The sequence below is a fragment of the Arachis ipaensis genome, chromosome B4 (genome assembly GCF_059453495.1).
Source record: "Arachis ipaensis isolate K30076 ecotype BB chromosome B4, ASM5945349v1, whole genome shotgun sequence".
Classification (NCBI taxonomy): Eukaryota; Viridiplantae; Streptophyta; class Magnoliopsida; order Fabales; family Fabaceae; genus Arachis; species Arachis ipaensis.
In genome coordinates this window covers 41909282-42053460 of record NC_142439.1, presented here as the reverse complement: position 1 = coordinate 42053460, position 144179 = coordinate 41909282, and the positions used below count along the sequence as shown (strand labels likewise).

Below are 144179 nucleotides of genomic sequence, written 5' to 3'. Positions count from 1 at the left end.
AAGTAGGTTTATTGTAGAATAAGAGTATGAGTTATACCTGGGTGCTCCAGTGTATTTATAGTGGTTGTAGAGTGACCTTTCTAGATAAGATAAGTTAGTTATCTTATCTTATCTTTATCTTTGACTTGAGGTCAGCTTATCTTCAAGGGAACCGCCCTTATCTCTATAGGCTTGGACGGCCTGTGGATTTGGGTCGTGTTCCTCTATTTGGGCCCTTTATTGGGCTTTCCTGTCGATTTGGCCAACCTCTTTGAGAAGAGGTCGGATAGCCTGACCTAAAGAGATCGGTCGCTTTATCACTGAACATCTCGGGTCGGATAGCTCGGCCCAGGGTGTGAACAGTGCCCCTGCTCGAGCTTGGTCTTTCTTTTTGAGGTCGAGTCTTAGACTTCGATCCTTCTCTGGTGAAGCCGAACTCGAGCATTTGTTGACTTCTTTCTTTTTGTAGAATTTTTGAATGTGGAACGTTTTCCTCTGAAAGCGCGCGCTTTTATAGTAGCGTTCTGTTCTTGGGAACGTGCGAGGGTTTAATACCTTCATTAATTGGTTTTAATTACCCCGTTCCCTTGGCTTTTATTTTGAAATTTGCTCACAGAAAACGGTTTTTCTTCTTCATTTCTCTTTGTAACTTCTCTTTTACTCTCTCGCTTTTCTGTTTTCGCCTTTTGTATTTCTTGAGTTGCGGCATCATTTGGCAGTTTTTCTGGGTGATTCCGTCTCTCCGTCTTCAATCTCCTTCGAGGCTTCTTCACTCAGGTTGGTTTTTCTTCCTTTCTCTTTTCCATGTCACTTTTTCATGTCTGATTTTGAGAAAGTTTTGATTTTGTTTGGAGAAAGTTTGGATCTTTCTGCTTTTGTTGTGCCTGATTGCTGTTGTAATGTGTGTTCTGGGAGTTTCTTCGCCTTTCGCGTGAACCTTTTCGCTTTTCCTCTTGTTTGATGCTTGCATGTTGTTCCATTTCTATTTGTGCTTTTGATTTTGAAGCTTTGGAATGATGATTTTGTTTGAATCACAAAAGGTTGCATCTTTGATGATTTCCGCTTGGCATGTTTGATGTTGGCGATGCTCTTTTGCTGATAGACTGTAGGAAGATAGTGGCTTTTGATGACTTCGTGTTTCCCTTTTTCGAAACATTTTGTTATTTGAGATCTTCTTTTATTGTTTTGAGAAATGTCGGGACGTGAGCTGTAGATTTTTCCTGAAATCTTGCTTTGTTACTGCCTCCAAAGGATGCCCTAGGGCTTTGGTTTGAGTCTTGGGGTTTTCCTTTTTTGTTTGTTCTTCTGTATTATATTAGTTGAGTTGTTTTGCCCCTGGTCCGAGATGTTTTTTAGTAATCCAATCTTCTTTTCTTATTGTAGGATTAGTTGGCCTCATGTCTTCTCGCAATAACATTGTAGAGATGTCTTCTAAAGTTTCCGAGGGGATGTCCGATTGGCTGGACTCCCTTGTCTTAATGTGTATCTCTGTTGTGGATGCTGAGTTTTGTGTGGAGCTAAAGAAACATCATAGGGTTTGTGATGATGGTGCCCGAGAGAGAGATTATGAGCTTGTGGCGCCCGATTCTGACGAGAGGGTTTGTTTTCCTACTTCTGTCGAGGGGGAGCGTCCCTTTTTCTACGCCTATGAATATTTCTTCAGTCAGTTGGACATTACTTTTCCTTTTACTGCTTTCGAGACCGACTTGTTGTGGTCGTGTAACATTGCCCCATCCCAGCTTCATCCAAATTCCTGGGGTTTTATCAAGATTTTTCAGCTGCTTTGCCAAGAGTTAGGCATAACACCTTCTCAGACTCTTTTCCTCTATCTTTTTGTTTCTGCCAAGCCTGGAGGGTCTTCCAAAAAGAAAGCTTCCTGGTTTCTTTCAGGTCAGCCCAGGGGCATAAAGCTTTTGCCATGTATGATGAGTCTTTTAAAGATTTTAAGAATTATTTCTTCCGAGTCCGTGCTGTTGAGGGAGCCCGCCCCTTTTTTCTTGATGAAAATGATGAGCCTGCCTTTCCTCTAGAATGGCAAAAGAATGTGAGAGTGTCTCGCTATACATGAGAGATGCTTGACGAGGTTGAGCGGGCTTTTGTAATTATTCTTGAAGATTTATGGGGGGAACCACCCCATCTTAATACGAAAAGATTTTTGAGTGATCCATCTTTGATTCGAACTGGTTTGGGTACTGTCTGACTTGTTTCTATACTTGCTTTTTAGTTTTGCTTCTTTTTTTTGTGATTGTAACCCATTACTGTGGTCGATTCTGTATTTTCAGAGATATCAAAAAACAACGATTCCATGAAGGCCTACAAGAAAGCAAAGAAGGCTGCAGCTACTCAAAATATCTCGGCCAAGGTGGTGGGAGAGGGATCTTCTCAAGTTCCGATGAAGCTGCCCGTGCCGAGTTCTCCTGGCCCGAGGAGGGTAATTCCCACTCCTCGGGTTCGCCTGGCCGAGCCTCCACAGTCTTCCGCTTCTACTTCTGGTGTTCCTCCCAACAAGAAACAAAAAACAATTGAGCCTTTCAACCTTGATGCCCCTGATTTTGACGCAGTCGAGTTCGTAGATCAGCAGATCGGTCCATACAGTGTCCTCCCTATGGATGATGTATCACTCCTTCGTCATTTGGACTTTATAACTCGGAGTAGTGTAAAAATGGCACATATGGGAGCTGCCTTGTACCGAACGGCTCAAAATCTTCCTCTCCATGCCACCAGAGTCTTCATGGAGGAGGCAAAACAGGAATTCGATCGGATGAAGGACTTGAAAGAGGAGCTTGAGGTGAAGGTGGCCAAACTGGAGAAGGATCTGGAGAATGAGAAGGCGAGTTCCCTTGCTCTAGTGGCTTCTGTGCGGTTGGCCGAGGACACGGCGTTGAGGCATAAAGACAGCTACGTTACGTCCTATCGGGAGGGAATGCATTTGAAGGGGGAGTTGGAGAACGCCCGAGCTGATAATTCTGAGCTTCAGGGTCATCTTGTTGGCAGTGTGAATGCTACTTACGAGAACCTGAAGGAGCAGGTTCGAATTATTGCTCCCGAGGCCGACCTTACTCTTTTTATCCTGGATAATGTTGTGAGGGATGGTAAGATTGTCCCTGATGACCAGGATGATGACGATATCGAGCCTCCCCCTGTGCCTTCTGTCAAAGTGTCAACTTCTATTGTTCCTCCAGGTGAGGTCGGTCATTCCATTTCTAATCCGGACTGTCAGATCTTGAACCAGGATGATGGTACCGTGGATGCTGTTCCTATTCAGACTCGCCCTCCTTCTCTCTGTACTGATGCTGCTGAGAAGGCTCTCGATCTTAGCTGATTTTTCTTGGGTGTTTGTGTAGATGGCCCGACTTGTGGGCTTTTAAACTCTTTATTTTGTAATTTGAATATTTTGCTGACTCTTGATACTCCTTCTGGTTGCTTGTTTAGCAACTTTTCATTTTGAAAAAACAACAAGTAGCTTTCAAGCTTTGGGCCTGATCATGAAGCTTGTTTATAATATTGTATTTCATATCATGCTTGTTTGCACTTGTCTTGGCACCTTTTTGGGTTTTGAGAATGCTGAAGCCTTGCTGCTCGGCCTCTTTGGATTGCCTTGTACCTATTGCTTATAGCTTGGATCCTTTGAGGTTGTGGATGTGTGGATCCAACTTGTATTTCAGTTTTCTGGCTCTTACTTGTATTTATTTCTGGCCATCCATAACCGATTTCTTTACGTTGGTCATCTTTCCAGTTATTTTTGTAGTCCTCTTTTTTGGACCTTTGTCAGGTCTCTTTCAGGGACTACTTTTATAACTTGTTTGTTGTAGGAGACCGACTTTTTTATGTCAATTTCTTATAAGTTATTTTGTAATCCTCTTTCTTGGACCTTTGTCAGGTCTTTTTCAGGGATTACTTTTTATAACTTGTCCGTTGTAGGAGACCGACTTCTTTATGTCGATCTCTTCTAAGTTATTTTGTAATCCTCTTTCTTGGACCTTTGTCAGGTCTCTTTCAGGGATTACTTTTATAACTTGTTCGCTTGTAGGAGACCAACTTCTTTATGTCGATCTCTTCTAAGTTATTTTTGTAATCCTCTTTCTTGGACCTTTGTCAGGTCTCTTTCAGGGATTACTTTTATAACTTGTCCGTTGTAGGAGACCGACTTCTTTATGTCGATCTCTTCTAAGTTATTTTGTAATCCTCTTTCTTAGACCTTTGTCAGGTCTCTTTCAGGGATTACTTTTATAACTTGTTCATTTGTAGGAGACCGACTTCTTTATGTCAATCTGTTCTAAGTTATTTTTGTAATCCTCTTTCTTGGACCTTTGTCAGGTCTCTTTCAGGGATTACTTTTATAACTTGTCTGTTGTAGGAGACCGACTTCTTTATGTCGATCTCTTCTAAGTTTTTTTGTAATCCTCTTTCTTGGACCTTTGTCAGGTCTCTTTCAGGGATTACTTTTATAACTTGTTTTTCGTAGGAGACCAACTTCGTCATGTCGATCTCTTCTAAGTTATAGCAATTCCTCTTTTATAGGGTTGGCCAGACCTCTTTCCAGGAATTTGCTGATAACTTGGGTTGACTTGGTCCAACTTTTTAACGTCGGCCAGTCTTTAAGTTATTATTTAGCAATCCATAAGACCTCGTCAGGTTCTTTTTCCGGATCACTTTCGATAACTTCTTGCATTATTTTGTGTTCATCTTTGCCGATTTGTAGAAGGTGGTTTCTATCTTTGTTTGGTCGACCTTTAGATGAATCGCGTTTTCATCTCTATTGGTCTTTATCGTGATCGTGCAGTGAATCTGTTTTTCACTTTTCTGCCGATCCGTTGCTTTATAATCGGACGATGAATGCTTCAGATTAATGCGTCTTGAGAATTTGTAGAATATCTAAAATATGCTTTATTTAAAACAAAATGCAAATATATACATGTGGGAGCTTTTCATCTCTTTAAGTCGGATAATTTCTGAATCTCAACTTGATGCCTCATTAAAAAACCTTTTCAGGAAAAAGAGTGCATCCTATGATGAGATCTTTTACTTTTTCTAGCTATAGTACCTTCTTAGGTTGCAGGCGTGCCATGATCTGGGAAGCTCTCGTCCCTCGAGTTCGGACAGTCTGTAGTAGCCCTTCCCAAGTACTTCTATGACTCGGTAGGGTCCTTTCCAGTTTGTTGCCAGCTTTCCTTCTCCGGGTCGAGTTGTTCCAATATCATTTCGGATTAGCATGAGATCATTCTCAGCGAAACCTCTCGGTACTACCTTTTGATTATATCTGGAAGCCATTCGATGTTTTAGTGCTTCTTCCTTGATCCGAGCTTTTTCTAGGATTTCAGGAAGTAGGTCGAGCTCTTCCCTTTGAAGTTGGGAGTTGGCTTCCTCATTGTAATGGACCATTCTAGGCGACCTTTGATAAACCACTATTTTATGGTTTATCTTGTGCTCAATTGAGTGGATTTTATCAACTCTTTACCCACTTATTCATGCTATTTGCATGGTTTTACATTTGCCTTCCTAATTATGTGCTTTGATTGAAAACATGCTTCTTTGGCCTTAAATTCTCTATGATTAATCCTCTCTTATTACCATTAGACGCCTTGATATGTGTGTTAAGCGATTTCAGAGATTACAGGGCAGGAATGGCTCAGAGGATGGAAAGGAAGCATGCAAAAGTGGAAGGAATACAAGAAGTTGAAGGAACTGCAAAGCTGTCCAGCCTGACCTCTTCGCACTCAAACGGCTATAACTTTAGCTACAGAGGTCTAAACGACGCGGTTCCAGTTGCGTTGGAAAGCTAACGTTCGGAGCTTCGATTTGATATTTAATATGCTATAGTTGCCCTGACGCTAGACGACGAGACTGCGTGCTCCATGCGGACGCATCGCAGTGACGGAAATTCAGCATATTTGAATTCGCAACCAGCGAATTCTGGGCTGTTTCTGACCCAGTTCTCGGCCCAGAAAATACAGATTAGAGGCTATAAAGTAGAGAGATTGCATCCATTCATAATCAAGCTTTCATATTCACAATTTTAGGAGTAGATGTAGTTTTTAGAGAGAGAGGTTCTCTCCTCTCTCTTAGGATTAGGATTAGGATTTCTCTTAGTTTTAGGAGTGACTCTCGATCCCAGGTTCAATGTTCTTTTTATTTATTTTCTCAACTTAATTTATGAACATCTATGACAGATTTAATTTCTTTTGTTAATGCAATTCGAGGTATTTTCAGATTTAAGATTGCTTTGCTTTATTTATATTGATGCTTTTAATTTAATTTAGATATTTTTCTCCCTTTTGGCTTTGGTCAAGTGATTGGTAGTACTTGAGTTATCAAACTCAGCAAGTGATTGAAATTGGCAGATTCTGCTTGAGCTAGGATTGCTCTAACACTAGTCTCTCCACAGGAGTTGACTAGGACTTGAGAATCAAGCTAATTCGTCCACTTAACCTTCCTTTGTTTAATAAAGGCTGACCAAGTGGGATTAAAACCAAATTCTCTTCACACCTGATAAGGATAACTAGGATAGGAATTCGAATTCTTATACCCTGCCAAGAGATTTTATTATTATTATTTTATTTTACTTGTCATATAACATATTCCCTCCTTACTTCCAAAACCCCAATTTACAAACTCATAACCAATAATAAGAACATACCTCCCTGCAATTCCTTGAGAAGACGACTCGAGGTTTAAATACTCGGTTATTAATTTTAAAGGGGTTTGTTACTTGTGACAACTAAAACGTTTGTACGAAAGGACTTTTGAAGGTTTAGAAACTATACTTGCAACGAGGATTTATCCGCAAATTTCTAGACCACGCAAAAGTTCTCTCGTCAAAATGGCGCCATTGCCGGGGGAATTGCAAACGTGTGCCTTATTATTGGTTATTGTAAATATTTAAAAAAAAATTCTTATTATTCTTATTTTTAAAAATCAAATATTTTTTTTAAAATCATATCTTTTTCAAAATCTTTTCTTATCCTTTTTCAAAAATCATATCTTTTTCAAAATATTTTCTTTATATTAGTTTTTGTTTTTATTTTCTCCTACTACTATGAACTCTCACCCCTTTGGCTATGAGTCTGGTTACAATTATGTTGCAGGAAGAAGAAATTACAATGAGAACAGGCATCAAGGTTGGAACAATCAAAGATGGGAGGAGCCACAAAGATTTGATCAACCCTCATGGCAACAACCACCTCCAATGGACTATTAACAACCACCACCATATGCCTATAAACCCTCTCCTCAACACAGCTTTGAACCACCATACTCACAAGCCACCTACAACCATTCACCTCCATATGACCCTAACCCGTATCCACCATACCAACCACCCTATGAACCAAATGAACCCTCCTATCCACCCCAAACCTCCATGGAGAAAGCACTTGCCGATCTAAACTCTACTATACAAGCTCTCTTCGCCCAAATTAGACCACCAAATACCTTCAACAATCAACCCTCAAGCTCTAGTGCACTTCCTTGTCAACCACAGAATGATCTCTCCATCCCATCACCTCCATCCATGGAAGAGCACCCACATCCATCAATCCAAGAGCAATATGATCTCAATAATGCTATTGACATGGAACAAGAGAGAAGGGATCATCTTCGCGAATCCATACTTCATAAGGAGCTAGAGGAGGCCCTAAAGGTGAAGGTAGTAAAAACCCTTGAAGTCGAAGGAGTGGTTGAAGAATTAGTGAAGGAAGAATCAAGGGATCATCTCAAGGAAGCAGCGGATCGATTTCATGCAACTCTATATCAACTAAATCAAGCGATAAGTCAATTAGGTTCCCGACGCTCGGACACTCAAAGTGCTCCCATGGCTTCATGTGGGCAATCTAATAAAGAACGTAGTATGAAGGAGACATTAGAAACCCCAGTGGACAGTACAGAACATGACTTTGTACTGGAACAAGTGGAGGAAGCTGTAATTATCAAAGAAGAAGAAGTGGTTGCAGACTTAGGAGATGCTGAACCTCCATGGAAAGTCAAGACATAGAACCTCCTTTCAAGACGGTTGCATTTGATGTTGAGGAGGGTGTACAACCTCCAAGGCATATCATGGTTAAGGACTTGGAAGAGGTTGATCAAGAGATGGAGATTCAAGAAGAAGAAGCACAACTTTCCATACCCTTGGTAAGTAATGAAGAAGAGATTGAATTGGAAGAAAGCTACCAAGAGGAAGAGGTTGAAATTGAAGAAGCTTGCAAAGAGGTGGAAGTTGTCAAAGAGCACAAGGGAGTGGAGCTTGGAATCACCTTGCCAAAGTTATTGGAGACCCCTCCCCCTAAGTTGCCATCATACTTCACAACATTCAAGTGGGTAAAATTCATATCCCTTAGCTTTCTAATTCCACTTGAATATGGGCTACTGGAGACGGATGGTCAACTTAGAGCTCTTTGTGGTATTAAGAGTAAGAGGACGATGGTTAGTGGTTGGAGTTGTCAAGCAAGGTTCAACATGGTTGCATACTCAAGGTTTAAATGCAAGGGTTGGTGTAAAGCTCAACTGAATGGGTCTAGGAAGTTGTTTGGACGCTTCAGTGAGAATTCTAAATCTGAACCACCCGGATGGAATCATGATAATCAACTTGAAGACGGGTGCAAAAGCAAGGTTTGGGACCCCGGAATTCATTCCAACAATCAACACTCTTGGGGCCTTGTCACTTGCCTTAACTTACTTGAAGGCTTTCTGCGCCTAGTCTGGGACCCAGGAGGCCATTGGAATCACAAACATTGGTGGAGATTTCTGGATGAATACAAGCATAAGCCACCATAACAGGGAGCTCACCAAATGTCCAACTTAAGGACTCTAACTAAAAGTGCTAGGTGGGAGACAACCCACCATGGTATGATCGTTCCTCTTTCATTTTTATTTGTTTTCGAGTTTTATTTTATTGTATTGTATTGAACCTGGAATTTTGCATAACATTCATATTAGCATTGCATTCAGCATACTACATTATTAAAAAAAAAAAGTCACGTGACGCGACCGCCTCATTGACGCGTCCGCGTCGCAAGGAGATGGGAGACAACACTAATATGAACAGAGAGTTATGCAGGAGCAGCGCTGGAGGCATGCCAATGGCACAAATCGTCCCACGCGACCGCATCGCTGACGCGACCACGTCATATGGGAATAATGCCTCCCACGCGACCGCGTACCCCACGCGGCCGCGTGACCAAGATTTCGACGTCAAAGTGGTGCACACCCGAAAGTTGTGCGAGAGTGGTGATGGATTGGTGCTGACCGCATAATCCTTCCCACGCGGCTGCGTGACCCACGCGACCGCGTTATATTCCTCTAAAGCCCACTCACGCGATCGCATGCCCCATGCGATCGCGTCACTTAAAATTTGGCACTAATATGATTTTGAACAGAGAGTTGTGCGATTGCGAGGCTGCCCTCGCGCCAGTAGCATAAACTGTGTCACGCGACCGCGTGACCGACGCGACCGCGTCAATCAGTTTAACCGCAAGCCGCGCGACCGCGTGCCCCACGCGACTGCGTCGCTTGCGTCGCACATTTTATCCTTATTTGCCAAATATCTTATCTTTTCTCCCCCAATCCTAATTTTTCCTCCCTCCTTTCTTACTTTCTTCTTCTTCCCTTCTTTCCCTTCTCATTCTTCTTATCTTTTATTTTATTTTACTTAACTTATTTGCATATTTCATTCATTGCATCTTAATTTTGTGCATATTTTTGTTTTCTTTTCTAAATTCATTATTTTTCCTTTGGTGTTAAAATTTTCTTATTTAACTGTTGCATCTTCTCTTGAATTATTTTGGGTGCTTAGTGACTTGTTTTATTCTGGATAGGTTATATTATTTATATCAATGCCAATCTTTTATACCGGTATTACTTTTACATTGATATGAATTTTTATTATCTCTCCTTACCCACACTCTCTTCCCTATTTTTGCAAATTTTTGCATTCCTGATTTGCCATGTACTTCTACTGTTTTCTCATTAGCATGTTGTAGCTACCATGTAATTGAGACCCTCATTATCTGGCATTAACCCAACCATATTTTATTTTATCTTTATTTCTGGGTTACTGTTCTTCTTTTTCTCTTCTTTCAGGTTGGCCACCGAAGACGGACAAGGGAGAAACTTCTATAAGGGGAGACAACACAAGTCCATCTGCACAATCCTTGAAGAAAAGCATCAATTGGAACAACCCGTCCACTCGCACATCTTAGCATGCACCGAGGACGATGCAATCTTTAAGTGTGGGGAGGTCGATACCGATCTCCATGGGTTAGCCATATTCTTCTTTTCAACACCATTGTTTTATTTTCTTTATTTGTTTATTGTCGCATCTGCATATTTAATTGCATATTTGTTTGATTTTTTGCATATTTTACCACTTGGTTGAACTAATATTTTCTTTTTCAAGAAACCTTTTAGAGCATTTTACTAATTTGAATAAAATTTTTGTTACACTTGTTTGAAGAGATATTATTTTGGAACATGGGTTAGAGCTCGAACACATAAAACCAGTGAGATTTTGAGCCTATTTGATTGTTGCATTTTATCAACCAATATTTTATTTTTGGTGTGTGTTTTTCTCTCCAAAATTGTGATCTTTGTCTTGCTTAATTCTATATTTCCATGGTTTGATGTATGCATGCACTTATATGATTGAGGCCTTTATTTCACTAAGCTTACATACCCATATGGCCTTACCTTTCATTATCCTTTGCAAACCAATTTGAGCCTATTTTACCCCTTTGTTCTTTACTTTAGCACATCATTAACTCTAAGCGGAAAACAATGTTGTCCTTAATTTGAATCCTTGGTTAGCTTAGACTAGTGAGAGTGCTCATGAATTAAGTGTGGGGAAAAGTGGGTTTGGAAATATTTGGTTTAAGAATTGGGTGTTATATATCTTTATGAAAATGTGAAAGAAATGTTTAGGACATGTTCATGCATTCAATAATTTAATCATATGCATTGAGAAAAACAAAAGAAAAAAAAGAAAAATATATATATATATATAAAAAAAAAGAAGAAGAAAAAGAGAAAAAGAAAAGAAAAAGAGCAATTATGCAAAAAGGGGACAAAATGCCCCAAAGTAAGTGAAAGCAATGCATATGTACTGTACTTGAAATTAGAATGCATGAATATGTGAAAAACATGGTTAATGGATAGTTAGATATTATATTATGATTACATGGATTGTCTAAAGTTAGGTGGCAAGTTTAAGTTAATTAAAGATTCAGATTTTAGTCCACTTGGCCAAATACAATCCTACCTTGACCCTAACCCCATTACAACCCTTAAAAGACCTCTTGATTTGTGTATTTGTGCATTAAATTTATGTTGATTGTTAGATGAAGAGCAAGCCTTAGAAAGCAAGGTTAGTAGAGAATTGAGAGAATCGAACCTTAAACACTTGAGTGATTAGAGTGTCTACACTACCAGTGAGGGTTTGATGCTCGATTCTTTGTTCCCGGCTTTCATGAGCTATTTTCTTCTGCAAGTCTATTTGTACTTCATTTTTATGATTTGAATTAGTGAAATCCAGTTCATGTATGTTCTTAAAAGATTTGTTTACTTTTAACCAAGTAGGTAGAAACATTCTGCATATAGTTGCATTCATACAGATAGGTTGCATTTCATGCATTCTACCATTCCTCTTCATCTTTATAGCATCTCTTGAGCTTAGCATGAGGACATGCTAATGTTTAAGTGTGGGGAGGTTGATAAACCACTATTTTATGGTTTATCTTGTGCTCAATTGAGTGGATTTTATCAACTCTTTACCCACTTATTCATGCTATTTGCATGGTTTTACATTTGCCTTCCTAATTATGTGCTTTGATTGAAAACATGCTTCTTTGGCCTTAAATTCTCTATGATTAATCCTCTCTTATTACCATTAGATGCCTTGATATGTGTGTTAAGTGATTTCAGAGATTATAGAGCAGGAATGGCTCAGAGGATGGAAAGGAAGCATGCAAAAGTGGAAGGAATACAAGAAGTTGAAGGAACTGCAAAGCTGTCCAGCCTGACCTCTTTGCACTCAAACGGCTATAACTTTAGCTACAGAGGTCCAAACGATGCGGTTCTAGTTGCATTGAAAAGATAACGTTTGGGGATTCGATTTGATATATAATATGCCATAGTCGCCCTGACGCTAGGTGACGCGACCGCGTGCTCCATGCGGACGCGTCGCAGTGACGAAAATTCAGCATGTTTGAATTCGCAACCAGCGAATTCTGGGCTGTTTCTGACCCAGTTCTCGGCCCAGAAAATACAGATTAGAGGCTATAAAGTAGAGGGATTGCATCCATTCATAATCAAGCTTTCATATTTACAATTTTAGGAGTAGATGTAGTTTTTAGAGAGAGAGGTTCTCTCCTCTCTCTTAGGATTAGGATTAGGATTTCTCTTAGTTTTAGGAGTGACTCTCGATCCCAGGTTCAATGTTCTTTTTATTTATTTTCTCAACTTAATTTATGAACATCTATGCCAGATTTAATTTCTTTTGTTAATGCAATTCGAGGTATTTTTAGATTTAAGATTGCTTTGCTTTATTTATATTGATGCTTTTAATTTAATTTAGATATTTTTCTCCCTTTTGGCTTTGGTCAAGTGATTGGTAGTACTTGAGTTTTCAAACTCAGCAAGTGATTGAAATTGGCAGATTCTGCTTGAGCTAAGATTGCTCTAACACTAGTCTCTCCACAGGAGTTGACTAAGACTTGAGAATCAAGCTAATCCGTCCACTTAACCTTCCTTTGTTTAATAAAGGCTGACCAAGTGGGATTAAAACCCAATTCTCTTCACACCTGATAAGGATAACTAGGATAGGAATTCCAATTCTTATACCTTGCCAAGAGATTTTATTATTATTATTTTATTTTACTTGTCATATAATATATTCCCTCCTTACTTCCAAAATCCCAATTTACAAACTCATAACCAATAATAAGAACATACCTCCCTGCGATTCCTTGAGAAGACGACCCGAGGTTTAAATACTCGGTGATCAATTTTAAAGGGGTTTGTTACTTGTGACAACCAAAACATTTGTACGAAAGGACTTTTGAAGGTTTAGAAACTATACTTGCAACGAGGATTTATCCGCAAATTTCTAGACCACGCAAAAGTTCTCTCGTCAACCTTTCCTCGACCTCTACTGGGATCATTGCCTCCACTCCGTATGCTAGTCGAAATGGTGATTCGTTTGTGGTGGAATGTGGCGTTGTTCGATATGCCCATAGGACTTGTAGAAGTTCTTCGGCCCAGGCTCCCTTTGCATCTTGCAGTCTCTGTTTCAGCCCAGCCAATATGACTTTGTTGGCCGCTTCGGCATATCCATTGGCTTGGGGATGTTCAACGGAGGTGAACTGGTGTTTTATGTTTAAGTCGGCTACTAACTTTCTGAAGCCCGCGTCTGTGAATTGGGTGCCATTGTCTGTAGTGATGGAGTATGGAACCCCAAACCTTGTGACAATATTCCTATATAGGAATTTCCAACTCCTTTGAGCAGTGGCGTTGGCTAGGGGCTCTGCCTCGATCTACTTTGTGAAATAGTCTACCCCGATTATGAGGAATTTAACTTGTCCTGATCCCTGGGGAAAGGGTCCGAGAAGATCGAGTCCCCATTTTGCAAATGGCCAAGGCGATGTTACGCTGATGAGCTCTTCTGGCGGGGCGATGTGAAAGTTGGCATGTTTCTGGCATGGTGGGCATGTCCTTACAAATTCTGTAGCTTCCTTTTGTAGAGTTGGCCAATAAAATCCCTCCTGGAGTACTTTTTTGGTGAGAGCTTGTGCTCCGAGATGATTACCACAAATGCCAATGTGTACTTCCTCTAAAACTTCCCTTGTGTTGGAGGTCGGCACACATTTTAGTAGTGGTATTGAAATTCCTCTTTTATATAGGGTGTTGTTTATGATAGTGTAGTACTGAGCCTCCCGTTTTAACCTCTTTGCCTCCTTCTCATTTGTGGGGAGTGTTTCTGTTTTGAGGTAATTAATTATGGGGGTCATCCATCCTTGATCCTGACTTGTTATGGCTAGGACTTTTTCCTCTTCCGAGATTGACGGGTTCTGCAGCATTTCCTGGATGAGGCTTCTATTGTTGCCCCCTGGTTTGGTGTTGGCTAGTTTTTAGAGTACATCAGCTCGGGCATTTTGTTCGCGGGGTATGTGACAGATCTTATATTCCCCGAGTTGACCGAGCTGTTCCTTGGTTTTATCCAAATACTTTTTCATGGTGGGGTCTTTGACTTGGTAGCTCTCTGTTATTTGTGAGGTGACTACTTATGAATCACTGAAGATGTTGAGTTTTTGAGCTCCAACCTCCTTAGCCAGCTTTAAACCAGCTAGTAATGCTTCATATTCTGCCTGGTTGTTCGAGGCCGGGAACCCAAATTTGAGGGAAAGCTCAACTTGGGTTCCTTGGTTGCTTTCTATTATCACACCTGCGCCACTTCCAGTCTTATTGGAGGACCCGTCCACGTAGAGATTCCATTCTGTGGGGGTCTCCAGGGTATTTGTGAATTCTGCAATGAAGTCGGCCAAGTATTGTGATTTGATGGCTGTCCGAGCTTCATATTAGAGGTCGAACTCGGATAACTCGACTGCCCATTGTAAAATTCGTCTTGCTAGATCTGTTTTCTGCAATATCCCTTTTATGGGCTGGTCGGTTCGAACCTTAATGGTGTGAGCCTGGAAGTACGGGCGAAGTCGTCGAGATGTTAGTATGAGAGTATATGCGAACTTTTCTATTTTTTTGTAGTTCAGCTCGGATCCCTGCAGCGTTTTACTAATGAAGTATACAGGTTGTTGCCCTTTGTCATCCTCTCGAACCAGTGCTGAGGCTATTGCCTGACTTCCTACCGTAAGGTACAATACGAGTGGTTCTTCCTTTCGTGGTCGAGTTAGGATAGTTGGTCGTCCCAGGAAATTTTTGAAATCCTGGAAGGCTTACTCGCATTCCATTGTCCATTCGAACTTCTTTCCTTTCCTTAAAGTGGTATAGAAGGGGAGAGATCTTATCGCTGATCCCGCTAAGAATCTGGATAAGGCTGCCAATCTCCCGTTGAATTGTTGTACCTCTCTAACACAAGTTGGGCTCTTTATGTTGACTATGGCCTGGCATTTGTCCGGATTTGCTTCAATTCCTCTTTGTGTGAGCATGAAACCTAAGAATTTGCCCGCTTCTACTGCAAAGGTGCATTTTGTGGGATTGGGTCGCATGCCATGCTTCCTTATAGTGTCGAACACTTGAGCCAGGTCAGACAATAATGTCTCTTCGCTTTGTGTCTTTATTAACATGTCGTCCACGTAGACTTCCATGATTTTTCCGATATGATCTGGAAATACTTTATTCATTAGCCTTTGATAACTAGCTCCCGCATTCTTGAGACCGAAAGGCATCACAATGTAGCAGTAATTTGCTTTTGGTGTCAGAAATGAGGTCTTTTCTTGATCTGGTGGATACATGGGGATTTGGTTGTATCCAGAATATGCATCTATAAACGAGAGGTATCTATATCTGGATGAAGCATCTACCAGAGCGTCGATACTTGGGAGTGGGTAAGGATCTTTTGGGCAGGCTTTGTTGAGATCGGTGTAGTCGGTGCACATTCGCCATTTTCCATTTGATTTTTTCACCAAGACGACGTTAGCTAGCCATAGTGGGTACTTGACTTCTCTTATGAATCCTGCCTCCAGTAGTGCTTGTACCTGTTCTTCCACAGCTTGGGATCGTTCTGGCCCAAGTTTTCTTCGTCTCTGCTGTACCGGCTGAGATCCTGAGTAGACCGCCAACTTGTGGCACATTAGCTTGGGATCTATACCTGGCATGTCTACAGCTTTCCATGCGAAGAAATCGACATTATCTCGTAAGAACTGTACTAGTAATTCTTTTGCGTCTCCCTTCAGTATCGTGCCAATATTAGTTGTTTTGTCCGAGGTATCTCTGATCTGAACTTTCTCTATTTCTCTTTTGGGCTGTGGACGGAGTTCTTCTCGTCTCTGAACTCCACCAAGCTCAATTGTATAGAACTCTTCTCCTCTGCCTCTGAGGTTTAGACTTTCGTTATAACAGCGGCGTGCAATCTTTTGATCTGCTTTTATCGTAGCTATCCCTTCTGTAGTTGAGAATTTCATGCATAGATGTGGAGTTGAGACTATTGCGTCGAGTTGATTTAGTGTTGTTCGACCTATTAGGGCATTGTAGGCTAAACTCACGTCGACTATGATGTAGTCTATCTTGAGTGTTCTGGATTGGTTCCCTTTTTTGAAGGTTGTATGTAGTGACACGTATCCCAGTGGTTGTACTGGGGTATCTCCCAGTCCGAACAGGCTGTTCGGGTATGCTCTAAGCTCCTTTTCTTCTAAGCCGAGCTTGTTGAAGGAAGTTTTGAATAAGATATCGGCGGAGCTCCCTTGGTCTATTAATGTGCGGTGGAGATTGGCGTTTGCCAGTATGATGGTGATGACCATGGGGTCGTCGTGTCTTGAGATGATACCGGATACGTCTTCTTTGGTGAATGTGATTGCAGGGATGTCGGGTGCTTCCCCCTTTCCTTCGACATGATATACTTTTTTGAGATATCTTTTGCGGGATGATTTGGAGATTCCTCCTCCTGCAAATTCTCTGTGTATCATATGGACATGTCTTTCTGGCGTACGAGGTGATCGCTCGATTCGTCCGACATCTTCATCCCTTCTTCTCTTTCTTTGATCACCATCTCGGGTGGCCAGAAACCGATCTAGTTTTCCTTCTCTCACTAATTTTTCTATGATGTTTTTTAAGTCGAAGCATTCGTTGGTGGAATGCCCTCGGACTCGGTGATATTCACAGTATTCGTTCCGATTTCCTCCTCCTCTTTTGCCTTTGAGTGGTCGAGCTGGGGGTATCTTTTCCGTATGGCAGACTTCTTTGTAGACATCTACCAGGGATACCCTAAGAGGGGTGTAATTGTGATATTTTTTAATTTTCTCCCCTTGTCAATCTTCCTTCTTTTTGGATTCTTTATCTTTGTCTCGGTAGGAGAATCCAGATTTTGAGGTTTCTCCCAACCGAGAGTTTTCTTCCATGTTGATATATTTTTACGCTCGCTCCTGCACCTCATCCAGAGATGTGGGATATTTCTTCGATATAGATTGGCTAAAAGGTCCCTCTCGTAGGCCATTGATGAGGCCCATGATGGCGGCCTCTGTTGGCAAGCTTTGTATGTCTAGGCATGTTTTATTGAATCTCTCCATGTAGTTGCGAAGACTTTCCCGATCTCCTTGCCTGATTCCTAGTAGACTGGGGGCGTGCTTGGCCTTGTCTTTTTGGATGGAGAATCTGGCCAGGAATTTTTTGGCTAGGTCGTCAAAGCTTGAGATGGACTTAGGAGGTAAGTTGTCGAACCATCTAATTGTTGTCTTCGTAAGGGTCGTTGGAAAAGCTTTGCAGCGAACAGCGTCCGAGGCGTCGGTGAGGTACATTCTGCTTATGAAGTTGCTGAGGTGATGGTTAGGATCTGTAGTGCCATCATACAGAGTCATATCCGGGAGTTTGAAGTCCTTAGGAATTTTAGTTTTCATGATGTCCCTAGTGAATGGATCTTGATCTTTGGGTGAATTGTCCTTAGGGGTGGTCCGGGTAGCCTTTGCTTTGAGATCGGCTTCAAGTTGTAGGATTTTATCTTCTAGCTCTCGACGTCACCTTACCTCTCTTTGTAGATCCTTGCCAACTTCTCGTTGATGCTAACTTTCTTTTTCAAGTTGCTTTAAACGATTTTGAAGTGCTTCTATTACTCCTGGATTTGATGAGTTTTTGTCTCCGTTAGATTCTAGAGTATCTTTTGGTGTAGCGTCCGTGTTTTTGTGTGGCGTTCTGTCCTCTAGATCTGAATCGTGGTTGTTGTCATGGTCGTCCACCATGGGATGGGATGACTTCCAGGTTCCCCGGCAACGGCGCCAATGTTCCGAGGGTTACCTGAAACTGTAGGCCGATCTCGGATGAGATCTTCTGTACTGGTCGGAGATGATGTGTCCGGCTGGCTGGTGGCGGCCGGAGCTGTTGTGTCCAACTTGTTGGACTGGTTGCACTTCTGATCCTTGGTCACCGGAGTGTGGGGGGTACCTACAAGAGACTCCGATGCTTAAGTTAGCACGGGTATTAAGCAGGTTTATTGTAGAATCAGAGTATGAGTTATTGATAAACCACTATTTCATGGTTTATCTTGTGCTCAATTAAGTGGTTTTTATCAACTCTTTACCCACTTATTCATACTATTCGCATGGTTTTACATTTTCCTTCCTAATTATGTGCTTTGATTGAAAACATGCTTCTTTGGCCTTAAGTTCCCTATGTTTAATCCTCTCTTATTACCATTAGATGCCTTGATATGTGTGTTAAGTGATTTCAGAGATTACAGGGCAGGAATGACTCAGAGGATGGAAAGAAAGCATGCAAAAGTGGAAGGAATACAAGAAGTTGGAGAAATTGCTAAGCTGTCCAACCTGACCTCTTCGCACTCAAATGGCTATAACTTTAGCTACATACGTCCAAACGACGCGGTTCTAGTTGCGTTGGAAAGCTAACATCCGAGACTTTGATTTGATATATAATCTGCCATAGTTGCCTTGATGCTAGGCGACGCGAATGCGTGCTCCACGCGGACACATCGTAATGACAAAAATCAGCGTGGCAGATTTCTTCTCCAGCGAATTCTGGGCTGTTTTCGACCCAGTTTTTGGCCCAGAAAACACAGATTAGAGGCTATAAAGTGGGGGAATCCATTCATTCATAATCATAAGCTTTCACATTCACAATTTTTAGTTTTAGATGTAGTTTTTAGAGAGAGAGAGGTTCTCTCCTCTCTCTTAGGATTTAGTTTTAGGATTTAGGATTATTTCTTCTTCATCATAGGTTCAATGTTCCTCTTATTTATTTTCTACTTTTATTATATACTTTTAATTATTATTTATCTTTTCAATTTGGATTATGCTACATTCATGTTATGATTTTCTTAATTAATATTATTTGAGGTATTTCAGATTTAAGATTGCTTTGCTTTATTTATATTGATGCTTTTAATTTAATTTAGATATTTTCTCCCTTTTGGCTTTGGTTAAGTAATTGGTAACGCTTGAGCTGTCAAATAAAGCAGTGGTTAAAATTGGGAGTTGCTCCAATAACTCTAGTCTTTCCATAGGAATTGACTAGGACCTGAGGATTAAGCTAATTAATCCACTTGATTTACCTTCATAGTTAGAGGTTAACAAAGTGGGATTAAAATCCAATTCTCATCACAATTGATAAGGATAGGACTTCCAATTCTATTACCTTGCCAAGAGTTTATTTTATTATTACTATTTTATTTTTCTTATCATTTAACATACTGCTTCCTTACTTTCAAAACCCCCAATTTACAAGACTCATAACCAATAATAAGAACATACTTCCCTGCAATTCCTTGAGAAGATGACCCGAGGTTTAAATACTCGATTATCAATTTTAAAGGGGTTTGTTACTTGTGACAACCAAAACGTTTGTAAGAAAGGACTTTTGTTGGTTTAGAAGCTATACTTGCAACGGGAATTTATTCTGAATTCTAGACCACGCAAAAGTTCTCTCTTCAAAATGGCGCCGTTGCCGGGGAATTGCAAACATGTGCCTTATTATTGGTTATTGTAAATATTTGCTTTTGCTTGTTTTTTTGTTTTTATTTTTATTTTTATTTTTGCTTTTTCGTAAATTAAGAGGTTATTGGTTTTTATTTAGTCATTAAAAAATTTTTCAAAAATTTGTTCTTGGTGTTCATTTTGATCTTCAAGTTGTTCTTAGTTGTTTTCTTCATTTTGATCTAAAAATTTTAAGTTTGGTTTCATTTTATTGTTTTTCTCTTTCCTCATTAAATTCAAAAATATCTTTTCTCTTTATTTTTATTGGATTTTCGAATTTTCCTTTAAAAAAAATTTTAGATTTTAATTTTAAAACATTTTTATCTTATCTTATCTTAGTTTTAAATTTCAAAATTCAAATCTTTTTCAAAAATTATATCTTTTTCAAAATCTTATCTTATCTTATTTCAAAAATCAAATTTCAAAAATTTAAAATTCAAAATTTCAAATTTCAGATTTCAAAATTTAAAATTCAAATTTCAAAATTTAATTTTCAAATTCAAAATTTAAATTTCAATAACCTTTTAATTTAAATTTGTTTTTATTTTTATTTTTTATTTTCATTTGCTATTATTCGTTCTCACCCCCATTGCTTTGAGTTTGGTCCCAATGCTGTTGCAAGGAATGGAAATTATAACAGGAACATGCATCAAGGTCAAAACAATCAGAGATGGAAGGAGCCACGAGGATCTGATCAACCCTTTCGGCAACATCACCTTCCAAGATACCATGGACAACGACCATCCTACAATGCATGCCAAGACAATAGATATGGTGGACCCCCTTGTAGTTACCAGCAAGCTCCATCATATGCCAATGAACCACCTCCTCAAAATAGCTTTGGACCACTATACTCACAAGTCCCTTTCCACCATTCACCTCCATATGACCCTAACCCGTATCCACCATACCAACCAACTTATGAGACAAATGAACCCTCCTATCCACCACAAACCTCCATGGAGAAAGCACTTACCGATCTAAACTCTACTATACAAGCTTTCATCACCCAAATCGGACCACCAAATACCTTCAACAATTAACCCTCAAGCTCTAGTGCACTTCCTTTTCAACCACAGAATGATCTCTCCATCCCATCACCACCATCCATGGAAGAGCACCCACATCCATCAATCCAAGAGCAACATGATCCCAATGATGCTATTGACATGGAACAAGAGAGAAGGGATCATCTTCGCGAATCCATACTTCATAAGGAGCTAGAGGAGGCCCTAAAGGTGAAGGTAGTAAAGACCCTTGAAGATGAAAGAATAGTTGAAAGGAGTTGTCATGGAAAGAAAATCATCAAGGATAAGTACGATTTTATATTAAAACTACTGGACAAAGCAGTAATTATTAAAGAGGAAAAAGTGGTTGAAGACTTGGAAGATGCAGAACCTCCATGGGAAAGTCCAGTCATAGAACCTCCTTCCAAGACATTTGAATTTGATGCCAAAGAGGGTGTACAACCTCCAAGGCATGTCATGGTTAAGGAATTGGAAGAGGTCGAGCAAGAGATGGAGATTCAAAAAGAAGAAGCACAACCTCCCATGCCCTTGGAAAGCAGTGAAGAGGAGATTGAATTGGAAGAAAGCTACCAAGAGGAAGAGGTTGAAATTGAAGAAGCTTACAAGGAGGTGGAAGTTGTCAGAAAAGAGCACAAGAGAGTGGAGCTTGCAAGTTCATTGGAAACACCTCTCCCAAGGCCATTACCGTTCAACACAACGTTCAAGTAGGTAAAATTCTTATCCTTGACCTTTACCTTCCCACTTGAATATCGGCTACTGGAGACGGATGGTCAACATAGAGCTCTTTGTGGCATTAAGAGTAAGAGGAAGATGGTCAGTGGTAAGAATTGTCCTGCAAGGTTCATTATGGTTGGAAGCTTTAAGTTTAAACGCAAAGGTTGGTGTAGAGCTCAATTGAATGGGTCTAGGAAGTTGTTTGGACGCTTCACTGAGAATTCTAAAGCTGAACCACCCGGATGGAATCATGATAATCAACTTGAAGACGGGTGTAGAAACAAGATTTGGGATCCCGGAGGATATTGGAATCACAAACATTGGTGGAGATTCCTGGATGAGTTCAAGCATAAGCCACCATAACAGGAAGCTCATCAAATGTCCAACTTAAGGACTTTAACTAAAAGTGCTAGGTGGGAGACAACCCACCATGGTATGATCATTCCTTTTTCAATTTTATTTCATTTTGTTTTATTTTATTTTATTTTATTTTATTTTTATTGAACCTGAAATTATTTATTGCATCTACATTAGCCTTGCATTCTGCATACTGCATATATATAAAAAAAATCACACGCGACGCGACAGCGTCGCCGACGCGTTCGCGTCACCAGTGCATTTGGAAGAAAAGGAAAGTGAACAGAGAGTCACGCGAAAGCGTGGCTGGAGGCGTGCCTTTGACACAAAATTAATCCACGCGACCGTGTGGATGACGCGTTCGCGTCATTAGCGAAATAGCCTCCCCACGCGTCTGCATCACCCACGCGAACACGTGACTTTGTAAAATCGACGTAAAGGGGTGCATGGCAGAGAGTTATGATGGAGCGGGGCTGGAATGGTGCTAGCAGCACAAGCCCCACCACGCGAACGCGTCATCTACGCGTCCGCGTCATATTGGAAATAAGGCCACCCACGTGATCGCGTCAACCACGCGACCGCGTCACCCAGATTTTTGGCAAAAATGCATTTCAAACAGAGAGTTGTGTGAACGCGAGGCTGCACTCACGCCAGTCGCACAAATCAGGTCACGCGGTCGCATGACCCATGCGTCCGCGTCACCTAACCTTATCGCGCACCACGTGACCGCGTCACTCACGCGTCCGCGTCGCCTTCGTCGCATAACTTATCCAGATTAGTGCCAATTATCTTATCTTTTATTCTCTACTTCTAATTTCTTCTATCTTCTCTTCTTTCTCTCTCCTTCTTACTTTCTTTTTCCTCACTTCTTTCCCTTCTCATTCTTCTTATCTTTCATTTTATTTTACTTAATTTATTTGCATATTTCATTCATTGCATCTTAATTTTGTGCATACCTTTATTTTCTTTTCTAAATTCATTATTTTTCCTTTGGTGTTAAAATTTTCTTATTTAACTGTTGCATCTTCTCTTGAATTATTTTGGGTGCTTAGTGACTTGTTTTATTCTGATTGGGTAATATTATTTAAATCAATGCCAATCTTTTATATCTGTATTACTTTTTCATTGACATGAATTTATATTATCTCTCCTTCCCCATTCTCTTCCCCATTGTTGCAAATTCTGCACCATTGGTATGCCATGTGCTTCTATTTTTTTCTCACGTACATGTTGAAGCTTCCATGTAAATGAGACCCTTATCAATTGGCATTAACCCACCCATACTTCATTTATTTTCTTATCTCTATTTCTAGGTTACTTTTCTTCCCTTTTTCTTTCAGGATGGCCACCCGGAAGGAAACCGGAAGACGTTTACATGGGAAAACAAGACAAGTCCATCTGCACAATCTTTGGAGAAAAGCGCCAATTGGAACAACCCGTCCACCTGCACATCTCAGCATGCACCAAGGACGGTGCAATCTTTAAGTGTGGGGAGGTCGATACCGATCTCCATAGGTTAGTTGCTCTTCTATCTCAACACCAATGGTTTATTTTCCTTGTTAGTTGTTGCATTTGCATGTTTGATTGCATGATTATTTGATTTTGTGCATATTTTATCACTTGGTTGAAGTATTATTTTCTTTTTCAAGAAACCTTTTAGAGTATTTCACTAATTTAAATAAAATTTAATGTTAAACTTGTTTGAAGAAATATTATACTGGAACATGATTTAGAGCTCGAACATACAAAACCTGTGAGATTTTTTGAGCCTATTTGAATTGGTTGTATTTTACCAACCAATATTTTATTTTTGGTGTGTGTTTTTCTCTCTAAAATTGTGATATTTGTCTTGCTTAATTCTATATTTCCATTGTTTGATGTATGCATACACTTACATGATTGAGGCCTTTGTTTCACTGAGCTTACATACCCATATGGACTTACCCTTTCATTATTCCTTGCAAACCAATGTTGAGCCTATTATACCCATTTGTTCTTTACTTTAGCACATCATTAACTCTAAGCAGAAAACAATAATATCCTTAATTTGAATCCTTGGTTAGCTTAGACTAGTGAGAGTGCTCATGAATTAAGTGTGGGGAAGTGAATTTGGAAATATTTTGGTTTGAGAATTGAGTATGTTAGAATTTTCTAAAAATGTGAAAGAAATGTTTAGGACATGATTCATGCATCCAATAATTTAATCATATGCATTGAGAAAAATAAATGAAATATATATATATATATATATATATATATATATATATATATATATATATATATATATATATATATATAAGAGAAGTGAAAAAAAAAGAAATGAAAAAAAATTATAATTAAGCAAAAAGGGGACAAAATGCCCCAAAGTAAGTGGTGAAAGCAATGCATATGTACTGTACTTAAAATTAGAATGCATGAATATGTGGAAAACATGGTTAATGGATAGTTAGATGTAGTATTATGATTACATGGATTGTCTAAAGTTAGGTGGAAAGTTTAAGTTAATTAAGGATTCAGATTTTAATCCACTTGGCCAAATACGATCCTACATTGACCCTAACCCCATTACAACCCTTAAAAGACCTCTTGATATGTGTATCTGTGCATTAAATTTATGTTGTTAGATGAAGAGCAAGCCTTAGAAAGTAAGGTTAGTAGAGAATTGAGAGAATCGAACCTAAAACACTTGAGTGATTAGAGTGCATACACTCCCAATGAGGGTTCGATGCTCGATTCTTTGTTCTTGGCTTTCATGAGCTATTTTCTTCCACAAGCCTATTTGTACTTCTTTTTTATGATTTGAATTAGTGAAATCCAGTTCTTATTTATTCTTGGAGAATTTATTTACTTTTAAACCAAGTAGGAAAAAGCATTCTTCATGTAGTTGCATTCATATAGATAGGTTGCATTTCATACTTTCTACCACTCCTTTATAGCTTCTCTTGAGCTTAGCATGAGAACATGCTATTGTTTAAGTGTGGAGAAGTTGATAAACCACTATTTCATGGTTTATCTTGTGCTCAATTGAGTGGTTTTTATCAACTCTTTACCCACTTATTCATCTATTCGCATGGTTTTACATTTGCCTTCCTAATTATGTGCTTTGATTGAAAACATGCTTCTTTGGCCTTAAATTCCCTATGTTTAATCCTCTCTTATTACCATTATATGCCTTGATATGTGTGTTAAGTGATTTTAGAGATTACAGGGCAGGAATGACTCAGAGGATGGAAAGGAAGCATGCAAAAGTGGAAGGAATACAAGAAGTTGAAGGAACTGCAAAGCTGTCCAGCCTGACCTCTTTGCACTCAAACGGCTATAACTTTAGCTACAGAGGTCCAAACGATGCGGTTCTAGTTGCGTTGGAAAGATAACGTTTGGGGATTCGATTTGATATATAATATGTCATAGTTGCCCTGACGCTAGACAACGCGAACGCGTGCTCCACGCGGACGCGTCACAATGACGAAAATCAGCGTGGCAGATTTCTTCTCCAGCGATTTCTGGGCTGTTTTCGACCCAGTTTTCAGCCAAGAAAACACAGATTAGAGGCTATAAAGTGGGGAAATCCATTCATTCATAATCATAAGCTTTCACATTCACAATTTTTAGTTTTAGGATTTAGGATTATTTCTTCTTCATCACAGGTTCAATGTTCCTCTTATTTATTTTCTACTTTTATTATATACTTTTAATTATTATTTATCTTTTCAATTTGGATTATGCTACATTCATGTTATGATTTTCTTAATTAATATTATTTGAGGTATTTCAGATTTAAGATTGCTTTGCTTTATTTATATTGATGCTTTTAATTTAATTTAGATATTTTCTCCCTTTTGGCTTTGGTTAAGTAATTGATAACGCTTGAGCTGTCAAATAAAGCAGTGGTTGAAATTGGGAGTTGCTCCAATAACTCTAGTCTTTCCATAGGAATTGACTAGGACCTGAGGATTAAGCTAATTAATCCACTTGATTTACCTTCATAGTTAGAGGTTAACAAAGTGGGATTAAAATCCAATTCTCATCACAATTGATAAGGATAGGACTTCCAATTCTATTACCTTGCCAAGAGTTTATTTTATTATTACTATTTTATTTTTCTTATCATTTAACATACTGCTTCCTTACTTTCAAAACCCCCAATTTACAAGACTCATAACCAATAATAAGAACATACTTCCCTGCAATTCCTTGAGAAGATGACCCGAGGTTTAAATACTCGATTATCAATTTTAAAGGGGTTTGTTACTTGTGACAACCAAAACGTTTGTAAGAAAGGACTTTTGTTGGTTTAGAAGCTATACTTGCAACGAAAATTTATTCTGAATTCTAGACCACGCAAAAGTTCTCTCTTCAGTTATACCTAGGTGCTCTAGTGTATTTATAGTGGTTGTAGAGTGACCTTTCTAGATAAGATAAGTTAGTTATCTTATCTTATCTTTATCTTTGAGTTGAGGTCAGCTTATCTTCAAGGGAACCGCCCTTATCTCTATAGGCTTGGACGGCCTGTGGATTTGGGTCGTGTTCCTCTATTTGGGCCCTTTATTGGGCTTTCCTGTCGATTTGGCTGACCTCTTTGAGAAGAGGTCGGATAGCCTGACCTGAAGAGGTTGGTCGCTTTGTCACTAAACATATCGGGTCGAATAGCTCGGCCCAGGGTGTGAACAAAAACATTCACTCAATTGGATGGAGAATCACTGTATGATGCATGGGAAAGATACAAAGCCTTGATCAGAAAGTATCCACCAGAGATGTTCAGTGAATGGGATAAACTCCAAAATTTCTATGAAGGATTAACATTGAAGGCTCAAGAATCCCTTGATTATTTAGCAGGAGGTTCATTACAACTCATGAAGATAGCTGAGGAAGCCCAAAACCTCATAGACACTGTGACTAACAATCAATACTTCTATGGTCATCAAAGGCAACACCAGCCAGCTCAAAGGAAAGGTGTGTTAGAGCTGGAAGGTGTAGACACTATTTTGGCACAAAATAAGGTGATGCATGATGAGCGGATAATTTATACGCTTTTTGGCATTGTTTTTAGTATGTTTTTAGTAGAATCTAGTTACTTTTAGGGATGTTTTTAATAGATTTTATGTTAAATTCACATTTCTGGACTTTACTATGAGTTTGTGTGTTTTTCTGTGATTTCAGGTATTTTCTGGCTGAAATTGAGGGACTTGAGCAGAAATCAGATTCAGAGGTTGAAGAAGGACTGCTGATGCTGTTGGATTCTGACCTCCCTGCACTCAAAGTGGATTTTCTGGAGCTACAAAACTCGAAATGGCGCGCTTCCAATTGCATTGGAAATTAGACATCCAGGGCTTTCCAGAAATATATAATAGTCCATACTTTGGCAAAGAATAGACGACGCAAACTGGTATTCAACGCCAGCTTTCTGCCCAAATCTGGCGTCCAGTGCCAGAAAAGGAGCCAAAACCAGAGTTGAACGCCCAAACTGGCACAAAAGCTGGCGTTCAACTCCAAGAAGGACCTCTACACGTGCAACACTCAAGCTCAGCCCGAGCACACACCAAGTGGGCCCCGGAAGTGGATTTATGCATCAATTACTTACTTCTGTAAACCCTAGTAGCTAGTTTATTATAAATAGGACCTTTCACTATTGTATTAGACGTTTTTGACTATCTTTGGACGCCTGGTTCTTAGATCAGAGGGGCTGGCCATTCGGCCATGCCTGGACCTTTCACTTATGTATTTTCAACGGTAGAGTTTCTGCACTCCATAGATTAAGGTGTGGAGCTCTGCTGTTCCTCAAAGATTAATGCAAAGTACTACTGTTTTCTATTCAATTCATCTTGTTTCGCTTCTAAGATATTCATTCGTACTTCAATCTGAATGTGATGAACGTGACAATCATCATCATTCCCTATGAACGCGTGCCTGACAACCACTTCCGTTCTACCTTCGACTGAACGAGTATCTCTTAGATCTCCTAACCGGAATCTTCGTGGTGTAAGCTAGAATGATGGCGGCATTCAAGAGAATCCGGAAAGTCTAAACCTTGTCTGTGGTATTTCGAGTAGGATTCAATGATTGAATGACTGTGACGAGCTCCAAACTCGCGATTGCAGGGCGTTAGTGACAGACGCAAAAGGATAGTAAATCCTATTCCAGCATGATCGAGAACCGACAGATGAATAGCCATGCCATGACAGGGTGCGTTGACCATTTTCACTGAGAGGATAAGATGAAGCCATTGACAAGGGTGATGCCTTCAGACGATTAGCCGTGCCGTGACAGGGCATTGGATCATTTTCCCAAGAGATGACCGAAAGTAGCCATTGACAGTGGTGATGTATCACATAAAGCCAGCCATGGAAAGGAGTAAGACTGATTGGATGAAGATAGCAGGAAAGCAGAGGTTCAGAGGAACGAGAGCATCTCCATTCGCTTATCTGAAATTCCTACCAATGAATTACATAAGTATTTTTATCCCTATTTTATTTTATTAAATTCGAAAACACCATTATCAATTTATATCTGCCTAACTGAGATTTGCAAGGTGACCATAGCTTGCTTCATACCAACAATCTCTGTGGGATTCGACCCTTACTTACGTAAGGTATTACTTGGACGACCCAGTGCACTTGCTGGTCAGTTACACGGAGTTGTGAACCGTTGTTTTGGCATCATGTTTTTGGCGCCATTTCCAGGGAAAGAAAGAGCAATGAACTTTACATAATTAAAGTGTAATCACGATTCCGCGTACCAAGTTTTTGGCACCGTTGCCGGGGATTTTTCGAGTTTGGACAACTGACGGTTCATCTTGTTGCTCAGATTAGGTAATTTTCTTTTTGTTTTCCTTTCAAAAATTTTTCAAAAACCTTTCAAAAATTTCTCACTTGTTTTCGAAAAAAAAAATGTTTTCAAAAATATTATTTTTCTTCAGAATTTTTAAGAATGAATTCTAGTGTTTCATGAAGCATGTTGAAGCCTATCTGGCTGTAAAGCCATACCCAAACTGCTTTGGGATTGGTCTTCAACTAATCACCTCAATGGAGTCATGCCCAATTCTTCTAGATAGGGCATGTTAGGCTTGTCATGTCTGAATTACACTCATATTTTTATTAAAGCTTGGCTGGCTATTAAGCCATGCCTGACCCTTTGATTGGAGCTTTAAGACTAACATGGTAAGATTCCTGGAATTCATATTAAAAATTTTGGAATCCTTATTTTTATTTTTCACAATAATTTTTGAAAAAAAAATTAAAAGAAAATACAAAAAAATTCATAAAATCATAAAAATAAAAAATATTTTTGTGTTCTTGTTTGAGTCTTGAGTCATGTTATAAGTTTGGTGTCAATTGCATGTGCATCTTGCATTTTTCGAAATTCTCATGCATTTATAGTGTTCTTCATGATCTTCAAGTTGTTCTTGGTAAGTCTTCTTGTTTGATCTTTGCATTTGCATGTTTTGTGTCTTTTCTTGTTTTTCATATGCATTATTGAATTCTTAGTGTCTAAGCATTAAAGAATTCTAAGTTTGGTGTCTTGCATGTTTTCTTTGCATTAAAAATTTTTCAAAAATATGTTCTTGGTGTTCATCTTGACATTCAAAGTGTTCTTGATGTTCATCTTGACATTCATAGCATTCTTGCATGCATTCATTGTTTTAATCTAAAAATTTCATGCATTGCATAATTTTCATGTTTTTCTCTCTCATCATAAAAATTCAAAAATCAAAAAAATATCTTTCCCTTTTTCTCTCTTAAAATTTCAAAAATTAGATTTGACCTTTTCAAAAATTTTTAAAAATCTAGTTGTTTCTTATGAGTCAAATCAAATTTTCAATTTGAAAATCTTATCTTTTTCAAAATCTTTTTCAAAAATCAAATCCTTTTCAAATTTCTTAGTTATTTTCGAAAATTCCAAAAATATTTTTCAAAAATCTTTTTCTTATTTTTCTATCAAATTTTCGAAAATAACAATAACAATTAATGTTTTGATTCAAAAATTTCAAGTTTGTTACTTGCTTGTTAAGAAAGATTCAAACTTTGAGTTCTAGAATCATATCTTGTGATTTCTTGTGAATCAAGTCATTAATTGTGATTTTTAAAAATCAAATCTTTTTCAAAAACTAATTTCAATCATATCTTTTCAAAAATATCTTCTTATCTTACCTTTTTCAAAAATTTGATTTCAAAATATCTTTTCTAACTTCTTCTCTTCTTAACTTTTCAAAAATTGATTTTCAAATTTGTTTCAACTAACTAACTAACTTTTTGTTTGTTTTCTACCTTTTTCAAAACTACCTAACTAACTCCCTCTCTCTAATTTTCGAAAATATCTCCCTCTTTTTCAAAATTTCTTTTTAATTAACTAATTATTTCAAATTTTAAATCTTAATTTTCAAAAATTACTAACTTTTTCAAAAACTATTTTCGAAAATCACTAACTCTTTTTTTTTTCAAAAATAATTTTCGAAAATTTTCTTCTCTCTCATCTCCTTCTATTTGTTATTCATCTACTAACATCTCTCCCTTACTAAAAAAAAAAGGGGGATCTCTATTATTATTATTTTTCTGTGCCCTCTTCTTTGTCATATGAGCAGCAGCAAGGACAAGAATATTCTTGTTGAAGCAGATCCAGAACCTGAAAGGACTCTGAAGAGAAAACTAAGAGAAGCTGAATTACAACAAACCAGCAAGCACCTGTCAGAAGTTTTCGAACAGGAAGAGGAGATGGCAGCCGAAAATAATAATAATGCAAGGAGGATGCTTGGTGACTTTACTGCACCTAATTCCAACTTACATGGAAGAAGCATCTCCATTCCTGCCATTGGAGCAAACAACTTTGAGCTGAAACCTCAATTAGTTTCTCTGATGCAGCAGAACTGCAAGTTTCATGGACTTCCATCTGAAGATCCTTTTCAGTTCTTAACTGAATTCTTGTAGATATGTGATACTGTTAAGACTAATGGAGTAGATCCTGAAGTCTATAGGCTCATGCTTTTCCCTTTTGCTGTAAGAGACAGAGCTAGAATATGGTTGGACTCTCAACCCAAGGACAGCCTGAACTCTTGGGAGAAGCTGGTCACGGCTTTCTTAGCCAAGTTCTTTCCTCCTCAAAAGCTGAGCAAGCTTAGAGTGGATGTTCAAACCTTCAAACAGAAGGAAGGTGAATCCCTCTATGAAGCTTGGGAAAGATACAAACAGCTGACCAAAAAGTGTCCTTCTGACATGCTTTCAGAATGGACCATCCTGGATATATTCTATGATGGTTTATCTGAGTTATCAAAGATGTCATTGGATACTTCGGCAGGTGAATCCATTCACCTAAAGAAAACGCCTGCAGAAGCTCAAGAACTCATTGACATGGTTGCTAATAACCAGTTCATGTACACTTCTGAGAGGAATCCTGTGAATAATGGGACGCCTATGAAGAAGGGAGTTCTTGAAGTTGATACTCTGAATGCCATATTGGCTCAGAACAAAATATTGACTCAGCAAGTCAATATGATTTCTCAGAGTCTGAATGGAATACAAGCTGCATCCAACAGTACTCAAGAGGCTTCTTCTGAAGAAGAAGCTTATGATCCTGAAAACCCTGCAATAGCAGAGGTGAATTATATGGGTGAATCTTATGAAAACACATATAATCCATCATGGAGAAATCACCCAAATCTCTCATGGAAGGATCAAAAGCCTCAACAAGGCTTTAATAATGGTGGAAGAAACAGGTTTAACAATAATAAACCCTTTCCATCATCCACTCAGCAACAGACAGAGAATTCTGAGCAGAATCCATCTAGCTTAGCAAATCTAGTCTCTGATCTATCTAAGGCCACTGTAAGTTTCATGAATGAAACAAGGTCTTCCATTAGAAATCTGGAAGCACAAGTGGGCCAGCTAAGTAAAAGGATCACTGAAATCCCTCATAGTACTCTCCCAAGCAATACAGAAGAGAACCCAAAAGGAGAGTGCAAGGCCATTGACATAAGCATCATGGCCGAACCTGTAAGGGAAGGAGAGGACGTGAATCCCAAGGAGGAAGACCTCCTGGGACATCCAGTGATCAATAAAGAGCTTCCCTCTGAGGAACCAAAGGACTCTGAGGCTCATCTGGAGACCATAGAGATTCCATTGAACCTCCTTATACCCTTCATGAGCTCTGATGAGTATTCCTCTTCTGAAGAGAATGAGGATGTTACTGAAGAGCAAACTGCCAAGTTTCTTGGTGCAATCATGAAGCTGAATGCCAAATTATTTGGTATTGAAACTTGGGAAGATGAACCTCCCTTGTTCACCAATGAACTAAGTGATCTGGATCAACTGAAATTGCCTCAGAAGAAACAAGATCCTGGAAAGTTCATAATACCTTGTACCATAGGCACCATGATCTTTAAGGCTCTGTGTGACCTTGGTTCAGGAATAAACCTCATGCCCCTCTCTGTAATAGAGAAACTGGGAATCTATGGGGTGCAAGCTGCTAAAATCTCATTAGAGATGGCAGACAATTCAAGAAAACAGGCTTATGGACAAGTAGAGGACGTGTTAGTAAAGGTTGAAGACATTTACATCCCTGCTGATTTCATAGTCCTGGATACTGGAAAGGAAGAGGATGAATCCATCATCCTAGGAAGACCTTTCCTAGCCACAGCAAGAGCTGTGATTGATGTGGACAGAGGAGAATTGATCCTTCAAATGAATGAGGACAATCTTGTGTTTACAACTCAAGGATCTCTCTCTGCTTCCATGGAGAGGAAGCATAAAAAGCTTCTCTCAAAACAGAGTCAACCAGAGCCCCCACAGTCAAACTCTAAGTTTGGTGTTGGGAGGTCACAACCAAACTCTAAGTTTGGTGTTGAACTCCCATATCCAAACTCTAGGTTTGGTGTTGGAGAGTTTCAACAATGCTCTGAACATCTGTGAGGCTCCATGAGAGCCCACTGTCAAGCTATTGACATTAAAGAAGCGCTTGTTGGGAGGCAACCCAATTTTTATTTATCTAACTATATTTTTCTTAGTTATATGTCTTTATAGGTTCATGATCATGTGGAGTCACAAAATAAACAAAAAAAATTAAAAACGGAATCAAAAACAGCAGAAGAAAAATCACACCCTGGAGGAGCATCTGTCTGGCGTTCAGCGCCAGAACAGAGCATGGTTCTGGCGCTGAACGCCCAAAATGGGCAGCTTCTGGGCGCTGAACGCCAGAACAGGCATGGTTCTGGCGTTCAACGCCAGAAATGGAACACAAATGGGCGTTGAACGCCCAAAATGGCCACCAACCTGGCGCTGAACGCCTAGAGTTGTGTGCAAGGGCATTTTACATGCCTAAATTGGTGCAGGGATGTAACTGCCTTGACACCTCAGGATCTGTGGACCCCACAGGATCATCTCAGGATCTGTGGACCCCACAGGATCCCCACCTACCTCATCATCTCTCTTTCCATTCATGATCATCCCTTCTGTTTTCCATTGACCACTCACATCCATACACCCACTACCTTCAAAATTTAACATCTCTCTCTCACCCAATCCCACCCATATGGCCGAATACACACTCCCATCCATCTCCTCCATATCTTCTTCTTATTCTTCTATTCTTTCTTCTTTTGCTCGAGGGCGAGCAACATTCTAAGTTTGGTGTGGTAAAAGCATAGCTTTTTTGTTTTTTCCATAACCATTGATGGCACCTAAGGCCAGAGAAACCTCTAGAAAAAGAAAAGGGAAGACAAAAGCTTCCATCAAGGGTCTATAGCTCAGTGGTAGAACATTTGACTGCAAATCAAGAGATCCCTGAGATACCTCAGGGGATACATTTTCTTCCACACAATTATTGGAAGCAACTAAGGGTGGAACATCAAGAGCACTCCATCATCCTTCATGAAATCAGAGAAGATCTAAAAGCAATGAAGGAGGAGCAACAAAGACAAGGAAGAGACATAGAAGAGCTCAAGGATATCATTGGTTCCTCAAGAAGGAAACGCCACCATCACTAAGGTGGATTCATTCCTTGTTCTTATTTCTTCTATTTTTCGTTTTCTATGTTATGTGCTTATCTATGTTTATGTCTTCATTACATGATCATTAGTAGTTAGTAACTTTGTCTTAAAGTTATGAATGTCCTATGAATCCATCACCTCTCTTAAATGAAAAATGTTTTAATTCAAAAGAACAAGAAGTACATGAGTTTTGAATTTATCCTTGAACTTAGTTTAATTATATTGATGTGGTGACAATGCTTCTTGTTTTCTGAATGTATGCTTAAACAGTGCATATGTCTTTTGAAGTTGTTGTTTAAGAATGTTAAATATGTTGGCTCTTGAAAGAATGATGACTAGGAGACATGTTATTTGATAATCTGAAAAATCATAAAAATGATTCTTGAAGCAAGAAAAAGCAGCAAAGAACAAAGCTTGCAGAAAAAAAAAATAGGCGAAAAAAAATAGAAAAGAAAAAGAAAAAGCAAGCAGAAAAAGCCAAAAGCTCTTAAAACCAAGAGGCAAGAGCAAAAAGCCAATAACCCTTAAAACCAAAAGGCAAGGGCAAACAAAAAGGATCCCAAGGCTTTGAGCATCAGTGGATAGGAGGGCCTAAAGGAAAAAAATCCTGGTCTAAGCGGCTAAACCAAGCTGTCCCTAACCATGTGCTTGTGGCGTGTAGGTGTCAAGTGAAAACTTGAGACTGAGCGGTTAAAGTCAAGGTCCAAAGCAAAAAAAGAGTGTGCTTAAGAACCCTGGACACCTCTAATTGGGGACTTTAGCAAAGCTGAGTCACAATCTGAAAAGGTTCACCCAGTTATGTGTCTGTGGCATTTATGTATCCGGTGGTAATACTGGAAAACAAAGTGCTTAGGGCCACGGCCAAGACTCATAAAATAGCTGTGTTCAAGAATCATCATACTGAACTAGGAGAGTCAATAACACTATCTGAACTCTGAGTTCCTATAGATGCCAATCATTCTGAACCTCAATGGATAAAGTGAGATGCCAAAACCATTCAAGAGGCAAAAAGCTATAAGTCCCGCTCGTTTGATTGGAGCTATGTTTCATTGATAGTTTGGAATTTATAGTATGTTCTATTCTTTTTATCCTATTTTGATTTTCAGTTGCTTGGGGAGAAGCAACAATTTAAGTTTGGTGTTGTGATGAGCGGATAATTTATACGCTTTTTGGCATTGTTTTTAGTATGTTTTTAGTAGAATCTAGTTACTTTTAGGGATGTTTTTAATAGATTTTATGTTAAATTCACATTTCTGGACTTTACTATGAGTTTTTGTGTTTTTCTGTGATTTCAGGTATTTTCTGGCTGAAATTGAGGGACTTGAGCAGAAATCAGATTCAGAGGTTGAAGAAGGACTGCTGATGCTGTTGGATTCTGACCTCCCTGCACTCAAAGTGGATTTTCTGGAGCTACAGAACTCGAAATGGCGCGCTTCCAATTGCATTGGAAAGTAGACATCCAGGGATTTCCAGCAATATATAATAGTCTATACTTTGGCCAAGAATAGACGACGCAAACTGGCGTTCAACGCCAGCTTTCTGCCCAAATCTGGCGTCCAGCGCCAGAAAAGGAGCCAAAACCAGAGTTGAACGCCCAAACTGGCACAAAAGCTGGCGTTCAACTCCAAGAAGGACCTCTACACGTGCAACACTCAAGCTCAGCCCAAGCACACACCAAGTGGGCCCCGGAAGTGGATTTATGCATCAATTACTTACTTCTGTAAACCCTAGTAGCTAGTTTATTATAAATAGGACCTTTCACTATTGTATTAGACGTTTTTGACTATCTTTGGACGCCTGGTTCTTAGATCAGAGGGGCTGGCCATTCGGCCATGCCTAGACCTTTCACTTATGTATTTTCAACGGTAGAGTTTCTACACTCCATAGATTAAGATGTGGAGCTCTGCTGTTCCTCAAAGATTAATGCAAAGTACTACTATTTTCTATTCAATTCATCTTGTTTCGCTTCTAAGATATTCATTCGTACTTCAATCTGAATGTGATGAACGTGACAATCATCATCATTCCCTATAAACGCGTGCCTGACAACCACTTCCGTTCTACCTTCGACTGAACGAGTATCTCTTAGATCTCCTAACCGGAATCTTCGTGGTGTAAGCTAGAATGATGGCGGCATTCAAGAGAATCCGGAAAGTCTAAACCTTGTCTGTGGTATTCCGACTAGGATTCAATGATTGAATGACTGTGACGAGCTCCAAACTCGCGATTGCAGGGCGTTAGTGACAGACGCAAAAGGATAGTAAATCCTATTCCAGCATGATCGAGAACCGACAGATGAATAGCCGTGCCGTGACAGGGTGCGTTGACCATTTTCACTAAGAGGATAAGATGAAGCCATTGACAAGGGTGATGCCTCCAGACGATTAGCCGTGCCGTGACAGGGCATTGGATCATTTTCCCAAGAGATGACCGAAAGTAGCCATTGACAGTGGTGATGTATCACATAAAGCCAGCCATGGAAAGGAGTAAGACTGATTGGATGAAGATAGCAGGAAAGCAGAGGTTCAGAGGAACGAGAGCATCTCCATTCGCTTATCTGAAATTCCTACCAATGAATTACATAAGTATTTCTATCCCTATTTTATTATATTAAATTCGAAAACACCATTATCAATTTATATCTGCCTAACTGAGATTTGCAAGGTGACCATAGCTTGCTTCATACTAACAATCTCCGTGGGATTCGACCCTTACTGACGTAAGGTATTACTTGGACGACCCAGTGCACTTGCTGGTCAGTTACACGGAGTTGTGAACCGTGGTTTTGGCATCATGTTTTTGGCTCCATTTCCAGGGAAAGAAAGACCAATGAACTTTACATAATTAAAGTGTAATCACGATTCCGCGTACCAATGCACCAACAGATCCAGCAGGAAATGGAATTGATGGCTAAGAGGATTGATGGTCTTCAAATTGCAGCAGTAAGCACTCCAAATCAACCATCAGCTGGATGGGGGCAGAATGAAGAAGTTTATGAAGAGCAGTAGCAAGAACAAGTGAACTATATGCACAACCAAGGTGCTGGACAGAATGAATTTCATGGAGACACTTACAACTCCTCTTAGAGGAACCATCCCAATCTAAGGTAGGGAGACAACCAGAACCAAAATTCATGGCAAAGGAACTCTAACTCAAGCAATACCCGCACAAACCACCAAAACCATCAGCAAACTAACCAAAATCCATATAGAAAGCCACAAAACAACTACCCCAATTCTAACTTCTATCCACCCCACAACCCATCAACCAACCAAAATAATTTTCACCAACCACCCTCATCTCACACTCAGCTACAACCACCCCAAGATTTCCAAAGAATTTCCAATTTGAAGATGATGATGGAGAAGATGATGAAGCATCAAGAGTTAGCTAATAAGAACCATGAAGCTTCATTGAGAAACCTGGAAAGACAAATAGGCCAACTGTCTAAACAGCCTGAAAGACTAACCAACACTCTCCCTAGTGATACCATTCCAAATCCCAAAGAAGAATGCAAAGTAATTCAACTGAGGAGTGGAAGAACGTTGGAGGATGACAAGGTTGGCAGTAAGAAGGAAGAGGAAATTGAAGAAAAGAACCAGGAAGAGCTCAAGAAGAAGGATGAAGAGCTACAATCTTCAAAGAAGGGAAAACAAGTCATGATAGAGCCTCCACAAGAATAGAGGAAGGAAGTTAAACACTACATCTCTCCTCTGCCATACCCTCAAAGATTGCAAAGAGAGCTCAAGGATCAACAGTTTTCCAAATTCCTGAAAGTTTTTAAAAAGTTGGAAATCAATATTCCACTTGCTAAAGCATTGGAGCAGATGCCTCTATATGTAAAATTTCTCAAGGAGATCATCAATAAGAAGAGAAGCTGGAATGAAAAGGAGACAATGTTCTTAACCCAAGAGTGCAGTGCAGTCATCCAGAAAGGGCTCCCACCCAAACTCAAAGATCTTGGAAGTTTCTTTTTGCCTAGTATCATTGGCAATATATCCATTGATAAGACATTGTGTGATCTAGGATCAAGCATCAATCTGATGCCCTTATCCATGATGAGAAAACTATCCATAGAAGAAGTGAAACCTGTGAGGATGACCTTACAACTTGTTGACAGATCAATGGTAATTCCTAATGGAGTGGTTGAGAACCTTTTGGTCAAGGTAGATAAGTTTATATTTCCAGTAGATTTTATGATCTTAGATCTAGATGAAGAGGAAGGTGATTCCATCATATTGGAAAGACCTTTTCTGGCCATAACAAGAGGCATCATCGATGTGGAAAAGGGAGAAATGACTCTGAGAATACATGATGAGAAGATCAATTTAAATGTCTTTAAAGAAATATAGCATACTGTTGAAGAGAAAAATTGCATGAGAGTTAAAGAAGAAGACTTGCATTGGAAGAAAAAACCCAAAGAGGCACTCATCAGCTCACCTTTGAAGCAAAAGACAAACAGTGGAGAAGAACAAAAGAGGAATGAAGATGTAAAGACTGAGAAGAAAAGACAGGAAGAGATTGAGAAGTTGATCACTAGGAAGAAAGACCCTGATAGAAAAACTGCTGCCAAGAAGGAAGGGTCACTGAAGAAAGAAAAGAAGAGCAAGAAAAAGGTTCCAAAAGGGTGAAAAAACAAGAAACTACCAACTGAGGGATTCTCAGAAGGAGACAAAGTGAAATTGATCTACCAACAGTTGGAGACAGACACACAATCTGATGATTATTATACTGTCAATAAGATACTCTCGTTGGAGCATATAGAGATTGTTCATCAAATCACAGGAAGAAGGCTCACAGTGAGAGGGGACAAGCTGAGGCACCACAGTCATCATCCACCCTAACGAGGAACCAATGTCAAGCTAGTGACAATAAAAGAGCGCTCCATGGGAGGCAGCCCATGATTTAATATTCCTGCTTTTGTTTTAATTTCAATAATTAATGGTCTATCTAGCAAAAATTTGAACTCTCATGGGTGAATTTGATAACTGCACGCATTATTTTTGAAGCATATGTCTAACTCCTATGTTTGGTGTGCCTAAAGGCACTTTAAAATGGCTTTTAAAGCATGCTGATCATATAACCATTTTAGAATATATACTCATTCATTCTATTGAAGTATATAGCCAAACATTAAGTTTGGTGTCTACATATGCTATGAATTTCAGGAAAGTCACTTTTGCTCAGAGAGTCAAGTTCATGAAAAGATAAACCATATTTGCATCATTCTTGTGAATTGATTGTATTAAGGTAGAAAATAAAATGTTCTTTGTAATGAATATGCTAATTATGACAAGACATTTATTGGGTTTCATATGAATCACTTAGCAGAAAACAAGTTTGGTGTTCACCAATATTTTGTTCAAAGTCCTAAAGGGCATAGTTGGTTATTCATAAATAAGAAACATATAGCAAATTTTAATTTTTATATATACTTTGCACTTGATAACCACCACCGTGCTAAATTTAAGTTTTGAGCTTACTGTTGCCTTGATTGAAATGGATAGGTATGAAGACAAAAATGAAGAAAGGACAACACCATACAAGTACGGGTGTCACAAGGAGGAAAAGTGAGTCACATGTGCTTGGGAATTGATTTTTGGGGAGCAAAAATCTACAAGGTTCAGCACCTAGGAGACTGAACCACATGCCCAATGAAGAGGTGGTCCTTGTCCTCATCCTCTCTTACATGCACACCATCCATTCTAACTCTTTCAAAAGACATCCTAGCCATCCAATCTTCATTAAAGTTGCTATAAATAGAGTCACTTGGACTATGCCTTATAAACCAACTTTCACGCTCCTTGCATTGAAGAATTTAGCTTTCGGTTTCCTTAAGAAAAATCCTCGTAACCGTGTTCTGTGAGCTCCAAACCAATCTTGTCTCCTTAATCTTTTCTTCTTGCTTCACCAGTAAGCCAAACACTCATCCTAAGAGTCACATAAATCCTCTCTCCCTCACCATTCTTCAATTCTCTACTCGGCCTCATCCTTCCCTAACTAATGGCTTTATCAAGTTCCAGAAGAAGGAAAGGGAAGCAACCAGTTGAAACTGAACCACCAACTTATGATGACAGAAGATTTAAATCTCAATTTTATGAGTCACGATATCATAGGTTGATGGAATCAAAAGAAGTCATTTCAGAGATTGGCTTTAGATTGAAAGAAGGAGAATACCCCATCATGAGAAAGATAATCGAACAAAGAAGATGGGAACTCTTGTGTGAACCTCTCACGGACATAAGTGCAACCATGATAAGGGAGTTCTATGCAAATGCTTTGAGACCAAGCAAAACCAGTCCTCCTTACAAGAGCTGTGTTAGGGGGGTTAATGTGGATTTCAGCCCATTATCCATCATGAGGGTTGATGAGCGGATAATTTATACGCTTTTTGGCATTGTTTTTAGTATATTTTTAGTAGGATCTAGTTACTTTTAGGGATGTTTTCATTAGTTTTTATGTTAAATTCACATTTCTGGACTTTACTATGAGTTTGTGTGTTTTTCTATGATTTCAGGTATTTTCTGGCTGAAATTGAGGGACTTGAGCTGAAATCAGATTCAGAGGTTGAAAAAGGACTGCTGATGCTGTTGGATTCTGACCTCCCTGCACTCAAAGTGGATTTTCTGGAGCTACAGAACTCGAAATGGCGCGCTTCCAATTGCGTTGGCAAGTAGACATCCAGGGCTTTCCAGAAATATATAATAGTCCATACTTTGGCCAAGAATTGACGACGTAAACTGGCGTTCAACGCCAGCCTTCTGCCCAAATCTGGCGTCCAGCGCCAGATTAGGATCCAAAACCAGAGTTGAACGCCCAAACTGGCACAGAAACTGGCGTTCAACTCCACAAATGGCCTCTGCACGTGCAACACTTAAGCTCAGCCCAAACACACACCAAGTGGGCCCCGGAAGTGGATTTATGCATCAATTACTTACTCATGTAAACCCTAGTGACTAGTTTATTATAAATAGGACCTCTTACTATTGTATTAGGCATCTTTAGTCTCAGTTTTATTCCATTGTACATCTTAGGAGACTATTGATCTCGTTTAGGGGGCTGGCCATCCCGGCCATGCCTGGACCTTCACTTATGTATTTTCAACGGTAGAGTTTCTACACTCCATAGATTAAGGTGTGGAGCTCTGCTGTTCCTCAAAGATTAATGCAAAGTACTACTGTTTTCTATTCAATTCTTCTTATTTCTCTTCTAAGATATCCATTCGCACCCAAGAACGTGATGAAGGTGATGATTATGTGTGACGCTCATCATCCTTCTCCCTTATGAACGCGTGCCTGACAAACACTTCTGTTCTACATGAAATAAGCTAGAATGAGTATCTCTTAGATCTCCTAATCAGAATCTTCGTGGCGTAAGCTAGAATGATGGCGGCATTCAAGAGAATCCAGAAGGTCTAAACCTTGTCTGTGGTATTCTGAGTAGGATTCAATGATTGAATGACTGTGACGAGCTTCAAACTCGCGAGTGCTGGGCATTAGTGACAGACGCAAAAGGAGGGTGAATCCTATTCCAGCATGATCGAGAACCGACAGATGAATAGCCGTGCCGTGACAGGGTGCGTGAGCATATTATTCACTGAGAGGAGGGGATGTAGCCACTGACAACGGTGATGCCCTTGCATACAGCCAGCCATGGAAAGGAGTAAGACAGATTGGATGAAGATAGCAGGAAAGCAGAGGTTCAGAGGAACGAAAAGCATCTCCATTCGCTTATCTGAAATTCTCACCAATGAATTACATAAGTATCTCTATCCCTATTTTATTATATTAAATTCGAAAACTCCATGATTATTTTATATCCGCCTGACTGAGATTTACAAGGTGACCATAGCTTGCTTCAAACCAACAATCTCCGTGGGATTCGACCCTTACTCACGTAAGGTATTACTTGGACGACCCAGTGCACTTGCTGGTTAGTTGTATCGAAGTTGTGACAATTATGAATTAAGATCAAAGCACCAAGCTTTGGAGCCATTACCAGGGATTGTTTGAGCCTGGACAACACAATTTCGTGCACCAGGTTTTTGGCGCCGTTGCCGGGGATTGTTTGAGTTTGGACAACTGACGGTTCATCCTGTTGCTCAGATTAGGTAATTTTCTTTTTATTTTATTTTCAAAAATTTTTCAAAAATATTTCTAAAATTTTCTCATCTGTTTTCGAAAAAAATAAAATGTTTTCAAAAAATTTTTATTCAAAATTTTTAAGAATGAATTCTAGTGTTTCATGAAGCATGTTGAAGCCTGGCTGGCTGTAAAGCCATGTCCTATTCCTTTGGGAATGAGTATGTCAGGCGTGTCATGTCTTAATTACATGCTAAAGCTTGGCTGGCCATTGGCCATGTCTAGTGTTTTGGACCGGAGCTTTCATTGAAAGCTTGGCTGGCTAGTGAGCCATGTCTAATTCCTGGACTGAAGCTTTAGACTAAGAATGCAAGATTCCTGGAATTCATATTAAAAATTTTGGAATCCTTAATTTTCTTTTTCACCTTAATTTTCGAAAAAAAAAAATCCAAAAAAAATTAGAAAATCATAAAAATCAAAAACAATTTTTGTGTTTCTTGTTTGAGTCATGAGTCATGTTATAAGTTTGGTGTCAATTGCATATGCATCTTGAATTTTTTCGAAAATATCATGCATTCATAGTGTTCTTCATGATCTTCAAGTTGTTCTTGGTAAGTCTTCTTGTTTGATCTTGATGATTTTTTGTTTTGTGTCTTTTCATGTTTATCATATGCATTTTTGAATTCTTAGTGCGTAAGCATTAAAGAATTCTAAGTTTGGTGTCTTGCATGTTTTCTTTGCATTAAAAATTTTTCAAAAATATGTTCTTGATGTTCATCATGACATTCATAGTGTTCTTGGTGTTCATCTTGACATTCATAGCATTCTTGCATGCATCACATGTTTTGATCTAAAAATTTCATGCATTGCATTTTTTTGTGTTTTTCTCTCTCATCATAAAAATTCAAAAATAAAAAAAAAATATCTTTCCCTTTTTCTCTCATCAAATTCGAAAATTTGGATTGACTTTTTCAAAAATTTTTAAAATCAAATTGTTTCTCATGAGTCAAATCAAATTTTCAATTTGAAAATCTTATCTTTTTCAAAATCTTTTTCAAAAATCAAATCTTTTTCAAAATTCTTAGTTATTTTCGAAAATTCCAAAAATATTTTTCAAAAATATTTTTCTTATTTTTATACCATATTTTCGAAAATAACAATAACAATTAATGTTTTGATTCAAAAATTTGAAGTTTGTTACTTGCTTGTTAAGAAAGATTCAAACTTTAAGTTCTAGAATCATATCTTGTGATTTCTTATGAATCAAGTCATTAATTGTGATTTTAAAAATCAAATCTTTTTCAAAAACTAATTTCTATCATATCTTTTCAACAATATCTTCTTATCTTATCTTTTTCAAAAATATCTTTTCAAAATATCTTTTCTAACCTCCTAACTTCTTATCTTTTCAAAATTTGTTTCAACTAACTAACTAACTTTTTGTTTGTTTCTAAACTTTTTCAAAACTACCTAACTAACTCTCTCTCTCTCTAATTTTCGAAAATATCTTCCCTCTTTTTCAAAAATTTCTTTTTTATTAACTAATTATTTTTATTTTTAAATTTTAAAAATTTTTCGAAAATTTCTAACATTTTTCAAAAACCATTTTTCAAAAATCACTAACTCTTTTTCAAAATAATTTTCGAAAATTCCCTCATTCTCTCTCATCTTATTCTGTTTATTCATTCATGTCCTAACATCTCATCTCACATCTCTTCCATCCGTACAGTTGTGTTTCTTCCTTTACATCACATTCTTTGTCTCCCCCTCTTTTCTTCCACTCACAAAGGGATCCCTATACTGTGGTATAAAGGATCTCTTTTATTATTATTATTTTTCTGTGCCTTCTTCTTTGTCATATGAGCAGGAGCAAGGATAAGAACATTCTTGTGGAAGCAGATCCAGAACCGGAAAGGACTCTGAAGAGAAAATTAAGAGAAGCTAAAATACAACAATCCAGAGATAACCTTTCAGAAATTTTCAAACAGGAAGAGGAGATGGCAGCCGAAAATAATAATAATGTAAGGAAGATGCTTGGTGACTTCACTGCACCTAATTCCAATTTACATGGAAGAAGCATCTCCATTCCTGCCATTGGAGCAAACAACTTTGAGCTAAAACCTCAATTAGTTTCTCTGATGCAGCAGAACTGCAAGTTTCATGGACTTCCATCTGAAGATCCTTTTCAGTTCTTAACTGAATTCTTGCAGATATGTGATACTGTTAAGACTAATGGAGTAGATCCTGAAGTCTACAGGCTCATGCTTTTCCCTTTTGCTGTAAGAGATAGAGCTAGATTATGGTTGGATTCTCAACCTAAAGACAGCCTGAACTCTTGGGATAAGCTGGTCACGGCTTTCTTAGCCAAGTACTTTCCTCCTCAAAAGCTGAGCAAGCTTAGAGCTGATGTTCAAACCTTCAGACAGAAAGAAGGTGAATCCCTCTATGAAGCTTGGGAAAGATACAAACAGTTGACCAAAAAGTGTCCTTCTGACATGCTTTCAGAATGGACCATCCTGGATATATTCTATGATGGTTTATCTGAGCTATCAAAGATGTCACTGGACACTTCTGCAGGTGGATCCATTCACCTAAAGAAAACGCCTGCAGAAGCTCAAGAACTCATTGATATGGTTGCTAATAACCAGTTCATGTACACTTCTGAAAGGAATCCTGTGAGTAATGGGACGCCTATGAAGAAGGGAGTTCTTGAGGTTGATACTCTGAATGCCATATTGGCTCAGAATAAAATATTGACTCAGCAAGTCAATATGATTTCTCAGAGTCTGCATGGAATGCAAGCTGCATCCAACAGTACTCAAGAGGCATCTTCTGAAGAAGAAGCTTATGATCCTGAGAACCCTGCAATAGCAGAGGTAAATTACTTAGGTGAACCTTATGGAAACACCTATAACTCAACATGGAGAAATCATCCAAATTTCTCATGGAAGGATCAAAAGCCCCAACAAGGCTTTAATAATGGTGGAAGAAACAGGTTTAGCAATAGCAAGCCTTTTCCATCATCAACTCAGCAACAGACAGAGAACTCTGAACAAAATGCTTCTAATTTAGCAAATCTAGTCTCTGATCTATCTAAGGCCACTGTAAGTTTCATGAATGAAACAAGGTCTTCCATTAGAAATTTGGAAGCACAAGTGGGCCAGCTGAGTAAAAGGATCACTGAAATCCCTCCTAGTACTCTCCCAAGCAATACAGAAGAGAACCCAAAAGGAGAGTGCAAGGCCATTGACATAAGCGCCATGGCCGAACCTGAGAGGAGAGGAGAGGACATGAATCCCAAGGAGGAATACCTCCAGGGACGTCCAGTGATCAATAAGGAGCTTCCCTCTGGGAAACCAAAAGACTCTGAGGCTCATCTAGAGACCATAGAGATTCCATTGAACCTCCTTATACCCTTCATGAGCTCTGATGAATATTCCTCTTCTGAAGAGAATGAAGATGTCACTGAAGAGCAAACTGCCAAGTTTCTTGGTGCAATCATGAAGCTGAATGCCAAATTATTTGGCATTGATACTTAGGAAGTTGAACCTCCCTTGTTCATCAATGAACTAAGTGATCTGGATCAACTGACATTGCCTCAGAAGAGACAGGATCCTGGAAAGTTCATAATACCCTGTACCATAGGCACAATGATCTTTAAGGCTCTGTGTGACCTTGGTTCAGGAATAAACCTCATGCCCCTCTCTGTAATAGAGAAACTGGGAATCTATGGGGTGCAAGCTGCTAAAATCTCACTAGAGATGGCAGACAGCTCAAGAAAACAGGCTTATGGACAAGTAGAAGATGTATTAGTAAAGGTTGAGGGCCTTTACATACCTACTGATTTCATAGTCCTGGATACTGGAAAGGAAGAGGATGAATCCATCATCCTAGGAAGACCTTTCCTGGCCACAGCAAGAGCTGTGATTGATGTTGACAGAGGTGAAATAGTCCTTCAATGGAATAAGAACTCCCTTGTGTTTAAAACTCAAGGATTTCCCTCTGCAACCATGGAGAGGAAGCTTGAAAAGCTTCTCTCAAAGCAGAGTCAACCAGAGCCCCCACAGTCAAACTCTAAGTTTGGTGTTGGGAGGCCACAAACAAACTCTAAGTTTGGTGTTGAACTCCCATATCCAAACTCTAATTTTGGTGTTGGAGAGTCTCAACAAAGCTCTGCACATCTGTGAGGCTCCATGAGAGCCCACTGTCAAGCTATTGACATTAAAGAAGCGCTTGTTGGGAGGCAACCCAATGTTTATCTAATTCTTATTTTTATTATTTTTCATGTTTTCTTAGGTTCATGATCATGTGGAGTCACAAAATAAATATAAAAATTGAAAACGGAATCAAAAACAGCAGAAGAAAAATCACACCCTGGAGGAGCATCTGTCTGGCGTTCAGCGCCAGAACAGAGCATGGTTCTGGCGCTGAACGCCCAAAATGGGCAGCTTCTGGGCGCTGAACGCCAGAACAGGCATGGTTCTGGCGTTCAACGCCAGAAATGGCACACAGATGGGCGTTGAACGCCCAAAATGGCCACCAACCTGGCGCTGAACGCCCAGAGTTGGATACAAAGGCATTTTTACATGCCTAATGGGTGCAGGGATGTAAATCCTTGAAAACCTCAGGATCTGTGGACCCCACAGGATCCACTCAGGATCTGTGGACCCCACAGGATCCACTCAGGATCTGTGGACCCCACAGGATCCACTCAGGATCTGTGGACCCCACAGGATCCCCACCTACCTCCACTCACTTCTTCTCACCACTCTCTTTCACACAACCCCACAAACACTCTTCCCTAAAAACCCCTCACCAATCACCTCAATCTCTCTTCCCCACTAAACCTTCACCACTCACATCCATCTCCTCTTCCCCATAAATCCACCTCATAAACTCCACCTACCTTCAAAATTCAAAACCAATTTCCCACCCAAACCCACCCATATGGCCGAACCTTAACCCCCCCTCCATTCCCTATATAAAGACCTCCATTCTTCACCAAATTCACACAACACACCCCTCTATACTCTCCTTAGCCGAAACCACATCTCCCTCTCCCTCTCCATATTTCTTCTTCTTCTTCTTCTATTCTTTTGTTTATTGCTCGAGGGCGAGCAATATTCTAAGTTTGGTGTGGTAAAAGCATAGCTTTTTTGTTTTTCCATTATCATTGATGGCACCTAAGACTGGAGAATCCTCTAGAAGAGGGAAAGGGAAGATAAAAGCTTCCACATCCGAGTCATGGGAGATGGAAAGGTTCATCTCCAAAGCCCATCAAGACCACTTCTATGATGTTGTGGCCAAGAAAAAGGTGATCCCTGAGGTCCCTTTTAAACTCAAAAGAAATGAGTATCCGGAGATCCGACATGAAATTCAAAGAAGAGGTTGGGAAGTTCTAACAAATCCCATCCAACAAGTCGGCATCCTAATGGTTCAGGAGTTCTATGCCAATGCATGGATCACCAAGAACCATGATCAAAGTAAGAACCCGGATCCAAAGAACTATGTTACAATGGTTCGGGGGAAATACTTAGATTTTAGTCCGGAGAATGCGAGGTTGGCGTTCAACTTGCCATACATGGAAGAGAACGCACGCCCCTACACAAGGAGAGTCAACTTTGATCAAAGGTTGGACCAAGTCCTTATGGACATATGTGTAGAAGGAGCTCAATGGAAGATTGACTCCAAAGGCAAGCCAGTTCAACTAAGAAGATTGGACCTCAAGCCTATAGCTAGAGGATGGTTGGAGTTTATTCAATGCTCAATCATTCCCACTAGCAACCGGTCTGAAGTTACTATAGACCGGGCCATCATGATCCATAGCATCATGATTGAAGAAGAGGTGGAAGTTCATGAGATTATACCTCAAGAACTCTACAAGGTGGCTGACAAGTCCTCCACTATGGCAAGGTTAGCCTTCCCTCACCTCATTTGCCACCTATGCAATTCAGCTGGGATTGACATAGAGGGAGATATCCTCATCAAAGAGGACAAGCCCATCACTAAGAAAAAGATGGAGCAAGCAAGAGAGCCCAGTCATGGAGCTTAAGAGGCGCAAGAAGCTCATTTCCATGAGATCCCTGAGATGCCTCAAATGCACTTTCCTCCACAAAATTATTGGGAGCAAATCAACACCTCCCTAGGAGAATTGAGTTCCAATATGGGACAACTAAGGGTGGAACATCAAGAGCACTCCATCATGCTGCATGAAATAAGAGAAGATCAAAAGGCAATGAGGGAGGAGCAACAAAGACAAGGAAGAGACATAGAAGAGCTCAAGGACATCATTGGTTCCTCAAGAAGGAAACGCCACCATCACTAAGGTGGATTCATTCCTTGTTCTTCTTACTTCTGTTTTTCGTTTTCTATGTGCTTATCTATGTTTGTGTCCCCATTACATGATCATTAGTAGTTAGTAACTTTGTCTTAAAGATATGAATGTCCTATGAATCCATCACCTCTCTTAAAAGAAAAATGTTTTAATTCAAAAGAACAAGAAGTACATGAGTTTCGAATTTATCCTTAAACTTAGCTTAATTATATTGATGTGGTGACAATGCTTCTTGTTTTCTGAATGTATGCTTGAACAGTGCATATGTCTTTTGAAGTTGTTGTTTAAGAATGTTAAATATGTTGGCTCTTGAAAGAATGATGACTAGGAGACATGTTATTTGATAATCTAAAAGATCATAAAAATGATTCTTGAAGCAAGAAAAAGCAGCAAAGAACAAAGCTTGCAGAAAAAAAAAAAGAAAAAAAAAGGGGCGAAAAAAAAGAATAGAAAAAAAATAGAAAGAAAAAGAAAAAGCAAGCAGAAAAAGCCAATAACCCTTAAAACCAAAAGGCAAGGGCAAATAAAAAGGATCCCAAGGCTTTGAGCATCAGTGGATAGGAGGGCCTAAAGGAATAAAATCCTGGTCTAAGCGGCTAAACCAAGCTGTCCCTAACCATGTGCTTGTGGCGTGTAGGTGTCAAGTGAAAACTTGAGACTGAGCGGTTAAAGTCAAGGTCCAAAGCAAAAACAAAGAGTGTGCTTAAGAACCCTGGACACCTCTAATTGGGGACTCTAGCAAAGCTGAGTCACAATCTGAAAAGGTTCACCCAATTATGTGTCTGTGGCATTTATGTATCCGGTGGTAATACTGGAAAACAAAGTGCTTAGGGCCACGGCCAAGACTCATAAAGAAGCTGTGCTCAAGAATCATCATACTGAACTAGGAGAATCAATAACACTATCTGAACTCTGAGTTCCTATAGATGCCAATCATTCTGAACCTCAATGGATAAAGTGAGATGCCAAAACTATTCAAGAGGCAAAAAGCTATAAGTCCCGCTCATATGATTGAAGCTCTGTTTCATTGATAGTTTGGAATTTATAGTATATTCTCTTCTTTTTATCCTATTTGATTTTCAGTTGCTTGGGGACAAGCAACAATTTAAGTTTGGTGTTGTGATGAGCGGATAATTTATACGCTTTTTGGCATTGTTTTTAGTATATTTTTAGTAGGATCTAGTTACTTTTAGGGATGTTTTCATTAGTTTTTATGTTAAATTCACATTTCTGGACTTTACTATGAGTTTGTGTGTTTTTCTGTGATTTCAGGTATTTTCTGGCTGAAATTGAGGGACTTGAGCTGAAATCAGATTCAGAGGTTGAAAAAGGACTGCTGATGCTGTTGGATTCTGACCTCCCTGCACTCAAAGTGGATTTTCCGGAGCTACAGAACTCGAAATGGCGCGCTTCTAATTGCGTTGGAAAGTAGACATCCAGGGCTTTCCAGCAATATATAATAGTCCATACTTTGGCCAAGAATTGACGACGTAAACTGGCGTTCAACGCCAGCCTTCTGCCCAAATCTGGCGTCCAGCGCCAGATTAGGATCCAAAACCAGAGTTGAACGCCCAAACTGGCACAGAAACTGGCGTTCAACTCCACAAATGGCCTCTGCACGTGCAACACTTAAGCTCAGCCCAAACACACACCAAGTGGGCCCCGGAATTGGATTTATGCATCAATTACTTACTCATGTAAACCCTAGTGACTAGTTTATTATAAATAGGACCTCTTACTATTGTATTAGGCATCTTTAGTCTCAGTTTTATTCCATTGTACATCTTAGGAGACTATTGATCTCGTTTAGGGGGCTGGCCATCCCGGCCATGCCTGGACCTTCACTTATGTATTTTCAACGGTAGAGTTTTTACACTCCATAGATTAAGGTGTGGAGCTCTGCTGTTCCTCAAAGATTAATGCAAAGTACTACTGTTTTCTATTCAATTCTTCTTATTTCTCTTCTAAGATATCCATTCGCACCCAAGAACGTGATGAAGGTGATGATTATGTGTGACGCTCATCATCCTTCTCCCTTATGAACGCGTGCCTGACAAACACTTCTGTTCTACATGAAATAAGCTAGAATGAGTATCTCTTAGATCTCCTAATCAGAATCTTCGTGGCGTAAGCTAGAATGATGGCGGCATTCAAGAGAATCCGGAAGGTCTAAACCTTGTCTGTGGTATTCTGAGTAGGATTCAATGATTGAATGACTGTGACGAGCTTCAAACTCGCGAGTGCTGGGCGTTAGTGACAGACGCAAAAGGAGGGTGAATCCTATTCCAGCATGATCGAGAACCGACAGATGAATAGCCGTGCTGTGACAGGGTGCGTGAGCATATTATTCACTGAGAGGAGGGGATGTAGCCACTGACAACGGTGATGCCCTTGCATACAGCCAGCCATGGAAAGAAGTAAGACAGATTGGATGAAGATAGCAGGAAAGCAGAGGTTCAGAGGAACGAAAAGCATCTCCATTCGCTTATCTGAAATTCTCACCAATGAATTACATAAGTATCTCTATCCCTATTTTATTATATTAAATTCGAAAACTCCATGATTATTTTATATCCGCCTGACTGAGATTTACAAGGTGACCATAGCTTGCTTCATACCAACAATCTCCGTGGGATTCGACCCTTACTCACGTAAGGTATTACTTGGACGACCCAGTGCACTTGCTGGTTAGTTGTATCGAAGTTGTGACAATTATGAATTAAGATCAAAGCACTAAGCTTTGGAGCCATTACCAGGGATTGTTTGAGCCTGGACAACACAATTTCGTGCACCAAGGGTCTTGCAGATAAGAGTGATACCCTTTGGAGAATTGAGCTTTGATGAAAGAATGAAGGTTGAAAATGATCCTGATGAGCTACTAAATGGTTTATGCTTGGAAGGCAAAAACTGAGAAAGGGATTCAGATGGAGACCCAAGCTAGTTGAAGAGGATTGATCTCATACCTGAAGCCAAAGTTTGGTATGAGATAGTAAGAAGATCCATACTCCCCACTAGAAATACCTCAAAGGTCACAATAAAGAGAGCAATTCTAATATACTACATATTCAAAGGAGGAGAAATCAATATTCCACAGATCATAGCAGACAGCATCCAAGAAATGGCTGAGGATAACGGCAAATTAAGCAGACTTGGTTGTCCAAGCACCATTTTGAGGCTATGCAATAGAGCAGGGGTACTCTTTGAGGATGCAGATATAGATCGGGTAAAGGGAGGCAGAGGAATCACTAAGCAAAGGATGGAAGGTGTCACTGACACCCAAGAGGAGAGAAGACCTCAAGGCAGGAGAAAGAGACCACAAAGGGAAGAGGGACAAGCTTCTGATGCAATGGACTTAAGCCAAATGCAACAAGCCATTGAAGAAATGTCTCAGCAATACATGAGAGCACAAGAACAATAACAAGAGCAATACTTGAGGCAACAAGAGCAATACTTGAGAGCTCAGGAGCAGCAAGAAAGTTGGCAGCTGAAAATGATGGAACAATAAGAAAACTTCCAATTGAGAATGATGGACCAGCAAAGAGTATTTCAAGCAAGAATTCTGGAGCAACAGAGGGAACAATCTAGTCACTTTCAAGAATCATTCGACAAAGTGTTCCAATAACACGCTAAACAGGAAAAATACCTCCAGGATCTTCGTCAATAGAAAAGCATATACCACGCAGCTGGAGAAGCTTGGCACTTGGACATAATTGAGTATGATATAGAGACTCAAACAAAGCTAAACTACGTAGTCTGTGGCATGCCAGTAGTAAATCGAGAGATCAAACCATTCGTCCAATGCCAGGAATTAGTGAACAAGCAAAGAGCAAGAGTCCATGGAAACATAGAATGAATGGAACAACGATTGAAGGAAGCTGGACTCTGGGATCAGGTAGATTTCTCTTGGCCTCCGAAACAACCTGCTGAAGAGCCACAAGAAACAAACAAGAAGAGGAAGTAGGAGCCAAACAAGAAAGGAGAGTCCAGCAAAGGAAAAGAGCACAAAAAGTAGAGGTGGTAGAGTTGTTTCATGATCTTAGTAAATAAGGAGGATGCATATCTGCAACATGATATGCCTTCCAAGTTATGCAATTGTTATAATTAAGATTTTATGCTTTGCACGTCTATGTTTTGAATGAGTTCTGCATTTGGTCTTTTATTTTTCCTAATTCTCAAAATAAATGATCTAGTATAAGTGACTGCATCATTTTCATCCTACTGGAATATATGTCTTGTTCCTTTGCATGAATAAGAGAAAAATATTGAAACAGGAAGTGAATGTCCAATGTGGTAGAAATGATGAGAAAGTTCAGTGGTGGTATGTATGATTGCTAAAGCAAGCTCATTAATAAAAGATAAAGGTTAGGATGATCCCTTGTAGTGTGAATCTAGTTGCTGTTGTAAAGCCTTCAATTAATAATTATCCTTGGAAAAAGAAAGAGCAAGAAAAGGAAGGAAGAAAAGCCAAGAATTGGCAACAAAAATGAAAGAAACAAATAAAAAGGCTAGACACCAATAGCTTAGACCTTAGGACATATGCCTGTGATGCTATTGTATTAGGATCTGCTTGGATTAGTAGGTTCTGAGGAGTATTTTCAAACTTGGTAACTTGGATTAACTAATCCAGGATTACCAACCGAAAATCAATCCACCATCAAGAGCAACCTAATTACAAAGAATTTAGTAGCCCAAAGAGGTGCTGGGCATCAATGTCTTAGGATGAATTGTGAGCCAAGTGTCTGTGGTGGAGATGTGTTGACTGAAAAACAAAGCTAAAAAGCTGCTGCAACACATAACACTTAGCTTTGAATAAAAATGTATAAGCTTCTCAGCAGGAAAGACAAAAGAAAATCAAAACACCAAGGATGGATGAATAACAAGGCTCACAGCAGCAACTTTGGTTATCATTTAAAGGGACATTTCAAGCCTGAAATCTAATAAAAGAAGAGCTTCAATTGCATTTGCATAAAATCCCATGAACCAAATTCAATTACCTGCTAAATAAGGACATATAGGCTTCTCTGTTTTCTTTCATTTCTTCTCATGTTTTAGTGCTTGCTTGGGGACAAGCAAGATTTAAGTTTGGTGTTGTGATGACAAGTCATCTTATGCTAGTTTCACAAGCATTTTTCATTTGTTTCATTAGGTTTTATGCACTTTCTTGCACAATAAGTAAGTTGTTGGAGTGGAATTTCATGATTATTGTGATTCAATCAAACATCATTTATTTTATACAAAATCATGAGACTTATACAAGAACTAAGTGATTATTATGATTGATGCAGTGATTTTGGTGAAACTTTGATTGCTTGTTTGGTTAATTTCAGGTGAGAAAATGAAGAAAAGAAGAAGGCATACAGTATAGCGATGCGTTCAAATAATGAACGCCACGCTCACTTGCGACGCGCACGCATAACGGACGCTTACGCGTCAGGGATAGATTTTTGAAGATCCACGCGTACGCGTGCATGACGCGTACGCGTGGTAGTGGTTGGCGCTCATTTTCAAAAAGAGCGCTATGTTCATTTACTCAGCATTTTCGGGCTCGGAGGCAAAGTTTTGAAATAGACGCGCACGCGTGCGTGATGCACTCGCGTCGATAAAGCACTTGTGATGAAGCACGCGCATACGTGACTGGCGCTGAAGCCTGGAATTGAGATTTCACTACCCACGCACACGCGCAAAGGACGCGCAAGCATGGGCAGCGTTCACTAAGCTAACGTGGCACTCACTAAGTTAACGCTTTCAACGACGCGTACGCGTAAAAGGGGCGCGCGAGCAAGTTTGGATCTGAAGATTGATAGTGACGCGCACGCGTATATGACACGCACGCGTCGGTGAGAAAAGAGGCAAAAAGACGCGCACGTGTCTGAGACGCGCACGCGTGGATGAATGAATGCTGCGCTCACTTAGAGAATGCAACGTTCCCCTGGAAGCAGCACCCAAGTGCCATTTTGATCCACTCCTTCACAGGCCACAAAGCCCACTCTAATTACTTGAAGACTAGAAATCGTCACCAGAAGGTTGTATTGTTACTTAATACCATTGTACCCAGAATTGTTGAAAATTGGAATTCCGGATGCACTTTTGATTAATAGTTGCTCGTAGTTTGAACTTTATTTTAATTCTGTCTTTTAAAGTTTTGATGCATAGGTCTTTTGTCGCTGGTCTTTATGTTACTGCATCATTTCTTTACTTACTTGTATGCTTGTCCCTTTTGAATCAAATGAAAAGAGAATGATTGTTTTCAAAAGACCAGAGTGGAGTTCATACTAGGGAGTAAGTCCATGAGTTTGTGGTGTGGTCATAAGTTAGCTAAGTTGGTTCAACCATAAGGTGGGAAGACAACTATCTGTCATGAATACTATGCTTGAGACACACCCCATGAGATTAGATAAATAAGAAGATCCTAATAAGAAAAAGGGAAAGAACAATCAAAGTGGAGGAATAAAAGAAAAATAGTAAGCAATAAGGCTAGGCACCAAAGGTTTTAATCTTGAAGCATGTGTCTGTGGTGCTCCTGTGTGAGGGATCTACTTGGATGAGTAAGCTCTTAGGGGTGCCTCATCACTTGGTAACTTGGGTTAACTAACCTGGGATTATCAGCTGAAAGTCCACTATCAAGAGTAACCCTCACCACAGAGCATTTAGTAACCCAAAGAGGTGCTGGACACCAAGGTCTCAAGAAAAGAAAATAAATAAACTATGTGCCTGTGGTGTGTATGTATGGGGGAGAGACTTGAGCAAGTAAGTCCTTAGGGGTGCTTCAACACCTAGCACCTTGAACCAACTGGTTCGGGAGTGTTGGCTGAAAGCTTATTTTAAAGAGTTGCCCCCTTACAGAGCACTTAGCTTAAGAACAAAAATAAGACCTCAAATAACAACAAAAGGATCAATGAATAAAAGTCTCATGGGATGCAATAACAAGTGAGTATTCTAGGACATGATAAAGGTCTGAAAGCCAGAAATGAGCCTAAGTTGCTATGCATGAAACCACCATAAAACCAGGGACATGACTTCCACAAGAATGACTCATTTCTCTTGGCATTCCATTCATCATTCTCTTGTTCCAGTACTTGCTTAGGGACAAGCAAACTTTAAGTTTGGTGTTGTGATGCCAGGGCATTTTGGCCAGTTTCACTGACCTTTTCTTTACTGTTTTTAGGGTAGTTTCATGCATTTCCTTAGGAAATAAGCTAGTTTTGGGTAGATATTCACTTACATCTTGATTCAAGCTTACATTGTGCACTTTACATGATTTCATGAGGATTTTGCATGAATTTAAGGACAAAATTGGATGTTGCATTTCCCATGACTTGGACTAGAACTTTGATGCACGTTATTGCTTGATTTCAGGACAAAGGAAGCAAAGAAGAACCACATTAGTGGCTACGTTAGTTACACTAACGTTAACACTAACGTGGAATGGGAGTAACTTGCAAAGTTAATAAGAAAAGTGATTGCCAATAACGCTCTCGAAGCCATCATTGCCCACGTTAAGAGTCACGTTAACTAAGTTAACGTGAACTCTAACGTGGAAGTAAAGAAATGGAGCCAATGTTAGTGACACTTAACATTATCACTAACGTTGGACCAAGATCATGAGTGGCCACGTTAGAGTCCACGTTAACTTAGTTAACTTTGTTAACGTGGCCTCTAACGTTAAGAAGAAAGGGGGGGGGGGGGAGCCAACGTTAGTGACACTCAACATTGTCACTAACGTTGGCCAAAGCACATTAAGCCACGTAAACTCCCACGTCCCACGTTAACCTAGTTAACGTGGAAGCTAACGTGAAGGAACAAAGTGGTCGACAACGTTAGTGACACCCAACATTGTTATTAACGTTGGAAGAACACAAGCCCCCAATGAGCCACATTGACTCCCACGTTAACCTAGTTAACATGGAAGCTAACGTGAAGAAAGAAGGTGATCGCCAACGTTAGTGACACCCAACATTGTCACTAACGTTGGAAGGAGCCACACATGCCACCATGAGCCACGTTAACTCCCACGTTAACTTAGTTAACGTGGAAGCTATCGTGGATAAGGGAAAGATGAGCCAACGTTAGTGACACTCAACTTTGTCACTAACGTTGGAGATGGCTAACAAGGCCACGTTAGAAGCCACGTTAACCTAGTTAACGTGGACTCTAACGTGGAAAATAGGGGCAATTTGGAACGTTAGTGACAATGGTAAGTGTCACTAACGTTCTCGAAGGATGGCAAGCCTACCTTAAAAGAGCCACGTTAACTAAGTTAACGTGGACTCTAACGTAGGGAAGGGGGAGGCTTCTCAACGTTATTGGGAAAGTTGAGTCCCAATAACGTGTGCGAAGGACATAGTGGAAACGTTAGTGGCAACATTTGTGCCACTAACATTGAGGTTAACGTGGCTTTTAACTTTGGTGAGGAACGTTAGTGAAAAAGGTGATTGTCACTAACGTTCTTGAACCCATATTTTCACTGAACATTAACACCACTAACTTCCTGAGCCAAAGCCCCTGCCCACTTCATACTTTCTCTCTGCAAGTAAAAGCTAAGCCCAATGAAGAAGAGAACTGCTTCAAACTCAAGATCCAAAGGCCCAAGACTTGAAGAATCAACTAGAAGAACAGAAGAGTAGTATATATAGGAGTAGCTTTGAAATATTTTAGTGAGTTGGAAAATATAGGGAGACTCTTAGCATAGGAACTACTCTCTGTATTTACTTTCTCTGCACTTCTAAGTTTTCATCATGTATTCTCCATCTTTGTTTTCATTTTCCAGAGCTATGAACAACTAAACCCCTGTCATTGGGTTAGGGAGCTCTGTTGTAATTTGATGGATCAATACTAGTTTTCATTATTCTTCTTCTATCTTTTCTCTTGGTTTTACTTGAAAGCTTTCGATCTTCATCCAATTGAGTAGTTATCTTGAAAAAGAAGCTATTCATACTTGGATCTCTACTGAACCTTGAAAGAGGAATGAAGAGATCAAGCAAGAAATGCTTTCTCATGCTGGACCAAATTGGGTTTGGATGGATATGTGACTATAATCCTCTCAACACTTGGTTTGGGAAATGCATGTGGTATAATCAGTGACCATACTTCATCTCTTCTCATGAGCAATTGACCAAGGAATTGGCTATTGATCAAGATTTGAGAGATTGAATTACAAGAAATTGTAATTCAATCACTTAAGATTGCCAAGGAGATCAATGAGTGCATTGATTGAGGAAGAGATGAAAATGAAATTGATCCGGAGAATGCAACATCTCCTAAGCCCAATGAACTCCCCATTTCTGATCTTACCCATTCTCTTTAATTTCTGTTATTTACTTTAATGAGCAATTCCCCCATTCCCATTTACAATTCTGCAATTTACCTTCAGTCATTTACTTTCAGATCTATAATTCTAGCATTTACTTTCCTGTCAATTACCTTCCCGCCATTTTATTTTCTGCAATTCTCAACTCAAATTCTGGATTCACTCAACTAGAACAGTCCTCTAATTAAAGTTGCTTGATCAATCAATCCTTGTGGGATTCGACCTCACTCTATTGTGAGTTTTTACTTGATGACAAATTCGGTACACTTGCTGAAGGAAATTTGTTGTGAGACAAGTTTTCCGTGCATCATTGATCCCACAGGGATTGATGGATTGAGCAATTTTAGTTAGGTGATAAATTTAGTTAAGCGAACAGTTGAGGAATTGAGTGATTTTGAGTGACAGAAGCTAAATTGTAAGTAAATAGAAGTGCAGAATGTAAATTGAGTAGAAAATAGAGTGCAGAAGGTAAATTGACTGAATCTAAAGGTGCAGAAAGATTAAATAGCATGAAACTTAGAGTACAAGAAAGTAAATAAACTGAAACTTAAATTTCAAGAAAAGTAAATGGCTGAAGCTTAGAGTACAAGAAAACTAAATTACTGAATCTAAATTGGTGAAAGACTTGAATTGCTTGAAGAGTAAAGGTTTTGGGTGCTGGAATTTGAAATTGAACAAGAAATTGCAAAGCAAAGTAAATCAGAAAGCTCTGAGATGCAAGACTTCAGATCTGGACCTCAGTAGCAAGAACAGAAATGGAAAATAGCTTCAAAAAACAAAACATCAAGGAAACTTGAGTAAATTATGAAATCCTAAAGAGAAATCGAAGATCGAAGAAGAGCAATGAGGTTAGAAAGTAGATCTAACTCTCAATTACTCTCTAGATCAAGCAGAAAATAAATTGCAGAAGAAAATAAAATTTAAAACAGCAAAAGAAACTTAGATCCAAATTCAATAGAAATCCTCAATCTCAATCCAAAAACCCAAAATAGAAAAGTAGAAGTTGCAGATGAAAGAAATTGAAAACAAAAAACTAAACTCAGATCCAATCCTTAGAACAATTGAGAAGAGAGGTAAAAGATGATTCTCAAACTTAGAATCAATGAAGCTCTTCAATCCCAATTCAAATTCCAAGAACAGAAATTAAAAGTTACAGAAGAAAGAAAATGTAGAAAGAATACCAGATCCAATTCCCAAATCCCCAAATTCAAAACAAGAGTGAAAACTAAAATTTAGCTAAAAGTAAAACAAAAAATGAGCAAAAGGTCCTTTACAAATCAAATTAACTCCTATTTATACACTTTCTATTTTTAGTTTTCAGAACTTGGAGTGGGCTTTTCGAATTGGTGAAGAAGTGGATCCAAGATGGCTTTTTAATTAAAAATGGACCAAGGGTGCTAGCTCTAGTGGAGTGCTCCGTTTGGTTAGTGAACTAAGCGCTACACATGCTCCTTGGTTCCCCCTTTCGAGCCTGGCTGCTCCCCTTTGTGCTAATTTCCTCAGCGCTCTGTGAAGAGAATAGAACGTAGCGCTCCCTTGCTTGCCTTGGTCTCCCTCTTCGAACCCTGCCTGCCCCTCTTGTGAGTGCTGCTCCTTGCTTTTCTTTTGAGCCATGCCCGAAAAAGGTTGAAGGAGTTAACGTAGCGCTCACTTCAATTGAACGCTGGTCTTGTTTTTGAGTTTCCTTGTAGCACTCAGTTGGGACATTTAACATAGCGCCCTTGCTTGGTCTCTCCATTATGCGCAAAAATGTTCAATCAATTTGAACGTAGTGCTCATTCCATTTGAGCGCTGGCCTTGGTGTGTTCCCAACTAGCGCTCACTTTGTGAACGCTCCGCTCAAATAGAGAGCGCTACATCTCTTTGTTGCTCCCTCAGCCTTGCTCCTTTGGATGATCGCCACGCTTTAATATCATGGGTCATGCTTTGATAAGGCACACTTTCCTGGTTCTTTCCTTTCTTCTCCTATAAGCAACCAAATAAACTTATCAAAGTATCACCAAATTCACAAGGTTTCTAAATCCTTCATAAAATTAACTAATTCGAGCTTAAACCTTATGATTTTGTGTTAATTAAATAATGGTTGATTGATTTATCATAACCATGAAAATCCACTCCAAATCACTTACTTATTATGCAAGAAAGTGCATAAAACCTAATCAAACAAGTGAAAAATGCTTGAAAAGCTAGCATAAGATGACTTGTCATCACAACACCAAACTTAAATCTTACCTGTCCCCAAGCAAGCACTAAACATAAGAAGAAATGAAATGAAACAGAGAAGCATACATATCCTTATTTAGCAGATAATTGAACTTGGTTCATGGGGTTTTATGCAGATAAATGTAGCTCAATTATTCTTAGCTATCTGATATGGAATGTTTCTTTGATGGCTCACTAGAGTTGCTGCTATAATGCCTTACTTTTTGATTGATCCCTGTTAGCTTTTTCTTTCTTTCTTTTGCTTAGAAAGCTTATTTATTAATGAAACTTGGTGGCAAGTGTTGCAGCAGCCTTTTTGCTCAATTTTTGCTCAACACTTCTTCACCACAGACACTTGGCTCACAATTTCTTCCTAGGAACATTGATGCCCAGCATCTCTTTGGATCACTAAATGCTTTGTAACTAGGTTGCTCTTGATAATGGACTTTCGGTTGGCAATCCCAGATTAGTTAATCCAAGTGGCCAAGTTTTAAAAAACTCCTTAGAACCTAATTGTCCAAGCATATCCTAGTACAAAAGCACCACAGGCATATGTCCTAAAGTCTAAGCTATTGGTGTCTAGCCTTATTGTTTGTTTCTTTGCCAATTCTTGGCTTTTCTTTTCTTTTTCTTTCTTACTTTGATCATTCTCAAGGGGATATTCATTAATAAAAGGCTTTTATAGCAGCACCCTAATTCACACTTCAAGGAACATTTTATTATGCATCTTTTATTATTGAGCTAATCATTAAATCAAACAAGTACCACAACTGAATTTCATTCTAATTCCTACAACATTGGACAATCACTTTTCTATATCAAACACTTTTCTTTTATTTATGCAGAAGGGAACAAAACAGAATTTAAGCAAATGATTGATAACAAGCACAATGCATATCACTTGTAAGAAAACTACTTAGAATATGAAGGTGCAAAACATAAAGCATCTGGAGGCATATCATGTTTCAGGTATGCATCATCCTTATTTAATTGAAAAACATGAAAGAAACTCCACCACCTCCTAATTGTCGTGCTCCTTGCTCTTGCTTGATTCTCCTTTCTTCTTCCTCTTCTTGGTTGCATCTTGAGGTTCTTCAACAGGGCACCTTTGATCCTAAATAGGGTCTATCAGAGCTGAGAGTCCAGCCTCCTCCAACTCATGCTGCATGTGTGCTGTATGTTGCTTGGTTCTTGCTCTCTGATGGTCTACCAACTCTTGGCATTGCTCAAATGGCTTGATCTGTGGGTTCAATGCTGGCATGCTGTGGACTACATAATCCAACTTTGATTGGGTTTCTATATCATACTCCATTCTATTCACGTGTCTATGCTCTCCAATGGTATGATATATGTTCTTCCACTGATAGAGATTTTGGGTGTATTCCCTGTACTTGGCCTGTCGTAGGAACAATCCATTAACTGATTCTTGAACATTTGTTGATTGTTTCTTTTGCCCCTTAAGAATTCTTGCTTGAAATTCTTATTGTTGAGCCATCATTTGTTGCTGCCATATCTCTTGTCGTTCCATCATTTGGCGCTGCCAGTTCTCTTGTTGCTCTCGATCCTTTAGATACTGCTCCTGTTGCCTCAAATATTGTTCTTGATGTTGCTCCTGTGCTCTCACGAATTGCTGAGACATTTCTTCAATGGCTCTCTGCATTTGACTCAAATCCAGTGCACTAGAAGCTTGCTCTCCCTCCACCTGTGGTCTTCTTCTTCTTCCTTGGGATCTTCTTTCCTCTTGATTGTCATCATCAGTAGCACCTTCCAAGCTCCGCCTTGTGATTCCCCTGCCTCCTTTTACCTTCTCTGTATCTTCATCTTCAAAGAGCACTCCAGCCCTGTTGCACAGCCTCAGAATAGTGCTCGGGTGACCAAGCCTACTTGATTTGCTTGTATTCTCAGCCATCTTCTGAATGCTGTCTGCTATGAGCTGTGACAGGTTGATTTTTCCTTCCTTTAAGATGCAATATGTCAGGATAGCTCACTGAATTGTGACTTCTGAGGTGTTTGTAGTAGGGAGTATAGACCTCCTCACTATCTCATACCACCCTTTGGCCTCTAGTATGAGATCTATTCTTTTAAAGTGGCTTGGAGCTCCCTCTGAGTCACTTTCCCAGTCTTTGTCTTCAAAGCATAACCTATATAATATCTCGTCAGGGTCATTCTTACCCTGCAATCTTTCCTCAAAGCTAAGCTCTCCATAGGTTATTACTCTCAACTGTAGGACCCTCATGACTGATGGTGGACTAAAATCTACCTCAACACCCCTGACATAGCTCTTATAAGGGGGGCTGTCCTTGCTTGTCTTCACAGCATTTGTGTAGAATTCTCTTATCATGACTGCACTGATGTCTGTGAGAGGCTCACACAAAAGTTCCCACCTCCTTTCTTGGGTAAGTCTTTTCATGATAGGATACTCTCCATCCCTCAGTCTAAAGCCCATCTCTGGAATGACGTGCTTTGATTCCATGAGTCTATGATACCTTGATTCATGAAACTGAGACTTAAATCTCTTTGTATGATAAGTTGATGGTTCGGCTACCACTGGTTCTTTTCCATTCCTTCTCTTAGAACTTGATGAAGCCATGGATTCGAACAGAATGGAGAAGAAAGGATGAACATGGGTTAAGGCACGGTCTTGTTATGAAAAGGGATGGGAGATAAGTTGCTGTTGGGTATTTTGTGTTGCCTTTGGGTAAATAGGGGTTGCTGGAACGTGTTTGGGATGAAAGCGTGAGTGAAGCAAAAGCAAATAGATGAGAAATTCTTGTATGAGGAGAGAAGGGATATGTGAGCTAAGAAGTGTCACCACCTATTTATAGTCAAGGCATGAATCTTTGGAACAAAACTACAAGTGGGAAGGCTTCGGTTGAACAAAATAAATGGTGAAGATTGAGCAAAACATTGTATAAAGCTCATAGCATAGATGGCTAGCATGCAAAGATGAAGGAGTACAAGGATTGCTCCCCTATTAGATGCATATGGTTCGGCCTCCAAGGCATTAATGCATGCAGATTTTTTTCCAAGAGAGCACCATTCCCTAGGCACATGTGACTCTCTTTTCATCTTGTCATAACCGTGAATGCTCCCCTTTGTCTTCTTCTCAATCTCCCTTGTACCTATACAATTAAATCAAGACAATGGTAAGCTTTAAGGTTTGAATTACGGTGGTGTAGTGCCAAGCAATAAAGAAAAACAAAATTCTACATGTTCCTTATTCATAGATAACCAATTGAGCTCCTTAGATAGTGAACCAAAATTTGGTGAACACCAAACTTGTCCCATGCTAAGTGATCCATATAAAATGCAAAGAGCATCCATCACAATTGGTACATTTATCATAAGGGACATTTTATTTTCTACCATAAACTCATAAAAATGAAATAATGTATGGTTCATATATTCATAAATTTGATCCTTTGAGCAAAAATGGTTTTCCTGAGATTCAATGCAAATGTAGACACCCAACTCAGTGTTTGGCTATATACTCCACCTGAATGAATAAGTATATATCCCAAGATAGCTTGAGAAGATATTTTGGAGTGCCTTTAGGTACACCAAACTTAGGAATCAGACATATGCTTCACAATGATATGTGCAATTATCAAATCTGCTTGTAAGAACTCAAATATATACTAGGAGAACCATTTATTGAAATTAAAACAAAGCAAGAATATTAAATCATGGGCTGCCTCCCATGGAGCGCTCTTTTATTGTCATTAGCTTGACATTGACTCCTTATTAGGGTGGCTGATGATTGTGGTGCCTCAATTTGTCTCCTCTCACTGTAAGCTTTCTTCTAGTGCCTTGATGTTCAATCTCTGTATGCTCCAGTGAGAGTATCCTGTTGATAGTGTAGTAATCATCAGATTGTTGCTCTGTTCCCAACTGTTGGTAGATTAGTTGCACTTTATCTCCCTTTGAGAATCCTTCAGTTAGGATCTTTTTGTTTTTCCACCTTTTTAGAGCCTTTTTCTTGCTTTTCTTCCCCTTTTTTGTGATCCTTCTACTTTGACAGTGGGCTGTATTTTGGGATCTGTCTTCTTAGTGGCTAACACCTCACTTTTTTCTTGCTTTCTCTCATCATTCTATACAGTTTCATTCTCCTTTTATCCTGCTTTGCTGCTTGTCTCTTGCTTTGGAGGGGAAATAATGAGTATCTGATACAAGGATTTATACCGGTTCGGAATTTCACAAAATATTTACGTTGTTAGTGTAGTCCAAACCGATAGTCAATCCTCAAATCAAATTAAATTTGGTTGTCACAAAGAACAAATCCCAAATAAGAATTAACCGAAGTATTTAGACTCCGGGTCGTCTCACGAGGATAGCAATGAAGTGGTCAATTATTGGCTATGAAGATGCAAGGGGTAAAAGGGGGTTTGGTTGATAAAAGGGGCAATAAAATAAATGGCAAGAAAAGTAAACCAAATAAGAAATTAAAGAAGCAAGATAAGGGACTCTTGGCTAAGACTTAGGTAGTTGAGATCACTATCCTTGTCGCAATTCAAACATTGATAATTATGCGGAACCGAGCTCATTAGGTCTACTCACTAAAGCCTTAAGTATGTAATGTCTACTCCTAGGCTTGGAGTACGTCAAATGGCTTGATCAACATCAATCCATAAGTACCAACCTAGCTACTAATTGACTTAGTAGTAGGCTAGAGTCAATGGTTATCAAATTGATCCATAAAGGTTCTAAAATTACCAATTCAACAAAACCCAAGGACTCAAGGTCACTCAAACCCCTTAGCCTAGGCCAAGGGTCAAGAGAACTACTAAAAAACTATAGGAAGCATTATATCAAACACCTAATGTGCAATAAAAGCAAACATCACAAAATGCTAAAATTAAGGAGAACCATGACTATCATAAGCAAGGACTTAGCAATAGCAAGCAAGATCAACATGAAAGAAACATCAATATCAAATTGCATTAATTATAAACCAAGTCTAACATGAGTTCATCATCACAAAAGAAAACAAAATGAGAAATTAACATCACAACTAAATAGATCAAGACATAGACATGAGAAATTATAAAAGAAACAAGATGAAAGCAAGGAATTAAACATGGATCTATAATAATCTACACTAATCCTAACCTAATTCTAGAGAGAAGAAGGAGCTTCTCTCTCTAGAAAACTAACTAAAGGCTCATGTTGACTAACTAATTGCTCCCCCTTTGCTTGGACTTCAATTCTGCATGAAATACACTCAGAAACAAGTTGAATTTGGGCCTGGGCAGCTGATGACATGTCATCATGTCATGTTTTTCTATGCCTTTTTCCTTTGTTTTCAATAGGTTTTATGCACTTTCTTGAGCCATAAGCAAGCCAAGTGGGTAGATTTTCATGCTTCCTTTGATTTAATCAACCATGTATGAATTCATGCTATTTCTTGAGGTTTTATGCTAAAATTGTCACATATTATGAAAGAATGAATATCTCATGAATTTGAGCATAGCTTTGATGTGTTTGGTTGATTAATGATAGGTGAAGAAGGCTTGGAGAAAGGGTGAAGCAAGAAGGAATGGCTAGGAGTAAAGAGAGGACAATGGAATAAGTTGAACCAGGAAGCAAAATCTATTGGGTGAAAAGTTAGCCTCAAAGTTAGACCCCTAACTTGGAGGCTAACGTTGGCACATGAATTCCTCCCTAGCCATCCAACGTTTGCACCAACGTTAGCCCCCTAACTTGGAGGCTAACGTTGGCACATGAATATTCAAGGAAGAGGAGCAAAAGTTAGCCCCAACGTTAGCCCCCTAACTTGGAGGCTAACGTTGGAACTTGAGAATTTCTCCCCTGGGCACCAACGTTTGCGCCAACGTTAGCCCCCTAACTTGGAGCCTAACGTTGGCACATGAATTACAATGGGGAAGGAGCAAAAGTTTGCGCCAACGTTAGCCCCCTAACTTTGAGGCTAACGTTGGCGCGACACACCACAACAGCTTGAAGGGGTATACTTCCAACAAGAATAACTTGAGCTACAGAGCTCCAAATGAGGTGATTCAAGGAGCATTGGAAAGTAGGAATCAAGAGCTATCCAAGCATATATGGCACTGCATGGTGGACACTAAAATTGAGGGAGAAAACTGCCCCGCAATGTGCATAAATGAACATGGTGGCAACATGCAGTGAGGCCACTTGACCTCTGCACCTTCGATGAAGTATAACTCGAGCTGTAGAGCTCCAATTGATGTGCTCCCAACGGCATTGGAAAGTAGACATCCAGGGCTTTCCAACAATGTATAATAGTATGGGGTGGACAATACGTTTGAGCCTCCAGAACTGGCGTTTTCGCCAACGTTTGAGGCAAACGTTACCTCAAACGCTGCACAGCAAAGCCAGCGACCATGCCCTCTTCAAATGATCATAACTTGAGTTGTAGATGTCCAATTGAAGTGATTCCAAGTGGGTTAGAAAGCTGACATTCAGAGCTTTCCAACCATATATGATAGTCTATATTGGGCATAAAATTGGCAACATGACAAGAGGACAAAGTTGGCGCCATAAATGTGCATAAGGGAGGCCAACGTTAGGGTCAAAGTTAGACCCCTAACGTTGGCACCAACGTTCATACCAGCAAGTTTGTGGGCTGCTATGAAAAGTTGGAGCCAAAGTTAGACCCCTAACTTTAGCTCCAACTTTTGGTCCAACTTTTGCAAACTCAACCCGGTTCAATTCGGTTCCTCTTCAAACTCCAAGAGCAATCAACCAAGGCCTCTTTCAACCCAATTCCACCAAGAGCAAAGGCCCATGATCATCACTCAAAGGCACAAGAAATAGATAAAATAGGAATTTCATTTAATTGTAATTTGTTTTTAATTTCATTTTCATTTCCATTTTGTAAAGCCTATATAAGGCATCATTTTCATATTTGTAAGGAGGCTGGCTCCACTAGGGAGCACTAGAATTTGAGAGCTCTCTCTTTAATTTTCTTTGTTTTGAATCTTGGGTGGAGAATTGAAGGTGTTCTGTTTCATTCTCCCTCTGAGATTTCTCTTTGTTTTTCTTGCTGTTTTTAATTCACTGCACTTCAAAATTTCAATTCTGTTTTGATTCCCAGCATCCAATTTCCTTTATTCTTCCTGCAATTTAAATTTCCAGTTGCGTGATCTATTGCTCTTTTTAATTCCCAACACCCCAGCCCCTTTACTTTTCATGCAATTTACTTTTCTTGCAATTTAAGTTTCAGCTATTTTACTTTCTTGTTCTTTAACTTACTTGCAATTTTACTTTCTGCATCTTTAAGATTCATTGCAATTTACTTTCTGTTGGCTACATTTCACACAATTCACTAAATGTCAGCTTGACTAAACTAATCACCCACTAAAATTGCTTGATCCATCAATCCCTGTGGGATCGACCTCACTCCCGTGAGTTTTTATTACTTGATGCGACCCGGTGCACTTGCCGGTTAGATTTGTGTGTTTTGGGAGAAATTTATTTTTCACCAAAATACTCATCAAGTTTTTGGCGCCGTTGCCGGGGATTGATTAGATCAACAATGATTATGTGGGTGAGAAGTCTAGATCAAGCATTTTCTTTATTTTTGTTTTCTGTTTCAAAGTGAAACCAAGGTGTTTGAGTTTTTGCCTCACTAAGAAATTCTCATCTATGATATGAGTAATTTCAATTTTCCTTGGTTGTGTGTTTTACAAAACTCAAATGGAGTTCAACTCATCTTATGATCAAACAAATTCTATGGGATATCACCTACCATCACCAATTTCTAATGGTGGATGGGAATATCACCAAGAAACTTCAAATTCTGGGCTCTCCAATTCATGGAGCCATGCTTCAGAACCACAAGATGAGAAAGAAAATCATATTGGACATTTCCCTCCACCACAAAATGATTCAAGTCATTATTCCACTGGTGGCTGGGAGTATTACCAAGAAACTGCAAATTCTGAGCAGTCAACTCACATGAAAAATTGTCCAACCTCACCTCCCACTTCTACATTTGAAAATTTTTCATCACCTAAATATGCCTCAACACAAACTTCCACGAACCTAGGCCTCTCAAAGCTAGAGATCATGTTTGAAAAATATGAGAGGGAGGTGCAAAGATCTTGGAACGAGCAAAAGAATTCATTCAAAAACATGGAAGTGATGGCAGGCCAATTGTTGAATGCAAGGAAGGAGAAAATGGAAAAACAAGAATGCAAGGTCCCTGTGTTAAGTGAAATTGCAAAAAAGGAGGAGGTGGAAGAGCAAAATGAAGATCCACTTCAAAAATCCAGAGAATTGTTGAAAAGACAAGAACAATTCATGAAGGAACAACAACAAGCCTGGAAAAGGGAAGAAAGTCTCTTAAAAAATATGAATGAAGATTTAGAGAAAATAAGGAAACACTTAGAACCACTGAGCAAGAAAAATGAAGGCCAATTGATGGATATGAAGGAGAAAGTGGAAGAGCAAGATAAGGAGGCCACTGCATCAAGTGAACTTTCAATGAAGAATGAGGTGGTTGAACCTGAAACTGCACTTGAGATGACAAGAGAACATGAAGACTCACAACTCTCACAAACCTCCCTGGACCAAAACGCCTCAACATTTGAATCCATGATTGAAAGGTATGACGAGGAGATGAAGAAATGTTGGGAAGATCGACAAACCTCCCCCATGATAGAGCGATTGAAACAAATGTTGGGTGTAAAAGAGGAAGTGGAGGAGCAAGAAAGTGAAGAAGTCATTCCAAACTCAAGTGAGGCAGAGAAGTACATAAAGGAGGTGTTCATGGAACCACCAATACAAAAGGCTCTGGATGAATACAAAACTCCAAAAATCACACAACCACCAAGACTTGGATTCAAAGAAGTGAAGGCAATTGACAAAAGCACCGAAAAGAGGATTGCGACCAAACTACCAAGGACAACATTCAAGAGGAGGTCAACCACAAGCAATCCAACCCCTGGACCAATAGCAGGCAAGCTCAATCAAGCCACGTACAACAAAAAGCTTGCTGAGAGGAAACCAAGACAGGGGGCAATAGCTGAATCTTCTCCCCTCTTGGAGTCATTCCTCTTAACAAACTGGAAGAAGAGGAAGAAAGTAAACAATATGTCAACAGTAGGCACAAATTCTCTTCTCTGCTTTGCTTCCGTTCTTTGTTTTGTTTCAAATTCAATAAATTGGCATATGGTTACATTCTAAGTTTGGTGTTGCCTTGCAACAAATTGTTTTCAATCTTTTTGGATGATTGCATCAAATCAAAAATGAAAAGCGACACACCAAGATTCTAAGTTTGGTGTGCCACCTATTTTTCTATGCAAATCGTTCAGCAACACCACTTGTCTGCATAACCATAATGTCTTTGCAGTGTTAATTTTCTTTTGGTTTGATATTTTGTTATTCTGTTTACTTTAGTTAATTCTTTGTTTTTAATGCTTTCATTTTAGTTTGCTTATTTGCTGTGTTTATTAATACATCACCAAGAGAGCTTTATTAATGACAGATTCTTGGCTTAGTGATTGTATTTAATAAAGAACAGTTTCATTTGCTTGGTTTTAACTCAAATAAATGGACATAGGATTGCATTCTAAGTTTGGTGTTGCTATGCAACACAATTTGCTTCAAATCTTGACTGAATACTTGCATTGATTCCAAAGTGAAAGTGTCACACTAAGTTTGGTGTGCCACTTATTCTTTATGCAAAGTATTATGCTCACCTTCTTAAGCTTGCAATCACAATGTCTCTGTCTCTTGTGCCTTGATTATTATCTTTAATTTTGCTTGCGTGAAACACATGTACTACTAACATTCCTTGTGTAAGACATTCATGATCCATCTTAGCCCCATAGCCACGGTTCTAATAGTTGCTTGAGGATGAGCAAGCATTCTGAGTTTGGTATGGGAAGGAGGAGAATGGGAGGAAATTGACAACAATAGAGAAGATGAACTACAAGGTTGTAAAGTTCCTTTTCCTCTCATTTGTTTCAAGCACTATAAACTGCATGATTGTCTTTACCTTCTCTGTATGCATGTGTGTATGAAAAGGCATAGTTTGATTTCTAATTTGCAACATGGTGCTGTGTCATTATGAATACCAACTTGAGTTTTGTGAATTCAAAAGCAACAAAGTATCATGATCATAAACAAACAAGACATTAAAGAAGATTTTAGCATGTGCATAAAAGTATTGGTAAGCTAGTATGTTTGATTGTTGCTTAATTGCATTAGATTTTATTTAATTGAAGTTTTCATCTAGGACATTTTGTGAAATCTTTTGAAAATCATGAAAACCTTGAAGAAGCAAATGCAAAAATAAAGCAAGAAAAGAAAAAGGGAAAGAGTGAGAAAGCTGAAGGCTCTGAGTACCAATGGCAATTTATTTGTTAAGTGCTTGTGGTGTTTATGTATCAAGCCAAATGCTTGGAAACAAAACACTTAGAAGTCAAGGCTAGGCTCAAAGTGCAAAAGCACTCCCTCAAAGCTCAAGGCTCTGAGCATCAATGATTAGAGAGTTAAGAAAAGAAAAGAAAAATGAGCTTAATGAAGTCCTCTAATCAAATGCTTGTGGTGCTTATTTATCAAGTGGTAATACTTGAAAACAAAGCATTTAGAAGTCGTAGCTTTGTTATCAACTCATGGGGCAAAGCACTCAAAAGGAGAAGCTAAATAAGAAAATCAAAAGCTTGTTTCAAGGAAGAAATATAAAAAGATTTCATAAATTGAGCTAGATGGAAGCATCAATCATTTACATTTCTTTTGTGATTGTAGCATGCTTAGAAAACTAGCTTACCATGAACATTGAGTTGCTATTCTTCTCACCTTGGATTGTCAATCTTTATTGCATGATTCTTTTCTTGCTTGGGGACAAGCAAGGTTTAAGTTTGGTGTTGTGATGACATGTCATCATGTCATATTTTTCTATGCCTTTTTCCTTTGTTTTCAATAGGTTTTATGCACTTTCTTGAGCCATAAGCAAGCCAAGTGGGTAGATTTTCATGCTTCCTTTGATTTAATCAATCATGTATGAATTCATGCTATTTCATGAGGTTTTATGCTAAAATTGTCACATATTATGAAAGAATGAATATCTCATGAATTTGAGCATAGCTTTGACGTGTTTGGTTGATTAATGATAGGTGAAGAAGGCTTGGAGAAAGGGTGAAGCAAGAAGGAATGGCTAGGAGTAAAGAGAGGACAATGGAATAAGTTGAACCAGGAAGCAAAATCTATTGGGTGAAAAGTTAGCCTCAAAGTTAGACCCCTAACTTGGAGGCTAACGTTGGCACATGAATTCCTCCCTGGCCATCCAACGTTTGCACCAACGTTAGCCCCCTAACTTGGAGGCTAACGTTGGCACATGAATATTCAAGGAAGAGGAGCAAAAGTTAGCCCCAACGTTAGCCCCCTAACTTGGAGGCTAACGTTGGAACTTGAGAATTTCTCCCCTGGGCACCAACGTTTGCGCCAACGTTAGCCCCCTAACTTGGAGGCTAACGTTGGCACATGAATTACAATGGGGAAGGAGCAAAAGTTTGCGCCAACGTTAGCCCCCTAACTTTGAGGCTAACGTTGGCGCCACACACCACAACAACTTGAAGGGGTATACTTCCAACAAGAATAACTTGAGCTACAGAGCTCCAAATGAGGTGATTCAAGAAGCATTGGAAAGTAGGAATCAAGAGCTTTCGAAGAATATATGGCACTGTATGGTGGACACTAAAATTGAGGGAGAAAACTGCCCCGCAATGTGCATAAATGAACATGGTGGCAACATGCAGTGAGGCCACTTGACCTCTGCACCTTCGATGAAGTATAACTCGAGCTGTAGAGCTCCAATTGATGTGCTCCCAACGGCATTGGAAAATAGACATCCAGGGCTTTCCAACAATATATAATAGTATGGGATGGACAATACGTTTGAGCCTCCAGAACTGGCGTTTTCGCCAACGTTTGAGGCAAACGTTACCTCAAACGCTGCACACCAAAGCCAGCAACCATACCCTCTTCAAATGATCATAACTTGAGTTGTAGATGTCCAATTTAAGTGATTCCAAGTGGGTTAGAAAGCTGACATTCAGAGCTTTCCAACCATATATGATAGTCTATATTGGGCATAAAATTGGCAACATGACAAGAGGACAAAGTTGGCGCCATAAATGTGCATAAGGGAGGCCAACGTTAGGGTCAAAGTTAGACCCCTAACGTTGGCACCAACGTTCATACCAGCAAGTTTGTGGGCTGCTATGAAAAGTTGGAGCCAAAGTTAGACCCCTAACTTTAGCTCCAACTTTTGGTCCAACTTTTGCAAACTCAACCCGGTTCAATTCGGTTCCTCTTCAAACTCCAAGAGCAATCAACCAAGGCCTCTTTCAACCCAATTCCACCAAGAGCAAAGGCCCATGATCATCACTCAAAGGCACAAGAAATAGATAAAATAGGAATTTCATTTAATTGTAATTTGTTTTTAATTTCATTTTCATTTCCATTTTGTAAAGCCTATATAAGGCATCATTTTCATATTTGTAAGGAGGCTGGCTCCACTAGGGAGCACTAGAATTTGAGAGCTCTCTCTTTAATTTTCTTTGTTTTGAATCTTGGGTGGAGAATTGAAGGTGTTCTGTTTCATTCTCCCTCTGAGATTTCTCTTTGTTTTTCTTGCTGTTTTTAATTCACTGCACTTCAAAATTTCAATTCTGTTTTGATTCCCAGCATCCAATTTCCTTTATTCTTCCTGCAATTTAAATTTCCAGTTGCGTGATCTATTGCTCTTTTTAATTCCCAACACCCCAGCCCCTTTACTTTTCATGCAATTTACTTTTCTTGCAATTTAAGTTTCAGCTATTTTACTTTCTTATTCTTTAACTTACTTGCAATTTTACTTTCTGCATCTTTAAGATTCATTGCAATTTACTTTCTGTTGGCTACATTTCACACAATTCACTAAATGTCAGCTTGACTAAACTAATCACCCACTAAAATTGCTTGATCCATCAATCCCTGTGGGATCGACCTCACTCCCGTGAGTTTTTATTACTTGATGCGACCCGGTGCACTTGCCGGTTAGATTTGTGTGTTTTGGGAGAAATTTATTTTTCACCAAAATACTCATCAGCAGCTTAGAAATCACCCCCAGCATTTTGCCTTTAAGTGAGTCACGTGCTGGTATCGGCGCGTACGCGCCATGTGCGCGTGCGCGTCGATTGGTTGTTTCTTCATCCGCGCGGACGCGGCATGTACGCGTGCGCGTCTCTATGTAAAACCACTTTCTGCGCGTGCGCGCCTTGTACGCGTGCGCGCCCATTGATGCATTTCCAATCTTTGTTTCTTCATGCATTCTCCACTTTGTATGCTTTTCTCCTCATTTCTTCCATCCAATACTTACCTTATGAACCTGAAATCACTTAACAAACACATCAAGGCATCGAATGGAATTAAAGTGAATCAAAATCACCAATTTAAGGGCCTAAAAAGCATATTTTCACACCTAAGCATAATCCAAGGGAGAATTACAAAACCATGCTAATTCATTGAATAAATGTGGGAAAAGGTGATAAAATCCCCTAAAATAAGCACAAGATAAACCACGAAATCGGGGTTTATCAAATCTCCCCACACTTAAACTAAGCATTTCCTCATGCTAAAATCAAGAAAGAAGCAAAGGGTATCAACATTTATTCAATGCAAACTAACTAAATGCAATCTATCTATATGTAACCTATTTACATGAATGCAATGGCTTAGTCAAAATAAATCAATCTCCAAGAATACGCATGCAAGTACAAGGGTTAAGGCATTAGCAGTCAAAGCAAACCACAATTGGATTGAGTCATTAAAAGATTTTACAAACTTGCAAGAAAAGATAATCATGGGTGGAAACATGTAATTGAGCGATCGAACCCTCGCCGGATGTGTATCCGCTCTATGCACTCAAGTGTATGGGGTTGATTCACTCAATTCTCCCCCAATCATGCTTTCTAAGATTTGTCTTTCATCTAACAATCAACAATTACCTTATGTATGCATACAAATATCATGAGGAATTTTACATAGGTTGTAATGGGGCTAGGGTCAAGGTAGGATGCATATGGTCAAGTGAGCTTGAAATTTGGATCCTTGATTAACTTAAACTTCCCACCTAACCTATGACAACCTAAATAATTATAAACAAACCTAGCTATCCATTCTTCACTTTTTCACACACTCATGCATTCTCTTTTTGATCACTACCCATATGCATTGACTTTTATTGAACCTTGCTTTGGGACATTTTGTCCCCTTTTTATTGCAATTCTTTGTCTTTTTGTCTTTCTTTTTCTATTTCTATTATTTATTTTCTTTTTTTTCAAACTAAAATATATACAAGAACATCAATGCATATGGTTTACACATGATTAATACATGAATATGTGCCCAATTCCCAAAATTTTCAACATAAATACAAAAACACTTTTATCTCTACCCAATGTACCCAACTTTCCCAAAATCAAATGATAAACACTCTCACTAGCCTAAGCTTATCAAAGATCCAAATAAGGGACATTTATTATTTTTCGCTTAGGCTTGTAATGTGCTATAATTAAGAACAAATGGGTTAAGCATAGGTTCAAAATTGGCTAGCAATGGAAGATAAAAGGTAGGCTATTTGGGTGAGTGAGCTATTTGAACAATGGTCTCAATCATATAAATGCATGTTGGTGCACAAATTGTGAATCACACTTTTCACAACTCGTACCACTAACCAGCAAGTGCACTGGGTCGTCCAAGTAATACCTTACGTGAGTAAGGGTCGAATTCCACGGAGATTGTTGGTTTTAAGCAAGCTATGGTTATCTTGCAATTCTTAGTCAGGAAGTCAATTATATTTATCAAGTGAATTGCGAGTAAACAAGAGAGCATGGATTAAAGGTTACTTGTTGTGCAGTAATGGAGAATATGTTGGAGTTTTGGAGATGCTTTGTCTTCTGAATCTCTGCTTTCCTCTGTCTTCTAATTCACGCACGCACGTCCTCCTATGGCAAGCTGTATGTAGGGGATCACCATCGTCAATGGCTACATCCCATCCTCTCAGTGAAAAATATGCTCACATGCTCTGTCACAGCACGGCTAATCATCTGTCGGTTCTCGATCATACTGGAATAGGATTCTTCATCCTTTTGCGTCTGTCACTAACGCCCAGCACTCGCGAGTTTGAAGCTTGTCACAGTCATTCGATCCTTGAATCCTACTCAGAATACCACAGACAAGGTTTAGACTTTCCGGATTCTCATGAATGCCGCCGTCAGTTCTAGCTTATACCATGGAGATTCTGATTAAGGAATCTAAGAGATACTCATTCAATCGGATATAGAACAGAGGTGGTTGTCAGGCACACGTTCATGGTTTGAGGAAGGTGATGAATGTCACGGATCATCACCTTCATCACAGTTAAGCACGAATGAACATCTTAGATAGGAACAAGCGTGTTTGAATGGAAAACAGAAATACTTGCATTACTTCATCGAGACACAGCAGAGCTCCTCACCCCCAACAATGGAGTTTAGAGACTCATGCTGTCAAAGAGTACAAAGTTCAGATCTAAAAATGTCATGAGATACAAAATAAGTCTCTAAAAGTTGTTTAAATACTAAACTAGTAGCCTAGGTTTACAAAAAGTGAGTAGACTATGACAGATGGAGTAGAGATCAACTTCTGGGGCCCACTTGGTGTGTTCTGGAACTGAGACTTAAGCAATTCACGTGCATAAGGCCATTTTGGGCGTTCAACGCCAGGTTTGGATCCATTTCTGGCGTTGAACTCCAACTTTTAATCCTTTTCTGGCGCTGGACGCCAGAATTGGGCAGAGAACTAGCGTTGAACGCCAGTTTACGACATCTATCCTTGAGCAAAGTATGGACTATTATATATTGCTGGAAAGCCCTAGATGTCTACTTTCCAAAGAAATTGGAAGCATGCCATTTCGATTTCTGTAGCTCCAGAAAATTCACTTTGAGTGCAGGGAGGTCAGAATCCAACAACATCAGCAGTCCTTTTTCATCCTGAATCAGATTTTTGCTCAGCTCCCTCAATTTCAGCCAGAAAAATACCTAAAATTACAGAAAAACACACAACTCATAGTAAAGTCCAGAAATATGAATTTTTGCTAAAAACTAATGAAAATAAACTAAAAATTAACTAAAACATACTAAAAACTATATGAAATTAACCCCAAAAAGCGTATAAAATATCCGCTCATCACAACACCAAACTTAAACTGTTGCTAGTCCTCAAGCAACTAGACAAATAAAATAGAAGACTAATAGGTTGAGAAGCAATAATATATCAGAGTTTTTGAGTGAAGCTCAGATTCTAATTAGATGAGCGGGACTAGTAGCTTTTTGCTTCCGAACAGTTTTGGCATCTCACTTTATCCATTGAAGCTTAGAGTGATTGGCATCTATAGGAACTTAGAATTCAGATAGTGTTATTGATTCTCCTATTTCAGCATGATGATTCTTGAACACAGCTATTTCATGAGTCTTGGCTGTGGCCCTAAGCACTTTGTTTTTCAGTATTACCACCGGATACATAAATGCCACAGACACATAATTGGGTGAACCCTTTGGATTGTGACTCAGCTTTGCTAAAGTCCCCAATTAGAAGTGTCCAGAGTTCTTAAGCACACTCTTCTTTCTGCTTTGGACCTTGACTTTAACCGCTCAGTCTCAAGTTTTCACTTGACACTTTCACGCCACAAGCACATGGTTAGGGACAGCTTGATTTAGCCGCTTAGGCCAGGATTTTATTCCCTTAGGCCCTCCTATCCACTGATGCTCAAAGCCTTGGGATCCTTTTTATTACCCTTGCCTTTTGATTTTAAGGGCTATTGGCTTTTTTTTTTTGCTGCTTTTTCTTGCTTCAAGAATCATTTTTATGATTTTTCAGATCATCAGTAACATGTCTCATGTTCACCATTCTTTCAAGAGCCAACATATTTAACAGTCTTAAACAACAAATTCAAAAGACATATGCACTGTTCAAGCATTCATTCAGAAGACAGAAAGTATTGCCACCACATGCAACTAATTAGAATTTCTCTTATTAAAACTCAAAATTTTATTGCTTCTTATTCAAAAGATCTACTATTTTATTCATGTTTGCTGATGATGAGAGAAATAAACTATGGCTTAATTGGAGATAAAATCAAAATAGATACTAATTACTACTATATGACTCCTAAGGTGAACTTCTATACGACACTATCACAGAGTTAAAGTGGGAATTGGAATTTAACAACCTTTATTCTGGGGGAACAGGGGTTCCTCTGATCCTTGGGGTGGTCGGTCCTGCAAGAGATAACTTCTGGCGCTTCAAGTCCCTTAAGTCACGCCCTTGCTCTTCTTGTTCTTTAAACATATAGGTGAGAATTTGACTGTGTTCCTTCTGTTCTTTTATGATTTGTTCCATAGCTTCCCGTATCTTGGTAACAGACGTCTCAAGATACTCCCAATATTCAGATTGAGGGATTTCTGGGAGGAATTCCTGCGTTTTCTTCTTGATGGGATCATCCTATGCTTGTTGTTTCTCCATTGATGCCTTGGTGATTGGCTTCTCAACTGAGATGTACTCAGTTATTCCCATCCTTACTCCAGCATCCTTGCAGAGCAGCGATATCACACTTGGATAAGCCAACCTGGCTTCTTTAGAATTTTTGTTAGCAATTTTGTAGAGTTCGGTTGAGATCAGCTGATGAACTTCCACTTCTTTTCCCATCATGATGCAATGGATCATCACTGCTCTTTTAACTGTGACTTCAGAACGGTTGCTGGTAGGCAACAGAGAATGCCCAATGAAGTCCAGCCATCCTCTGGCGACTGGTTTGAGATCCTCTCTCTTGAGTTGATTTGGGACACCGTTTGTGTTGGTGGTCCACCTGGCTCCAAGGATACATATGTCCTCTAGAATCTTAGCCAGGCCCTTGTCTGTTCTCATCATTCTCCTGTTGAAGGAGTCTGGATCATCTTTCAGCTGAGGTAGCTTTAAAATCTCTCTGATCTTGTCAGGGGTGGTATGAACAATCTTTCCTCTGACCATGGTCCGATATTCATAGAAAGCAGTTCCAGATAGTTTTTGCTTGTCAGTCTGCCACATATTAGCATAAAACTCCTGGATCATATTCCTGCCCACTTTCGTTTCAGGATTAGCTAGGACTTTCCAGTTCCTGATTCGAATTTGCTCCTGGATCTCCGGATATTCATCTTCCTTCAGATTGAATCTAACTTCCGGGATCACTGATCTCAGACCCATTATTTTATTATAATGGTCTGAATGTTCTTTAGATAAGAACTTCCCTTGATTCCAAAGTGGTTTTGGAACGCTCTCTTTCTTGCCTCTTGGAGTGGGTTGTTTTCCTTTGGGAGCCATGATCTTAGTGATCGCGGATAAACACACCAAACTTAGAGGTTTGCTTGTCCTCAAGCAAAAGAAAAGAAGGGAGAGGGAGAGAAGGAGAGCTAGGTGCACTTGTTGATGGGAGGGGAGGGAGGCCGAACTCAAATTTATAGGGAGGGAGGGGGGTTTTCGAAAAAAAAGATAAAGATATGATAAAAAGATTTATTTGGAAAAGATAAGATAGAAGATATAGTTTAAAATTGAGAGGATATGAAAGATTTTTCTAAAAAAGATAGATTTATATTTTGAAAAAGATAAAGTGGAGGTTTTGAAAAAGATATTGATGAGTTGAAAAGATAGATTTGTAAAAAATTTTGAAAAGAGTTGGATTGAATTTGCAAAGATGCCTGGTGCTTATGGATTAAAATACATTTGATATTTTTAGTGGTAGGGTTTTTAGAAATTATGGAATTTAGAAATCAGGGTTTTTAACATGTTTATGTAAGAAATCAAGAATTGAAGTAAGAAAATCAAGATTTAGAATGAAAAAAATTTGAATAAAAATGAGTTTTGTCTCCTCCCTGCCATCCTGGCGTTTGAATGCCCAAACACTGCCTGTTTTGGGCGTTCAGCGCCCAATTGCTGCTCTCCTGGGCGTTCAACGCCCAGCTGCTGCCATTACTGGCGTTCAACGCCCAGTGGGTGCCCATTTCTGGCGTTGAACGCCCAGATTGCTACCATTACTGGCGTTCAATGCCCAGTGGATGCCCATTTTGGGCGTTGAACGCCCAAAATACACTTTTACTGACGTTTTCTTGCCAGTGAGCTTCTTTTTCTCTGTTTTGTGTGCCGAGGTCTTCTGTAAATGATTCCTCACCTTAGTGTCAGTGAACTTTATATAAACAAATAAAAATAGGGCAAAATGCTTAGAGGATTGTTGCCCCATGGCTGGGTTGCCTCCCAGCAAGGGGTTCTTTATTGTCTTTAGCTGGACCTTGCTGAGCTTTTAATCTAGCTTCAGCCTTGAGCATTCTTGCTCAATGTTGCCTTCAAGATAATGCTTGATTCTCTGTCCATTGACAATGAACTTCTTATCAGAATCAATATCTTGAAGCTCCACATAACCATATGGTGATACACTTGTAATCACGTATGGTCCCCTCCACCGGAATTTCAGTTTCCCGGGGAATAGCCTGAGTCTAGAGTTAAACAACAGAACCTTCTGTCCTGGTTCAAAGATTCTAGATGACAGCTTTTTGTCATGCCACTTTTTTTATTTTTCTTTATAAAGCTTGGCATTTTCGAAAGCTGTGAATCTGAATTCCTCTAGCTCATTTCGCTGGAGCAATAGTTTTTCTCCTGCTAATTTGGCATCAAAGTTTAGGAATCTGGTTGCCCAGTAGGCCTTATGTTCCAGTTCCACGGGCAGGTGACATGCCTTACCATACACAAGTTGGTATGGAGAGGTCCCTATAGGGACCTTGAATGCTGTCCTGTAAGCCCACAGAGCATCATCCAAGCTCCGTGCCCAATCCTTTCTACGGGTATTTACTGTCTGTTCCAAGATTCTCTTCAATTCTCTGTTAGAGACTTCAGCTTGCCCATTAGTTTGTGGATGATATGGAGTAGCTACCTTGTGGCGAATTCCATACCGAACCATGGCAGAGTAAAGCTGTTTATTGCAGAAGTGAGTGCCCCCATCACTGATTAGTACTCTAGGGACACCAAACCTGCTAAAGATATGTTTTTGGAGGAATTTCAGCACTGTTTTAGTATCATTGGTGGGTGTGGCAATGGCCTCAACCCATTTTGATACATAGTCAACTGCTACCAGAATATAAGTGTTTGAGTATGATGGTGGGAAAGGTCCCATGAAGTCAATTCCCCATACGTCAAACAACTCAATTTCCAAGATTCTTTGTTGAGGCATGGCGTAACAATGAGGCAGATTACCAGTTCTTTGGCAACTGTCACAGTTACGTACAAACTCTCGGGAATCTTTATAGAGTGTGGGCCAATAGAAGCCACATTGGAGGACCTTGGTGGCTGTTCGCTCACCTCCGAAATGGCCTCCATATTGTGATCCATGGCAATGCCATAGGATCCTCTGTGCTTCTTCTCTAGGCACACACCTACGGATTATTCCGTCTGCACATCTCTTAAAGAGATAGGGTTCATCCCACAAGTAGTACTTTGCATCAGTAATTAATTTCTTCTTTTGTATCCTGTTGTACTCCTTGGGTATGAACCTTGCAGCTTTATAGTTTGCAATATCGGCAAACCATGGTGTTTCTAGAATGGCAAATATATGCTCATCCGGAAAAGTCTCAGAGATCTCAAGAGAGGGGAGGGGCGTCCCTTCTACTGGCTCTATCCGGGACAGATGATCAGCCACTTGGTTCTCTGTCTCTTTTCTGTCTCTTATTTTTATATCAAACTCTTGCAGAAGCAACACCCATCTGATGAGCCTAGGTTTTGAATCCTGCTTTGTGAATAGATATTTAAGAGCAGCATGATCAGTATACACAATCACTTTTGATCCTACTAAGTATGATCCGAACTTATCAACGGCGTAAACCACTGCAAGTAATTCTTTTTCTGTGGTTGTGTAATTTTTTTGGGCATCATTTAAAACGCGACTAGCATAATAAATGACATGTAGAAGCTTGTCATGCCTCTATCCCAATACTGCACCAATGGCGTGATCACTGGCATCACACATTAGCTCAAATGGTAACGTCCAGTCTGGTGCAGAAATGACTGGTGCTGTGACCAGCTTAGCTTTCAGCGTTTCAAACGCCTGCAGGCACTCTGTATCAAACACAAATGGCGTGTCAACAGCTAGCAGATTGCTTAGAGGTTTTGTGATTTTTGAAAAATCCTTTATAAACCTCCTATAAAATCCTGCATGCCCCAGAAAGCTTCTGATTGCCTTAACATTGGCAGGTGGTGGTAATTTTTCAATTACCTCTATTTTTGCTTGATCCACCTCTATTCCCTTGTTTGAGATTTTATGCCCAAGAACAATTCCTTCAGTCACCATGAAGTGACACTTTTCCCAGTTTAAAACTAGGTTGGTCTCTTGGCATCTTTTCAGAACAAGTTTCAGGTGATCAAGACAGGAGCTGAATGAGTCTCCATATACTGAGAAGTCATCCATGAAGACTTCCAGAAATTTTTCCACCATATCAGAGAAAATAGAGAGCATGCATCTCTGGAAGGTTGCAGGCGCATTACATAGCCCAAATGGCATCCTTCTATAAGCAAACACTCCAGATGGACATGTTAATGCTGTTTTCTCTTGATCCTGGGGATCTATTGCAATCTGGTTGTAGCCTGAGTAGCCATCCAAAAAGCAGTAATAATCATGACCTGCTAGTCTTTCTAGCATCTGGTCTATGAATGGTAAAGGAAAATGATCCTTTCTGGTGGCTGTATTGAGCCTTCTGTAGTCAATACACATGCGCCACCCTGTAACTGTTCTTGTAGGAACCAATTCATTTTTTTCATTATGAATCACAGTCATGCCTCCCTTTTTTGGGACGACTTGGACAGGGCTCACCCAAGGGCTATCAGAAATAGGATAAATGATCCCAGCCTCTAGTAATTTGGTGACCTCTTTCTGCACCACTTCTTTCATGGCTGGATTTAGCCGCCTTTGTGGTTGAACCACTGGTTTGGCATTATCCTCCAATATGATTTTGTGCATGCATCTAGCTGGGCTTATGCCCTTAAGGTCACCTATGGACCACCCAAGAGCTGTCTTGTGTGTCCTTAGCACTTGAATAAGTGCCTCCTCTTCCTGTGAATTTAAAGCAGAGCTTATGATCACTGGAAAAGTGTCACCTTCTCCCAGAAACCCATATTTTAAGGATGGTGGTAATGGCTTGAGCTCGGGTTTCGGAGGTTTTTCCTCTTCGTGATGAAATTTCAGAGGCTCTTTCTTGTCCTCTGAATCCTCTAAATCAAGCTGAACATCTTTAAAGATGTTTTCCAACTCTGATTCAAGACTCTCAGCCATGTTGATCTTTTCTACCAAAGAGTCAATGAGATCAACTTTCATGCAGTCTTTTGATGTGTCCGGATGCTGCATAGCTTTGACAGTGTTCAACTTGAATTCATCATCATTGACTCTCAGGGTTATTTCACCCTGTTGGACGTCAATGAGGGATCGTCCAGTTGCTAGGAAGGGTCTTCCTAGAATGAGAGTAGCACTCTTGTGCTCCTCCATTTCCAGCACAACAAAGTCAGTGGGAAAGGCGAATGGCCCAACTCTGATAATCATGTCTTCAATCACGCCTGATGGGTATTTAGTGGAACCATCAGCAAGTTGGAGACATATCCAGGTTGGTTTAACTTCTTCAGTTAAGCCAAGCTTTCTGATAGTGGATGCAGGTATTAGGTTGATGCTTGCCCCAAGATCGCATAAAGCTGTCTTGGTGCAATTACCTTCTAATATGCATGGTATCAGAAAACTCCCAGGGTCTTTAAGATTTTCAGGAAAGTTCTTCAGAATGACTGCACTGCATTCTTCAGTGAGGAGAACTCTTTCTGTTTCTCTCCAATCCTTTTTATGACTCAAGATCTCTTTCATGAACTTGGCATAAGAAGGTATTTGCTCAAGTGCTTCTGCAAAAAGAATCTTTATTTCAAGAGTCCTGAGATAATCTGCAAAGCGAGCAAATTGCTTATCCTGCTCCTCTTTTCAGAGTTTTTGAGGATAAGGTATCTTGGCTTTAAATTCTTCAACCTTAGTTGCTGTAGATTTACTGCCTACAGAAGTAGTTGAAGAAGCCTTTTTAGAGGGGTTGTTATCAGCATTTGTGTGTGTCTGATCCCTCACTGGCAATTGAGTGCCAGAGTTAGAAGCTGGAGTGAAACTGGACGCCAGCTCCTTGTCTGCTCCTGGCGTTTGAACGCCAGAATTGTGCCCATTTTGGGCGTTCAGCGCCAGATCTTGCCCATTTTGGGCGTTCAGCGCCAGATCCTTGCCCATTTCTGGCGTTGAACGCCAGTCCTGCCTTATTTCTGGCGTTGAACGCCAGTCCTGAGCATGGTCTGGGCGTTCAGCGCCAGCCTTCCACCAATTTTATGGCGTTTTAGTTCCAGAATTACTTTTCCCTGGGCTCTTACTGTCCTCAGGTGAATTTTGGGTGGTTCGCTCATTTCTTAGCTTTTTGCTGCCTTGAGGTGGGGTATTTAATGTTTTCCCACTTCTTAGTTGAACTGCTTGGCATTCTTCTGCTATTTGCCTTGACAGCTGCTGCTTTGTTTGCTTAAACTGTTCGTCCATATGTATATTAGCCATCCTTGTCTCTTGTAGTCTATCTTTGAATTCGGCTAACTGCTTTGTTAGGAAGTCCAACTGCTGATTGAATTCAGCAGCTTGTTTTATAGGACTGAGTTCAGCAGTTGCTGTCTTAACCTCTTCTTTCATGGAAGGGTCACTGCTTAGGTACAGATGCTGATTCTTGGCAACTGTATCAATGAGCTCTTGAGCCTCTTCAATTGTCTTTCTCATGTGGATAGATCCACCAGCTGAGTAATCAAGAGACATCTGAGCTCCTTCTGCAAGCCCATAATAGAAGATGTCTAACTGAACCCACTCTGAAAACATTTCAGAGGGGCATTTTCGTAGCATCTCTCTGTATCTCTCCCAGGCATCATAAAGAGATTCATTATCTCCTTGTTTAAAGCCTTGGATGTCCAGCCTTAGCTGTGTCATCCGTTTTGGGGGAAAGTATTGATTCAGGAATTTTTCTGTCAGCTGTTTCCAGGTCCTTATGCTGGCCTTAGGTTGGTTATTTAACCACCTCTTAGCTTGATCTTTTACAGCAAATGGAAACAGTAACAGTCTGTAGACATCCTGATCTATTTCTTTATCATGTACTGTGTCAGCAATCTGTAGAAACTGTGCCAGAAACTCTGTAGGTTCTTCCTGTGGAAGACCGGAATACTGGCAATTTTGCTGCACCATGATAATGAGCTGAGGATTCAACTCAAAGCTACTGACTCCAATGGAGGGTATGCAGATGCTACTCCCATATGAAGCAGTAGAGGGGTTAGAATATGACCCCAGAGTCCTCCTGGACTGTTCATTTCCGCTTAGGTCCATGATGGTGAAAGGGAGATGATGTAAAATAGAGAAAATATTTTTATTTATTTATTTAAATTTTTTTTTGAAAATAAGATAAAGATAAATAAAAATGGGTGAAGATTTTTGAAAAATTGAGGAGAGAGAAAGTGGTTAGGAAGTTTTGAAAATGATATGATGATTTTTGAAAAAGGTTTTAAATTTTGGAATAAAAATCTGAATTTTAGAAATAGATTTCGAAAAAGATGCTTTAAAATAGAGAGAAAAGATATTTTTGAATTTTAAGAAGAGAGAGAAAAACAATAAGATAGCACAAGATTTAAAATTTTTAGATCTAATGCTCCTTGTTTTCGAAAATTTTTGGAGGAAAAACACCAAGGAACACCAAACTTAAAAATTTTAAGATCAAGACACAAGGAAAACTCAAGAACACTTTGAAGATTCACAAAAACACAAAAACACAAAGGAAGAACACCAAACTTAAAATTTTTAGAAAACCAGAATAAATTTTCGAAAATTTTAAGAAAAATCAACAAGAAAACACCAAACTTAAAGTTTGGCACAGGATTTAATAGAAAAATTATTTTTGAAAAAGGTTTTAAAAAGAAAATAAGGATTCTAAAATTTTAACACGACACTAATACGAGACTCTAAACAAAAAAAGGGAAATTTTTCCTAATCTAAGCAACAAAATAAACCGTTAGTTGTCCAAACATGAACAATCCCCGGCAACGGCGCCAAAAACTTGGTGCACAAATTTTGAATCACACTTTTCACAACTCGTACCACTAACCAGCAAGTGCACTGGGTCGTCCAAGTAATACCTTACGTGAGTAAGGGTCGAATCCCACGGAGAATGTTGGTTTGAAGCAAGCTATGGTTATCTTGCAATTCTTAGTCAGGAAGTCAATTATATTTATCAAGTGAATTGCGAGTAAACAAGAGAGCATGGATTAAAGGTTACTTGTTGTGCAGTAATGGAGAATATGTTAGAGTTTTGGAGATGCTTTGTCTTCTGAATCTCTGCTTTCCTCTGTCTTCTAATTCACGCACGCACGTCCTCCTATGGCAAGCTGTATGTAGGGGATCACCATCGTCAATGGCTACATCCCATCCTCTCAGTGAAAAATATGCTCACATGCTCTGTCACAGCACGGCTAATCATCTGTCGGTTCTCGATCATACTGGAATAGGATTCTTCATCCTTTTGCGTCTGTCACTAACGCCCAGCACTCGCGAGTTTGAAGCTCGTCACAGTCATTCGATCATTGAATCCTACTCGGAATACCACAGACAAGGTTTAGACTTTCCGGATTCTCATGAATGCCGCCGTCAGTTCTAGCTTATACCACGGAGATTCTGATTAAGGAATCTAAGAGATACTCATTCAATTGGATATAGAACAGAGGTGGTTGTCAGGCACACGTTCATGGTTTGAGGAAGGTGATGAATGTCACGGATCATCACCTTCATCACAGTTAAGCGCGAATGAACATCTTAGATTGGAACAAGCGTGTTTGAATGGAAAACAGAAATACTTGCATTACTTCATCGAGACACAGCAGAGCTCCTCATCCCCAACAATGGAGTTTAGAGACTCATTCCGTCAAAGAGTACAAAGTTCAGATCTAAAAATGTCATGAGATACAAAATAAGTCTCTAAAAGTTGTTTAAATACTAAACTAGTAGCCTAGGTTTACAAAAAGTGAGTAGACTATGACAGATGGTGCAGAGATCCACTTCTGGGGCCCACTTGATGTGTGCTGGGGCTGAGACTTAAGCAATTCACGTGCATAAGGCCATTTTGGGCGTTCAACGCCAGGTTTGGATCCATTTCTGGCGTTGAACTCCAACTTTTAATCCTTTTCTGGCGCTGGACGCCAGAATTGGGCAGAGAACTGGCGTTGAATGCCAGTTTATGTCGTCTATCCTTGAGCAAAGTATGGACTATTATATATTGCTGGAAAGCCCTGGATGTCTACTTTCCAACGCAATTGGAAGCATGCCATTTCGAGTTCTTTAGCTCTAGAAAATCCACTTTGAGTGCAGGGAGGTCAGAATCCAACAGCATCAGCAGTCCTTTTTCAGCCTGAATCAGATTTTTGCTCAGCTCCCTCAATTTCGGCCAGAAAAATACCTAAAATTACAGAAAAACACACAACTCATAGTAAAGTCCAGAAATATGAATTTTTCCTAAAAACTAATGAAAATAAACTAAAAACTAACTAAAACATACTAAAAACTATATGAAATTAACCCCAAAAAGCGTATAAAATATCCGCTCATCACATGTATACACAAAGTAATGGACATAAAGAATCAAACAAATCAAAGATTACACTCATAAGAAGAGAATAATGCACACAAGAATGAAAATAAGTGGTTATGTATGATGTAAACACACAATTAGGCTCAAAACTCACATGCTTGTGTTCTTAACTGAAAACATAATCCACAAAGTGTATAAATTAAGCAAGTTCTAAAAAATTTTTTTCAACCAATTGAAGTGGTGCTCTAGAAATAGAATTCTTGGAAATTTTCATTATATTGCTAAGCTTATTCTAGTGCAAGGTTGTGATTTAGAAAATTTTAAAAATTTTCCTAGTTTGCCCCCTTTTCAATCAAAACATAATTCTTATACCGAAAAGGATAAACTAGGTTTTGACAATCCAAAATATTTTTCTAATCACAATCAAAAGCCAAAATGCAACATATATACATATATACTAAAGGTGTGCAACAACCAAAATAAGGGTATCCACAATGACAAATATGTATAGTAATCCCAAAAAGATCTCAAAGATAAAGTGCAAGGATAAAATGCGAAATAAAATAAAGTAGCAGAAACTAGAGGATAAATGTCTAAAAATTCACCACATAAATGCTATTCACCAGTCACGAACGGTGACCTCCCCACACTTTAGGATGAAGCATCGTCCTCGATGCTACTGCTAAAGCTCGGGATGTGAGTCAACAATCACGTCGGGCTGTGGCTCAGGCTCAGGCTGTGGCTGTGGCTGTGGTACTGGCTCAGGCTGTGACTCCTCAGGAGGCTGCTGAACCTCTGTGGCGGCATGTGTCTCTGGTGGTGCCTCCTGCTGAGTCGGCTCATCTACATGCTCCTCCTCCTGATCTTGCTCGTCGGAGACTGGAGAGTCTGGGAGTGGAGGTAGCTCGATGCCCTGTGAGACAAACAGCTGATCTATGCGGTCGAGACGTCGCATGATACGACGCTCGCTGCGCTCCATGAAGTGAAACAGGCATTGCACCAATAGGTAAGTCGGCTCAGGTGCAGGTGGTGGTGGCAAGGATGCTGCGGCTGAAGTAGAGGGGGGTCCTGCTGCTGCTGCTGATGATGAGGGCTGAGCTGCATCCTCTACTACTCTGGCTCGAGAACGATGTCTGGGTGGAGGCTTCTCGTACCCACCCACCCCATGGAATAGTAACCTCCTTGTCGTCCTCATCTGGGGGTGGTGGTGTCACATCATCGTTCTCCCACGGGACATCAGCTAGCTCAATCATGCTGGTGACCAGTGTAGGGAATGGCAAGAGGCCACGGATATGCGCGCGCCATATACTCTGCCTGATCAGCCGGGGGAAGTCTACCTCTTTTTCCTCCATCACACAACCAATCAGAACTAGCATATCCATCGGAATCTCTGAGAAGTGAGTGGTGGGCAAGACGTAATGGGCAAATATATGCTGTCAAGTCTTAGCCTCTCTCGACAGATAAGTGAAATGCATCCCCTTGGGCTTCTTGTTCCCAGAATCCATCACCCAAGGGGCATCAGGTGTGGCAATCACGCGCTTAAGCGCCTCATAATCAAAAGTCATGCAGTGGATGGCTACCTCTGCTTGCTCATAGGCACATGTGTCCTCAGTGTGAGGTCGGCAAAGCAATGCCTCCCTAATAGCAGCCTCGGTGATCAGAATCTCTCTACCCCGCACTGGACTGAATTAAGAGTGGCACGGAAGAAGTTGCAATAGAACTCCCTCACCCATGAAGTGTTTATCCTCCCCAAGTCTCTCTCAACAAAGTCCAAGCCCAACTCCAGGATACGGCTGTTTATGGTGCGTCTCACATCATTGGGAAGGACCAGCTTCTTCTCGATGTTCAGGTTCGTCTTCCAGAATTTAGGGAAGCGAAGCTCATAGTAGAGGTTAGGGAATTTGATTGGGTCAGTGGATGGGAGCAGTTGATTCTCTTTGTCCACTTCATTCAGCGGATTCTTAGCATAATTAGCATAAGGTGATGGGGTAGAGGCTTTAGAGCGCTTTCTCTTCTTAGAAGTAGTGGCTATAGCTTTTTCCTTGTCTGACATCCTAAAAAACAGATGTGATATGATATAAGCAATTAGCCAAATAGATATAAAGCACTCAAAGTAAAACACATTCATGAAGTGAGTGAAGGAAATAGAATTCTTGGAATGCAAGTAACAGAATTCAAAATTCAAACCAAGTCACAAACCCAGAATTTAAATCACAATTGCACATTACTTGTTCATTGAGCCTAAGAAATGCCATATTCAAAAGAATGATTAAAAAGGATTAAATTTAAAACAAAAGGAAGGAATCAGTTGGTTAATCAAGTTAGAGTTAGAAATTAGTTCAAAAATCAGTGATATGACAATTATTAGCTCAATTAAAAGAAGTGTACAAAGTATGGGTGCAAGCACACTCACAACCATGAATTACATATAGTCATTGATGATGAAATACAATATTGCCAAAAAGTAACTAATTGTGAAAACAAGTCATCAATCAATTGTGAAGATCACCAGAATTGTATGAATTAGTGTTGGTAAAATCAGAACATTGAGGAACAAGGAAATCAAGAAACATTCAACACCAATTCCAAAGAGGCATAAAATCTCAAAAGAGTTTCAAGTTATGGTCAATCGAGAAGCTTTCTTAACTATGCAATGCATATAAGCAAATTAGCATTGTAAGCAAGCAAAGAGTACTATAAGCATGAACAAAACCTGTGAACATGGTCTTGAGGAGTTTCCAAAACCATTTAGAAAACAAAATTCTATTGACACAAAAATCGTCAAATAGAAGCTTGTTGCATCAATTAAACAATGTTAATTTATGAGATATGGTTAGGAAAAATCCGGCAGCATTTCAGCAGTAAATTGGCCATTTCCCAAGTTCAAACAATCAGACCAATTTCCATATGAATGCATTACAATCAAAGGCAAAAGCCAGATGTGAATTCATATGAAATAGGCATGTAAGCCAATAGGCAGCAACAAACAGCAATAAGCAATTTAGACCAAATCAGCCAGCAATAAATACCATTCTTCCTTTGAACAATGAACAGAAATAATGGCTTAAAATACAGCACTACATATTCCCAATGAACAGAGATAATGGATTCAGGCAGCATGCTATTCGTTGAATTCAAATTGCAAATAGCATTCCAAGGCAATAATCATTCCACTTGCAAGCAGTATTAATTCAAACAATTAAGCCTGATTGGGTCCAACAATGAAGTGCAAATTCAATCAGGAATTCAGCTAACAACATCAGCAAAAGCAAATAACCAGGAAGCAATATTTTTTTATTGGACAAATAACAGAAAATAATGGCCTGAAATCATAGCACCAAAACAGCACAAGGAACAACAGTAATTGCTTCAGTCAGCGTTCCTTTCATAGAATTCAATAATCAATCACAAATAGGCAGCATCAACAGATCAAATGAGCACAGAGCAAGTCAATGAAACAAAATAATTCCAAACAGCAGCATAAATTCAAACAAGCCTAAATCCACTACTCAGCCCAGATTCTCTAACCACCTAATTAAACTAATCTAACTAAACTAATTAACAAAACTAACGCAAAACAGTAAATGGAACAAAAAAGGGGAAGGCAGAGACTTGGGAAGCAGAAACTGAACAGAGCAGATGGGTGATGGAGAGAGGAAGAAATGTGACCGGATGAGGGTTGGTGGTCATGGTGGGAGCTTACCGGCGACAATGAAGTCGCGGCTGTCGTTGGCGGTGGAGCATGGGCGAGAATGGGTGAGACAGAGAGGAGAAAATGGAATGAGAAAGAGAGGGTGATGAAGAAGGAGCGAGGGGAGAAGAGAGGGGGTTGTGGCGGCGGTGACGGTTGCGGGATGCTCGCCGGCGCGATGGTTACAGAGCCGGTTATGGGGGAAGAAAAGAAGAAATGGAACGTTGGAGAAGAGGGGAGGTTTGAGGCACGACTGCGCTAGGGCTTTCACGTCCCTAGTTAAATGAGATTTTTGAATCCACGCGTGCGCGCACCGTGCGCACAGAAGCACCATCCACGCTTGTGCGTAGATAAGTGAATTGAGAATGGGCGCAGATGCGTACGGTGCGCATCCGCGCAGGTGAGCTGGGCCAGAGGCACAAAAGGGGCCCAGAGTTGGCATAACTCTTGGATCTTTTGGCCTGGTTGATGCAAAAATGCATTGACGCGCGCGCACTGTGCGCTTGCGCGTGGATGGGTTGACTGACGATAGGGCGCGGAGGCGCCAGGTACACCTATGCGCGGTTAGGGCAACGCAGAAAGGGCGCGGACACGTACAGCATGCGTCCGTGAGGGTTTAGGCACAGAGATGGCCCTAGAGTGGAACAACTCTCTGGTCCTTGGCCCAGAAAACTTAGATGCACGGCCTGAGCGCGCGCGCACTCTGTGCTTGCGCGTGGCTGGCTTTTTTTTTTTTAAGAGCACCAAGAAGACCTCTAAATCTCCCCAACCTTCTCTAGGACTCTAGAACTAGCTAAGATGCAAAATCAAACATATTTTTGAATTTTTGAGGATTTTTCAAATAATTTGAGAAAACTTGTAATCCAAGCAAAAACTCAAATTCAAAGAATCATCCCTAATCAAAGCATAGAATGTATAAACAAATTTGCAAGCAAGACAAAATGTACTACAAAGGAAAGAACTATATACAATGGAACCCAATTCATTCATTTATTATATCTACAAGGGAATGGAAAGAGTTTACCGTGGTGGGTGTCTCCCACCAAGCACTTTTGGTTTAAGTCCTTAAGTTGGACAATTGAAAGGTTCCTTGTCAAGGTGGTTTATGCCGGTATTCATCCTTGAACCTCCAAGAGTGCTTGTCCTTTAATTGGTTGTCCGAAGTTCCAACTGTTTTCACCAAGCTTTGGTGAGGTTCTCTCCAAGATATGAGCTTCCAAAATTGGTTTCCATGGTGTGATGTAGGATCCCATATCTTATCTTCGTACCCATCTTCTAGTTGATCGCCTTGATTCTGTCCAGGTGACAAGAAAACAGAATTCTCATGGAAGCACCAAATTATCCTCCTAGACCCATTTAATTGAGCACTACACCAATCCAAGCTCTTTAAATTTGAGCTTCTAACCTTAATGAGTCTAGATTTAGAATGCCAATCACTAAACATCCTCCTTTTTCGCTTAATTCCACAAAGCGCCCTAAGTTGGCAATTGGTGCACGAATTGTGAATCACACTTTTTACACTCGTACCACTAACCAGCAAGTGCACTGGGTCGTCCAAGTAATACCTTACGTGAGTAAGGGTCGAATCCCACGGAGATTGTTGGTTTGAAGCAATCTATGGTTACCTTGCAATTCTTAGTCAGGAAGTCAATTATATTTATCAGTTGAGTTGCGAATAAACAAGAGAGCATCGATTAAAGGTTACTTGTTATGCAGTAATGGATAATATGTTGGAGTTTTGGAGATGCTTTGTCTTCAGTATCTCTGCTTTCTTCTGTCCTCTAATTCATGCACGCACGTCCTCTTATGGCAAGCTGTGTGTAGGTGGATCACCGTTGTCAATGGCTACCATCCATCCTTCCAGTGAAAAGGGTCCAGGTGCGCTGTCACCGCACGGCTAATCATCTGCAGGTTCTCAGTCATACCGGAATAGGATTTACTATCCTTTTGCGTCTGTCACTATGCTTAGCACTCGCGAGTTTGAAGTTCGTCACAGCCATCCAATCCCAGAATCCTACTCAGAATACCACAGACAAGGTTTAGACTTTCCGGATTCTCATGAATGCCGCCATCAATCTAGCTTATACCACGGAGATTCTGATTAGGGAATCTAAGAGATATTCATTCAATCTGATGTAGAATGGAAGTGATTGTCAGACACACGTTTATGGATTGAGGAAGGTGATGAGTGTCACTGATCATCACCTTCTCCATAGTTAGGCGCGAATGGATATCTTAGATAGGAACACGCATGTTTGAATGGAAAACAGAAATACTTGCATTAATTCATCGAGACACAGCAGAGCTCCTCACCCCCCAACAATGGAGTTTAGAGACTCATGCCGTCAAAGAGTATAAAGTTTTTATCTAAACAATGTCATGAGATGCAAAAAAAATCTCTAAAAGTTGTTTAAATACTAAACTAGTAACCTAGGTTTACAGAAAATGAGTAAACTATAATAGATAGTGCAGAAATCCACTTCTGGGCCCACTTGGTGTGTGCTGGGGCTGAGACTAAAGCTTCTCATGTGCTTGGGGCTGTTTTGGGCGTTCAACGTCAGCTTTGGATCCTTTTCTGGCGTTGAACTCCAACTTGCAACTTGTTTCTGGCGCTGGACGCCAGAATTGGGCAGAGAGCTGGCGTTGAACGCCAGTTTACATCATCTATTTTTGAGCAAAGTATGGACTATTATATATTGCTGGAAAGCCCTGGATGTCTACTTTCCAAAGCACGCCATTTGGAGTTCTGTAGCTCCAGAAAATCCATTTCGAGTGCAGGGAGGTCAGAATCCAACAGCATTAGCAGTCCTTTTTCAGCCTGAATCAGATTTTTGCTCAGCTCCTTCAATTTCAGCCAGAAAATACCTGAAATTACAGAAAAACACACAAACTCATAGTAGAGTCTAGAAATGTAGATTTTTCCTAGAAACTAATGAAAATAAACTAAAAACCAACTAAAACATACTAAAATCTATATGAAATTAACCCCAAAAAGCGTATAAAATATCCGCTCATCACAACACCAAACTTAAACTGTTGCTTGTCCTCAAGCAACTAGACAAATAGAATAGAAGACTAATAAGTCAAGAAGCAATAATATCTCAGAGTTTTTGAGTGAAGTTCACTTTATCCATTGAAGCTCAGAGTGATTGGCATCTATAGGAACTTAGAATTCAGATAGTGTTATTGATTCTCCTATTTCAGTATGATGATTCTTGAACACAGCTACTTTATGAGTCTTAGCCGTGGCCCTAAGCACTTTGTTTTCCAGTATTACCACCGGATATATAAATGCCACAGACACATAATTGGGTGAACCCTTTTAGATTGTGACTCAGCTTTGCTAAAGTCCCCAATTAGAGGTGCCCAGGGTTCTTAAGCACACTCTTCTTTTTGCTTTGGACCTTGACTTTAACCGCTCAGTCTCAAGTTTTCACTTGACACCTTCACGCCACAAGCACATGGCTAGGGACAGCTTGGTTTAGCCGCTTAGGCCAGGATTTTATTCCTTTAGGCCCTCCTATCCACTGATGCTCAAAGCCTTGGGATCCTTTCTATTACCCTTGCCTTTTGGTTTTAAGAGCTTTGGCTTTTTCTGCTTGCTTTCTCTTTCTCTCTCTTTTTTTTTCTGCAAGCTTTGTTCTTTGCTGCTTTTTCTTGCTTCAAGAATCATTTTTATGATTTTTCAGATTATCAATAACATGTCTCATGTTCATCATTTTTTCAAGAGCCAACATATTTAACAGTCTTAAACAACAAATTCAAAAGACATATGCACTGTTCAAGCATTCATTCAGAAGACAGAAAGCATTGCCACCACATGTTACTAATTAGAATTTTTCTTATTAAAAACTAGAAATTTTATTGCCACTTATTCAAAAGATCTACTATTTTATTCATGTTTGCTGATAATGAGAAAAACAGACTATAACTTAATTGGAGGTAAAATCAAAATAGACACTAATTACTACTATATGACTCCTAAGGTAAACTCTTATAACGACAACTATCACAGAGTTAAAGCAGAAATTGAAATTTAACAACCTTTGTTCTGGGAAGTGGATGTTCCTCGGATCTGTGGGGTGCTTGGTCCTTCAAGAGATAACTTCTGGCGCTTCAATTCCCTCAAGTCACGCCCTTGCTTTTCCTGTTCTTTAATCAAATAGCAAAGAATTTGACTTTGTTCCTTCTGTTCCTTTATTATTTGTTCCATAGCTTCTTGCATCTTGGTAACTGATGTTTCAAGATACTCCCAATATTCAGATTGAGGGATTTCTGGGAGAAATTCCTGTGTTTTCTTCTTGATGGGGTCATCCTGTGCTTGTTGTTTTTCCATTGATGCTTTGGTGATTGGTTTCTCAATTGAGATATACTCAGTTATTCCCATCCTTACTCCAGCGTCCATGCAGAGTAGAGAAATCAAGCTTGGGTAAGCCAACTTGGCCTCTTTAGAATTTTTATTTGCAATTTTGTAGAATTCAGTTGAAATCAGTTGATGAACTTCCACTACTTTTCCCATCATGATGCAATGGATCATCACTGCTCTTTTAACAGTGACTTCAGAACGGTTGCTGGTGGGCAGCAGAGAATGCCCAATGAAGTCCAGCCATCCTCTGGTGACTGGTTTGAGATCTTCTCTTTTGATTTGATTTGGGACACCCTTCGTTCTGGTGGTCTACCTGGCTCCAGGGATACATATATCCTCTAGAATCTTATCCAGGCCCTTGTCTGTTCTCATCATTTTCCTGTTAAAAGAGTCTGGATCATCTTTTAGCTGAGGTAGCTTTAAGATCTCCCTGATCTTGTCAGGGTTGGTATGAACAATCTTTCCTCTGACCACGGTCCGATATTCATAGAAAGCAGTTCCAGATAGTTTTTGCTTGTCTGTCTGCCACATGTTAGCATAGAACTCCTGGACCATATTCCTTCCCACTTTCGTCTCAGGATTAGCTAGGACCTCCCAGTTCCTGATTCGAATTTGCTCCTGGATCTCTGGATATTCGTCTTCTTTCAGATCGAATCTAACTTCCGGGATCACTGATCTTAGACCCATTATTTTGTAATAATGGTCTGAATGTTCTTTAGATAAGAACTTCCCTTGATTCCAAAGTGGTTTTGGAACGCTCTCTTTCTTGCCTCTTGAAGTGGGTTGTTTTCCCTTAGGAGCCATGATCTTAGTGATCACGGATAAACACACCAAACTTAGAGGTTTGCTTGTCCTCAAGCAAAAGAAAAGAAAGGAGAGGGATAGAAGGAGAGCTAGGTGTAATTGTTGATGGAGGGGGGGGAAGGCCGAACCCATATTTAAAGGGAGGGGGTGGGTTCGAAAATTTAGAAAAGATATGATAAAAAATATTGATTTGGAAAAGATAAGATAGAAGATATGATAAGAGAGGATATAGTTTAAAATTGAAAAGATATGAAAAATTTTTGAAAAAGATAAATCTAGATTTTGAAAAAGATAATGTGGAGATTTGAAAAAGATATTGATGAGTTGAAAAGATTTTTGGAAAAGAGTTGAATTGGATTGAAAAAGAGGATTTGTGCTTATGGATTAAGATACATTTGATATTTTTAAAGTAGGATTTTTAGAAATTAAGGATTTTAGAAATCAGGGTTCTTAACATGTGTATGCAAGAAATCATGATTTGAAACATGAAAATTAAAATTAGAATGAAAAATATGAAGAAGAATCGAATTTACCTCCTTCCCATCATCCTGGCGTTTGAACGCCCAAACACTGCCTGTTTTGGGCGTTCAACGCCCAAATGCTGCTCTCCTGGGTGTTCAACACCCAGTTGTTGCCCTTTTTTGGCGTTGAACACTAGATAGCTATCCTTATTGGCGTTCAGCGCCCACTGGATGCCTCTTTTGGGCGCTGAACGCCCAAAATAGGCTCTTATTGGTGTTTTCTTGCCAGTGAGCTCTTTTTCTCTGTTTTGTGTGCAGATTCCTTCTGTAACCCTGTGAACTTATGCAATTGATTTTTTTACCTTGTTATTAATGAACTTTATATAAACAAATAAAAATAAAAATAGGGCAAAATGCTTAGAGGATTGATGCCCCATGGCTGGGTTGCCTCCCAGCAAACGCTTCTTTATTGTCTTTAGCTGGACCTTGCTGAGCTTTTAATCTAGCTTCAGCCTTGAGCACTCTTGCTCAACGTTGCCTTCAAGATAGTGCTTGATTCTCTGTCCATTGACAATGAACTTCTTATCAGAATCAATATCTTGAAGCTCCACATAACCATATGGTGATACACTTGTAATCACATATGGTCCCCTCCACCGGAATTTCAGTTTCCCGGGGAATAGCCTGAGTCTATAGTTAAACAGCAGAACCTTCTGTCCTAGTTCAAAGATTCTAGATGACAGCTTTCTATCATGCCACTTTTTTTATTTCTCTTTATAAAGCTTGGCATTTTCGAAAGCAGTGAATCTGAATTCCTCTAGCTCATTTAGCTGGAGCAATCTTTTTTCTCCTGCTAATTTGGCATCAAAGTTTAGGAATCTGGTTGCCCAGTAGGTTTTATGTTCCAGTTCCACGGGCAGGTGACATGCCTTACCATACACAAGTTGGTATGGAGAGGTCCCTATAGGGGTCTTGAATGCTGTTCTGTAAGCCCACAGAGCATCATCCAAGCTCCGCGCCCAATCCTTTCTACGGGTACTTACTGTCCGTTCTAGGATTCTCTTTAATTCTCTGTTAGAGACTTCAGCTTGCCCATTAGTTTGTGGATGATATGGAGTAGCTACCTTGTGGCGAATCCCATACGAACCATGGCAGAGTAAAGCTGTTTGTTGCAGAAGTGAGTGCCCCCATCACTGATCAGTACTCTATGGACACCAAACCTACTAAAGATATGTTTCTGGAGGAACTTCAGCACTGTTTTAGTATCATTGGTGGGTGTGGCAATGGCCTCAACCCATTTTGATACATAGTCAACTGCCACCAGAATATAAGTGTTTGAGAATGATGGTGGGAAAGGTCCCATGAAGTCAATTCCCCATACATCAAACAACTCAATCTCCAAGATTCCTTGTTGAGGCATGGCGTAACCATGGGGCAGATTACCAGCTCTTTGGCAACTATCACAGTTACGTCCAAACTCTCAGGAATCTCTATAGAGTGTGGGCCAATAGAAGCCACATTGGAGGACCTTGGTGGCTGTTCGCTCACCCCCGAAATGGCCTCCATATTGAGATCCATGGCAATGCCATAGGATCCTCTGCGCTTCTTCTCTAGGAACACACCTACGGATTATTCCATCTGCATATCTCTTAAAGAGATAGGGTTCATTCCACAAGTAGTACTTTGCATCAGTGATTAATTTTTTCTTTTGTTGCCTGTTGTACTCCTTGGGTATGAACCTTGCAGCTTTATAATTTACAATATCGGCAAACCATGGTATTTCCTGGATGGCAAATAAATGCTCATCCGGAAAAGTCTCAGAGATCTCAAGAGAGGGGAGGGACGTCCCTTCTACTGGCTCTATCCGGGACAGATGATCAGCCACTTGGTTCTCTGTCCCTTTTCTGTCTCTTATTTCTATATCAAACTCTTGCAGAAGCAACACCCATCTGATGAGCATGGTTTTTGAATCCTGCTTTATGAGTAGATATTTAAGAGCAGCATGGTCAGTATACACAATCACTTTTGATCCTACTAAGTATGATCTGAACTTGTCAATGGCATAAACCACTGCAAGTAATTCTTTTCTGTGGTTGTGTAATTTTTCTGGGCATCATTTAAAATGCGACTAGCATAATAAATGACATGCAGAAGCTTGTCATGCCTCTGTCCCAATACTGCACCAATGGCATGATCACTGGCATCACACATTAGCTCAAATGGTAATGTCCAGTCTGGTACAGAAATAACTGGTGCTGTGACCAGCTTAGCTTTCAGCGTTTCAAACGCCTGCAGACACTTTGTGTCAAACACAAATGGCGTGTCAGCAGCTAGCAGATTGCTTAGAGGTTTTGCGATTTTTGAAAAATCCTTTATAAACCTCCTATAGAATCCTGCATGCCCCAGAAAGCTTCTGATTGCCTTAACATTGGCAGGTGGTGGTAATTTTTCAATTACCTCTATTTTTGCTTGATCCACCTCTATTCCCTTGTTTGAGATTTTATGCCCAAGGACAATCCCTTCAGTCACCATGAAGTGACATTTTTCCCAGTTTAAGACTAGGTTGGTCTCTTGGCATCTCTTCAGGACAAGTTTCAGGTGATCAAGACCGGAGCTGAATGAGTCTCCATATACTGAGAAGTCATCCATGAAGACTTCCAGAAATTTTTCCACCATATCAGAGAAAATAGAGAGCATGCATCTCTAGAAGGTTGCAGGCGCATTACACAGCCCAAATGGCATCCTTCTATAAGCAAACACTCCAGATGGACATGTGAATGCTGTTTTCTCTTGATCCTGGGGATCTACTGCAATCTGGTTATAGCCTGAGTAGCCATCCAAAAAGCAGTAATAATCATGACCTGCCAGTCTTTCTAGCATCTAGTCTATGAATGGTAAAGGAAAATGATCCTTTCTGGTGGTTGTATTGAGCCTTCTGTAGTCAATACACATGCGCTACCCTGTAACTGTTCTTGTAGGAACCAGTTCATTTTTTTCATTATGAATCACTGTCATGCCTCCCTTTTTTGGGACGACTTGGACAGGGCTCACCCAAGGGCTATCAGAAATAGGATAAATAATCCCAGCCTCTAGTAATTTGGTGACCTCTTTCTGCACCACTTCCTTCATGGCTGGATTTAGCCGCCTCTGTGGTTGAACCACTGGTTTAGCATTATCTTCCAATAAGATTTTGTGCATGCATCTAGCTGGGCTTATGCCCTTAAGGTCACCTATGGACCACCCAAGAGCTGTTTTGTGTGTCCTTAGCACTTGAATAAGTGCTTCATCTTCCTGTGGATTTAAAGCAGAGCTTATGATCACTGGAAAAGTGTCACCTTCTCCCAGAAATACATATTTCAGGGATGGTGGTAATGGTTTGAGCTCGGGTTTAGGAGGTTTTTCCTCTTCCAGAGGAAATTTCAGAGGCTCTTTCATCTCCTCTGAATCCTCCAAATTAGGCTGAACATCTTTAAAGATGTCTTCTAACTCTGATTCGAGACTCTCAGCCATGTTGATCTCTTCTACCAAAGAGTCAATAAGATCAACTTTCATGCAGTCTTTTGATGTGTCTGGATGCTGCATGGCTTTGACAGCATTCAACTTAAACTCATCATCATTGACTCTCAGGGTTATTTCCCCTTGTTGGACATCAATGAGGGTTCGTCCAGTTGCTAGGAAGGGTCTTCTTAGAATGAGAGTAGCACTCTTATGCTCCTCCATTTCCAGCACTACAAAGTCAGTGGAAAAGGCGAATGGCCCAACTCTGACAATCATGTCTTCAATCACGCCTGATGGGTATTTAATGGAGCCATTAGTAAGTTGGAGACATATCCGGGTTGGTTTAACTTCTTCAGTTAAGCCAAGCTTTCTGATAGTGGATGCAGGTATTAGGTTGATGCTTGCCCCAAGATCGCATAAAGCTGTCTTAGTGGAATTACCTTCTAATATGCATGGTATCAGAAAACTCCCAGGGTCTTTAAGCTTTTCAGGAAAGCTTTTTAGAATGACTGCACTGCATTCTTCAGTGAGGAGAATTCTTTCTGTTTCTCTCCAATCCTTTTTATGACTCAGGATCTCTTTCATGAACTTAGCATAAGAAGGTATTTGCTCAAGTGCCTCTGCAAATGGAATCTTTATTTCAAGAGTCCTGAGATAATCTGCAAAGCGAGCAAATTGCTTATCCTGCTCCTCTTTCCGGAGTTTTTGAGAATAAGGTATCTTGGCTTTATATTCCTCAACCTTAGTTGCTGTAGGTTTATTGCCTACAGAAGTGGTTGAAGAAGCCTTTTTAGAGGGGTTGTCATCAGCACTTGTGTGTGTCTGATCCCTCACTGGCAATTGAGTGCCAGAGTTAGAAGCTGGAGTGACGTTAGACTCCAACTCCTTGTCTGTTCCTAGCGTCTGAACGCCAGAACTGTGCCCATTTTGGGCGTTCAACGCCAGATCCTTGCTTGTTTCTAGCGTTGAACGCCAGTCCTTGCTTGTTACTGGCGTTGAACGCCAGTCTTGGGCATGGTCTGGGCGTTCAGCGCCAGCCTTCCACCAGATTGCTGGCGTTTTAACGCCAGAATTACTTTTCCCTGGGCTCTTACTGTCCTCAGGTGAATTTTGAGTGGTTTGCTCATTCCTTGGCTCTTTGCTACCTTGAGGTGGGGTGTTTAATGTTTTCCCACTTCTTAATTGAACTGCTTGGCATTCTTTTGTTATTTGTCTCGACAGCTGCTACTTTGTTTGCTTCAATTGTTCTTCCATATTTATATTAGCCATCCTTGTCTCTTGTAGTTTATCCTTGAATTCGGCTAACTGCTTTGTTAGAAAGTCCAATTGCTGATTGAATTCAGCAGCTTGTTTTACAGGGCTGAGTTCAGTAGTTACTGTTTTAACCTCTTCTTTCATGGAAGGGTCACTGCTTAGGTACAGATGCTGATTCCTGGCAACTGTATCAATGAGCTCTTGAGCCTCTTCAATTGTCTTTCTCATGTGGATAGATCCACCAGCTGAGTAATCTAGAGACATCTGAGCTCCTTCTGTAAGCCCATAATAGAAGATGTCTAACTAAACCCACTCTGAAAACATTTCAGAGGGGCATTTTCGTAGTATCTCTCTGTATCTCTCCCAGGCATCATAAAGAGATTCCTTATCTTCTTGTTTAAAGCCTTGGATGTTCAGCCTTAGCTGTGTCATCCATTTTGGGGGAAAGTATTGATTCAGGAATTTTTCTGTCAGCTGTTTCCATGTCCTTATGCTGGCCTTAGGTTGGTTATTTAACCACCTCTTAGCTTGATCTTTTACAGCAAATGGAAACAGTAATAGTCTGTAGACATCCTGATCTATTTCCTTATCATGTACTGTGTCAGCAATTTGTAAAAATTGTGCCAGAAACTCTGTAGGTTCTTCCTGTGGAAGACCAGAATACTGGCAACTTTGCTGCACCATGATAATGAGCTGAGGATTCAACTCAAAGCTACTGACTCCAATGGAGGGTATGTAGATACTACTCCCATATGAAGCAGTAGAGGGGTTAGCATATGACCCCAGAGTCCTCTTGGACTGTTCATTTCCACTTAGATCCATAATGGAGAAAGGGAGATGATGTCAAATAAAAAAAATTATTTATTTATTTAATTCGAAAATGAAATAAATTAAAATAAAATAAACAAATATAGTTGAAAATTTTCGAAAAAATGAGGAGAGAGAAAGTGGTTAGGAAGTTTTAAAAAGGATATGATGATTTTTGAAAAAGGTTTTAAATTAAAAAAAAAAAATCTGAATTTTTAAAGGTAAATTTCGAAAATTTGCTTTAAAATAGAGAGAAAAGATATTTTTGAATTTAAAGAGGAGAGAGAAAAACAATAAGATGGCACAAGATTTAGGATTTTTAGATCTGATGCTCCTTGTTTTTGAAAATTTTGGAGGGAAAACACCAAGGAACACCAAACTTAAAATTTTTAGAAAACTAAACTAAAATTTTCGAAAACCAAAAGGGAAATCAACAAGAAAACACCAAACTTAAAGTTTGGCACAAAATTTAATAGAGAAATTATTATTTTTGAAAAAGATTTTTAAAAAGAGTATACCAAACTGCCACGGACTTAGACCAACGCTCTAGCCAATTGGGCAGTAAATGTAACACTTGTTTTGAAGAAGTATAAAATTTTAACCAAGTACAATAATAAGAGACTCTAAACCAAAAAGAAAAATTTTCCTAATCTAAGCAACAAAATAAACCGTCAGTTGTTCAAACACGAACAATCCCCGGCAATGGCGCCAAAAACTTAGTGCACAAATTGTGAATCACACTTTTCACACTCGTACCACTAACCAGCAAGTGCACTGGGTCGTCCAAGTAATACCTTACGTGAGTAAGGGTCAAATCCCATGGAGATTGTTGGTTTGAAGCAATCTATGGTTACCTTGCAATTCTTAGTCAGGAAGTCAATTATATTTATCAGTTGAGTTGCGAATAAACAAGAGAGCATGGATTAAAGGTTACTTGTTATGCAGTAATGGATAATATGTTGGAGTTTTGGAGATGCTTTGTCTTCAGAATCTCTGCTTTCCTCTGTCCTCTGATTCATACACGCACGTCCTCCTATGGCAAGCTGTGTGTAGGTGGATCACCGTTGTCAATGGCTACCATCCATCCTTCCAGTGAAAAGGGTCCAGGTGCACTGTCACCGCATGGCTAATCATCTGCAGGTTCTCAGTCGTACCGGAATAGGATTTACTATCCTTTTGCGTCTGTCACTATGCCCATCACTCGCGAGTTTGAAGTTCGTCACAGCCATCTAATCCCAGAATCCTACTCGGAATACCATAGACAAGGTTTAGACTTTCCAGATTCTCATGAATGCCGCCATCAATCTAGCTTATACCACAGAGATTCTGATTAGGGAATCTAAGAGATATTTATTCAATCTGATGTAGAACGGAAGTGATTGTCAGACACACGTTCATGGATTGAGGAAGGTGATGAGTGTCACTGATCATCACCTTCTCCATAGTTAGGCGCGAATGGATATCTTAGATAGGAACACGCATGTTTGAATGGAAAACAGAAATACTTGCATTAATTCATCGAGACACAGCAGAGCTCCTCACCCCCAACAATGGAGTTTAGAGACTCATGCCATCAAAGAGTATAAAGTTTTGATCTAAAAAATGTCATGAGATGTAAAATAAATCTCTAAAAGTTGTTTAAATACTAAACTAGTAACCTAGGTTTACAGAAAATGAGTAAACTATAACAGATAGTGCAGAAATCCACTTCTAGGGCCTACTTGGTGTGTGCTGGGGCTGAGACTAAAGCTTCTCACGTGCCTGGGGCTGTTTTGGGTGTTCAACGCCAGCTTTGGATCCTTTTCTGGCGTTGAACTCCAACTTGCAACTTGTTTCTGGCGCTGGACGCCAGAATTGGGCAGAGAGCTGGCGTTAAACGCCAGTTTACGTCATCTATCCTTGAGCAAAGTATAGACTATTATATATTTCTGGAAAGCCCTGGATGTCTACTTTCCAACGCAATTGGAAGCACGCCATTTGGAGTTCTGTAGCTCCAGAAAATCCATTTTGAGTGTAGGGAGGTCAGAATCCAACAGCATCAGCAGTCCTTTTTTAGCCTGAATCAGATTTTTGCTCAACTCCCTCAATTTCAGCCAGAAAATACCTGAAATTACAGAAAAATACACAAACTCATAGTAGAGTCCAGAAATATGGATTTTGCCTAGAAACTAATGAAAATAAACTAAAAACCAACTAAAACATACTAAAATCTATATGAAATTAACCCCAAAAAGCGTATAAAATATCCGCTCATCAGCAATCCGTCTCAAGCAAACCATACTCAAGCGGGGTGATAAAGCTAAGAGTTAGAAGTTTTATCCACTCGAATGAAAGATTGGATGACAACCTAGGTGGAAGAGTTCCCAAAGATCTTGATAAATCACGCTCTACTCCCGTCCATCCTCTTCTATAGGTTTCCACCACTTGGCAGGGTTCTTCGAGCTTTACCTCTCGCCAAGCTTCTTCAAGTTCACACTCTTCTTCACCAATTTCTTCTATCTCTTCCCCATCACTCTCATCATAGATAGGAGGTCTAATGAAGTCTACCTCATTATCGATTCCAAGCACAGTGGGGAAGGACTCATCAAGCTCAAAAGGATCATATGTTGATTCGGAATCATCATAAATAGGAGGGCTTGTTGCTTGGGATACTTATTCCAATTCTTCATTCACAATATGCCTTGGAGGTTGCATGTCATCCTCAACATTTCTTTCTAATTCACTGGAAGAAGGCTCAACAGGATCATCAAGGGGATTGATCAATGTGGACAAAAAATCACTAATGATGGAATCCACTTCTTGATCAATTTGCTTCGACTCTCCATCCACTTCCTCAACATCACTCTCCTCTTTAACATCCCTTCCAAACTTCGCAGAAGATGGCTCGTCAACTTGAGGTTCCTTTATGTGCTCAACATATCCTAAACGTCCAACCACTACTTCCTTTTGTTCATTAATTTCTACCTCCTCCTCTTTACCATAGAGCTTCAAGTTTACTCCCTCACTAAGCTCTTTGGTTGCTTCTCCACATTCAACAATGGGGGTGCCTTGATCGCATAGGCTTAGGCGGGATGAGACCATGTTACTAATGGCTTCTACCATGATAGCCATTTTTAATCTTAACTCTGCAAACTTCTTTTCATCCTCCTCTTGTCGCCTTAAGATATGAGATTCAAGATCTCTCAATTCCAACATGGGGGCTTCATCGGGAGGTGATGGTGAAATAGAAGGTTCATTGTTTGAGGAAAGGTTGTTATAATCAGAAGGTGGTTCATATTGGTGAAATTCTTGAGGTGGTGTGTATGGACTTTGTGGTTCATGGGAGTATTGGTATTGGAAAGGTGGTGGTTCTAGATGTGGTTCATACGGTAGTTGGTATGGTGGGTATGAGTTGGGGTCATATGGGGGTAAATGGTGGTAGAAAGCTTGTGAGTAAGGTGGTTCAAAATTATGTTGCAGAGGGGGTTCATATGCATGTGGTGGTTGTGGTTGACAATCACAATAAGGGTCATCACACACTAGAAGACAAAGAGCAAAACTAACACAAAACAAAGAAAACAAAGTCCTACAACTAGCAAAAGCCAACAAACAAACCAAAGATCAAGCTATTCACAATATATACAACAGCTAATAACATAGCACCATTGCTATCCCCGGTAACAGCGCCATTAATTTGATACAAGGATTTACACCGGTTCAGAATTCCACAAAATATTTACGTTGTTAGTATAGTCCAAACCGATAGTCAATCCTCAAATCAAATTAAATTTGGTTATCACAAAGAACAAATCCCAAATAAGAATTAACCGAAGTATTTAGACTCCGGGTCGTCTCACGAGGATAGCAATGAAGTGGTCAATTATTGGCTATGAAGATGCAAGGGGTAAAAGGGGGTTTGGTTGATAAAAGGGGCAATAAAATAAATGGCAAGAAAAGTAAATCAAATAAGCAATTAAAGAAGCAAGATAAGGGACTCTTGGCTAAGACTTAGGTAGTTGAGATCACTATCCTTGTTGGAATTCAAACATTGATAATTATGCGGAACCGAGCTCATTAGGTCTACTCACTAAAGCCTTAAGTATGTAATGTCTACTCCTAGGCTTGGAGTACGTCAAATGGCTTGATCAACATCAATCCATAAGTACCAACCTAGCTACTAATTGACTTAGTAGTAGGCTAGAGTCAATGGTTATCAAATTGATCCACAAGGGTTCTAAAATTACCAATTCAACAAAACCCAAGGACTCAAGGTCACTCAACCCCCTTAGCCTAGGCCAAGGGTCAAGAGAACTACTCAAAAATTATAGGATTCATTATATCAAACACCTAATATTCAATAAAAGCAAACATCACAAAATGCTAAAATTAAGGAGAACCATGACTATCATAAGCAAGGACTTATCAATGGCAAGCAAGATCAACATGAAAGAAACATCAACATCAAATTGCATTAATTATAAACCAAGTTTAACATGAGTTCATCATCACAAAAGAAGACAAAATGAGAAATTAACATCACAACTAAAGAGATCAAGACATAGACATGAGAAATTATAAAAGAAACAAGATGAAAGCAAGGAATTAAACATGGATCTATAACAATCTACCCTAATCCTAACCTAATTCTAGAGAGAAAATGGAGCTTCTCTCTCTAGAAAACTAACTAAAGGCTCATGTTGACTAACTAATTGCTCCCCCTTTGCTTGGACTTCAATTCTGCATGAAATACACTCAGAAATAAGTTGGATTTGGGCATGGACAGCTCAAAAATCGCCCCCAGCATTTTGCCTTTAAGTGAGTCACGTGCTGGTATCGGCGCGTACGTGCCATGTGCGCGTGCGTGTCGATTGGCTATTTATTCATCCGCGCGGACGCGGCATGTACGCGTGCGCGTCTCTATGTAAAACCACTTTCTGCACGTGCGCGCCTTGTACGCGTGTGTGCCCATTGATGCATTCCCAATCTTTGTTTCTTCATGCATTCTCCACTTTGTATGCTTTTCTCCTCATTTCTTCCATCCAATACTTGCCTTATGAACTTGAAATCACTTAACAAACACATCAAGGCATCGAATGGAATTAAAGTAAATCAAAATCACCAATTTAAGGGCCTAAAAAGCATGTTTTCACACTTAAGTATAATCCAAGGGAGAATTATAAAACCATGCTAATTCATTGAATAAATGTGGGAAAAGGTGATAAAATTCCCTAAAATAAGCACAAGATAAACCACAAAATTGGGGTTTATCAGTATCTCCTTGGATTCTTCCTTCCAATGCAAGTTTTCTCTGTCATCCTTCATGCAGTTTTCCTTTTCATCAGTATGTTGTGCTTCTGGAAAGACATTCAGAGTGATGCTCTTATCATGTACCCTTAAGGTCAGTTCTCCTTGTTCAACATCTATGATGGCCCTTGCTGTGGCCAGGAATGGTCTTCCCAAGATAATAGAGTCATTTCCTTCTTCTCCTAGGTCCAGGATTACAAAGTCTGCAGGGAATATAAACTTATCCACCTTGACCAAAAGTTTTTCAATCACTCCTTTGGAAAATACCAATGATTTGTCCACGAGTTCTAATGACATTTGTGTAGGCTTTACCTCCTCTATGCATAGCTTTCTCATCATAGAATAAGGCATTAGATTGATGCTGCCTCCTAAATCACACAGTACTTTTTTTATGGTCATATTACCAATGGTGCAAGGTAAGAAAAAGCTCCCAGGGTCTTGGAGTTTTGGAGGGAGCCCTTTTTGGATCACTGCACTGCATTCTTGTGTCAGAAGCATGACGAACGAGATTATTCATATGTCAGTTAGAAATTAACAATGAAGCCAATCGTGAGTATAGTCTAACCAACACGCAAATATCGCATCAAACAATTCTAAAATCTATGACCGAGAGTATTGATCCCGGGTCGTTCTCCCTAGGAATTGCCTTAGAATGCACATCATTGATTAGGAAGTCTTTTGTGGTTTTTAGAGTTGGTGCCAGAATTCAAGCTAATAAAAGTAAACAATAATTAATTGAGATAAAAGTCTTGGCTAGGGGTAAGTATTAGAAGTTCCATCATTATAGCTTCCTTCAGTTGTGGTAAAAGTTGATTATTGCTTCACTTAGTTAACCCCCTGGTGCACGAAATTGTGATCTCAATGGCGCCAACAACTTGGTACGCACAATTGTAATCTCAACTTCATTCAATCATTCATACTCCTTTTCATGGCAAGCTTTATGTTGGGAGATCACCGTTGTCAATGGCTACCATCCGTCCTCTCAGTGAAAATGGTCCAAATGCACTGTCACCGCACGGCTAATCATCTGTCAATTTTCGATCATGTTGAAATAGGATCCATTGATCCTTTTGCATCTGTCACTACGCCTAACACTCGCGAGTTTGAAGCTCGTCACAGTCATCCCTTCCCAGATCCTACTCGGAATACCACAGACAAGGTTTAGACTTTCCAGATCTCAGGAATGGCCGCCAATAATTCTAGCCTATACCACGAAGACTCTGATCGTGAACCAGGAGGCTAAGAGATACACACTCAAGCTATTACAGAAAGAACAGAAGTGGTTGTCAGGCACGCGTTCATAGGTGAGAATGATGATGAGTGTCACGGATCATCACATTCAACAGGTTGAAGTGCGAGTGAATATCTTGGAATAAGAATAAGCTTGAATTGAATACAAAAAAAATAGTACTTTGTATTAATTCATGAGGAATAGCAGAGCTTCACACCTTAATCTATGGGGTGTAGAAACTCCACCCTTGAAAATACATAAGTGAAAATAGGGTAGACATGGCCGAGTGGCCAGCCTCCCATGGAGGTCTCAGAATGTAAAAGTTACATAATGTGTTCTAGGGATAAAAAGTGATACAAAGATAGTCTTAAAAATGATCAAAAGATGTGAAATAAATCACTAAAAGTAGCTTTTATACTAAACTAATAATTAGGGTTTACAGAAATAAGTAAATGATGCAGAAATCTACTTCTGGGGCCCACTTGGTGTGTGCTTGGGCTGAGCATTGAGCTTTACACCTGTAAAGACTTCTCTTGGAGTTAAACACCAGGTTGCAGCCTGTTTGTGGCGTTTAACTCTGGTTTGCAACCTGTTTCTGGCGTTTAACTTCAGAATAGAACAGGAAGCTGGTGTTTGAACGCCAGTTTGCGTCGTAAAAACTTGGTTAAAGTATGAACTATTATATATTTCTGGAAAGCCCTGGATGTCTACTTTCCAACGAAATTAAGAGTGCGCCAATTGGGTTTCTGTAGCTCCTGAAAATCCACTTCGAGTGCAGGAAGGTCAGAATCCAACAGCATCTGCAGTCCTTTTTCAGTCTCTGAATCAGATTTTTCCTCAGGTCCCTTAATTTTAGCGAGAAAATACCTGAAATTACGAAAAAATACACAAACTCATAGTAAAGTCTAGAAATGTAAATTTTGCATAAAAAATAATAAAAACATAGTAAAAACTAACTAAATTATACTAAAAACTACCTAAAAACAATGCCAAAAAGCGTATAAATTATCCGCTCATCACAACACCAAACTTAAATTGTTGCTTGTCCCCAAGAAACTAAAAATTAAATAGGATAAAAGAAGAGAATATACTAGAAATTTCAAAATATCAATGAAACTTAGCTCCAATTAGATGAGTGGGACTAGTAGCTTTTTGCCTCTGAACAGTTTTGGCATCTCACTTTATCCTTTGAAGTTTAGAATGATTAGCATCTATAGGAACTCAGAATTTAGATAGTGTTATTGATTCTCCTAGTTCAGTATGTTGATTCTTTAACACAGCTACTTTATGAGTCTTGGCCGTGGCCCAAAGCACTTTGTTTTCCAGTATTACCACCGGATACATAAATGCCACAGACACGTAACTGGGTAAACCTTTTCAGATTGTGACTCAGCTTTGCTAGAGTCCCCAATTAGAGGTGTCCAGGGTTCTTAAGTTTTCACTTGACACCTTCACGCCACAAGCACATGGTTAGGGACAGCTTGGTTTAGCCGCTTAGGCCAGAATTTTATTCCTTTAGGACATTCATAGCTTTAAGGCATAGACACTTAGACACTAGTGATCATGTAATAAGACACAAACATAATTAAAACATAAGGCATAAGAAACGAAAAACAGAAAAATAAGGAACAAGGAAATTAAGGAAAGGGTCCACCTTAGTGATGGCGGCTAGTTCCTCCTCTTGAAGATCTTATGGAGTGCTTGAGCTCCTCAATGTCTCTTCCTTGCCTTTGTTGCTCCTCCCTCATGGCTCTTTGGTGTTCTCTAATTTCATGAAGGAGGATGGAATGCTCTTGATGCTCCACCCTTAGTTGTCCCATGTTGGAACTTAATTCTCCTAGGGAGGTGTTAATTTGCTCCCAATAGTTTTGTGGAGGAAAGTACATCCCTTGAGGCATCTCAGGGATTTCATGATGAGGAATTTCCTCATGCTCTTGTTGAGGTCCATGAATGGGCTCTCTTGTTTGCTCTATCCTCTTTTTAGTGATGGACTTGTCCTCTTCAATGAGGATGTCTCCCTCTATGTCAATTCCAGCTGAATGCAGAGGGTACAGATGACTTGGCCACAACTTCATAGAAGTGGTCTTGATGGACCTTTGAGATGAATCTTTCCATCTCCCATGACTCAGAGGTGGAAGCTTTTGCCTTTCCTTTCCTCTTTCTAGAGGTTTCTCCGGCCTTAGGTGCCATAAATGGTTATGGAAAAACAAAAGGCAATGCTTTTACCACACCAAACTTAAAAGGTTTGCTCGTCCTCGAGCAAAGAAAGAAAGAATAAAGGAGAAGAAGATGGAAAATGGAGGAGATGGAGGGAGATATGTGGTTTGGCCAAGGGGTAGAAGTAGTGGTTGTAATGTGTGAAAATGAAGGAGTGGTGAAAGGTGGGGTAGGTAAGGATCTTGTGGGGTCCATAGATCCTGAGGGGTCAAGGACTTATCATCCCTGCTCTATTTAGGCGTGTAAACGCCCTTAGAATGCAATCCTGGCGTTTAACGCCAGACTGCTGCTTGTTTCTGGCGTTAAACGCCAGCTTTTCCCCCTTTCTTGGCGTTTAACGCCAACTTGGTTCCTGTTTTTGGCGTTAAACGCCAGTCTGGTGCCTGTTTCTGGCGTTAAACGCCAGCTTGATGCGTCTTTCTGGCGTTAAATGCCAGTCTGATGCTTCTTACTAGCGTTTAAACACCAGTAAGCTCTTCCTCCAGGGTGAGCTATTTTTAGTGCTGTTTTTCATTCTGTTTTTGATTTTTCAGTTGTTTTTATGACTTCACATGATCATCAACCTACAGAAAACATAAAACAACAATGGAAAATAAATAGATATTATTAGATAACATTGGATTGCCTCCCAATAAGCGCTTCTTTAATGTCAATAGCTTGACAGTTAGCTTTCATGGAGCCTCACAGATAATCAGAGCAGGGTTGGGGCCTCTCAACACCAAACTTAGAGTTTGATTGTGGCTTCCCAATACCAAACTTAGAGTTTGGTTGTGGCCTCCCAACACCAAACTTAGAGTTTGAATGTGGGGGCTTTGTTTGACTCTGTATTGAGAGAAGCTTTTTATGCTTCCTCTCCATGGTTACAGAAGGAGAACCTTGAGTCTTAATACAAGGTAGTCCTCATTTAACTGAAGGACCAACTCTCCTCTGTCAACATCAATCACAGCTTTTGCTGTGGCTAGGAAAGGTCTGCCAAGGATGATGGATTCATCCTCATCCTTCCTAGTGTCTAGGATTATGAAATCAACAGGGATGTAAAGGCCTTCAACCTTTACTAGCACGTCCTCTGCTATTCCATAAGCCTGTTTCATTGATTTGTCTGCCATCTCTAGTGAGATTCTTGCAGCTTGTACCTCAAAGATTCTCAGTTTTTCCATTACAGAGAGTGGCATGAGGTTTATCCCTGACCCCAGGTCACACAGAGCCTTCTCAAAGGTCATGGTGCCTATGGTACAAGGTATGAAGAATTTTCCGGGATCCAGTTTCTTCTAAGGTAATGTCTGCCTCATTAATTCATTCAGTTCATTGGTGAACAAGGGAGGTTCATCTTTCCAAGTCTCAGTACCAAATAACTTGGCATTCAGCTTTATGATTGCTCATAGATATTTAGCAACTTGCTCTTCAGTGATGTCTTCATCCTCTTAAGAGGAAGAATATTCATCAGAGCTCATGAATGGCAGAAGGAAGTTCAATGGAATCTCCATGGTCTCTGTATGAGCTTCAGATTCATTTGGTTCCTCAAAGGAAAACTCCTTTCTGTCCAGAGGACGTCCCATGAGGCTTTTCTCATTGGGACTTACGTCCTCCTCAATCTCTCCAGGTTTGGCCATGTTGGTCATGGTTATGGCCTTGCACTCTCTCTTGGGATTTTCTTCTGTATTGCTTGGGAGAGTATTGGGAGGAGTTTCAGTAATCTTCTTACTTAGCTGAACCACCTATGCCTCCAAATTTCTAAGGGAGGACCTTGTTTCATTCATGAAACTTAGTGTGGTCTTGGATAGATCAGAGACTATGGTTGCCAGGCCAGAATGACTCTATTCAAAATTTTCTATCTGTTGCTGAGAGGTTGATGGAAAAGGCTTGCTATTACTAAACCTATTTCTTCCACCATTATTGTTGAAGCCTTGTTGAGGCTTCTGTTGTTCCTTCCATGAGAAATTTGGGTGATTTCTCCATGAAGAATTATAGGTGTTTCCATAGGGTTCTCCTATGTAATTCATCTCTGCCATTGCAGGGTTCTCAGGATCATAAGCTTTTTCTTCAGAAGATGCTTCTTTAGTACTGTTGGATGCAGCTTGCAATCCATTCAGACTCTGAGAAATCATATTGACTTGCTGAGTCAATATTTTGTTCTGAGCCAATATGGCATTCAGAGTATCAATTTCAAGAACTCCCTTCTTCTGAGGCGTCCCATTGTTCACAGGAGTCCTCTTAGAGGTGTACATGAACTGGTTATTTGCAACCATTTTAATGAGTTCCTGAGCTTCTGCAAGGGTTTTCAGATGAAGAGATCCTCCTGCAGAATGGTCCAATGACATTTTTGACAACTCAGACAGACCATCATAGAATATACATATGATGCTCCATTCTGGAAGCATGTCAATAGGACACCTTTTGATCAATTACTTATATCTTTCCCAAGCTTCATAGAGGGACTCACCTTCCTTCTGTCTGAAGGTTTGGATTTCTACTCTAAGCTTGCTCATCTTTTGAGGTGGAAAGAATTTGGCCAGGAAAGCACTGACCATCTTTTCCCAAGAGTTTAGGCTTTCCTTAGGTTGTGAATCCAACCATGTTCTAGCTCTGTATCTTATAGCAAAAGGGAAAAGTATAAGCCTGTAGACCTCGGGATCAACTCCATTAGTCTTGACAGTGTCATAGATTTGCAAGAATTCAGCTAAGAACTGATGAGGATCTTCCAATGAAAGTCCATGAAACTTGCAATTCTGCTGCATCAGAGAAACTAATTGAGGCTTAAGCTCAAAGTTGTTTGCTCCAATGGCAGGAATTGAGATGCTTCTTCCACAGAAGTCAGAAGAAGGTGCAATAAAGTCACCAAGGAACTTCCTTGCATCTCCACCATTGTTTTTGGGTTCGGCCATGTCTCCTTCTTTTTTGAAAATTTCTGTCAGGTCCTCTCTAGAGGGTTGTGCTTTAGCTTCTCTTAGTTTCCTCTTAAGAGTCCTTTCAGGTTCAGGATCAGCTTCAATAAGAATGTCTATATCCATGTTCCTGCTCATATGAAAAAGAAGAGAACAGAAAAGAAGAGGAATCCTCTATGTCACAGTATAGAGATTCATTTGTGTGAGTAGAAGAAGAGAAGAATAGAAGAAGGAGAAGAGAAAAATTTGAACACAGAGAGGGAGAGAATTCGAATTTTAAATTAAAATAAAAGAAAAATATTTTTGTTTTTATTTTAATCATTGGTTAGTATTCGAAAATTAAGAGAAGAAATAAAATAAAATTTGAAAATTAAATAAATCAATTAATTAAAAAGATTTTTGAAAAAGTGGTTATTGATTTTCGAAAATTGGAGAGAGAAAAGTAGTTAGGTGGTTTTGAAAAAGATATGATTGAAATAGAAAACTTTTAAAATCAAACAAAAAGTCAAGTGGTTAATTGAAAAAGATTTGAAAATCAAATTTGAAAAGATAAGAAGTTAGAAAAGATTTTGAAATTAAGTTTTGAAAAAGATATGATTGAAAATTTTTTTGAAAAAGATTTGAAAAGGAAATTAAAAAGATTTGATTTTTGAAATTAAATTTGATTACTTGACTAATAAGAAACTAAAAGATATGATTTTGAAATTTAAAGATTAAAACTTTTCTTAATTGGCAAGTAACAACTTGAAATTTTTGAATCTAAAAATTGAATGTTAGTGAGATTTTCGAAAATATGAAGTAAGAATAAGAAAAAGATTTTGAAAATCAATAAAAAAATTTCGAAAAATATGTAAAAAATAAATGAAAAAGATTTGATTTGTGAAAAAGATTTGAAAAGATAGAATTTTGAAATTGAAATTGATGAGTAAAATAAGGAAAGATATATTTTTTATTTTTGGATTTTTAGTAAAGAGAGAGAAAAACACCAAATTGAAACAAAACATAAAAATTATGAGTCAAAACAACTAATGCATGCAAGAACACTTTGAATGTCAAGATGAACACCAAGAACACTTTGAATGTCAAGATGAACACCAAAACTTATTTTTGAAAATTTTTAAGAAAAGAAAAACATGCAAGACACCAAACTTAGAAAATTTCAAACTTTAGACACTAACAAATTGAAAATGCATATGAAAAATAAGAAAAGACACAAAACATGAAAATGCAAAGATCAAACAAAGAAGATCATCAAGAACAACTTGAAGATCATGAAGAACACCATGCCTGAGTTTTCAAAAATTTTCAGGAAATTAAAAGGATGCAATTGACACCAAACTTACAATTTTGCACTAGACTCAAACAAGAAACACAATTATTTTTTGGTTTTATGATTTTACTATTTTTTTGTATTTTTCAAAAATTATTTGGAAAAATAAAAATAAGGATTTCAAAATTTTTAATGAGAATTCCAGGAATCATGCAATGTTAGTCTAAAGCTCCAGTCCGGGAATTAGACATGGCTTACTAGCCAGCCAAGCTTTCAGTGAAAGCTCCGGTCCAAAACACTAGACATGGCCAATGGCCAGCCAAGCTTTAGCAGATCATTACATACAACAGCTAATTTGCTGAGAAAGACAAAGAATCTCTTCTAAGGATAGTTGAAACCTCGGTCCAAAAGATTAGACATGGCTTAACAGCCAGCCAGGATTCAACATATCTCATGAAACTCTAGAATTCATTCTTAAAAGTTCTGAAGAACATAGAATAATTTATTTTTTTTTTGAAATTTTTTTTTCGAAAATAAAAATAATAAAAACAAAAAGCTTAAAATTAAAATAAAATTACCTAATCTGAGCAACAAGATGAACCGTCAGTTGTCCAAACTCGAACAATCCCCAGCAACAGTGCCAAAAACTTGGTGCATGAAATTGTGATGTCAATGGCGCCAACAACTTGGTACGCACAATTGTAATCTCAACTCTTTTTCACAACTTCACACAACTAACCAGCAAGTGCACTGGGTCGTCCAAGTAATAAACCTTACGTGAGTAAGGGTTGATCCCACGGAGATTGTCGGCTTGAAGCAAGCTATGGTCATCCTTGTAAATCTCAGTCAGGCGAATTCAAATGGTTATAAGGTTTTGATAATTAAAATATAAATAAAATATAAAATACGATAGAAGTACTTATGTAATTCACTGGTGAGAATTTCAGATAAGCGTATGGAGATGCTTTGCTCCTCCTGAATCTCTACTTTCCTACTGCCTTCATTCAATCATTCATACTCTTTTCCATGGCAAGCTTTATGTTGGGGGATCACCGTTGTCAATGGCTACCGTCCGTCCTCTCAGTGAAAATGGTCCAAATGCGCTGTCACCGCACGGCTAATCATCTGTCGGTTTTCGATCATGTTGGAATAGGATCCATTGATCCTTTTGCGTCTGTCACTACGCCCAACACTCGCGAGTTTGAAGTATGTCACAGTCATCCCTTCCCAAATCCTACTCGGAATACCACAGACAAGGTTTAGACTTTTCAGATCTCAGAAATGGCCGCCAATAATTCTAGCCTATACCACGAAGACTCTGATCGTGAACCAGGAGGCTAAGAGATACACACCCAAGCTATTGCAGATAGAACGGAAGTGGTTGTCAGGCACGCGTTCATAGGTGAGAATGATGATAAGTGTCACGGATCATCACATTCAACAGGTTGAAGTGTGAGTGAATATCTTGGAATAAGAATAAGCTTGAATTGAATAGAAAAACAATAGTACTTTGTATTAATTCAAGAGGAACAGCAGAGCTCCACACCTTAATCTATGGGGTGTAGAAACTCCACCCTTGAAAATACATAAGTGAAAATAGGGTAGACATCGCCGAGTGGCCAGCCTCCCATGGAGGTCTCAGAACGTAAAAGTTACATAATGTGTTCTAGAGATCAAAAGTGATACAAAGATAGTCTCAAAAATGATCAAAAGATGTGAAATAAATCACTAAAAGTCGTGTTTATACTAAAGTAATAACTAGGGTTTACAGAAATAAGTAAATGATGAAGAAATCTACTTCTGGGGCCCACTTGGTGTGTGCTTGGGCTGATCATTTAGCTTTACATGTGTAGAGACTTCTCTTGGAGTTAAACGCCAGGTTGCAGCCTGTTTGTGGCGTTTAACTCTGGTTTGCAACCTGTTTCTGGCGTTTAACTTCAGAATAGGGCAATAAGCTGGCGTTTGAACGCCAGTTTTTATACTATTATATATTGCTGGAAAGCCCTAGATGTCTACTTTCCAACGCAATTGAGAGCTTGCCAATTGGGTTTCTGTAGCTCCAGAAAATCCACTTCGAGTGTAGGGAGGTCAGAATCCAACAGCATTTGCAGTCCTTTTTCAGTCTCTGAATCATATTTTTGCTCAGGTCCATCAATTTTAGCCAAAAAATACCTAAAATCATAGAAAAATACACAAACTCATAGTAAAGTCCAGAAATGTGAATTTTGCATAAAAACTAATAAAAACACAGTAAAAACTAACTAAATTATACTAAAAACTACCTAAAAACAATGCCAAAAAGCGTATAAATTATCCGCTCATCACCCCCTAATATTGGAGGAAAGTCAAGTGAGAGTAACTAACTTGAGTCACAAGTCTTAGTCTCACCCTAAGGAATTCTAGCTTTAGTGCACTCCAAGTCAATTAGCAATTCTCAATTCCTAGTCAACAATTGATATCTACTACTCAAGTGTCTCCAATAACTCACCTAAGCCAAGTGAGAAAAATCTACTCCATAGCTAGGGTTGTCATTATCACAAATAATTGGTAGGCAATCATAAAAGACATGTTGTAATTGAGAGAAGAGAATTGAATTAAAGCTATCTAATCCAAACAATAATCAACAATCAAGCAATTGAATGAAATTCCACAATTCATTAATCAAAATTCAAGTAACAAAGTCATAAATCTAGATCTAAGAGATTGAATCAAAAGAGCATTAATTGAGAGTAGGAGAAGAGTAGCTCTACAACTTGTATCAAAGTAAAAGTGAATTAGCAATGATCTCACCAAGAAATCAAAGGAGAATTACAACGGAGAAAGTGAAATCCTAAAGAGAAGTTGGAGTTTCTCTCTCTAAAAGCAAAATGTAACTAACTACCCAAAATATCTAAAACTCTCACTCATTGTCCTAACCCCCCTAATCCTTGGTCTTCTTAAGCTTTTCCCTCCAAAATTCTGCTCCAAAACTGGGCCTGAAATCCCCTGAAATTGTTGGTCACGTTTTCCTTTTAAAAAATCACGTGCGCACATTAGAGCGTACGCGTATAGTACACGTATACGCACTGGGGTTTTTCACAACCTACCCGCAGGCAAGCAATGCACGCGCGCGTCATAGGAAATATAGCCCAGCCATATAAGCGCTGGTGCACGAAATTGTGATGTCAATGTTCACATTACTCTCTTACAACTTCGCACAACTAACCAGCAAGTGCACTGGGTCGTCCAAGTAATACCTTACGTGAGTAAGGGTCGATCCCACGGAGATTGTTAGCTTGAAGCAAGCTATGGTTATCTTGTAACTCTTAGTCAGGATATAATATCAATAATAATTTTTAGCTTGAATTGTAAAAAGTAAAAGGCAGAACACAAATTATACTTGTATGTAGTAATGGAGAATATGTTGGAGTTTTGGAGATGCTTTGTCTTCTGAAATTCTGCTTTCCTCTGTCTTCTTGTTCATGCACGCACGTCCTCCTATGGCAAGCTGTGTGTTGGTGGATCACCGTTGTCAATGGCTACCATCCATCCTTCCAGTGAAAAGGGTCCAGGTGCGCTGTCACCGCGCGGCTAATCATCTGCAGGTTCTCAATCGTACTGGAATAGGATTGACTATCCTTTTGCGTCTGTCACTATGCCCAGCACTCACGAGTTTGAAGCTCGTCATAGTCATTCAATCCCTGAATCCTACTCGGAATACCACAGACAAGGTTTAGACCTTTCGGATTCTCTTGAATGTTGCCATCAATCTAGCTTATACAACGAAGATTCTGATTAAGAGATCCAAGAGATATTCATTCATTCTACAGTGAACGGAAGTGGTTGTCAGGCACGCGTTCGTGGGGGAATGATGATGATTGTCACGTTCATCACATTCATGTTGAAGTGCGAATGGATATCTTAGATAGGAACACACATGTTTGAATGGAAAACAGAAATACTTGCATTAATTCATCCGGATACAGCAGAGCTCCTCACCCCCAACAATGGGGTTTAGAGACTCATGCCGTCAAAGAGTACAAAATTCAGATCTAAAAATGTCATGAGATACAAAATAAATCTCTAAAAGTTGTTTAAATACTAAACTAGTAACCTAGGTTTACAGAAAATGAGTAAACTATGATAGATAGTGCAGAAATCCACTTCTGGGGCCCACTTGGTGTGTGCTGGGGCTGAGACTAAAGCTTCTCATGTGCCTGGGCTGTTTTGGGCGTTCAACGCCAGGCTGTAACCTGTTTCTGGCGTTGAACTCCAACTTGTAACGTGTTTCTGGCGCTGGACGCCAGACTGCAATATAGAACTGGCGTTGTTTTGGGACACCCCTCGTGCTGGTGGTCCACCTGGCTCCAGGGATGCATATATCCTCTAGAATCTTATCTAGGCCCTTGTTTGTTCTCATCATTCTCCTATTGAAGGAGTCTGGGTCATCTTTCAGCTGAGGTAGCTTAAAGATCTCCCTGATTTTATCAGGGTGGATGTGAACAATCTTTCCTCTGCCCACAGTCCTATAGTCATAGAGGGCAGCTCCAGATATTCTCTGCCTGTCTATTTGCCACAGATTAGCATAGAATTCCTGAACCATATTCCTTCCCACTTTCATTTCAGGATTAGCTAGGACTTCCCAGTTCCTGTTTCGAATCTGCTCTTGGATCTCCGGATATTCATCTTCTTTCAGATCGAACTTGACTTCCGGGATCACAGATCATAGACCCATTATTTTGTAGTAATGGTCTGAATGTTCTTTGGTTTAGAACCTCCCTTGATTCCAAAGTGGTTTTGGAACACTCTCTTTCTTGCCTCTTGGAGTGGGTTGTTTTCCTTTAGGAGCCATGATCTTAGTGGGTATGATTTAGTGATCACGGATAAACACACCAAACTTAGAGGATTGCTTGTCCTCAAGCAAAAGAAAAGAAAGGAGAGGGATAGAAGGAGAGCTAGTGTTGAATGGTGGATGAAAGGAAGGAGGCCGAATGTGTTTTTAAAAGAGAGGGGGGGTGGGTTTTCGAAAATAGGGAGAAAGATAAGATAGAAGATATGATTTAAAAAGAGATAAGTATGATAAGAAAATATATAATTTAAAATCGAAAAGATATGAAAGATATTTGAAAAAGATAAATTTGGATTTTTGAAAAAGATAATATGGAGATTCGAAAAAGATATTGATTAGTTGAAAAGATTTTTGAATGAAAAGAGATAGATTTGTTTTGAAAATTTTGAAAAAGAGTTGAATTGGATAAAAAAAAGATTTGTGCTTATGGATTAAGATACATTTGATATTTTTAAAGTAGGGTTTTTAGAAATTAGGGATTTTAGAAATCAAGGTTTGTAACATGTTTATGCAAGAAATCATGAATTGAAACATGAAAATTAAGATTAAAATGAAAAATATGAAGAAAAAACGAATTTACCTCCTCCCCACCATCTTGGCGTTTGAACGCCCAAACGCTGCATGTTTTGGGCGTTCAACGCCCAACTACTGCTTCTCCTGGGCGTTCAACGCCCAGCTGTTGCTTCTTTCTGGTGTTGAACGCCAGGAACTCCTTTGTCACTGGGCGTTTTTCTGAACGCCCAGGACGCTATAAATCTGGCGTTAAACGCCCAGAAGGAGCTTCTTTCTAGCGTTCAACGCCCAGAAGATGCTTCTTTCTAGCGTTTAACGCCCAGATGGCTATCCTTACTGGCGTTCAACGCCCAGTGGATGCTTCTTTTGGGTGTTGAACGCCCAAAATAGACTTTTACTGGCGTTTTCTTGCCAGTGAGCTCTTTTTCTCTGTTTTGTGTGCAGAATCCTTTTGTAACCCTGTAAACTTATACAATTGACTCTTTACCTTAGTGTCAATGAACTTTATATAAACAAATAAAATCAAGAATAGGGCAAAATGCTTAGAGGAAGTGATGCCCCATGGCTGGGTTGCCTCCCAGCAAGCGCTTCTTTATTGTCTTTAGCTGGACCTTGCTGAGTTTTTAATCTAGCCTCAGCCTTGAGCACTCTTGCTCAACATTGCCTTCAAGATAGTGCTTGATTCTCTGTCCATTAACAATGAACTTCTTATCAGAATCAATATCTTGAAGCTCCACATAACCATATGGTGATACACTTGTAATCACATATGGTCCCTTCCACCGGGACTTCAGTTTCCCGGGGAATAGCCTGAGCCTAGAGTTAAACAACAGAACCTTCTATCCTGGTTCAAAGATTCTAGATGACAGCTTTCTGTCATGCCACCTTTTTTATTTTTCTTTATAAAGCTTGGCATTTTCGAAAGCAGTGAATCTGAATTCCTCTAGCTCATTCAGCTGGAGCAATCTTTTTTCTCCAGCTAATTTGGCATCAAAGTTTAGGAATCTGGTTGCCCAGTAGGCTTTATGTTCCAGTTCCACGGGCAGGTGGCATGCCTTACCATACACAAGTTGGTATAGAGAGGTCCCTATAGGAGTCTTGAATGCTGTTCTGTAAGCCCATAGAGCATCATCCAAGCTTTGTGCCCAATCCTTTCTACGGGTACTAACAGTCCGTTCCAGGATTCTTTTTAGTTCCCTGTTAGAAACTTCAGCTTGTCCATTTGTTTGCGGATGATATGGAGTTGCCACCTTATGGCGAATCCCATATCGGACCATGGCAGAGTAAAGTTGTTTGTTGCAGAAGTGAGTGCCCCCATCACTGATTAGTACCCTAGGGACACCAAATCTACTGAATATATGTTTCTGGAGGAACTTTAGTACTGTTTTAGTATCATTGGTGGGTGTGGCAATGGCCTCTACACATTTTGATACATAGTCAACTGCCACCAGAATATAAGTGTTTGAGTATGATGGTGGGAAAGGCCCCATAAAATCAATTCCCCATACATCAAACAACTCAATCTCCAAGATTCCTTGTTGAGGCATGGCATAACTATGAGGCAAATTACCAGCTCTCTGGCAACTGTCACAGTTAAGTACAAACTCTCGAGAATCTCTATAGAGTGTAGGCCAGTAGAAACCACATTGGAGGACCTTGGTGGCTGTTCGCTTACCTCCGAAATGGCCTCCATATTGTGATCCATGGCAATGCCATAGGATCCTCTGTGCTTCTTCTCTAGGCACACACCTACGGATTATTCCGTCTGCACATCTCTTAAAGAGATAGGGTTCATCCCACAAGTAGTACTTTGCATCAGTAATTAATTTTTTCTTTTGTTGCCTGTTGTACTCCTTGGGAATGAACCTTGCAACTTTGTAGTTTGCAATGTCTGCAAACCATGGTAATTCCTGAATGGCGAAAAAATGCTCATCCGGAAAGGTTTCGGAGATCTCAATAGAGGGGGAGGACGCCCCTTCCACTGGTTCTACCCGGGACAGATGGTCAGCCACTTGGTTCTCTGTCCCTTTTCTGTCTCTTATTTCTATATCAAACTCTTGCAGAAGTAACACCCATCTTATGAGTCTGGGTTTTGAATCCTGCTTTGTGAGTAGATATTTAAGAGCAGCATGATCTATGTACACAATCACCTTTGATCCTACTAAGTATGATCTTAACTTGTCAATGGCATAAACCACTGCAAGCAATTCTTTTTCTGTGGTTGTGTAATTTTTCTGGGCATCATTCAGAATACGGCTAGCATAATAAATGACATGCAGAAGCTTGTCATGCCTCTGCCCCAGTACTGCACCAATGGCGTGATCACTGGCATCACACATTAATTCTAATGGCAATGTCCAGTCTGGTGCAGAGATAACTGGTGCTGTGACCAGCTTAGCTTTCAGAGTTTCAAACGCCTGTAGGCACTCTGTGTCAAACACAAATGGCGTGTCAGTAGCTAGCAGGTTGCTTAGAGGTTTTGCAATTTTTGAAAAATCCTTTATGAACCTCCTATAGAATCCTGAATGCCCCAGAAAGCTTCTGATTGCCTTAACATTGGCAGGTGGTGGTAATTTTTCAATTACCTCTATTTTAGCTTGATCCACCTCTATTCCCTTGTTTGAAATTTTATGCCCAAGGACAATCCCTTCAGTCACCATAACGTGACATTTTTCCCAATTTAAAACCAGGTTGGTCTCTTGGCATCTTTTCAAAACCAGTGTCAGGTGATTAACACAGGAGCTGAATGAGTCTCCATATACTGAGAAGTCATCCATGAAGACTTCCAGAAATTTTTCCACCATATCAGAGAAAATAGAGAGCATGCATCTCTGAAAGGTTGCAGGCGCATTACACAGCCCAAAAGGCATCCTTCTGTAAGCAAATACTCCAGATGGACATGTGAATGCTGTTTTCTCTTGATCTTGGGGATCTACTGCAATTTGGTTGTAGCCTGAATAGCCATCCAAAAAGCAATAATAATTATGACCTGCTAGTCTTTCTAGCATCTGGTCTATGAATGGTAAAGGAAAATGATCTTTTCTGGTGGCTGTATTGAGCCTTCTGTATTCAATACACATGCGCCACCCTGTAACTGTTCTTGTAGGAACCAGTTCATTTTTTTCATTATGAACCACTGTCATGCCTCCCTTTTTAAGGACAACTTGAACAGGACTCACCCAGGGGTTATCAGAAATAGGATAAATAATCCCAGCCTCCAGTAATTTAGTTACCTCTTTCTGCACCACTTTCTTCATGGCTGGATTTAGCCGCCTCTGTGGTTGAACCACTGGCTTAGCATCATCCTCCAATAGGATTTTGTGCATGCATCTAGCTGGGCTTATGCCCCTAAGGTCACTTATGGACCACCCAAGAGCTGCCTTGTGTGTCCTTAGCACTTGGATTAGTGCTTCCTCTTCCTGTGGATTTAAAGCAGAGCTTATGATCACTGGAAAAGTATCACCTTCTCCCAGAAATGCATATTTCAGGGATGGTGGTAATGGTTTGAGCTCGGGTTTAGGAGGTTTTTCCTCTCCCTGAGGAAATTTCAGAGGCTCTTTCAATTCCTCTGAATCCTCTAGATCAGGCGGAACATCTTGAAAGATGTTTTCCAGCTCTGATTCGAGACTCTCAGCCATGTTGATCTCCTCCACCAGAGAGTCAATAAGATCAACTTTCATGCAGTGTTTTGGTGCGTCTGGATGCTGCATGGCATTGACAGCATTCAACTTAAACTCATCCTCATTGACTCTCAGGGTGACTTCCCCCTTTTGGACATCAATGAGAGTTCATCCAGTTGCTAGGAAAGGTCTTCCTAGAATGAGAGTAGCACTCTTGTGCTCCTCCATTTCTAGTACAACAAAGTCAGTGGGAAAGGCGAATGGCCCAACCCTGACAATCATGTCCTCAATCACGCCTGATGGGTATTTAATGGAGCCATCAGCAAGTTGGAGACATATCCGGGTATGTTTAACTTCTTCAGTTAAACCAAGCATTCTGATGGTGGATGCAGGTATTAGGTTGATGCTTGCCCCAAGATCGCATAAAGCTGTCCTGGTGCAATTTTCCTCTAATGTGCATGGTATCAGAAAGCTTCCGGGATCTTTAAGCTTTTCAGGAAAGCTTTTCAGAATGACTGCACTGTATTCTTCAGTGAGGAGAACTCTTTCAGTTTCTCTCCAATCCTTCTTATGACTCAAGATCTCTTTCATGAACTTGGCATAAGAAGGTATTTGCTCAAGTGCTTCTGCAAACGGAATCTTTATTTCAAGAGTCCTGAGATAATCTGCAAAGCGAGCAAATTGCTTATCCTGCTCCTCTTGGCAGAGTTTTTGAGGATAAGGTATCTTGGCTTTATATTCCTCAACCTTGGTTGCTGTAGGTTTATTTCCTACAGAAGTGGTTGAAGAAGCCTTTTTAGATGGGTTGTCATCAGCACTTGTGTGTGTCTGATCCCTCTCTGGCAATTGAGTGCCAGAGTTAGAAGCTGGAGTGACGTTAGACGCCAACTCCTCATCTGTTCCTGGCGTCTGAACGCCAAAACTGTGCTTCTTTTGGGCGTTCAACGCCAGTTCCTTGCTTATTTCTGGCGTTGAACGCCAGTCCTGAGCATGGTCTGGGCGTTCAGCGCCAGCCTTCCACCCAATTTCTGGCGTTTTAACGCCAGAATTATTTTTTTCTGGGCTCTTACTATCCTCAGATGGATTTTGGGTGGTTTGCTCATTTCTTTGCTTCCTGCTGCCTTGAGGTGGGGTATTTAATATTTTCCCACTTCTTAATTGAACTGCTTGGCATTCTTCTGTTATTTGTTTTGACAGCTGCTGTTTTGTTTGCTTCAATTGTTCTTCCATATTTATATTAGCCATCCTTGTCTCTTGTAGTCCATCTTTGAATTCGGCTAACTGCTGTGTTAGAAAGTCCAATTGCTGATTGAATTCAGTAGTTTGTTCAGCAGGACTGGGTTCAGTAGTTACTGTTTTAGCCTCTTCTTTCATGGAAGGGTCACTACTTAGGTACAGATGCTGATTTCTAGCAACTGTATCAATGAGCTCTTGAGCTTCTTCAATTGTCTTTCTCATGTGGATAGATCCACCAGCTGAGTAATCTAGAGAGATCTGAGCTCTTTCTGTAAGCCCATAATAGAAGATGTCTAACTGAACCCACTCTGAAAATATTTCAGAGGGGCATTTTCTTAGCATCTCTTTATATCTCTCCCAGGTATCAAAAAGAGATTCATTATCTCCTTGTTTAAAGCCTTGGATGTCCAGCCTTAGCTGTGTCATCCGTTTTGGAGGAAAGTATTGATTCAGGAATTTTTCTGTTAGCTGTTTCCATGTCTTTATGCTAGCCTTAGGTTGGTTATTTAACCACCTCTTAGCTTGGTCTTTTATAGCAAATGGGAACAGTAATAATCTGTAGACATCCTGATCTACTTCTTTATCATGTACTGTGTCAGTAATTTGTAAAAACTGTGCCAGAAATTCTGTAGGTTCTTCCTGTGGAAGACCGGAATACTGGCAGCTTTGCTGCACCATGATAATGAGCTGAGGATTCAACTCAAAGCTACTGACTCCAATGGAGAGTATGCAGATACTACTCCCATATGAAGCAGTAGAGGGGTTAGCATATGACCCCAGAGTCCTTCTGGACTGTTCATTTCCGCTTAGATCCATGATGGAGAAAGGGAGATGATGTAAAATAGAGAAGAAATATTTTTATTTATTTAATTATTTATTTATTTTGAAAATAAAATAAATTAAAATAAAATAAATAAAAATGGGTGAAGATTTTCGAAAAAATGAGGAGAGAGAAAGTAGTTAGGAAGTTTTGAAAAAGATATGATTTTTTTTTTGAAAAAGGTTTTAAATTTTGAAATAAAAATCTGAATTTTAAAGATAAATTTCGAAAATTTGCTTTAAAATAGAGAGAAAAGATATTTTTGAATTTAAAGAGGAGAGAGAAAAACAATAAGATAGCACAAGATTTAAAATTTTTAGATCTAATGCTCCTTGTTTTTGAAAATTTTGGAGGGAAAATACCAAGGAACACCAAACTTAAAAATTTTAAGATCAGGACACAAGGAAAACTTAAGAACACTTTGAAGACTCACAAGAACACAAGAACATGAAAAAAGAATACCAAACTTAAAATTTTTAGAAAACCAAAATAAGATTTTCGAAAACCAAAGAAAAATTAACAAGAAAACACCAAACTTAAAGTTTGGCACAAGATTTAATGTAAAAATTATTTTTGAAAAAGAATTTTAAAAAGAAGGTACCCAATTACCAAGAACATAGACCAACGCTCTAGCCAATTGGGCAGTAAATATAACACTTGTTTTGAAAAAGTATTTTTAATAACTAAGAAAAAATATTATATATATATATATTTTTTAAAAGAATATAAAAGACTCTGACCCAAAAGACAAAATTTTCCTAATCTAAGCAACAGGATTCACCGTCAGTTGTTCAAACTCAAACCATCCCCGGCAACGGCGCCAAAAACTTGGTGCACGAAATTGTGATGTCAATGTTCACATTACTCTCTTACAACTTCGCACAACTAACCAGCAAGTGCACTGGGTTGTCCAGGTAATACCTTACGTGAGTAAGGGTCGATCCCACGGAGATTGTTAGCTTGAAGCAAGCTATGGTTATCTTGTAACTCTTAGTCAGGATATAATATCAATATTAATTTTTAGTTTGAATTGTAAAAAGTAAAAGGTAGAACACAAATTATACTTGTATGCAGTAATGGAGAATATGTTGGAGTTTTGGAGATGCAGTAAAAGGCAGAACACAAATTCTGCTTTCCTCTGTCTTCTTGTTAACGCACGCACGTCCTCATATGGCAAGCTGTGTGTTGGTGGATCACCGTTTTCAATGGCTACCATCCATCCTTCCAGTGAAAAGGGTCCAGGTGCGTTGTCACCGCGCGGCTAATCATCTGCAGGTTCTCAATCGTACCGGAATAGAATTTACTATCCTTTTGCATCTGTCACTACGCTCAGCACTCACGAGTTTGAAGCTCGTCACAGTCATTCAATCCCTGAATCCTACTCGGAATACCACAGACAAGGTTTAGACCTTCTGGATTCTCTTGAATGCTGCCATCAATCTAGCTTATACCACGAAGATTCTGATTAAGAGATCCAAGAGATATTCATTCATTCTACGGTGAACGGAAGTGGTTGTCAGGCACGCGTTCGTGGGGGAATGATGATGATTGTCACGTTCATCACATTCATGTTGAAGTGCGAATGGATATATTAGATAGGAACACGCATGTTTGAATGGAAAACAGAAATACTTGCATTAATTCATCAGGACACAGCAGAGCTCCTCACCCCCAACAATGGGGTTTAGAGACTCATGCCGTCAAAGAGTACAAAATTCAGATCTAAAAATGTCATGAGATACAAAATAAATCTCTAAAAGTTGTTTAAATACTAAACTAGTAACCTAGGTTTACAGAAAATGAGTAAACTATGATAGATAGTGCAGAAATCCACTTCTGGGGCCCACTTGGTGTGTGCTTGGGCTGAGACTAAAGCTTCTCACGTGCTTGGGCTGTTTTGGGCGTTCAACGCCAGGCTGTAACCTGTTTCTGGCGTTGAACTCCAACTTGTAACGTGTTTCTGGCGCTGGACGCCAGACTGCAACATAGAACTGGCGTTGAACGCCAGTTTACGTCGTCTATCCTTGAGCAAAGTATGGACTATTATATATTTCTGGAAAGCCCTAGATGTCTACTTTCCAACGCAATTGGAAGCGTATCAATTGGACTCTTGTAGCTCCAGAAATTCCATTCCGAGTGCAGAGAGGTCAGGATCCAACAACATCAGCAGTCCTTTTTCAGCCTGAATAAGATTTTTGCTCAGCTCCCTCAATTTCAGCCAAAAAATACCTGAAATTATAGAAAAACACACAAACTCATAGTAAAGTCCAGAAATATAAATTTTTCCTAGAAACACATGAAAATAAACTAAAAACTAACTAAAACATACTAAAAACTATATGAAATTAACCCCAAAAAGCGTATAAAATATCCGCTCATCAAGCGCGCCGGCTTCTCGTTCGGCTCCACTGCGCCAGCTCTAGGGGTACGCATCCACACGTATGCGCAATGCGCGCGTGCGCACCCATATCCAAACTTCAAAACTTTAATTTATTCCATGCTCCTTCCACTCATGCATGCTTCTTTCACTCTTCTTAGCGATTTTTGCCCTATAACTTCTGAAACCACTTAACAAACGGATCAAGGCATCGAATGGTAATAGAGGAGGATTATAATATATCAATTTTGGTGCACAAAAAGCATGTTTTCATCTATAAAGCAAAGTTGGGAAAGGAACACAAAATCATACAGTTTTATATGAATAAGTGTGGAAGATCATTGATAAAACCCTTAAATTCTATACATGATAAACCCTAAAAACGGGATTTATCAACCTCCCAACACTTAAAGTATATCATGTCCTCATGCTAAAAGGAGAGCAAAAGACCAAAGGATCACAAGAGAGGGAGACTCATGGGATGCAGTCTACCTACATGAATACAACTAGGGTGTATGCCACTATCTACTTGGTCAAGAGCAATTCAATCTTCTTAGGACACATATATATATGCACATAGGGCAAAATGATGGGCAATGTATGAATTCTACCAATTTTTGTCATCAAAGTGAAATATGCATAGCTTGCGTGAAGAACGTTCGCAAGAGCCGGGAACAAGGAATCGAGCTTCGAACCCCTCACCGGAAGTGTTTGCACTCTATCCACTCGGTGTATAGGGTTGACCACTCAATCCTCTCCTACTTTATGCTCTTCCAAAATTTGTTCTTCCTCTAACAATCAACAATTGTTCTATGCATGCATACATATATCATGAAGTCTTTCCTTAGGTTGTAATGAGGTTAGGGTTAAGGTAGGGTTATATATTTGGCTGAGTGGGCTAGAGGTTGAATCCTTTGATTAACTTAAGCTCCCCTCCTAGCCTATATAACATCCTATACAATTATGTACTAACCTAACTACCCACTCCTCACTGTTTCACATACTCATGCTTTCACTTTTGATCATTACACATATGCATCGATTTGTCTTTGAGTCTTACTTTGGGGCATTTTGTCCCCTTTTTATTGCTTCTCTTTTTTTTTTCTTTCTATATTTTTTTTCTTTTCTTTTTCCTTCTTTTTTTTTCAAACTACATACAAGAGTATCAATGCATAAGGTCTATATATTTAATCAATCACATGAGTATGTATCTACTTCCCAATATTTTAACAATAACATGCTTTTACCTCAACCGATGCTCCCTCCCGTTTTCCCACACTTGGATGGCACACACGCACTAGCCTAAACTATTCAAGGATTCAATTAGGGACATTCATGGTTTTCCGCTTTTGGCTTGTGATGTGCTAAAATTAAGAATAAGTGGGTTAAGCGTATGCTCAAAATTGGTTGCAAAAGTTGTTATAAAGTAAGGTCATTTGGGTAAGTGGCTAAGTGGATTGATGGCCTCAATCATGTACATGCGTTTATACATATAACTATGGACATATAGAGTCAAACAAATTAAGGATCAAAATCATAGAGAGAGAACAATGCTCACAAGAAGGGAAGTAAGTGGCTAGAAGATGTAGCCACGCAATTAGGCTCAAAACTCGCTTGTGTTCTTGGCTCAAACTCCATGTTCCAAATTACATTCTTCAAATAAGTTTAGCATCAAATGTTTTCAAAACTGGTAGGGTTGCCCTAAAATTCTTGCTTCCTAGGAGAGAAGTCATTACTCTAACCAAGTGGACTTATTAAGAGATAACTAACATGCAAGGGATGTCAAATGCAATCTATCCTACTTAACAAAAGAGATTCAAAATTTATTCAGGTGTTACCTATGAAGACCGGTCGACCGACCGACCTCTCCACACATAGAAGTTAGCACGGTCCTCCGTGCCTTGAGTGAGACGCAGTGGTTGATCGGCTTCCGAGTGTCCATCATCTTCTCCATTATCGCTATCTTCATTGTCGGTGCCGGTGGATGTGGAGATTTCCGATTCTTCCATAGGTGGTTCTAAATAACTTAAAAGCTTCTTGATAAAAGTGTATCGGCGTTGGTTGCACCGCTCATAACGATCAAGCTTCTTGTGGAGGTCGTCTATGCGTTGCATGGATGATTTTGGTGGTGTGATTGGGGTAGTGGGAATGCTCATGGGAATGGCTAAGTTTGGATCCTCGGTGTACACCGGAGGGTAAAGATATCTCCCGTTTGGAATAATATCGCCGTCTATCGGGATCATGGCCCTCCGATCCTTGGTCTCTCGGAGGACACCGGCTGCGGCAACTAAGTCGGTCACTAGAGCGGGAAAGGTAGGTTCCCCTTAGCGTGGATGCGGCCCATAGCTTGGCGAATGAGACAGAGAATATGAACCGGTCTCTTTGTGAGGACACACCAAGCCAACAAGGCTAACTCAGCAGTGATAGATGAGCCATGGGTGCTTGGGAGCACATAGTGGGCTAGAATTTGGGCCCATGCCTGAGCCTCTCTAGTGAGAAAATGTGTGCCAATGCCCTTGGGCCTCGGCCTCATCCTCCCTCAAATCCAAAATGATTCGGGTATAGCAATGACCTTGAGGATGGCATCCCAATCAAATCGTGCCAACAAAATCTCTTGATATGCATCAATCCCCCCCGCTAATGGTCTGGTCTTAAGCACACTTTGAATGGCCTCCTCTGTGACGGAAACTTGTCTTCGGTGCACAAATACCGATGTGAGGGATGAGGAGTGGTAATTGGTATAAAATTCTATCACCCAAGACAAGTTTGCTTCACGTGGCTTCCTCAATAGGAACTCCCATTGTCACCGCTCGATGCGGGGCATGACAAGAGGAATGACCTGAGCCGGAGGGGCTAGAAGGGGCTCCGCATGGTAGTTCCTTACTTTGATCAAGGGGTAGGCAAGTACACAATAGCGGTTGGGAAACTTGTTCGGGTCCCTTGCCGGATTGTTTTTTTCTAAAACATCAATGTTAGCCACGCTCCTTGTCTTATTGAGGAGGGGCTTGGCTCTAGGTGCTTGTTGTGCTTTGCTAGTGGACCGGGGAGGTGCCTTCTTGGATGCCTTCCCTTTGTCTTTCTTGACAACCATCCTAGAAAAGAGGGAAAGGTGGAAAAATTAAACTTAAAGAAGCACCAAGAAATAACAATCATGCAAGTGAAAAGCATAAGAGAATATGTGGCTTAGATACATGACAGCTGCAACATGTAACTAAGGTAACAATAAAAAAACATGGCTAATCATTAGCATGTGAAGTATGAGTAGTATAGGCATGCAAACAATAAGCATGAGAAGCATACACTCTTAACATTAATACAAGAGGCAAGAAATTGGGGATGAGCATGTAAAAAGGGGCAAGAAGAGCATTAAACTCGATTCATATGAGAACAAGCAAGTGACTGAGAAAGAACACTAAAATAGAAGAGCTAAGTCAAATACAACTCCAAAAAGTCATGTGGGTCCTCCATCAAATACTTGGTGTGCATTCTCTTTTATGACAAAAGATGAGAGAAGGGTTACAATGTAACATCCCATAAAGCATCATCAAACATCATAGCATACCACACATTGTAAGGAAAAGCAATTAAGACAAACCAACTCATCAATGCAAGAGTAATCTCCACTAGTAATACCCATAAGAAAATAAAGAAAAAGAAAGAAAATCTAACAAACAAAGAAAACATGAATAGGAATCAACTAAGAGGAAGAGTAAGGGAATGTAACTAATGAAGAGGAGGAAGAAAAAGAGAGATCTAAACAAGAAAAGAGATGAGCGGTACCTTGAGAAGGAGAGGAGAAATGGGGTATGTAAGTGAGAGAGGAGATAGTGAGGAGTATGAGAGAGGAGAAGGGAAAGAGAGGTGTGGGACCGCCGGAGGTGGTGGTTGTTGCCGGTGGTGGCGGTTGAGAGGTGGTAAGAGGGTAGAAGAAGTGTAGAAGAGAAATGAAGGTAAGAAGAAAGGGGGGAGGGGGAATTGAAGAGAGAAAGGCGCGCTCTTAAAGCAATGGGGACGCGAGACCGGTGCGCACGCGCCATGCATGCGTGCACATGCATGGGCAGAAATCAGTAGGGGCGCGGACGCGTACAGTGCGCGTACGCACAAAGAGGTAAAATGCAGGTGTGCTCGCGAGCGCCAGGTGCGCGTGCGCGTGCATCTGAGTTGTGCTCTCAGCACAAATTGGGCACAACTTTAGCTCAAATCTCGGGAAAAAGTACCAGAGGATGAATTTTTACAATCGACGCGGACGCGCACGGTGCTCTGGCGTGTCGATATGCATTTTGTTTGAAGTGCGCGTGCTCGCCAGGTGCACGTACGCGCGAGTCAAGTTGGGCCATTAGCATGGTATTAGCCCAACTTGGGCATAAGAGTCGGGAAAATGGCCTAGGATTGCATTTTGCAATATCGGCGCGGACACGGCTAGTGCGCGTACGCGCGCTTTTGCACAAATGGGCCATGGGCGCGTTCGCGCTAGGTGTGCGCACGCGCGAGTGTTGTCGTGCCTGGGGCTCAGAATTTGCCCATAATTTGCACAACTCTCTGGAAAATGACCCAGGAGCTACAAATGTGTATGGGCGCGTACGCGCATAGTGCGCGCACGTGCACCTCCCCCCTTTTTTTTTCCAGAGACACGAAGAATGCCTAATTGTCATGAATTTAGTGGTTAAACAAGCCAAAAGGGTCAAAAACACCCAAAAATCAATGTAATACCCAAAGATGGGGTGTTCTTCTACCACATAATCAATCCATCCATTGAGAAATCAATGCAAATCTTCATGAACAAGTTATCTAAGGTATTCATAATCAAATCTTAGCCAAACAAAACTATAGCTACGCAATCACAAAACAATAAAGGATTCAAGAATTATGTACAAAAGGTAAAAAGGGTAGATCTCACCATGGTGGGGTGTCTCCCACATGGCACTTTTGTTTAATGTCCTTAAGTTTGACTTTCACTAGCTCATTGCTCCTTGCCAAGAAGTGCATCTTTCAAAAGGAATACCTTAATCTCCTTGTTGTTTTTTATTTGCTCACCATGATACAACTTGAGACGGTGCCCATTGACCTTGAAGATATCTGGAATTGAGGGATGGCGCAAATGGTAAACCCCATAGGCCTTCTCTACTTGATATGGGCCCTCCTATTTTGACCTTAGTTTTTCGGGCAACAATCTCAATCTAGAATTGTAAAGGAGGACTAGATCGCCGGCTCTAAATTCTTTACCTCTTATGTTCTTGTCATGCACGGCTTTCATTTTCTCCCTGTAAAGTCTAGAATTCTCATAAGCTTCAAGCCTCAAACATTCCAACCCCGCTAATTGTAGCTTCCTCTCAACTCCGGCTCCACCCAAACTTGGATTGCACTCCTTGATGGCCCAATATGCCTTGTGCTCTATCTCCATCGGTAAATGGCATGTTTTGCCATACAGCATATGCCATTCGGTAGTCCCATAATGCATCAGTGAGCTTAGCACTCCAATCTTTCCTCTTGGGTTTCACAATTCTTTCCAAGATGCGTTTAATCTCCGGATTGGAAACCTCGGCTTGGCTGTTTGTTTGTGGGTGGTAGGCCATTGCTACTTTATGCATGATGCCATATTTCTTCATTAGCCCTTCCATTCTCTTATTCCAAAAAATGTGAACCTTGGTCGCTCACGATTGCTCGTGGCGACCTAAATATACAAATGATGTTATTTCTCACAAAGGAAAGGACCACATTAGCATCGTCCGTCCGGGTGGGTATTGCTTCCACCCATTTGGACACATAATCAACGGCAAGTAGAATGTAGAGAAAACTATTAGAATTTGGGAATTGCCCCATGAAGTCTATTCCCCACACATAAAAAATCTCACAAAATAGCATGGTTTGTTGGGGATTTCATCCTTCTTGGAGATATTACCAAATCTAATGCATTGAGAACAAGATTTACAAAAATGAGAAGAGTCCTTGAAAAGAGTTGGCCACCAAAATCCACAATCTAGGATTTTTCTTGCCGTTCTTTGCGGTCCAAAATGGCCTCCTCCTTCGGAGGAGTGGCAAACTTCCAAGATTGAGTGGAATTCGGTTTGTAGAATGCACCTCCGAATTACTTGATCCGCCCCACATCTCCAAAGGTATGGGTCGTCCCACACATAGTATTTGGATTCGCTTTTTAGCTTATCCCTTTGATGTTTGGAGAGATTAGGAGGGAAGGAGCGAGACACCAAGTAATTCGTGATTGGCGCATACCAAGGAATGGTTTCTGAGATTTCATGTAAGCCCTCAAAGGGAAAAGAGTCATTAATAGGAGTGGTATCGCCTTTAGTGTATTCAAGGCGACTTAAGTGGTCCACCACTAGGTTTTGCGTACCACTCCTATCCTTAATTTCCAAGTCAAACTCTTGCAACAATAAAACCCATCTAATCAATCTCGGTTTGGATTCTTTCTTAGCCAACAAATACTTTAACGCCGCATGATCCGAGTACACTACCACTTTTGAACCAAGTAAATATGCTCGGAACTTGTCCAAGGCAAAAACTATGGCCAAAAGTTCTTTTTCGGTGGTAGTGTAGTTGGATTGGGCTCCATCTAGTGTTTTTGATGCATAGGCTATGACATATGGAATCTTACCCTCACGTTGTGCTAACGCGGCTCCCACGGAAAAATTAGAAGCATCACACATTATCTCGAATGGCCAACTCCAATCCGGCCTTTGCACGATGGGAGCTTGGGTCAATGCTACCTTGAGCTTATCAAAAGCCTCCATGCATTCCTTGCTTAGATCAAACTCAATGTCCTTTTGCAATAACCTTGAGAGAGGCAATGCTACCTTACTAAAGTCCTTTATAAACCTTCGATAAAATTCTGCATGTCCAAGGAAAGAATGGACTTCCTTCTCGGAGGAGGGGTAAGGCAAGCTAGATATAACATTACTCTTTGCTGGATCTATGAAAATACCATCCTTGGAAACAATATTTCCTAAAACAATCCCTTGCCTAACCATGAAATGGCACTTCTCAAAATTCAAGACAAGGTTAGTTTTAGTACATCTTTCCAAGACTTTTTCAAGGTTATCCAAGCAATGATCAAAAGAATCACCATATGCCGTGAAGTCATCCATGAATACCTCCATGCATTGCTCTAGAAAATCCGTAAATATGCTCATCATGCACCTTTGGAAAGTTGCCGGTGCATTGCATAAGCTGAATGGCATACGCTTCTAGGCATAAGTTCCAAAGGGGCAAGTAAATGTTGTTTTTTCTTGGTCCTCTAGAGCAATGTGTATTTGAAAGTATCCCGAATAGCCATCTAGAAAGCAATAATGGGATTTACCAGATAATCGATCGAGCATTTGATCAATAAACGGAAGTGAAAAATGATATTTTCTAGTGGCCGAGTTCAACCTTCGGTAGTCTATGCTTACTCGCCAAGAGTTTTGCACCCGTGTTGCTATGAGCTCCCCGCTTTCATTCTTGATTGTGGTTACCTCGGACTTCTTTGGCACAACTTGAACGGGACTCACCCATTCACTATCCGAAATGGGGCAGATGATGTCCGCCCGAGTAACCGGGTTACCTCCTTCTTGACAACCTCCAAAATGGTAGGATTCAATCGTCTTTGAGGTTGTCTTACGGGTCTAGCTTCTTCCTCTAAAAGATCCGGTGCTCACACACTTGGGGACTTATCCCCACTAGATCCGCCAAGCTCCAACCTATTGCCCTTTTGTTTTTCCTTAAAACACCTAGCAACTTCTCTTCTTGTTGAGGATTTAGTTCCCTTGCTATAATCACTGGGAACTTGTGGGCTTCATCAAGGTATGAGTACTTTAGGTGGGGCGGTAGTGGCTTCAATTCTAGCTTTTGCTCTTGGCTTGCCACTTGAACTTCTTCACTTGGGTCTTCACTATTTTCTTCAATCATATGTTTCTCATCTAGCTTTGCATAATGCACTTCGGCCACAATGTTGTCAATCAAGTCACATTGGAATATGGAGTGATTCTCCAGTGGATGCCTCATTGCTTCCTCTAAGCTAAAACTTACAACTCTCCCATCTATCTCAAATGAGTAGGTTCCCAAATAGGCATCCAACTTGAACTTAGAGGTTCTCAAAAACGGCCTCCCAAGTAGGATAGATGATGTCCTTTCGGATTCACTTGGTGGCATCTCGATGATATGGAAATCAATTGGAAATATCAAACCCTTTATGTTGACCAACACATCCTCCGTAATACCCGTCACGGTTATTATGCTCTTGTTTGCCAAGACAAACCTAGCCGCTGACCGCTTCAACGGTGTGAGCTTCAAAATATGATAAACGGAGAGAGGCATAATGCTAACGCATGCACCAAGGTCACACATACAATCAATGAATTGGACTCCATCAATGACACAAGAGACTAAATAAGGACCCGGATCAACACACTTTTCCGGCATGGCTCCCATCAAAGCCGAGATAGAACTCCCCAATGGAATAGTTTCTAACTCATGAATTCTATCTTTGTTCATACACAAGTCTTTAAGAAACTTCGCATATTTGGGTACTTAATGTATAGCATCAAAGAGAGGGATAGTTACCTCTACTTTCTTGAACATCTCTACCATTTTTGGGTCAAGTTCCACACACTTCTTAGCCTTTCTTACCAATGTAGGAAATGGACTTGGTTGAGCCACTTCCTCTAAGACTTGCTCCTTTCTAGGGACTTCACTCCTTGGTTTAGGGTCTTCATCTTCAACTATCACTTGTGCTTCTTCCTCCTCTTCAATTTCTTCTATCTCAACTCCATTCTCCTCTTGAGTGACTATCATTGGACTAGGTGTCTTTGAGTCCCTTTCTTTCAATTGAGTTCCGGACCTCAAGGTTACGGCGTTGATGCCATCCTTGGGGTTGGATAGAGGTTGAGAAGGTATGGCACTAGAGTTTGGAGCTTGAGGAGTAGAGGTATAATGTGGCTCCATGCGAGCAATGAGAGCTTGGAGAGTGGAAGTAAGACCATTAAAACTTGAGTTGAATGTATTTTGAAGTTCCTTTTGCCCTTGGAGTATGGATCAGAGTGTGTCATCTTGATTTGGAGAAGTGGAAGGATAGGTGATTTGTGGTGCTTGTGATTGGTTGGGTGGAAGTGGTTGTCTATGAGGTGGTATGTAGGTTTGGTAGTTTCTTCCTTGGTTTGGTTGTTGATTTGGAGGGTTTTGTCAGTAGCGGTTTTGTGGAGTGTTGTTGTTCCACCTTTGGTTGCCTCCATTCTCCTTACCTCCTTGTTGATAATTGTCCTGCCAACCTTGGTTGGAGTTATCCCTCCAACCTTGCTTAGAGTTGCTACTCCCTTGGCTATAGTTGCCTCCTTGTTGGGGATACCCTTGGTTATAATTGCTCCCTTATGAATGGTATCCTTGATTAGCACGTTCATAGTAGGAGCGATCATAAAAGTTGTGGGTAACCGCTAGAGTGTTATCCTCTTGGAGACTTGGACATTCATATGTATAGTGGGAGTAGTATGAGCAAATGCCACATACTTTTGTGGCACCAATTGTTGACATTGTTGGTTTTGAGGAGGTGGTGGTTGTTGTTGGGATGGAGGTTGTTGTTGTTTCACTTGGAGTTGCTTTAGAAGAGTTGTTATCTCACACAAGGTCTTAGTAAGGGTAGCGGTCTCACCATTAGAAGAAACTTCATTCACGGCCTTTGGGCGATTGACTCTCCGTCTAGCATGTTGAGTGGACTCGGCCAAGTCGGTAATGAGTTGCCATGCCTCCTCCGCCGTCCTATACTTTGACAAAGAACCGTTGCTTGAAGCATCCAATAAATTATTATCTTGCTCCCTCATGCCTTGGCAGACATAGCTAAGCAATACTTGAGTGTCAATCATGTGGTTGGGACATGAGTCAAGAAGTTTGCGGAACCACTCCCAATATTCATATAAATTTTCCATTTCACCTTGTACGATACAAGAGATCTCCTTCCTTAGCTTGTCCGTCATTTCTACAGGTATGAATTTATCAAGGAATTCTCTCCTAAGCAAGTCCCAATCGGAGACAACATCACTAGGTAAGGTGTAAAACCACTCCTTGGCTCTTTCCTCAAGAGAGAAAGGGAAGGCAAACAACCATATGGCCACTTCATCGGATCCTTCCTGCCTAGTGGTTGAGCATACACCATGAAAGTCCTTGAGGTGTCTAATTGGATCTTGTGCGGGAAGTTGATGGAACTTTGGTAGAAGATTGATGGGAGTGGTCTTGAGTTCAAAGTTTGCATTCAAGTTGGGATGAAGAAAGAAATGCAAGTATCCAATTACAAACAAACAATCAAGAGAGAAATGCAAGTATCCACATATTAACATATTCACACTAACCAATAGAATGGCACACATAAGCAATTCCCCGGCAACGACGCCATTTTGATGAACGAGATTATTCGTATGCCGGTTAGAAATTAACAATGAAGCCAATCGTGAGTATAGTCTAACCAACACGCAAATATCGCACCAAATAATTCTAAAATCTATGACCGAGAGTATTGATCCTGGGTCATTCTCCCTAGGAATTGCCTTAGAATGAACATCATTGATTAGGAAGTCTTTTGTGGTTTTGAGAGTTGGTGCAAGAATCGAAGCTAATAAAAGTAAACAACAATTAATTGAGATAAAAGTCTTGGCTAGGGGTAAGTATTAGAAGTTCCATCATTATAGCTTCCTTCAATTGTGGTAAGAATTGATTATTGTTTCACTTAGTTAACCCCCTAATAATGGAGGAAAGTCAAGTGAGAGTAACTAACTTGAGTCACAAGTCCTAGTCTCACCCTAGGGAAGTATAGCTTTAGTGCACTCCAAGTCAATTAGCAATTCTCAATTCCTAGTCAACAATTGATATCCACTACTCAAGTGTCTCCAATAACTCAACCCCTAAGCCAAGTGAGAGAAATCTACTCCATAGCTAGGGTTGTCATTATCACAAACAATTGGTAGGCAATCATAAAAGACATGATGTAATTGAGAGAAGAGAATTAAATTAAAGCTATCTAATCCAAACAATAATCAACAATCAAGCAATTGAATGAAATTTCACAATTCATTAATTAAAATTCAAGTAACAAAGTCATAAATCTAGATCTAAGAGATTGAATCAAAAGATCATTAATTGAGAGTAGAAGAAGAGTAGATCTACAACTTGTATCAAAGTAAAAGTGAATTAGCAATGGATCTCACCAAGAAATCAAAGGAGAATCGCAATGGAGAAAGTGAAATCCTAAAGAGAAGTTGGAGTTTCTCTCTTTAAAAGCAAAATGTAACTAACTACCCAAAATATCTAAAACTCTCACTCATTATCCTAACCCCCCTAATCCTTGGTCTTCTTAAGGTTTTTCCTCCAAAATTCTGCTCCAAAACTGGGCCTGGAATCCCCTGAAATCGCTGGTCACGTTTTTCTTTTAAAAAATCACGTGCGCATATCGGCGCGTACGCGCACAGTACGCGTACGCGCACCTGGGGTTTTTCGCAATCTACGCGCAAGCCTGCAGTGCACGCGCGTGTCATAGGAAATATAGCCCAGCCATATAAGCGCGCCGGCTTGTCGTTCGGCTCCACTGTGCCAGCTCAGGGGGTACGCATCCGCGCGTACGCGTAAGGTGCGCGTGCGCCCATGTCCAAATTTCAAAACTTTAATTTATTCCATGCTCCTTCCACTCATGCATGCTTCCTTCACTCCTCTAAGCCATTTTTGCCCTATAACTTTTGAAACCACTTAACAAACGGATCAAGGCATCGAATGGTAATAGAGGAGGATTACAATATATCAATTTTGGTGCACAAAAAGCATGTTTTCATCTATGAAGCAAAGTTGGGAAAGGAGCACAAAATCATGCAGTTTTATATGAATAAGTGTGGAAGATCATTGATAAAACCCTTAAATTCTATACATGATAAACCCTAAAAACGGGGTTTATCAAAGCACTGTTTCCTTCTCATGCCAGTTTCTCTTTTTGTTGATGAGCTCCTTCCGAAACTTTGCATATAGAGGCATCTGCTCTAATGCTTCAGCAAGTGGGATATTAATCTCCAGCTTCTTGAAGACCTCAAGTAACTTAGGGAATTGTTGATCCTTGAGTTCTTTTTGTAGTCTTTGAGGATATGGCAGAGGAGGTGTGTAAGCCTTCACAACCTTCTTCTGTTCTTGTGATGATTCCTCCATGACTTGTTTCCCTTTCCTTGAAGCTTGGAGCTACTCATCTTTTTCTTTAAGCTTCTCTTGCTCATGTTTGTTTGCTGTCATCTCTTCCTTGCTGCTGGTCTCATCTTTCTCAGCTGGCCTTTTGTCATTCTCCATAGGCTTCTTGTTGACTTCTTTATCATTCACCAAGGTTCTTCCGCTTCTTAATTGAATGGCTTTGCATTTTTCTTTGGGATTTGGAATGGTATCACTTGGGAGTGAGCTTGTTGGTCTCTCAATCATTGCTTGCTTGGATAGTTGCCCAATCTGCCTTTCTAAGTTTCTCATTGAGGCTTCATGATTCTTGCTGGTCATCTCCTGATGTTTCATCATCTTTTTCATCAGTATCTCCAAGTTTGAGATCCTTTGAGCTTCTTGTGGTATCTGTGGCTGATTGTGGAATGTTGAGGGTGTATGATAGTTATTTTGGTTAGTGGCTGGGTTATTGGGTGGATAATGGCTGGAATTGGGGTAGTTATTTTGGGGTTTTCTATATGGATTGTGGTTAGTATTTTGCTGGTTATGGTTAGTGTTTCTTGAGTTGTTCTAGTTTGAGTTCTTCTGCCAAGGCTGCTGGTTTTGATTGTCTCCACATCTCAAATTGGGATGGTTCCTCCAAGAGGGGTTGTATGTGTCTCTATGGAATTCATTTTGGCTGGATCCTTGGTTGTGCATGTAGTTTACTTGTTCCTGCTGCTGATCTTCACAATTTTCCTCATTTTGTCCCCACCCAGCTGGTGGTTGATTGGTGATATTTACTGATGCAACTTGCAAACTATCAATCCTCTTAGCCATCTGCTCAAATTGTTGTTGGATTTTCTGATGCATCACCTTGTTTTGAGCTAGAATAGTGTCCACACCTTCCAATTCCAGTACACCCTTTCTCTGGGCTGGTTGGCGTTGTTTTTGATGAGCAAAGAAGTATTAATTATTTGCCACCATATCTATGAGGTTTTGGGCTTCCTCTGCTGTCTTCATTAGTTGCAATGAACCTCCTGCTGAATGATCTAGTGCTTCCTGAGCTTTCAGAGTCAATCCTTCATATAAATTCTGAAGTATGTCCCATTCATTGAATATTTCAAGGGGGCATTTTCTAATCAAGGCTTTGTATCTCTTCTAAGCCTCATAAAGGGATTATGCATCCATCTGTGTGAAGGTTTGCACCTTTGTCTTCAATCTGATAATCCTTTGAGGTGGGTAGAACTTGGCTAGAAATTTGTTCACTAAATCCTCCCAGCTAATGATGCTTTCTTGTGGAAAGACTTCCAGCCATTGAGCAGCCTTGTCCCTCAATGAAAATGGGAATAGCAAGAGTTTATATATGTTTGGATGCACACCATTGGATTTCACTGTGTCACAGATCCTCAGGAAGATAGATAAATGCTAATTTGGATCTTCTAGTGGGCTTCCTCCATAGGAGCAGTTGTTTTGTACCGAAGTGATGAGCTGGGGCTTCAATTGAAAATTGTTTGCATTGACATTTGGGGTAAGGATGCTACTCCCACAATGCCTTGGGTTAGCAAATGTGTAAGAAGCCAAGACTCTCCTCTGGGGTTGACCATTGTTGTTGGCTACTCCCACTCGTGGATTTGTTAGATTCTCCTCCATTTCTTGGTATTCTTCTTCAGAAGCTTCTTCACCAATGACCCCCTTCTATCTGGCTTCCCTTCTCAGTCTTCGAAGAGTCCTCTCGTCACGATCACTAGAGGTGGAGACCTCTCTCCTTACTTCTGTCATACAACCAAAACAACAAGAAATACACAGAACACTCTGTAGCTTGAGTGCAGTGAGAGTTAGTAGAGACAAAGTCTCAAATAGTTAGTGTGCTTATCAAAGATAAAGAAAAACAAAGAAAAAGTGCTTAATCTTGACCACCACCTTACTTAATCATTGTCAATCTAGATCAATCCCCGGCAACGGCGCCAAAAACTTGATGGGTGGAAATCAGATTTCACACAAAACTCACCGGCAAGTATACCGGGTCGCTTCAAGTAGTAATTACTCACAAGAGTGAGGTCGATCCCACAGGGATTGATGGATTGAGAAATTTTAGTTAGGTGATGAATTTAGTTAAGTGAACAGTTGAGGAATTGAGTAATTTTGAGTGATAGAAGCTAAATTGCATGTAAATAGAAGTGCAGAATGTAAATTGAGCAGAAAATAGAGTGCAGATGGTAAATTGACTGAATCTAAAGGTGCACAAAGATTAAATAGCATGAAACTTAGAGTGCAAGAAAGTAAATGAACTGAAACTTAAATTGCAAGAAAAGTAAATGGCTGAAGCTTAGAGTGCAAGAAAACTAAATTACTGAATCTAAATTGCTGAGAGACTTAAATTACTTGAAGAGTAAAGGTTTTGGGTACTGAGATTTGAAATTGAACAAGAAATTGCAAAGTAAAGTAAATCAGAAAGCTCTGAGATGCAAGACTCCAGATCTGGATCTCAGTAGCAAGAACAGAAATGGAAAATAGCTTCAAGAAACAAAACAACAAGAAAACTTGAGTAAATTATGAAATCCTAAAGAGAAATCGAAGATCGAAGAAGAGCAATGAGGTTAGAAAGCAGATCTAACTCTCAATTACTCTCTGGATCAAGCAGAAAATAAATTGCAGAAGAAAATAAAATTTAAAATAGCAAAAGAAACTTAGATCTAAATTCAATAGAATTCCTCAACCTCAATCCAAAAACCAAAAACAAAAAAGTAGAAGTTACAGATGAAAGAAATTGAAAACAAAAACCTAAACTCAGATCCAATCCTTAGAACAATTGAGAAGAGAGGTAAAAGATGATTCTCAAACTTAGAATCAATGAAGCTCTTCAATCCCAATTCAAATTCCAAGAACAGAAATTAAAAGTTACAGAAGAAAGAAAATGCAAAAAAAAAAACCATATCCAATTCCCAAATTCCCAAATTCAAAATAAGAGTGAAAACTAAAATTTAGCTAAAAGTAAAACAAAAAAATGAGCAAAAGGTCCTTTACAAATGAAATTAACTCATATTTATACACTTTCTATTTTTGGTTTTTAGAACTTGGAGTGGGCTTTTCAAATTGGTGAAGAATTAGATCCAAGATGGCTTTTTGATTGAAAATGGACCAAGGGTGCTAGCTCCAGTGGAGTTCTCCGTTTGGTTAGTGAACTGAGCGCTACACATGCTCCTTGGTTCCCCCTTCGAGCCTGGCTGCTCCCCTTTGTGCTAATTTCCTCAGCACTCAGTGAAGTGAATAGAACGTAGCACTCCCTTGCTTGCCTTGGTCTCCCTCTCCGAACTCTGGCTGCCCCTCTTGTGAGTGCTGCTCCTTGCTTTTCTTTTGAGCCATGCCCAAAAAAGGTAGAAGCAGTTAACATAATGCTCACTTCAATTGAGCGCTGGTCTTGTTTTTGAGTTTCCTTGTAGCGCTCAGTTGGGACATTCAACGTAGAGCCCTTGCTTGGTCTCTCCATTATGCGCGAAAATGTTCAATCAATTTGAACGTAGCGCTCATTCCATTTGAGCGCTGGCCTTGGTGTGTTCCCAACTAGCGCTCACTTTGTGAACGCTCCGCTCAAATAGAGAGCGCTACATCTCTTTGTTGCTCCCTCAGCCCTGCTTTCTTGGTGCATCATTGGGCACTCTGTTGGGTCTTTGAGCACTGGCCCTTGCTCCTTTGGATGATCGCCACGCTTTAATATCATGGGTCACGCTTTGATAAGGCAAGCTTTCTTGGTTCTTTCCTTTCTTCTCCTACAAGCAACCAAATAAACTTATCAAAGTATCACCAAATTCACAAGGTTTCTAAATCCTTCATAAAATCAACTAATTCTAGCTTAAGCCTTATGATTTTGTGTTAATTAAATAATGGTTGATTGATTTATCATAACCATGAAAATCCACTCCAAATCACTTACTTATTATGCAAGAAAGTGCATAAAACCTAATCAAACAAGTGAAAAATGCTTGAAAAGCTAGCATGAGATGACTTGTCATCATTTTGGTCTTGAAATCCTGATTTAAATTCTGTCGTCTGAGAGTTCTTTAATTCACCGCAATTTACATTTTCCAGTTCTGTTTTGATTCCTAACACCCATATCTCTTTATTCTTCATGCAATTTAAGTTTCCTAGAAATCTAGATTTTGCAATTTACATTTCCTGTACTTTAAGTTTCAATTATTTACTTTTCTTGCAATTTAAGTTTCAGATCTTTTAATTTCTTGCATTTTAAGTTTCTGCAATTTTACTTCTTCTGCACTTTACTTTTATGCCAATTTACTTTCTCCTATTTAGTTTACTTGCAATTTCACTTCTGTTAATCAAATTTCACTCAAATCATCAACTATTCGCTTAACTAAATTCGTCACCGTACTAAAGTTGCTCAATCCATCAATTCCTGTGGGATCGACCTCACTCCTGTGAGTTATTACTACTTGATGCGACCCGGTACACTTGCCGGTGAGTTTGTGTGGAATCATTTTTCCCTCATCAGAATGAAATTTATAATTTTTTTAGTTAGAATTTAACATAATTTTGTTTGTCTTTTTAGGGTGGTATGATCTTAC

General features: G+C 39.8%; 3 non-coding genes and 1 pseudogene across 3 annotated transcripts; 1 reads left to right on the top strand and 3 right to left on the bottom strand.

The window, feature by feature from the left end:
- Positions 1-30816: 30816 nt before the first annotated feature.
- Positions 30817-30924, bottom strand: LOC148567320 (small nucleolar RNA R71). The gene has a single exon (XR_015882554.1). It is a non-coding gene; the product is annotated as a small nucleolar RNA R71 (small nucleolar RNA).
- Positions 30925-44160: 13236 nt separating this feature from the next.
- LOC148567319 (small nucleolar RNA R71) lies at positions 44161-44268 on the bottom strand. Its single transcript, XR_015881803.1, has one exon. It is a non-coding gene; the product is annotated as a small nucleolar RNA R71 (small nucleolar RNA).
- A 42686-nt stretch (positions 44269-86954) lies between these two features.
- On the bottom strand, positions 86955-87685 carry LOC148567318 (uncharacterized; annotated as a pseudogene).
- A 24602-nt stretch (positions 87686-112287) lies between these two features.
- LOC148567317 (small nucleolar RNA R71) lies at positions 112288-112395 on the top strand. Its single transcript, XR_015883101.1, has one exon. It is a non-coding gene; the product is annotated as a small nucleolar RNA R71 (small nucleolar RNA).
- The last annotated feature ends 31784 nt before the right edge of the window (positions 112396-144179 follow it).